Source organism: Phoenix dactylifera, chromosome 2, assembly GCF_051530095.1.
Source record: "Phoenix dactylifera cultivar Ajwa chromosome 2, Ajwa_hap1_PhDact_Kaust_v1.1, whole genome shotgun sequence".
Lineage (NCBI taxonomy): Eukaryota > Viridiplantae > Streptophyta > Magnoliopsida > Arecales > Arecaceae > Phoenix > Phoenix dactylifera.
Window position 1 is genome coordinate 8,861,593 of NC_143191.1, and position 126,952 is coordinate 8,988,544.

At 40.7% G+C, this 126,952-nt stretch overlaps 3 protein-coding genes and 1 long non-coding RNA gene across 6 annotated transcripts; 2 read left to right on the forward strand and 2 right to left on the reverse strand.

The window, feature by feature from the left end:
- Window positions 1-6,388: 6,388 nt before the first annotated feature.
- LOC103710943 (uncharacterized) lies at window positions 6,389-13,205 on the reverse strand. Of its 2 annotated transcripts, XR_015975054.2 has the most exons (5): window positions 13,019-13,205; window positions 8,336-8,485; window positions 7,785-7,865; window positions 6,772-6,870; window positions 6,389-6,682 (listed from the first exon to the last, which is right to left on the reverse strand). It is a non-coding gene; the product is annotated as an uncharacterized LOC103710943 (long non-coding RNA). The 2 variants fall into 2 exon arrangements; XR_015975053.2 differs by lacking the exon at window positions 7,785-7,865 and having other exon boundaries at window positions 13,019-13,197.
- A 25,573-nt stretch (window positions 13,206-38,778) lies between these two features.
- Window positions 38,779-101,621, forward strand: LOC103710945 (uncharacterized). The gene is made up of 36 exons (XM_008796878.5): window positions 38,779-39,096; window positions 39,244-40,043; window positions 40,148-40,273; window positions 40,400-40,485; window positions 40,913-41,021; window positions 46,127-46,222; window positions 46,406-46,468; window positions 46,615-46,674; window positions 56,877-56,945; window positions 62,559-62,640; window positions 68,474-68,526; window positions 68,602-68,700; window positions 68,784-70,016; window positions 74,192-75,193; window positions 75,292-75,627; window positions 75,812-76,070; window positions 76,144-76,366; window positions 76,465-76,840; window positions 79,345-79,494; window positions 79,598-79,819; window positions 79,939-80,160; window positions 86,636-87,283; window positions 91,375-91,632; window positions 91,712-92,068; window positions 93,484-93,890; window positions 93,977-94,406; window positions 94,498-95,796; window positions 95,887-96,147; window positions 96,232-96,522; window positions 96,625-97,104; window positions 98,295-98,726; window positions 98,866-99,144; window positions 99,256-99,658; window positions 99,755-99,903; window positions 100,513-100,716; window positions 101,255-101,621. Exons 1-36 carry the CDS (start codon window positions 39,039-39,041, stop codon window positions 101,372-101,374), a joined length of 11,742 nt encoding a protein of 3,913 aa, XP_008795100.2. The 5' UTR covers window positions 38,779-39,038; the 3' UTR covers window positions 101,375-101,621.
- A 1,543-nt stretch (window positions 101,622-103,164) lies between these two features.
- LOC103710946 (uncharacterized) lies at window positions 103,165-104,761 on the reverse strand. Its single transcript, XM_039132468.2, has one exon. It carries the CDS (start codon window positions 104,611-104,613, stop codon window positions 103,384-103,386), a length of 1,230 nt encoding a protein of 409 aa, XP_038988396.1. The 5' UTR covers window positions 104,614-104,761; the 3' UTR covers window positions 103,165-103,383.
- Window positions 104,762-109,799: 5,038 nt separating this feature from the next.
- On the forward strand, window positions 109,800-118,167 carry LOC103710947 (Low-density receptor-like protein). Of its 2 annotated transcripts, none has more exons than XM_026806183.4 (3): window positions 109,800-110,063; window positions 110,148-110,276; window positions 117,903-118,167. In XM_026806183.4, exons 1-2 carry the CDS (start codon window positions 109,916-109,918, stop codon window positions 110,270-110,272), a joined length of 273 nt encoding a protein of 90 aa, XP_026661984.1. In that variant the 5' UTR covers window positions 109,800-109,915; the 3' UTR covers window positions 110,273-110,276; window positions 117,903-118,167. The 2 variants fall into 2 exon arrangements, with proteins under 2 accessions (XP_026661984.1, XP_038988397.1); XM_039132469.3 differs by lacking the exon at window positions 117,903-118,167 and adding an exon at window positions 114,967-114,985.
- Window positions 118,168-126,952: the final 8,785 nt, after the last annotated feature.

Here is a 126,952-nt window from a genome sequence, read left to right on the forward strand (position 1 = left end):
TTGGGTCCAGATGGTTGGGCACTAGTGGAAACACGCCTGGTGTCAGGGCGCCTAGCAAACACAGATTTGGAGAATTGTTCGTAGTTTTGCACAAATGTATATGCTTGGTCTACGGTGGCCACTTCACGAAGGACAAGTTCTTTCCTAAGCTCATCATTTAGGCCTCGTCGAAACCGGCTTAAGATCATACGTTCATCTTCAGCTATATTACTTCGCATCATAAATTCATCAAATTGGGCGATGTAATCAGTAGCTGTGCGGCTACCTTGTCGTAAATTGTTCCATCGATCTAGGAGGTCAGATTGATAACTTAATGGAAGATATTTTTCTTTTAATTTTTCTTTCATCTCTACCCAATCGGTAATAGCAGGTTGATGTCTCCTGGCTAACAGTTGTTCGGTGTTTTGCCAAAACAACTTAGCCCGACCAAGGAGTTTCATTCTAGCGAATCGGACCTTTTTCTCTTCCGACAGATTGTACCACTCAAAGAAGTGATCCATTTCGTGTAGCCAATCGGAGAAGACCTTCGGATCAAGACGACCATCGAAAGTGGGGGCTTCAATCCTAATGCCTCGCATTACATCTTCATCAGGGTCACGAGGCTCTCTAGATTCTACGGTATGTCGGTGACCTCTATCAACAGGAGGAATGGGGCCAGGTCCTCTAGGGCGAGGGTAGGCATAATGGTGACTTGGAACAGACCTATGATCAAAGTTGCCCCGCCGAACCGAACCTTGTTGTTCTAGGATTTGTTCTAGGGTATCGTCCTCATCAAGATCCGGTAAATGGGGAGTACTAACCTTTTGGGATTCAATAACCCTTTGTAGTGAAGCCTCAATTGAATCGAGTCGAGCATTAACCTGGGTGGACATTGTGGTTAGGTCATGAATTTGGGCGTTGTTTGCTTGGACTTGGGCATTTGTATTTTGGACTTGACCATTAGTGTCGTGGATAGCTTTTAATAGGGCTTCAATTTTGGAATCCATGTCTAGGGGAAACTCAAGATGAGATGCGACACGACCACTACGTAGATGCATAAAATGAATGACCAAATGTATGAGCCGACCAACTATAAAGGTTCCTAAGTAGACCTAATGCATGAAATGAATTCACAATTGCAAAGTAAATGCTCAATATAAACTAAAACTACTCCCTAGCAAATAGTTATTGCAAACTGAAAATTAATAAAATACGCAGGCTAACAAGTAGCTGCAAACAAGTAGTACCAAGTTATCGAACTATGCAAGGTGTCACGGAGCCACATATGTCTCCTCGATTTGAATTAGCTCCCCAGTTAATATTAAGGAAATGTGACTACTAGGGTTTCTGGTTGTCTTGTGGATGTATGTGGTTGCATGTGTTAGAATATATGGAACTTAATCACCAAGCACAAAATTTGACAATTGATGCCAACTTAAATTAACAGATTTAACCGGCGGGGAGGGGAAACAGAGTTTTACCAGAGCTGATTGAGACCTGTACTTGCCGAAGATGTTCCAGTTGAGATGGTGCTGGGAGGAAGGTCACGGCGGTGCAAGGTCCGGTGGTGGTGGTCGGAGCAACTGTTGGCAGGGAGGAGCTGATGCAGGACAATTAGAGCTGTCTGCGGTGATGACTGTCAGAGCCGACAGTGGTGGTGCAGCAGTCGACGGCGGCGACGGCAACGCGGCGGCGCGGCGGTGGGAACAACCCGGCGGCACGGCGGCGCGGCAGCAACTTAGCAGCGGCGAGCGGCAGTAAGAGGTGCAGGGGCAGCGCGCAGCGCAGGGGTGCAGCAGCAGGCGTGGCAGCGGCGGTGAGGAGCGAGCGGGGAGCGCTGACAGCAGTGGAAGGCCGAAGTTGACGGTGGTGGGAGGGCGGAAAACGGTGGTGGTGGTGGATTCGGCCGGGCCGATGAATGCCGGCGGAGTGACACAACTATGGTAGAGGAAAGAAACGGGAGATGTGGTGACGCGGAAGAATTGACGGCGGCAGCGGTGGCGGTGGGCGGAGGTGTCGACGGCGGAGAGGAAGTGGTGTGGGGTTGACGGGGGACGGTGGTCGGAAGAGAAGAAGAAAATGAAACCAGGGAATCGGGAAATAAAAAAAAGGAAAGAGGAAACCTCCCACACGTGCGCGACTTACGCGTCACGTGCGTCAACCAGTTTTTTTTTTTTTTTTTTTTTTTTTTTTTTAAACTCAAGTCGGGTTGTCGGGTTATCGGGTTAACAAACTCAACCCACTAGGACAGTCCGACCCGCAATGTTTTTTTTTTTTTTTTTTTTTTTTTGAAATGACTCGGGTTAATGGATAATGGGTTAACGGGCTAACGGGTACAGACCTTACCCGTACTGTAGATCGTCTTCCACCTTCGACCGACCGTCCGCTTCCGCCGGATCTCGCCTGATTTTGCGGCGGTGGGTGCGGGAAGACGTTGCGCCGGTGGAGCGGGTGCTGGTGCGGCAGTGATCGGGGCGGCGACGTCCTTCACTTGGATCCGGCCACGGTCGGTGGCAGCAAATTGCTTTCGAGACTTCCGGGAAGCACGGCGGCGACCGAAGGCGAATCGGCGGCGATCGAAAGTAAATCGGCGGCGCGGCGAAACGGTGGCGGCGGATGATGCTTTCACAGTGATAGGAGGCCGGCTTATTTGCCTCCCGGGCTGCCTTGGGGGTTTCCAGCGACCGAGCCTTCCTTCTCTGCGTGAGATCCGACAGGGGAGGACGGCCAAGAAAGGGAGAGAGCGTCGGAGGCAGCGGCGGAGGGAAATGAAGGCGGCGACGGCGTCTTGCGAAGGAGCTCTGTGGATCGACGCCGGGTAGCAGCCGACCGACGGGAGGGTTCCACCTCTTTTTTCTTCACAGCGGGTGAGGTGATGAATAGGGAAGAAAATACGGAAGAAATGGAGTGCCCCTTCTTCTTCGGGATGCGTGCCGTGCGACGACCTTCCGTGCGTTCCGGCGTTTGCGGTGCAAATGATCTAGCAAAATACAGGTGAGGAAAAGGCCGAAAAGGAATCGGCGGGGGTCCGTCCATAAACCGGATCCTTCGACTTCAGCAACAGAGGCAAAGTCAGCCCTGCTCTGATACCAAAGCTGATGCAGGACGGAAGTACGGATTGAAATACAGAGAGAAAGAGGAGAGGAAAAGGGGAAGAAGAAGGGAAGAGGAGAAGAGGAGGAGGAGGAAGAAGACTAATTTTTCATTCATTAATTCATTAAAAAAATAACAAATGCATGCCCTATATATATATAGGGCCACCAAATAACAAATAAGTCCCGATAAAAAAAACAATTCGAAAGAGGTCCTCACAAGACAATATGCAAACTAATCCTATCAAAATAAATAATAATAAAAGAAAACATCAATCAATCCAGCCACAATGAGAGTGGCTGGACCGTCTTCCTGCGACGACCATAATCCCGCAAAATAATCAGTCCAGTATTCGTGTCCGCACCATCTACTGACTTAGATGTGAAAGTAGTACTAATTAGGGTTAAACTAGAACCTAGACATTAATTTTCTAATGCATTGATAGCTGCTTGACTACATATCTTGGGTTACACAGAATGATCTTTGCTTCACTTGCTTACCAACAGCTGATAGTCTTGATTTAGAAATTCAGGCCTGGTGGTTTAGGTAGATGGTGTTGTTATGGATGCACATCGACATTTTCTGATGGATCATTGTCAAGATATATTGATTTACATTATCATTTGTTTTTTGGTTTACTTTTCTCTTCCTGCATTTCTATACGTTATTTTTGTTCCACAGATTTTTTTCCTCATCCCCCAGACAGTTGCATTATATGGTCATAATATATGTCAATGACCATAACCTAGAAGATTACAGGTTAAATGTGTCGATCAAAACCCACTATAATCTCGAAGCCCTTCATGGCTAATAATTCTTTTGAAGTTCCTCATTGTCAGCCACCCTTAGGTTTGACATACTGGATTATTAGTTATGTTGGGTTTCTATTCCGGTGTTTATTTGGATGGACGAGTTCTTCTTCTTCTTCTTCTTCACCGATCCAGGGGGTCACTGATGATTTAAGTGGCTTGCATAAAGCCACATATAGATGACTGTGGAGTATAATGTAGCAATGCTATCTTTTGGCTAAGCCCTTAAAATATAGCTAAACTGGAGTGTCATAAATGGATAGGTAATGTGGTGTTTGCATTGGCATTGAGTTATATGGCAAGAGCTCTGAATTGTTCACCCTTCTTTCCTGATCCAGTTCCAACCCTACTTGTGGGAGGGCTCGTCCTACTAATAAACAAGAACTCGAAAGGAAGGTTTGTCATCCTTGGGCATCGAACCTCTGCCCTTTGCCTCAAGTGGCATGGGGTGATTTCCTCCAGACTAATATCTCCCACATTTGTTGATGATATGTATGTATAAGTTCAAGAATAGCTGTAAGATATCACTACTAGGGATCTGGCTCTGTTTGTTTTCATTTCAATGTCATCAAATGAAGCTATGGAGAAAGCAATTTAATCAAATGAAACAGGGAGGTGCATGGGTGGCGCCTTCAAGAGGTTACTGTTGTCTTTGAGTTTGACGTTTGGAAGAGGTTTAATACAGATGGTAGAGAGGCATCATCTAAGGTTTCTCAAGATTGCACAATATTAGGTTGATAAAATCTATTCTCAAAGACAGTATGCTATTTGAATTGGAAGTAGAAATATAGCCTAGGGTATTTTTGAGGTAGGCTCATTAGGAAAAAGTGCAAGAGTCCAGAGCCGAGGAAAGGAACCTCAGTTTTAACTGCAGTGCTTGTCCATTGCCAAGATCGAAGAAGGCATTTCTAATAGAAAACTGCTGATCACTTTCAAATGTGAAGCGGAAACGAGGGAGGTGGGGAACTAATTCTCATAGCATTTCTCCATTGTACCAATGGGCAACGGAAGGCATTTGAACAGTTCTGAGAAGAGGGAGAGAGAGATGGGGAAAACGAACGAGGTACTTTTTTTTAGTGCTGCAGGAGCTGACAAACAAGCAAGCTATTCGCAAGCTAGCTGAAGTCTGGCACAAAACCTAGCTCGAGTTCATCTCACTCGGTTGAAGAAACAAACCAAGTTAGAACTAGGCTTAGCTCGCTTTAACACAACTTAAATTTGCTTGAAATACTAATTTAATGAGTCAAATTTCTTTTCTCTCGGTCTATTAGATAGCTGCCTTTTCAAGAACCGTAAAAGATATTCCACTAAAAATATTCTTATTCTTGCTTTAACTTATATTCCTCCAAAAAATAGATCCCGCTCTAATATTTCCGAATACATTAAATACATACATTAAAATACAAAAATTTCTTATTCCACATCAACAAAATCACAATTTATATATATTATATATTACTTTAATTATTTATACGAATAATTTTTTTTATAACGATTTATTATAAATTAACAGAGTATGGAGAATATAACATATTTGAACTCAAGTTTGAAATAAAATCAGTATTATGGCTTCAAAATATATACATGGAGACTCGAATGATAATAGATTCTTTTTTTTTTTTGGTGAGAATGATAATAGATTCTCACCATATAACATTTAGGTGTTGAATTCCCCTTCTTCAAGGGGATCTACTAACAGATTTTGGCGATTTTGAGTCTGTTAAACTTGAAATTAGATGGTTGTAGACCTCAACAATGAAAAGAGAGATGCGCTTGAGAAGTTAAAAGAGATGATAAATATTTATGGAAAACAAGTGCATATGATGGCTTTGTAGAGTTTTCAATATGTGATTGGTGCAAGGCAATTGAACATCACAGACAGAAGCCCTGGAGTGCTGAAGTGCCTCTAATGACAATCGATCGCTTGATGGTCTTGCTGCTTTATCTAACTCCATTTTGGGTTTTGCATGTAAAAATTACAACTTTATTGTTCTTAAATCTATTAAACAGGCTATTCAAGGACAGCTCCAGCTTAGCTCAAAATGAAACGAGCCAAGCTAGAGCTAGGCCCGGTTTGACCCTGGTTCGGCTCGTTTCAACCCCTAACATCTACTTACTACTAATAGGACCTGATGACATGGCCTTTACCTTGGAATAAGCGATCTATCAATATGCCACTCACCTGTAAATGGTAAACACTGAAAGCAACCAAAAAAAGAGAAAAAAGAAAAAAAAGAAAAAGAAAAAACAGAAAACACAGAGAAATTGAAGTAAAAAGAATATCCGCATTAGTTGAGCAGTCTGCAATAAGTTGAAAGGCATTTCCTGACTAGCTGCAAGAGGAAAACTGGAGTGAAATATACAGAGCTAGGTTGTAAGTATTAGTCAGTCAGCATTCTGGTGTCACCACTGCAGAGGTTAGTCTATCTCAGAAAATGGGACAAACTGAGTTCATAATCTACATTTCTGTTAATGCAGACCGAACTATAAATGCACCAACATCAAAATTTAGAATTGCAGAAATATATAACCTTCTATAATCCATCTAGTCAAAAATCTTGGATCCAACAATATGAATTTTCTTTGACAGGAAAACTATTTCGTCTCTCTACAGCTATTTTCAGTGTGTAACCTACAAAGGTGGGAACAAATGGAGAAATGCAAAAGCAGTACTGAAAAACAGTATCAATACGGCAGCTAATATCTGAAGCTAAGCTGGCTGCAACAGTGCTGAGGTCTTCATCCACAAGGGCCTTTCCAACATAGCATTTCCATGAACAGCAAGGTATGCAGTGTTCAACCTAATATAACAAAAATGCTATCAGGCGTGAACAAGAGAAACAAATATCCTAGCAAAAGATTGGGAGCAGGGACTAATTTAACAACATACTCGTCGACTTCTGGTATGGCCAATGGATTAGGTGTCTTCCCCTTGCTCCCCATTTGGTACTGCACCTACCATTGATGTCATATCTGGTACACCTTCAACCTAAAAGCACGAAAAAAGCCAAAAATGTTAAGGTGGGCAAGTAATCCAAATCTAAAATGTAGGCACCATTAATCTACATGAAATAGGCTTCTAGCTTTAAATTTTGTTAAATAGTTAGTGTATTTAAGCTGGTAAACATGTAATAAAAAGATTTGTTGCCATCTCTTACTCCCTAAATTCCTAGCTTGTATTGTTAGATACCCTCATCATTTGTTCATTTTACCCAAGCAAAACTGCTAAAGAACCCTTTGTACATGCAAGGCGCTCTATCTTGTTGACTTGCACAAGTTGGTCCCAATATTCTAGTCTCCACACGTTCTCCTTGGAAAATTTCCTTTCTATGAATAAGTTATCTGGACTCTCAACCAATCTAAAGAGTCACTGATTTATTTGAACATAATTTTAAGCAACCGCACAATCTTGACCTCAGACTGCATCCCCATAGTCAAGGAACTATGAATAATAGAATTTTTCATTTTAGACTTTACAAGCCCTAACTGCACCTAGACATAGGAATTCTAAATGAAATCAAAAATCGTAAAATGACAGTTGAAATAATTGCCAACCCTGGGCAGTTTTCTGGCCCTAAACTTGAAAATCTTTAGCACACTCTTCTAGTCTTAAACCCGTGTGTGAATCTAAATTTCTGTAAATTAAATTTGCTACAGCATCAAGGATGATATCTACTGGAGCTTATCATACTTGCATTACTTGCATTATACAAAACTTACTGATCTTAGAATTGATTACTTTCTTTTATTCGGATCCTCATACCAGTCCATTTTATATATCTTTAGGTCTCTTTCTTTCCTCTTAAGTTTTATCACAGACCTGGCAACAATTAGCATTTCCAACTTGAATAACATCAACAAGCCAACCCAAATTCCCTTTTATAGATCAAGTTTGGGGTTCACCTTATGTCGACCTTGGTATTCTGCTGGAGATAACCTGATCGATACTGATTAACAGCAACAATGCCTACATCAAATCTGATCCTGCACCTTGTATGACATGAACAGCTTTCATAGATGGTACATATTGGAAAGTTATGAAAACTATATGCTGGTGCAACACCTTAGAACAAGAATGAAGCACTATTCTGTGACAAAGGCATCAATGCAAGTCCCAGTGGGAGCGAGCAAAACATTCTGGTACCATATGGAATATCAATTTAATCTTCTACGACTATTTCCACAATATTTGCATTCTATCAGCATTTAGTTTCATATTCAACTTGAAGTATAAGTTTCAAAATAGCTATACAATTAGAGAGATCTTTAGAAAACGTCGAAATATAGCATTTGAAAATCAAATAAGATGTTCAAGCACAGCATCCGTAAGAAATCCTAGCAATCTAGTAAGGTAAAACACATGACCACATATACACAGAAGAAAACATTAAACTCCGACAAACAAACATAGTAACTTTCAGTAAAAGTCTAAATACATTTAACTAAATTCTTGCCTGTTGAGGATACTGTCCATATCCAGCGTAAGCACCATAGGCATATAAAGATGGATCTTGAACATCCCCATATGCATATGCATCATAACCATAACCATAATAAGCACCAGCCCATTGACTAGGATTTGCTTGCCACGCACCAGATGGGTACTGTAAAATGGTTGGCCAGAAAATGAAAACACGGTAGATAGAGATCAAACTCCAACCCCCAATGCTAATCTAAAAAAGGGATTTAGGAATCTTATAGATGGTGCTAAACATGGACATAGACTTGATTTGTCATTCTGAATGTGATTCAGCATTGCACTCTGAAAACATGAAGATAAAAAAGAACAATTTTTTCTGCATCCGCCGTCTCATTATAGATGAAAAATAAAGTGACACTTAGAATTAGAAACAACGGGCACCTAACACCTGCTTTCTGATTATAGCCTACAAAACAGTTCAGGGGAGACTAAATGAATGCTCGCCTCTTCAAAGGTGTTCATAGATTTTGAACCCTATAAAATGATATTCTATAAATCCACATATCTTCATTTTGTAGTTGTTTTGGCACCACAAAATCAGTACAATCCCACAAAGCACTACAACAAGCTGACACAATAATCACTATGAGGAAGGTGTAGGTAAGAATCACCAAAATAACATCTAAATGCGCGACCTAAACTATCCTTGGCATGGTTTGTAAAGAATATAATCAGTCAGGGTCTGTTTGGATGCCAGAAGATCTTACTGATTTGATAAGATCTTCCAGCGGGAACTACATAATATGCTGGAGGTCAGTTTGAAGCTTAAGAAAGAAAAAGGAGAAGACAAGTAGGAGGCATCGAGCCATCTGGTGGAACAACTAATCCCCAATTTTAGAGAAGATATCTTTTTCATGAGGTGACTTATCTCCAGAACATAGGGATTTGATGTCGCTGGGCTGCCCTGACCACAGCAAAACTCTTCTCAACGTAATCATGAACTAAAATTCTTGACAAGATCTTATAGCCTGATAAGATCTTCCGGCATCTGAACAGCCCCTAAATAAGGATAAAACCAAGACAGAACTCACACTTGGAAAAGCCACTCATCAATTTTTTCTCTCTTGTTATTTTACTAAGAATTTCTTTAAGCAGCATTAAACATCTAACTTTAACTCACACGTCATTTTTAACCTTTTTAAGGTAAATTATATGTTTTCAACTCAATTCTTTTAATGTTTTCCATCGTCATTATGTTAGCACAGCTGGTATCAAAACAAGTAACTGCACGTAGATCTAAGATTTTCATTGTCATCCAAGATCTCATGTTTTGTAGTTTCTGAGAGGACTCCACTTGCCACACCAATCAGATTAATAACCAACAATCTTTCTTAGATTTATGCATCAAGCATCATTTCTTTTATTTTAAAAAAAAAGTGAATGTCTCCATGTGGCCTGGCCATGACACTCAATCTAGCAACAAGGTAATCAAGGATGCAAGTGAACAATAAACTTTAAAATATTTTAAAATTAATTTCTTGTCACTGATCAGGATCACTAATATGTTAAAATTTCCACATCTCTAGTTCTCGCTCCTAAGTGATTTTTGTATCATGGTAACTTTTTTTATTGGGTATGAGTAACTTTTTGCATTGTTGATTGGTAAATCTTTAGTAGTGGACTAGTAACTTTAATGTCACATACTGATGGTTCTTGTTTTGATGATTGGTAACTTAGGCATGTTAGACTGGATAATTTGTGGTAACGAAGGGATAATTTTGATACTTTTGACGAATAATTTTATAGCAGTAAAGTAGTAAGTTTGACCATAGGCAAAAAATGAGATAAGTAAATGGTCCAAGCAATAAGCATATAAGCTTTTCAAGCCTGTCCAAAGAGGGAATACTAGTTATAAAATTCTTCCAAATGCTTACTGAACAAACAAATGGTTGGTCACAAACACAAAACAACCAAGACTACTTTCATCTATACATAAAGAACAAAGGCTTCCAATCCAAATATAATGATCATACAGCAAAACAAAAAATTTAAAAGATGTAAGCCTTGACCTCCCAGCTTCTTCAACAAACACTATCACCAGTATCACCCATCACTGGAGCAATCAGCCACCAATTCTTTATCTATCTCGGACTAGCCACATAGACCATTTAAAATCTTTCTTTTCCTTTTCTTCTTTCCTCTATTCATGGACAATTTAACTTACTAAGGAAATTCAAAAAAATAGAAAGAGGAAGAAACTGCTGCAGAGTAGTCTTTGTTATAGTAGTGTATGCCCTCAAAGACATTTGCATTTTGTAATTGTAAACTTTTATCGGATTAATGCATGGGATTTTTCTTTTCCATGATTGCATACAGTCTAAGGTATGTGTCAAACATCGGCCATAGAGCTAGAAAAGAGCCCACGATTACTTAGGAAGTTTAACCAAGTGACAGATTATTTTCCATAGAGAGGATTGAATAGACCTAGGTACTCAAAATTTGTTCACATCTATAGGAAAGGTTACACATTGCACCTATAAGCTAGGGCCTTTTCGTCCAAAAGTGGAAGGTAAAGCAGGGAAAAGGCATGGACGTTCTTGTGTGAATGGATATTCTCGTGTGAGCTGGGTGGGAAAAGAAGAAGGAAGGAGAGAACAGGAGAGCGGTGGGAAAAAAATTTTGATAACAGATTTGAAAGGAAAGAGTTAGGAGATGGAGGGAGAAAGAGAGAGGAGAGACAAAGGGGTACAATGTTGTCTCCTCAACTTGTCCGACAAGACCTTTTCACCTTTTTATTTTTTCTTTCCCTCAAATCAGATTATAATGAAGAGGAAAGGAACGATAAGGATGGCAGCCTTTTCCATTGCTTCAATGCACATCCTATGGCTATAAGGCTGACTAGATCCAGTGCTAAATCCAGCCAACCGGAGTGAAGTCCACCTCTATACATAGATAGATAGAGAGGAAGTAATATATAGATACACATATACACATATATATTGATATATATAGAGAGAGAGAGAAAGAGAGTTTTGATCAACTTCTTTTGAAACTTTTTAGCCAAAATTGGCATGTACATTAGGCCATTTACATATTCTTCGCTCCTAATTTAGTGTCTAAATGTTGCTATTGAAGTACTTGCTTCACGGGAATAAAGTTTATCCAAACTGATAATATTAGCATCTAATTTTGGAGGGTAATAGAGCTTGAAAAATCAGCATGGCACCAATTGGACAAGCAGTTTGGCTGGCTACCCTACTTAGATTGTAGGCCTATTAGGGAGATCTTTGCTCAAACGAATGCTTAAATAGGTCCATATCCACTTAGACCATATATAATGCTATATATGTCAGCTCGCTTAAGCCTTCATAGGTTTGGATTACACTTGACTAAAAGGTCTATTTGTTCTTAAGGAAATGAGCAACTTCTAATACAGGTAACCTATGTATCCCACTTGCCTAACTAACCACAACCAGCATGATTTGACGTCTCAAAAAATAAAGTCCCTTCCCATGGCGTAGTAGCTGGCCCCATGTTCATTTTCCCATCCTACTTAAGCCACCTAAAGCTACTTACCAACAAAACTTAGAAATGGAATTCCTGGATTTTAGTACACCAAATGCTTCTGAATGGGTCTCGCCTTACAGAATTTCCACCACTATTTGCAGTCACAGTAAAAAAAGAAACACTCTTCAATAAGAGAATGGAGCTTTATTGATATTGACTTGAGGATTTTCTTATAGAAAGAGTATTTTAGTCTGTTAAAACATAGGTTTTCAATTTTCCACTATTTTTTCCCATTTCATCTTTCCAATTCTCTTTCTTTTACCCCTTTCTCTTTGTCCAAATTACGTGCAACATGACTAGATCCTAGCATCTAAACAGTCACTTAACTTCTACATGTCTACTTCATGCTTTAGGACATCGATGGTAACTTTAAAATAACAAAAGACATGCAAGCTTGGATGTTTTGATTCTTCAACAAGTGGTCTGTACCAACTGCATTGATGTCTTAACCAAATCTACTTGAAATGGCAGCTAACAAAATTCATTAATCATTATTCGACAAAGCAAGCTATGTTGCCACACATATATGCAGCCTCTTAACCACCCCACAAATGGTCGAGCCCAAATTTGTATGCAGACAAGTCACATGAGCGCCCCGGATATTGGCCATCTAACTCCTTTAGATTTTTTTTCTTGCATGCTTCCTACAAAATTATTTGTATTTATATTTTTTTTTTATCATTATCATTAACCTATTATTCTTGTATATTTTTTAACTGCACAGGCACCCGCCTGAGTAGCCAAATCCGAGCTGTACCATGACCGCCAGCGTACCAGGCCACATTTTGAAATCTTGAATCTAATGATCTTGACATTATGAAACAATTGCTTAAAGTTGATGGAAAATTAAAGGACCATAGACACATCAAGAAGGATTTTTTGTCTCCAATTAGCTTCAACATCTTTTGATCACCGACACCATTTTCTTAACACTGTTTGCTTGCTGGTAACTAGAATAATTTTTTTAACAGTCCATACGATCCATTGCCCAAATTCTTTTCCCTTGGGTTTTCTTTTTAATCGCTGTTCATCAAGTGGTGCACAAACCCTATCGGAAACTTTGGGGTATTAAGATAAAGCCCGAAAATCCATCACGAAAATAAATACTGGAAAGCTAGAGGAAAAGAGGGGTTTGAAAGGGGAGGAGTACCTCGCCGGTGCGGGCGAAGCAGCCGTGGAGATGGTTCTCGTCGACCCAGTACTGGATGTCGCCGATCCAGAGGCTTCGGACCTCTTCGAGGGAGGTGGGCTGGTGGTAGCCGTGGGAGGAGGAAGAGATCGCGGTGGCGGTGGGAAGTAGTTCTACAAACTAAGCGCTCATGTTCGCGGAAGGAAAAAAAAAAAAGAGAGTAGTGTATGGTCAACAGAAAAGTAATAAAGATATTTTTTTTTTAGTTGAGGTTTTCAAATAAGATAGATAAAAAAGTTGTATTCTTATAGAAATATAATTCCTACATTTCATGGAAAGTCTTTTCCATGAGAAACATGAAAAAGTTACTTTTTCATAGGGCAGGATCACTTTATTTTTATTTTTTTTCTAAAAAGATCCTTCAACATTAAAGAAGCATTAAAGAGGCATTAAAGACCTAATTTTTATTAAGGGCATAATAGGAATTATACATAATTTTTCCAAAAAAGTAGATCGCCAATCAAACATAAGCATTTTGGAAATTTGTCACTTATCCATTGTCAACCAAACATGCCAAAAGTACTTTCCTAGGTATTCTTTTTCAAAAAATTTGTTTTCCAGAAATCATATTTCTAGGAAAGAAAAAGCTTCCCGCGAACCAAACGGGCCGTAATTGAAAGTTAAATAGGAAATGTGGCCTTTAGTAGTTGATGACGTGGTCGTTTGTAATCGGTTTCTTGCAGCTATTGAGCTTACATGGAGCACAACCATGATCAAAAAGAGATCTCCAATATTTTAATAACTCCTAAATTTTCTGTAAAAAGTTTCTATAAAGTAAACTCTCTCTAAATATCATATGTCTTGATTCTTTGGCATAACAATCATTCTATCCTAAAGAATCCCTTGTCTTCTACTCAATTATCCTTATATTAATTAATCTTAATGGTTTGTTTTCACTTATATATGAGTTATTTCTTTCATTTTTGCTTGGTTTAATTTACTCGTGTTATTCATCTCCTACTAGAAATTTGTGAAGTTATCTTATTAATGCAAGGTGGAACCCTGTCTCTTGAGAGACCATACTCATTGATCAATCTATTCGATCAGGCACACTAGCAACCAATTGGCTATCATTTTAGTTTTCTAGGTGTTGCTGGAAATTGGACCCGGGGGCCGCCGTGAAGCCGTGGAAGGAGGAGCTCCGCTGCTGCAGGAGGCGGACGGCGGTGCGCCGGCTGGCTGCGTCCTCCGATGCGGGGGGGGTGTGCAGGTCCTGCAAAGAAAGCCGGTGGCCGGGCTCCCCGGCGCCGGCCCTCCGATGCCTAAGTCAGAGGGGGCAAGTATGTGGAGAGAGCAGGGAAGAGAGTATATGGAGAAGACAGCAAGAACATTCGGATAAGATAAAGAAGACGAAGAGGATGATGTCCTCAATTGTGTCTGTGCTTCCCCGGCGGGTTCAGTCCCGGGGATCTGTTTCCGTTTTTTGTTCTTTCACCTCCCTTTTTCCCCCAGGTTTCCTTTTATAGGAGGATTTTGGTTACCTGGGAGGTGACAGGAGGTTTGTCCTGTTTTGTAATAATTGGGCACGATTTAGCCCATTAATGGCGTAATGGAGAACGGGACCGGATCAGACCGGAATCAGGGAGTTGTCACGGTCAATCGGACATGTTGGAGTGGTTGAACCGCCGGCCGTAGCGGGCATGGGGTCTGTAGATGGTAAGTGCATTTATTACCGAATGAACCGGTGGCCAGGTAGAGCCATACGCTCTGATGGTTCAGTGATCCGGAGATCGTCTTGGGCCGTGTTCATTAAATGCCTGAGTGCATCGGAGACTTGAGGGAGTCTCATGCATTAATGGCGGGTCGTGCCGAACGCCTGCGGAGATCTTATGCCTTGATGGCTTGGAGATAGTGGCGGGTCGCAAGCCGTAGGAGTTGTCAAGTCCCTTGGACTTTAGGCGGGGGTTGAACATTTGGTTAAGGCATCGGCTCGGCAAGGGTGCCGAGCCGAGCTGGTCGCCCAATGGGGCGCCCTGTGGCGGGGCTGCTTCGAGTACTCCTGGTCGGCGCCCTTTAGGCAAGCACCTTCTAGCAGAGCGCCTCGGCGCTGTCTCTGGTCGGCACTTTCTAACCGAGCAGCTTATTTTGGTTGGGCACCTCTTGGCGCGCACTCTGGTCGGCGCCTTCTAGTCGAGCGCCTTCCTGGTCGGCATCCTTTGGCCGAGCAGCTTTCTGGTCGGCGATCTTTGGCCTAGCAGCTCTCCGTTCGGCACTCTTTCGCCGAGCAACTTTCCGGCTGGTGCTCTTCGGCCGAGCGCCTCCGTAAATGTATGGCTTGGGGTTCTTCCCCCAACACTACCCCCCGACTTCCGAGCTTCAGTTGGCCATCAGCTGGAGCGCGGGAAGTAGCTTTAATTGGGTCATTACGAATTCCGAAAATTTTGATTTACTGCGCGTTTTGAGTTATCGAACGCTTCGAGGTGCCTTTAATAGGCGGCGTCTCTTCTTTCCCGAAGAGCCTCATTATTGGGACACCTTTTGCGAAGCGTCCTCGCGTCGTGGGCTCATGATGGGGCCGCACGATCTTCGATTGCGGACGCCTTTCCGCACGATCCGATGGGGCGCTTCGACGTTCGAAGCGCTAGCCCTAATTAAATGCGTCGTTCTATCTTTTAGGCCGACACGTGTTATCATCTAACCAAGATGCAGCGCTTTCTTTGCTGATCCAGGCCGTTGGGGAGGTCTATATAAACTCTCCCCCGGTCCCCTGTTCTCTCTCTATTGCTTTCTGCTTCCAGCTTCCTATTCTCCCAGACTTCCTCAGACCGAAGTCCCTTTTCTCCGGTATCTTTCCCAGGTCCCCCTTCTTTTTGATTTCCCTCTCTTGTAATGGGTTCTTTGCCTAGCGAAGTAGTATCCACCATGAGTGTCCTGGAGGTCGAGATGACCGAAGAGTGGTTTTTTCCTCTTCACGGGTTCCGTTTGGAACCCGCCAGGCGAAGGGATCGGGTAACCGATCCTCCGGTAGGCCGGATCGGAGTGCACTCGGAGTCACTCGGGGCCGGCCTCCGATTTCCTCTCCACAGCTTTGTGAATGAGTTGCTGGCGGTATGCCAGTTGGTTCCGGCGCAACTTACTCCAAATGCTTGGAGGACAGTGATGGGTTTCCTGTCACTGTGTTTACTACAGGGGATTCCTACCTCTGTCAACGTCTTCCGGCGACTTTTTATTTTCAAGTCGAACCCGGAAGACGGGGAGTGGCTCTACATCGCCCTCCGGGTGGGTCGGCCACTTTTTCATGGTGCCCCCTCATCCATTCATGGTTGGAAGGAGAAATTCTTCTTCCTGGGCTCTGAACGGTCCTGGGGGTTTGACCCCAGGTGGAGGCCGGCCCAACTTAAATCCATCAACAGGCTCCCCCGGCTTTCTCCGCGTGAGCAGGAGATCTTCGATACCATCCGCAGCCTTGGGGACGGGATTTTGCTGAACGGCCTCATTAGCGAGGACGCCCTGGTGAACGTGGGCTTGAGCTCGGCACGTCCTCAGGGTAAGGATAGTTACAGCAACTTCTTATTTCCTTATTGTTCTAATGTTCTAATTTTGCTTATCTTTGCAGACATCGCAAAAATGGTGACCAAGAGCGAAGTCCTTTACGCCCGCTTCCAGAAGAGGGCAGCTGAGCTCTCGGGGGAGCCTGCGGAGCCGAGGAAGAAGCAGAAGGTCTCGGCAACCTCGACTCCCTCGGCTGCAGTGGTGGCCGAGGCGGGTCCTTCCCGCCCTGCGCATCCCGAGGCGGGGCCTTCTCGCCCCGCCAACTCCGAGGCGGGGCCTTCTCAGCCTGCGTGCCCTGAGGCTGATCGGAGAGAGGGCGCGGGCTCCGGGGGCTCGGGCTCCAGAGGAGCCCCGATGGCGCCCCCATGCCCGACGCCCTTGGCACAGGTCCCTGGTCGGCAGGACGCTCCAGTTGCCGACCAGGGGAGGAGTTCAGCGGGTCCCGTGCTTGCACGCCCCGCTATAGTTGTGCGGCGGTCAGATCGGCCGCTCGTCCGACCCCAGCCCCTAGCTCCGAACCGGGGGGCAATCAGGGAGCTTCGGGGTCGGCTCTACCTAGGCCAGCCGATGCTGGCCTTTCGGGCCCATCGGGCTCGGGGGGACGGGTGCCCCTTGCACCCACCTGGTCGGTGTTCGAGGGAGATTCAGCCCTCGAGAACCCTCGAGTAGCGCTGGAGGTATTCCGGGTCGCGCTGCTCCCAGCTGACCGGGCAATGATGCAGTCCATGAGCTATAATGCTTTCATGGACTACACTCGCTGCAACGCCGTCCGGGTAAGTAAAATCTTCCACTTGTGTAATCCGTATAGATTTTCTACCAGTGGCGCTTTAATACTTTTCGTCTCTTTTACAGCATTTGCACGAGACGGAGATGCTGATGCACCTAGTCCAAGAATACCGGGAGAAGGCCCGGAGGTGCCAGCGTGGGTACGACGAGGCCCAGAGGAGGTACACGGCCAGCGAGGCGAAGTACCAGGCCTCCGAAGCGAAGTACCAGGCCTCTGAGGCCGAACGACAGGTGCTCCAAGAAAAGGTCGGAGCATCTGAGGAAAGAATTCGAGCTCTTACCGCCGGCTTGATGAGGAAAAGGGCGCGCATGCGTTGGCGAGATCCGAGCTGCGCGCCGCTGAGGCTCGATTGGCCGGAGTCGAGCAAGCGCTGGCCTCCCGCGAGCAGGAGGTGGAGAGTGCCCGCCTCCGACATTCGGAGCTTGAGCGGGAAATAAAAACCATCGAGAAGAAGGCCACCTACCACGAGGCTCGGGAGCTCGAAGCTCGGGAGCAAGCTCAGAGCGCGGTGGCGCTCTTTCGCGAATCGGCGGAGTTCCGCGACCTCCTAGAAGAGGAGGGCGTGAACGGGCTAATCCAAGGCTTCCGGGACTTCCGTAACCAGTTGCGGCGGCTTCTCCCAGATTTCGATGTGAACCTGCTCCAACCGGGAGCAGGGGTCGAAGGGCTGGATGCGGAGGCAGAGACTCCGGAGGCCGAGGCGACCGAAGCCGCCCCCGAGGCTACTCCCATCGCTGCCGAGGCCGAGGAGGTCCCGACTGTTGAGCCCGCCGCTCCCGATACTGCCGAAGCCGAAGTGGTCGGGCCCGGGCCTTAATGTAATTTTTGTTTCGTTTTGTAAAGTCGGGATGGCCTCCCGTACTTGTAAGGGCCAAACCCAAATTTTGTACTTAGCCTACGGGCCTTTTTGAAATGAATATACATTTCTTTTCTGGAAACTCGTCTGTCGTAGTCCAAGTTTTCCTACTCGGATCCGCTTTAGGTTCCGAGGATATGGGCTCTAGGGCCTCAGCTTTTCCCGCCACAGGGTTTGAGTTTAAGTTTGGCTTGCCGAGCTCCATTGCTCGGTCCTTCAACCAGTGGTATAGCAACGCTTGTGCTTATGCCAAGGATTTGGGCTCGGAAAGTCTTTCCGAGCTCAGTCCAGAATACGACCGAGCCCTAAGGCGGTCTCTAGGACTTAAAATTTTTGCGTAATTAGTGAACTTCGACCCTCGCATTGCCGGGGCGGACCAGATTCGTTTCCAACGAATGGGTCGAATGCTCGTCAACTCGTGACGGGAATTCACCGGACTTAGTGTAATGATATGCTGATGTCATGAGCACTCCTTCGCCGAGGCGATTGAAGACGCTCCTCTGCTCGACGTCCGTTCTTTGAGGACATCGGCAGAGAAAAATCCAAGACAATGTAGAAGCATTAAATGAATGGGTACCTTGTACCATATGCGTCCTTGCGCCGAGGCGACTGAAGACGCTTCTCTGCTCGGACTCCGTTCTTCGAGGACGTCGGCAGAGAAATCCAGAATAGATAATGTAAAAACATTAAGTAAATGGGTACCTTGTACCGTATGCGTCCTTGCGCCGAGGCGACTGAAGACGCTTCTCTGCTCGGACTCCGTTCTTCGAGGACATCGGCAGAGAAATCCAGAATAGATAATGTAAAAACATTAAGTAAATGGGTACCTTGTACCGTATGCGTCCTTGCGCCGAGGCGACTGAAGACGCTTCTCTGCTCGGACTCCGTTCTTCGAGGACGTCGGCAGAGAAATCCAGAAGCGGAATAGATAATGTAAAAAACATTAAATAAATGGGTACCTTGTACCGTATGCGTTCTTGCGCCGAGGCGACTGAAGACGCTTCTCTGCTCGGACTCCGTTCTTCGAGGACGTCGGCAGAGAAATCCAGAAGCGGAATAGATAATGTAAAAAATATTAAATAAATGGGTACCTTGTACCGTATGCGTCCTTGCGCCGAGGCGACTGAAGACGCTTCTCTGCTCGGACTCCGTTCTTCGAGGACGTCGGCAGAGAAATCCAGAATAGATAATGTAAAAACATTAAGTAAATGGGTACCTTGTACCGTATGCGTCCTTGCGCCGAGGCGACTGAAGACGCTTCTCTGCTCGGACTCCGTTCTTCGAGGACGTCGGCAGAGAAATCCAGAAGCGGAATAGATAATGTAAAAAACATTAAATAAATGGGTACCTTGTACCGTATGCGTCCTTGCGCCGAGGCGACTGAAGACGCTTCTCTGCTCGGACTCCGTTCTTCGAGGACGTCGGCAGAGAAATCCAGAAGCGGAATAGATAATGTAAAAAACATTAAATAAATGGGTACCTTGTACCGTATGCGTCCTTGCGCCGAGGCGACTGAAGACGCTTCTCTGCTCGGACTCCGTTCTTCGAGGACGTCGGCAGAGAAATCCAGAAGCGGAATAGATAATGTAAAAAATATTAAATAAATGGGTACCTTGTACCGTATGCGTCCTTGCGCCGAGGCGACTGAAGATGCTTCTCTGCTCGGACTCCGTTCTTCGAGGACGTCGGCAGAGAAATCCAGAAGAGGAAGGAACGAGCCGAGCTCGTTGGTTGAAGCTGGTAAAGAATGAGCCGAGCTTGTTTGGCCAATAAAGACATCCCAACGTATCGGGGCATCCCGATGAACCGGGGCATCTCGATGTCTCGAGGCATCCCGGCCGAGGTCGGGGTAGGAGCACGAGCCGAGCTCGTCCGGTCAGAGAGGACCGCTACTCAATAGTCGATGGAGCACGAGCCGAGCTCGTCCGGTCAGAGAGGACCGCTACTTAATGGTCGATGGAGCACTAGCCGAGCTCGTCCGGTCAGAGAGGACCGCTACTCAATAGTCGATGGAGCACGAGCCGAGCTCATCCGGTCAGAGAGGACCGCTACTCAATAGTCGATGGAGCACGAGCCGAACTCGTCCGGTCAGAGAGGACCGCTACTCAATAGTCGATGGAGCACGAGCCGAGCTCGTCCGGTCAGAGAGGACCGCTACTTAATGGTCGATAGAGCACGAGCCGAGCTCGTCCGGTCAGAGAGGACCGCTACTCAATCGTCGATGGAGCACGAGCCGAGCTCGTCCGGTCAGAGAGGACCGCTACTCAACAGTCGATGGAGCACGAGCCGAGCTCGTCCGGTCAGAGAGGACCGCTACTCAATAGTCGATGGAGCACGAGCCGAGCTCGTCCGGTCAGAGAGGACCGCTACTAATGTCTCGACGCCTCGAGCTTCCCGGTAACCGGGGCATCCCGACGTCTCGGGGCATCCTGACCGTGGCCAGGGTAGGAGAATGAGCCGAGCTCGTTGATGGAGAGCGCACCATAAACTCATGGACATCTTTAGGGAGTCCACGCAGGTACTCCATCATCCCGAGGTATCAGGGCATCCCAACCGTGGTTAGGGAAGAAGAATAAACCTGATGCCATGAGTTAATCAAGAAAATTGGTGAGCTCGGAATAAGTTTGCAAACCATCAGTTTATTGTGAAGTGAAATTCATAGAGTGAAATTCATAGAATGAAATTTAATGGTTGAATAATGAGGGACCCCTTAGGGTTCTACTGGTGGTACACGCGGAGATTTTCAGAGCTCCAGCTCCGCGGAATGGGAGCCCCATCTAGAGACTCCAATTGATAAGCTCCGGGTCGGCGAATGCGCGTGACTCGGTATGGTCCCTCCCAATTCGGGGCCAGCTTCCCTCGCTCAGTTGGTCGGGAGGTTTCAGCTCTTCTTAGGACAAGGTCCCCTGGTCTGAAAGATTTGACTTTGACCCTGGCGTTGTAGTACTGAGCTGTCTTTTGTTGGTACCTCGCCATACGCACTCGGGCGACCTCCCTTGTTTCCTCTGAGCTGCGAAGAGTTGGAGCTAGCATCGTGGTGCTCGACTCTTGGAGAGGGGAGCCCAATCTCTAGTGGAATGACGGCCTCCGTCCCATATGTCAGGTTGAAGGGAGTCTTGCCGGTGGGGACGCGGAACGTAGTCCGGTAAGCCCACAGGACATTGTATAGGTCTTCGACCCATTGTCCTTTGGATTTGTCGAGCCTGGTTTTGAGGCCCTGCAAAATAGTGCGATTTGTTACCTCGATTTCTCCGTTTGTCTGAGGATGCGCGACCGAGGTGAAGCGGTGGTCAATGCCAAGCTCGGAGCAGAACTCTCTGAAATGGATGTTGTCGAACTGGCGACCGTTGTCAGAGATAAGGATGCGGGGGAGCCCAAATCTGCAAATGATGGACTTCCAAACGAAATCCCGCATCTTCTGCTCGGTGATCCGGGCGAGGGGCTCAGCTTCCACCCACTTAGTGAAGTAGTCGATGGAGACGACCAGGAACTTCCTTTGCCCGGTGGCCAGAGGAAATAGCCCGAGGATGTCAATTCCCCACTGGGCAAAAGGCCAAGGGGAGCTGATAGAAGTCAAAGGAGCCGAGGGCCGGCGCTGAATATTGGCGTTCCTTTGGCACCGGTCGCATCTTTGGACGAAATCCATAGCATCCTTCTGGAGTGTCGGCCAATAGTATCCTTGGCGCAGAATTTTATGGGCCAAGGCTCGTCCTCCCAGATGGTTTCCACAAATTCCTTCGTGGACTTCGCGCAGGGCATAATTAGCTTCCGTTGGGCGAAGGCATCTGAGAAGGGGAGAGGTGAAGGATTTCCGATAGAGCTTTTCCTCGTATAGTATATATCGGGTGGCGAGGCGCTTGATTCGGCGAGCCTCTCGTACATCAGCAGGGAGGGTTTCGTCTTGCAGATAGCTGATGAGTCCATCCATCCAGCTTGGCTCGAGCTCGGTGCAGAGGGTCTGCTCGGGCTCGTCTGTGCTGGGCTTTTGGAGATATTCCAGGACTGCCTCTTTGGGAAGCTCGCTCATGCGAGAGGACGCCAGCTTTGATAGCTGGTCGGCCCTGAGATTCTCCGACCTGGCAATATGTTGAATGTGGAAAGAGTCCAAGGTCGAGGCGAGATCCCGTACCTTCTGGAGATACTTCTGCATGGTCGGGTCTCTGGCTTCGAAATCGCCCACAATTTGGTTGACGACGAGCTGAGAATCACTGAAGGCCTTCAAGTCCTTCACTCCTAGCTCTTTGGCTAGCTTAAGCCCGGCGACGAGCGCTTCATACTCCGCCATGTTATTGGAAGCAGGAAACTCGAGGCGCAGGGCCTGCTCGGCGACCACCCCCTCCGGGCTGGTGAGAATAAATTCTGCTCCACTACCCCCCGAGTTTGAAGAGCCATCGACATGTAGAGCCCATGTAAAACTCGGGGTCCGCTCCAGCGGTGGCTCGGGTTCAGGCTCGACCTCATCTGGTATGGTGCACTCGGCTATAAAGTCTGCGAGTGCTTGTGCTTTGATCACCTGTCTGGGCCGGTATTCAATGTCGAATTCCCCGAGCTCAATGGCCCATTTAGTGATCCGACCCGCACGATCTGATCTCTGCAGGATCTGCTTGATCGGCTGGTCAGTCAGCACAGCCACTGTGTGAGCTTGGAAGTAGGGTCGGAGCCTCCGAGCTGAGATGACCAAAGCATAGGCGGTCTTCTCAAGCTTGGAGTATCGGGTCTCAGCATCCCTTAAGACCCGGCTGGTGTAATACACCGGTTTCTGAAGTTTTCCCTCCTCTCGGACCAGGACCGAGCTTACTGCTACAGGGGAGATAGCTAAATACAAGTAGAGGAGCTCACCCTGTTGAGGCTTCGTGAGTAGGGGAGGGGAAGCCAGCAGGTGCTTAAGCTCTTCAAAAGATTGCTGGCACTCGTCCGACCACAAAAAGTTCTTCGGCTTCTTGAGGGCTGCAAAGAATGGAAGGCAGCGCTCGGCTGAGCGGGAGATAAACCTCCCGAGGGCTGCCACTCGGCCCGTGAGCCGCTGTACCTCCTTGACCGTCCTGGGAGGCGTCATCCTTTGGAGGGCTCGGATCTTCTCTGGATTGGCCTCGATTTCTCGTTGTGTAATGATGAAGCCGAGGAATTTGCCGGAGGTGACCCCGAATGCACATTTAGCTGGGTTGAGTTTCATCTGGTACTTTCGGAGTGTGGAGAATGCTTCGTTGAGGTCGGCTATGTGGTCTTGCGCCGCCTTGCTTTTCACCAGCATGTCATCCACGTAGACCTCCATGTTTCGGCCTATTTGGTCTTTGAAGATCCGGCTGACCAGCCTTTGATAAGTCGCCCCGGCATTTTTTAGACCGAATGGCATCACTTTGTAGCAGTAGGTTCCCCCATTGGTGATGAAGGCTGTCTTCTCCTCATCTTCTGGCGCCATGCGGATCTGGTTGTATCCGGAGAAGGCGTCCATGAATGCCAGTAGCTCGTGACCCGAAGTGGAGTCCACGAGCTGGTCGATGCTGGGAAGTGGGAAACTGTCCTTTGGACAGGCTTTATTCAGATCGGTGTAGTCCACGCACATACGCCACTTCCCGTTGGCCTTCTTGACGAGGACCACATTGGCGAGCCACTCCGGGTAAGCTATCTCCCGGATGAATCCAGCTTCAAGGAGTTTGCTGACCTCCTCGGCTGCTGCTTGCTGTCGTTCAGGGGCGGCGCCTCGTTTCTTCTGCCGCACGGGCTTGCTGGTGGGCTTTACTTGGAGCCGGTGGACCATGATCTCTGGATCAATCCCCGGCATGTCTGCAGGCGACCATGCGAAAACATCCATGTTGTCTCGCAGGAAGTTGACGAGGCGACCCCTCGCGTGCTCGTCAAGGCCGGAGCCGACCTGCACGGTTAGCTCAGGAGAGTTCTCACGTAGAGGAACCTGAGTTAATAACTCACCGGGCTCTACCCGCTCTTTCTGAGGGTCGACCCGTGCCTCCAGAACCTCGGCTGGGGGCTGGTCGGTCGCTGGGGCAGGCACTTCGGAGGGTCGCGTTGCCTCGTGGGTCGCCAGGTAGCATCGCCTTGCCACCATTTGGTCCCCTCGGACTTCACCGACTCCCTGGCTGGTGGGGAATCGCATCAGCAGGTGGTGAGTTGAGACCGCTGCTCGGAGGGCGTTAAGTCCTGGCCTTCCAAGGATGGCGTTGTAAACCGAGGGCAGGCGTATCACAAGGAAGCTCATACCCACGGTACTTTCACGAGGGGCGAGCCCGGCTGTGACCAGAAGGTCGATCTCGCCCTCTACTGGGACTGAATCCCCAGTGAATCCAACTAACGGAGCATTCATCCTCCGTAGCTGTTCTTTTGTCATCCCCATTTTACAATAAGCATCAAAATACAAAACATTCGCCGAGCTTCCATTATCAACCAGGATGCGTTTTACATCAAATTTATTTATGATCATGGAGATGACCATGGCATCATCATGGGGAGTTTCGACTCCTTCTAGATCGTCATCTGAGAAGGAGATGGTTTCAGAGGTGCGCGGGCGCTTCGAGGAGGCTCCTTCCCCTGAGGCTTCCCCAGCCGAGGTCCCTCCTCGGATAGTGTTGATGACGCCGGCGATGGGCCTGTTGGCATTGGAACCTTCAGGCTGTGCTGCTCCTTCGGCTGGCTTCTTCCCTTCACGCCGGCCTTGCACAAACCGATCGAGCACCCCTCGGCGAATGAGTGCTTCGATCTCATTTCGGAGCTGATAACAATCCTCGGTATCATGGCCGTGATCCCGGTGAAAACGGCAATACTACCGGAGATCACGCCGGATTCTGGTGTCTGGCTTTGGAGGGGGGAGCCGGATGCAACCCCGATTCTCAATCTCCATGAGGATTTCAGCCCGAGGAGCATTGAGGGGAGTATACTTTTCATACCTCCCTTCAGGTGCACGGGTCTGCAGTGGGAACCTCGGGCGGAGTGACCTCTGCTGCGGCGGTCCTCTCAACCGGGGTGGACTCTTCGGACGGGGCGGATTCTTAGCTCGTCGTGGAGACGGGCTTCTGGGTCGGCCGCGCTCCTCGCGGCGTCTTTTCTTGGAGTTCTGCTCGGTTCCACCCCGCCTAACTGCCACGGCCTCTTCTGCCTTGGCATACTTCCGCGCCCGAGCGAACATTTCGGTGAGGTCCGTGGGGAAATTCTTCTCGATCGAGAAGAGGAATCTGTAGGACCGGGCTCCAGTCTTCAATGCTGACGTGGCGATTGACTGGTCAAGCTCCCGGACCTCCCATGTTGCGGCGGTGAACCGGTCCAAGTACTCCTTGAAGGATTCTCCCTCCTTTTGTTTGATGTCAAGGAGGGAGTCAGATGTCCGCCGCTGGGGCTGGCTGGCGGCAAAGTTGCCAGCAAATTGTCTGCTGAGCTGCTCAAAGGAAGAGACAGTACTCGGCTTCAGCCCGGTAAACCAAAGCCGGGCTGGCCCTCTGTAATAACCCCAAAATTTTTTTTTATTTTTTTTATATAAAAAAAGGGATAGAATAGTCCTTTAAAATTGATATAAGGGGTAAAATTGGAAGGAATCAAAAGTTAATGGCATAACTGTAGATCCGTTGAAGTGGCAGGGGCAAATTGGGAATTTAATAATATTAAAAAAGGGTGAATAGTGTTTTGATGTGATTTAATTGGAGGGTTTGAGCTACGGAATGAAGCAGAGAAAGAAAGAGGGAGGGGGTTGACAGACGGCAACAGAGAGGAAGAAAAAGAAGGAGAGGAAATGAAAGGAAGAAAAGAAGAAGAAAGAAGAAGAGGAAGAGGATTCGAGGAGGAAAGAGATCCCGGTTGCGCTGCCAGCTGAAGGGAAAAACATAGATCTCCTTCCCCTCTACGCAAGGACCTCGATTTCCAAAAAAAAAAAGGTAAATATCCATCTCTATCTAGTCTTTTGATGACATTAGGCTATACAAAGGGTGGATATAGTCTAGAGGGGTCGGATAAGGGTTGTAGAGGTGGTTAAAAGAAGAAGAATCGGATTTTGACAAATTTTTCCGGCACTACGGAAAAACTGTGTCGAAGTCCCAACTTCGACGAATTATTTAGGGGGTCAAACGACCTCCGATGATGATGCATGTTATCTCTTTGGAATCCCCTATGAGTGTAGAATGTTAGGTAAAAATTTCATCAAATCTGGAGTTTGGAAAGTGGATCAAACCCGGGATGAAGTAACCGGCTGTCGGTCCGGGTTACTGTTCATCCGAGTGGGAAAATAAGAAATTTTATGCCAAAATAGGGTATTAAGCCTAGATTAGGCTAAGAGAAACCTTGTACTCATGCAAGGGAGTCCCTAATATACATAAATGATGAGTTAATTAATAGAAAAGGAAAAAGAGAAAGAAAAGAAAAGATTTAGGAAACGGGGGAGTTGAATCAATTAAAGTTCCCTATATTATAATTGGCACGTAGATTATGGCCCTTGATACAAGACTAAATGTATTGTAAATGCATGTCACAGTTGGGCAAGAAGCTAGGGAACAAGAGGAAGAAGTTCCCCACTGCCTGCTGTAGATTTTTGGAGGCGTATCGAGGCCGTGCCGGATTGGCAGGTGAGTGGGAGTCATGTACTTTGCACCATGAGCATCCTTAATTTATTTTCATAAATGTCGCCAAGTGTGAATTGATTCCACTTGAGCATATTGATTGATATTGTAGTAGATTTCTCTATAATCTTGATTCTCCATGCTTGATTATTCTGTACATGCATTTGAGGGAACATTGAGAGGAATTACGAGGGGTTGATGAGTAATTAAATTGATTCCGAATTGTGAAATGATTTCTTTTGTAAATTGATTTCATTTCCTCTATTTTAAAGACTTGTGAGTCGTAGCTTGATTATACTCCTTTATGAGTAATTAAATTGGATCTGAATTGTAAAATGACTTCTTTTGTAAATTGATTTCATTTCCTCTATTTCAAAGACTTGTAGAGCCCTTCTCATGGTATATTGAGTTGCATTGTACTCCCGTGATTCCTCACTCCCAACCCTGATGTTAGTTATAATTGGGTCGTGGCCGAGTGAGTGGTAGTCTTGATTATGCTCCTTTTTAGTAGAGTATTGGGAGGGTGCATTATGGCATTTATGCATGGCTTGGCAGTATTTGCAGGACACCTATAGTCGATGGGGTTGAACATCGGCCTTTGTGCACATAGTAGCCTTTTGGGTGGGCGGAGCCCAGTCCCTTCCTAGGGGGGGACACGGCCCTAGGCGTAGGATCGGCCGGTCCTACGACTTATATTCTGCTTGCCGCCGGGCATAGTAAGACCCCGCGAGGTGCAGTATGGCTTTCCGCGGATGTAGAATTCCCGCGAGGTGCCGTTTAGTATGTAGATGTGAGATGGATTTCTGTTCTGGATACTGGCCAGCATTTATATGATCAGTGTGGTGTCTTATCCTGCATATGCATGTGACAGTAGGGAGTTGTTGCTGGTTCGCCTGGGGCGTAAAACCCACCTCCCGATAGCTGTCTAGCATTTATGTTATCGGTATGGTGTCTTATCCTGCATATGCATGTGACAGTAGGGAGTTGTTGCTGGTTCGCCTGGGGCGTAAAACCCACCTTCCGACAGCTGTCTAGTGATGATTTACATATTGGTGTGGTATCATATTCGATGTATGCATATGGTAGTAGGGAGTTGTTGCTGGTTCGCCTGGGGCGTAAAACCCACCTCCCGATAGCTGTCTTGTTGATGATTCAGCCTATTGACACCTGATTTATATGATTCAGTACTATGACCTGTTGAACATATTCATGAGTAGCATATATGTTGACTTGATTATTCCATATATGCTTCAGATGAGTTGATATTGATTGTGGTGATATTGATGATTTACTCCATATTCTTTATGTTGAGTTCATGTTCATCTTGTTATTGATCTTGAGATTTTACCTCGAGCCATGATTATATCTTGTCTCATGTGCATAGTACTCTCTACTCCACTCACTGAGTATTTATATACTCACTTCCCAGTTTGATGTTTTTGATTGCAGGAAAGGTATTGTATAGAGAGGAGCAGGATTAGTGGTTGCCTGCTAGCTGTGCCGCTCCATAGTATAGTATAGTATAATGTAGATAGAGGTTTATACCCTTTTGGTGTATTATAAACCTTCTATTGTATATAGTGTATAGTTACAGTCATAGATCCTGTTGTGGATATGGGTTTGACCATGGATGGAATGGGAACCAGATTTTTATACATATGAGTTATATGCCTGAGATAATGTATTGATATATATTGTCCAGGTTCATTATGTGACGGATTATGTGATTGCTGCTCTGACAGGTAGTGTGTTGTATGTATTGAGATAATCCTGACAGGTCACTATAGGAAAAGTGATCATTTTGTGCATGCATCATGCCAAATTTTTCAAGATTCATTGATGATTGATAGGTAGTAGGGTTCTACGCGGTGGCTGGTGGCCTTATGCCTACCCGCACCCTAGGACCGTCGCGGCGGCCCGCCGGGAACGGGGCGGGGGTCGTGACACCCTCGGAGTGTCGCCGGGAAAGCTTTGCACATCATGGCCTCCGACGCTCCTTGTAGGGCCATTAAGACCCGGTAACTCTCCAGGTGGTCCAGGGGATCAGCCTTGCCGTTGTAGGGCTCCACCTGGGGCATCTTGAACCGTGGTGGGACCGGTTCATCTTCGATCTCCGGGGAGAAGGGCGACTTCGTATTGAACTCGAAGTCGCCGTTATGTCCCGATTTTCTCCCGTGGAGTGCCTGGATTTGGCGCTCCAGCTTTTCGACCTTCTTGTCGAGTTCATCATTCTGGAGGATCGCTACAGCGGTTCCTCCGGGTGCAGGTTGCTCTGGAACCAACTCAGCTTCTGAAGGCTGTGGCCAGCCTCCGTGATCTCTGACAGGGTGCTCTCTCCAGAGGGAGGCCTGGACTTGAGAGTCCTGACCTCGAAGAGGAAGCCCGCTTGTAGGGGGCTCCAGTTGAACTGGAGCCGGGGGAGGCGGTGCTGCTGGAATGCCCCTGGGTTGCAAGCTTTGGACGGCGGTAGCCAACGCCTGCACTTGCTGCACCAGGGCATCAAATTGTTCCGGTTGAACTTGAGGTGCTGGCTCAACCGGGGGTGGTGAGTTCCGAACGGAACATTCTGGGCTTGGTGGAGGACGTCGAGAGGCGTTGGAAGCCCCTTTGCTTCTTAGCTTCATGGTAGCGAACTCGGGCCCTTCCTCTAGCGCCAACTGTTGCTGGAAATTGGACTCGGGGGCCGCCGTGAAGCCGTGGAAGGAGGAGCTCCGCTGCTGCAGGAGGCGGACGGCGGTGCGCCGGCTGGCTGCGTCCTCCGCTGCGGGGGTGTGTGCAGGTCCTGCAAGGAAAGCCGGTGGTCGGGCTCCCCGGCGCCGGCCCTCCGATGCCTAAGTCAGAGGGGGCAAGTATGTGGAGAGAGCAGGGAAGAGAGTATATGGAGAAGACAGCAAGAACATTCGGATAAGATAAAGAAGACGAAGAGGATGATGTCCTCAATTGTGTCTGTGCTTCCCCGGCGGGTTCAGTCCCGGGGATCTGTTTCCGTTTTTTGTTCTTTCACCTCCCTTTTCCCCCCAGGTTTCCTTTTATAGGAGGATTTTGGTTACCTGGGAGGTGACAGGAGGTTTGTCCTGTTTTGTAATAATTGGGCACGATTTAGCCCATTAATGGCGTAATGGAGAACGGGACCGGATCAGACCGGAATCAGGGAGTTGTCACGGTCGATCGGACATGTTGGAGTGGTTGAACCGCCGGCCGTAGCGGGCCTGGGGTCTGTAGATGGTAAGTGCATTTATTACCGAATGAACCGGTGGCCAGGTAGAGCCATACGCTCTGATGGTTCAGTGATCCGGAGATCGTCTTGGGCCGTGTTCATTAAATGCCTGAGTGCATCGGAGACTTGAGGGAGTCTCATGCATTAATGGCGGGTCGTGCCGAACGCCTGCGGAGATCTTATGCCTTGATGGCTTGGAGATAGTGGCGGGTCGCAAGCCGTAGGAGTTGTCAAGTCCCTTGGACTTTAGGCGGGGGTTGAACATTTGGTTAAGGCATCGGCTCGGCAAGGGTGCCGAGCCGAGCTGGTCGCCCAATGGGGCGCCCTGTGGCGGGGCTGCTTCGAGTACTCCTGGTCGGCGCCCTTTAGGCGAGCACCTTCTAGCAGAGCGCCTCGGCGCTGTCTCTGGTCGGCACTTTCTAACCGAGCAGCTTATTTTGGTTGGGCACCTCTTGGCGCGCACTCTGGTCGGCGCCTTCTAGTCGAGCGCCTTTCTGGTCGGCATCCTTTGGCCGAGCAGCTTTCTGGTCGGCGATCTTTGGCCGAGCAGCTCTCCGTTCGGCACTCTTTCGCCGAGCAACTTTCCGGCTGGTGCTCTTCGGCCGAGCGCCTCCGTGAATGTATGGCTTGGGGTTCTTCCCCCAACACTAGGAAACTATGTGAGAGGTGATTTATGTTTTCCAAAATTTTTAGGCTTGTACAAATCAAGATATATTTAATCTAAAGGAAACCTTGCCTTTTCTTGCTAACTTCTTCCCAGCATGGTTAGCATGATAGGTTTATTATGGATGGTTTTCTAAAACAATAAAACTAGCCAGCTTGGAGTAAATATTAGGAAGAGTTTTGCATTGTAAGGATTCTTAAAAGACTATGATTTGGCTGCTATTTTCTAGGAAGTAAATTAGAAAGCCAATGTTGTGGTTGTTGTGATATATATATATATATATATATATATATATATATATATATATATATATGCCACTATGGACATGGAGGATAGAGCCATGGCTATCAGCTCATGGACGAGATACAGTGCTCCACTAGTCAAGAAGGAGAACAAGAATATAGGAGAGAGTCAATTTCTAGAAGAAATAGACATTGGCTTTCTTTAGTTCTATCAGTTAGTTGAGCCTAAGGCTCAACATTTCCTAAACAAGTAGATCTAGACCCATTAGTTTGTACATGGAGGTAAGTTTTGATTGAATTGCATTTTATGAGATTATAAAAGAATGGATTTTTATTATAAATCATAAGTAGCATAATAATATTTTCATGAAGTTGAATAAGAAAATGTATGTTACCTTCTAGTGAAGCTTAAGTGAAGGAGCATAAATTATTGATAATAATTTCCATGATGGTTCTACAGAAAATTGAAGTTTGTTAGTATATTTCATTTTAGTTTAATAACTTCATAACAAATACAAAGATAAAAGAATTATCTTAAACCTAGACTTGCTCCAAAAGATTGGGTTATAATTTAAATAAATTAAAACTGGAAATTATCTTTAAATAGAGATTAGTTAAATAAATTATCTTAAAATAGATATTATAATTTAAATGAATTATAGTTGGAAATTGATATGATTTTTTTATTTGAAAGCAAAAGATATGATTATGTTTCTTTCATGCCCTAAACCTTGTTGAAATGTTGTCATCAGGGTATAGTTTCTCTATGGCAGTAAACTCGTACAAAATACTTTGTAATAGAAAGTACACTATCCATTTCTAAGAATTTAGGTAATACGAATGAAGCAACACAGCCTACATTCTAGGTTATTTGACCCACTATTGCACCACCATTTTGGCTCAAGCTTCAACCATGTTTGTTATTATTGATCCAATGAATTGATTTTGGTAAGTACAAAATATTCGAGTATGGTACTAATGATTCTGTGTTCTTGGAGTAGTTAACTTGTTTTTTAGAAAAGTTTGAGGTATTTGAAAGATTAAGAAAGCTTAGATGACGAGCTAAAATTTCAAAGTTAAAGAAGTGTTTGAAAACTTTTAGATGATTTTGCAACAAAGGAACCGGCTCCAAAATGATAAGAGTCGACCCTTGGATGCCATAGGTCCAAAATAGAAAATTATAATTTTGTTAGGATCTAAGGAGTCAACCTCGAGCATAGAGAAGTTGACCCCCGTACTCTAGGAATCGACCTCCAGCATGCAGGAGCTGATTGGCACAAGTTCAGAAGTCGACGCCAGTAAATCAAGAGTCAACCCCAAAAAGCCATAAGGTGAAATAGAAAAAGGTTGAAATTTGAAACTTCACGAGTCAATCTTTATAAGTTACGAGTCGACCCTTGATAAATTTGGCAATTCACGAGTCGACCCCTACATGTCAGGAGTCGACCCTTATAAGTTAGGGGTCGACCCCAAGAAGCAAAGAGTCAACCCTAGGATAACTACAAGGTGAAGAGAGAATATTGTGATTTTTAGCCATTTCAGGAGTCGACCCCAACCTATCAGAAGTTGACGCTGGGGAATCAGGAGTCGATCCCTTTGCACGTGATAGCTCCATTGACTAGTTTTCTAGCGAATACAATCTGCATTCAATGGCTTCCAACAACTAGTTTTACATATATATATATATATAACAGCCAAAAGGGCTTCTCTAGCCACTCTTCTAGATACAAATCTTTCCAAAATCAGGAGAGAGGCAAGAGAAAAGAGGAGAACAAGTCATTACATTCAAGAGCATTGAATACAAGAGCAACCACCACTTCTAAAGCATTAACTTGAGCATCCACCAAGAGAAGTGATCATTCAAGGCTTTTCCTCCAATTCCAAAGCATGCCAAAAGGGTTCTGTTCAGCTCATTCAAGAAGCATTAAGTTTCTAAAAATTTTCTTTTTAATCTTGGAACAGGTTGATCTATGTGTTAAAACGGAGTGTAAACTAGCTTGGATATTAGTTAGGGATGATTGGTCGGTGAGGAACCGACGTTTGCATATTTGTTAGATTAGTGAATAGCGGATTGAATTTCTAAGAAGGAAGCCTTAGAGAGAGGACATAAGAGTTTGATTTGACTTCGAGCCTCTATAAAAATTATTTTGTTGTCGTGCTTGTGCATGCTTAACTATTTGCACTCATATATCATTACTTTAGCTGCATACACTTATTATCTTACCTTACAAACACTTTGAGGAAGTTGTTTTTCACTGCATATATCAAAAAAAATTTTTAAAAAAATCAATTTATCTCTCCTCTTGGGTTGCATATTGGGCGACGACTATATTTTTTAGATCAAGGTATACCATCTCGGTACCGGATCCCATACGGGTGTACCCCGTTATTGTATCGGTACACCCAATATGAAAGCCGGTTCGACATACCGAGTGTCATTATACCTTCCATACCATATATCAGTACCATGTACCCATACCAAACTGGTACAACATATTGTGCCATGCTTTAGATATATTTTTTCTTTGTTTAACCAATTGTGGATGTATGCAACTTCTTGAGGAAAATTGAAAAGAAAAGAAAATGTTGCTAGACTTGCACTAATATTTGATGTGGAAACTCTTCTATGTGATGTGACAAGACACTATTTGTCTCTTTAAGCCCATAATAGAAACATGGACCTATCAACAAACATAGCGTCCCTAAAGCTAATAGAATGAAGCTTACATGGTCATTTTTTTTGGGTCCCTTTTTTTTTAGCCAATTCATAATCACATAACTAAATTGCAGCATCTTGGGTTTTCATTTTCCAAATCTAAATGGATTCCATTTAACATGGTAAATATAAATCTAAAAATTCAGTCAACGGGGGACATTCCTCCATGCTCGACCCGACCTATCAAACAAATGAGCTAGATATGCTCCAAATTGCATAACCGAATCCAATTTGGATCATCCTTTGCTTAGGATGGTGCATTCACACCTAATATCATGTTCTCCTATCATTAAACGTAGCAGTTGCCATCAAATAGTGTATTGACCTAAATTTCGCAAAACATTAGATGAATCAAAATTTCCTCTCAAATTAATCTCATCCAAGTTCTATCACCTTCAAAATTCTAATTATGGGATTTGAATCGTTATACTCATACACTACTTGTACTACTTAAATATATATGATGTGTGATGGTCACCCTCTAATGATTAAATATATATGGCGGTTGTTGTTAGCAGAGGACAAATTTGGTAATGGAAAGCTAGAGATTCGTATAGAAGTGACCGTGTCATCCCCTTATATGTTACTTCCAAGATAGAATAAAACATCTTTATATGTTATAAATTTACTTTGGAGCATTCTATTTTTGCAAATACAATTTAATTTTTTAAAGAAAAATAATCAGGTTCCACCTGCTTTATTGAGATAATAATTCACTTGCCTAATCTAACTTAAGATGTTTTGAGGAATAATTCTCTTCTCATAATAAGAGAATAACTAATTTAGAAATGTGCACATTAGAGACATACAATCAAAAAAAAAGTTGAAATGGTTCCATAATTTCTATCAATGATAGCGGAATATTAGACTATTGCATACCTAATATTAGCTAAGTAGCTTTTTTAAGGATAACTTAAGAGATTTTGAGGGAAAAAATACTTCTAATTCTACATATTAATATTATATACCACTCACAGCTAGAAGAGATACTGTGAGAATAACATAGTCTGCTCCAAAAGAGATGATGATGTTAAGAAAGAATTTATATGCTAACATGTCAATATTGGATGGGACACATATAAGGGTGCAAATGGGTCGGGTCGGGTCCATGTATAATCCGGACCCAACCCAAAAAAATTGGGTCCGGGTCGGATCCGGTTCGGGTCCACCGATCTATGGCTTCAGGACTTGTTTACACCTCACATACCCAAATAATTTTACAGTTTCGAATCAGGTCGGATTGTAGGATTGAAAACTCAAAATTATCTAAATTTTAAATGGGTCGGATCAAGTCGAGTCTGAATTTAGTAAATCCAGAACTGATTCGAAAAATGAAACGGGTCCAATTTTAGAATCCGACCCGGCACCATGGGTCCTCCAAAACAGGTTGGGTCGGATCTAAGCAGGTCGGGTCATGGGTCAACCTAACCCATTTGCATGCTTATAGACATATGAAAAGGAAAAAGGCATTCAAATAAAGATTTATAATAGGAAAACTAACCATGCCATAATAGAATAAAATCTTGGCAAACGACAAATGATAACAAATATGGAAGAAAAAGATATCTAGGCAGAAACTTATAGAATCAAAATGGGTTCTCCTCCCTTTTTTTATAGTAGCTAAAAAGGAGAGATTTGAGATCTAGAGGAAGACAGAAGAAGGCTAATGACCTGGTACTTGGTGAAGTGGTGGCGAATGGCATGAGTCTTTTGGGGCAGAAAATGTAGCAACTAGTTCTTTTTGTATGCCACCTACAATATTTTTATATTCTTCTTGGGTTTATTATCCACCTTTTATTTATAGTCAATATTCTCATATCTCTCTCAATTCTTATTTTAAAAAATTTTAAGAAGTTTTTCAATTAAAGTTCTATTTATTTCTCTAAATAGATCTCTCTTCAGTCTATGCGGCATACAAGACAAAAGTATTTGGTGCTTCCTAATTTTTCTAAAATACTCCTACAAATATTTCTAAGAAAATATTAATATATGATTTTATCTTAAGAGTTTTTTGCTGGATAGAAGGTGTGCTCTTAAAAATTTTTAGAAGTCTTTCAATTAATATTCTATTTACCACTCTAAATAGGGATCTCTTCAATTTATGCAGCACAAAAAATGAAGATATTTAGACCTTCTTAATTTTCTTGAAACAATTATATGTGGATTAATAGATGGCTTTGTCTTCATGATTTTTTGTTGGATAGATTGCATCCTTTTAGACATTTTTCAAAATCTTTTTATTAAATGTCTATTTATCATTCTGAATAGATAACTCTTTAATCTATGTGGCACAGAAGAGTGTTTGGGATTTCTTAATTTTCTTGAAATATCCATACGTTGAATTTTCTAAAAAAAGATCAATAGATTTGTATAAAAAAAAGACAAAATTAATAGATGATTTTATCTTAAAGATTTTTGGCCAAATAGGTAGTATGCATTTACTATATACAGTTGACAATATTTCTCATGTACGCTTGCTAATGTTATATACAATCCCTGCTGAAAGATCAACTTTATATTATATTATATTAAACTATGTGCATAATTTAAATAAAAATGTTGATATTTCAATGAAAGCTACTAAGGGTAAGATCCTCTGCCAATGAATAAATGACAAAATTGTGATGCTCCACCCGTCATTTAGCAAACACATCAGAGCAATGAGATTGCTTTATCTATGTCTTCATCCAAGTTGTTTCAAGATCTCTTGAATTGGATGATATGTAATGACCAATTTGCATTACTATTTTGTAATCATTTAACCATGTGATATTTAGGCAGGAACTTATAGAATCAAAATGGGTTTCCTCCCTATTTTCATAGTAGCTAAAAAGGAGAAATTTGAGATCCAGAGGATGATAGAAGAAGGCTAATGATATGGTGCTTGGTGAAGCGGTGGCGAATGGCATGATTCTTTTGGGGCAGAAGATGTAGGAACTAGTTCTTTTTGTATGCCTCCCACAATATTTTTATATTCTTCTTGGGTTTATTACCCCTTTTTATTTATAATCAATATTCCCATATCTCTCTCAATTCTTATTTGAAAATTTTTAGAAGTTGTTCAATTAAAGTTCTATTTATTACTCTAAATAGATATTTCTTCAATCTATGCGGCATACATGATAAAGATGTTTGGAGCTTCTTAATTTTTCTAAAATACTCCTACAAAATTTTCTAAGAAAAGATTAATAGATGATTTTATCTTAAGATTTTTTTGCTGAATAGATGGTGGGCTCTTAAAAATTTTTAGAAGTCTTTCAATTAATATTCTATTTATCACTGTAAATAGAGATCTCTTCAATTTATGCAGCACAAAAAATGAAGATATTTAGACCTTCTTTATTTTCTTGAAACAATTATATATGGATTAATAGATGGCTTTATCTTAATGGTTTTTTGTTGGATAGATTGCATCCTTTTAGATTTTTTTCAAAATCTTTTCATTAAATGTCTATTTATCATTCTAAATAGATAACTCTTTAATTTATGTGGCACAAAAGAGTGTTTGGGATTTCTTAATTTTCTTGAAATATCCATATGTTGAATTTTCTAAGAAAAGATCAATAGATTTGTATTAAAAAAAGACAAAAAATTAATAGATGATTTTATCTTAAAGATTTTTTGCCGAATAGGTAGTATGCTTTTAGTATGTATAGTTCATGTACGCTTGCTAATGTTATATACAATCTCCGATGAAAGGCCAACTTTATATTATATTATATTAGACTATGTGCATAATTCAAACAAAAATGTTAATATTTCAATGAAAGCTACTAAGGGTAAGATCCTCTGCCAATGAATAAATGACAAAATTGTGATGTTCCACCCGTCATTTAGCAAACACATCAGAGCAATGAGATTGCTTTATCTATGTCTTCATCCAAGTTGTTTCAAAATCTCTTGAATTGGATAATATGTAATGACCAATTTGCATTACTATTTTGTAATCATTTAACCATGTGATATCCAGGCAGGAACTTATAGAATCAAAATGGGTTTTCCCCCTATTTTTATAGTAGCTAAAAAGGAGAAATTTGAGATCCAGAGGAAGACAGCAGAATGCTAATGACTTGGTGCTTGGTGAAGTGGTGGCGAGTGGCATGAGTTTTTTGAGGTAGAAGATGTAGGAATTAGTTCTTTTTGTATGCCTCCCATAATATTTTTATATTATTCTTGGGTTTATTACCCCTTTTTATTTATAATCAATATTCCCTTATCTATCTCAATTCTTATTTAAAAATTTTTAGAAGTTTTTCAATTAAAGTTCTATTTATTATTATAAATAGATATCGCTTCAGTCTATACGGCATACAGACAAAGGTATTTGGAGCTTTTTAATTTTTCTAAAATACTCCTACAAAAATTTATAAGAAAAGATTAATAGATGATTTTATCTTAAGAATTTTTTGCTGAATAGATGGCAGGCTCTTAAAAATTTTTAGAAGTCTTTCAATTAATATTCTATTTATCACTCTAAATAGAAATCTCTTCAATTTATGCAGCACAAAAATGAAGGTATTTGGACCTTCTTAATTTTTTTGAAACAATTATATGTGGATTAATAGATGGCTTTGTTTTAAATGTTTTTTGTTGGATAGATTGCATCCTTTTAAACATTTTTAGAAGTCTTTTCATTAAAGTTCTATTTATCATTAAAGTTCCATTTTCCATTTATGCTATTATCTGCCCCCATCCCCCCTCTCTATATATAATATATCCTAATTCATTCCATGTAATTCAGTTCTTACTACTTCTAATTTTATGTTTTGTAATGTCTCAATCAATTTCTTGATTTCTTTCACTTCTTATTACTTATGTGCATATTACTTTATTGCATTAAAATATCTATTTTTACTCAATATAATTTAATTTCTAAGCTTGCATTGATCAATGACTTTTTTTTTATAAAGAATATAAAATTACATTTTTAATTTTGCCAATGCGGAACCAGTATTTTCTGTGGGCCCTAGCCGTCAAGCGATGCGGTGCACCGGGCGCGGCCATGCTAAAATTAGGAAACGACCGTATTTCTTAGGGTTTGAGTTGCATCGTTTTGCCCATGAATATTCATCTTTTTTTTTTATGCCAATCGTTGGATCGCACAATAACTAGTTCAGGATTCGTGCGGATAGAGAGAGATCAATCATTCTTTCGCGCGGAAACTATCTCCTCCTACGGTCCTACCCTAACCCAGGCTACGCCGAACTAATTTCTCTGTAAATGCATCCTACCTTCTCGTTCCAGCCCCCAGTCCACCGAGCGAAACCAAAAACCTCGCAACGACAGAAATAAGGAGAGCATGCCACGAGGAAACAGAAACGGAAAGCAGAGGAAAGCAAAAGAGTGAAAAAATTCCAAAAAAACCTCCGAGGAACCCGTTCCCTCTTCCATCGTCTTCATAAACCCTAGCCTCCTCCTTTGGGGGCTAGGTTTCAGTTCCCACGAAGCCAGAATGGCTCCCATCCTGAACTACGAGCAGCACGCCCAGCGCCTCGTCGAGCCCGAACTCCGTAAGGAATCCTCCTCTCGTTTTCGTTCTTGATATCGATTTCTCTCCAAGAACTTGGAATTCCATCCATGACTGCGTTAATTCCGATTCTGATGCTTGTGTTGCTTTCTTTTTTGTGCTGGAATCGGACAACGAACAAAAACAACAGCGGTGCAGCTTCGGCTGCAGATGGTGATGGAGGTGCGGGATAGCCTGGAGATCGCCCACACGTCGGAGTACCTCAACTTCCTCAAGTGCTACTTCCGTGCCTTCTCGGTGATCCTGACCCACCTGACGAAACCCCAGTTCACGGAGAGCGCCGAGCACAAGCTTCGCAACGTGGTGGTGGAGATCCTGAACCGCCTCCCCCACAGCGAGGTCCTCCGGCCCTTCGTCCAGGACCTCCTCAAGCTCTCCCTCCAGGTCCTCACCCACGACAACGAGGACAACGCCCTCATCTCCATCCGCATCATCTTCGACCTCCTCCGCAACTTCCGCCCCACCGTCGAGGCCGAAGTCCAGCCCTTCCTCGACTTTGTCGGCACCATCTACCGCAACTTCCCCTCCACCGTCTCCCACTTCTTCAGCAACAACAACAACAACAACAGCCCCCTTCCTGCCCCTTCCCTCTCTTCTTCTTCTGGCCCCGCCGCTGCCGCACCCGCTTCATCATCCGCCGCTGCGGCCGATGACGGTGGCTTGGACGAGGCCCCAGGAAGCGGCGGCGGGCCGGGGGTGGTGCCTTATGTTGGGGCTGGGCAGCTCAACCCGAGCACGCGCTCGTTCAAGATCGTCACTGAGAGCCCCCTCGTCGTGATGTTCCTATTCCAGCTCTACACCAAGCTAGTGCAGACCAACATACCCTATCTCCTTCCCCTCATGGTCACCGCCATCTCCATCCCCGGGCCCGACAAGGTCCCTTCCCACCTCAAGACCCAGTTTGTGGAGTTAAAGGGTGCGCAGGTTAAGGTATGTCTTCGCTTTTTTCTTCCTGCACCATTCCTATGCTTCATGTTTATTTGAGTTGATTTGGTATCTTACTCTGATCTTTTCTTGTATTTTTTTTCGTTCAGACGCTCTCTTTTCTTACTTATCTGCTGAAGAGTCATGCCGAGTACTTTAGGCCTCATGAGGAGCACATGTGCAAGAGCATTGTTAATTTGCTTGTTACCTGCCCCGACTCGGTTTCCATTAGAAAGGTCAGGGGCTGGGCATACATTGGTTTACCTTATGATTCATCTAACCCATTGTCTTGAAAAAGGAACGTTTTTTTTTCTAAATATAAAAAAGAAAATCTGAGTTTCTTGATTGCATCATCATTGCAGGAGCTGCTACTAGCCATGAAGCATGTTCTCAACTCGGAATTCAGACGAGGGCTGTTTCCTCTTATTGACATGCTTTTGGAAGAAAGGTATTTAGTAACAACATTTGACAGTTTTTGTAAAGCTTGCTTCTACTCTTCTGGTGCAGATATATTGTTTAATTTTTTCATGCTAGAAGGGATGCTGCTTTTGCAACAGACTAAGCAGGTTAAGGTGGTCTTATTCCATCTTAATCCTGAGCTATATGCAGCCTTTTTTATGAATGAAATTGTTCACTCAAGGAACTGGTGCAATTTATATGAACATGCAATAACTTATAAAGATGCTCGCATGTGTTGTTGTTTTGCCTTGATAAATGTCATAAGCTACTGGCATCTTCTTGTGAAAGAAGTACCTATCTCATGCGTTATCACTTTGAACATTGATGTGTCTCTTGTCATGAAGTTCTTGACTTGTATATTCACCTCGGCATCATTGTATTATTGGTTTACTGAACTGGAAGCTTTGTTGTTTCAGGGTTCTAATTGGGACTGGCCGAGTTTGTATTGAGACATTAAGACCGTTGGCTTATACCATTCTCGCAGAGATGGTGCATTATGTTCGAGGGGACCTTTCACTTCCTCAGGTTCTATTTTAATCTCATTTTTAGTGTTAGACCTTGCCTCATTGTATGGACTTTTCTGCTTGTCTTTCTTTTGGTGAGGTGTTCCAATGGCTTTAGAGTTATGAAATCATAAAATAGATTCCATGCTGGTTTTCCTATGAACCTTTAGAATCTTTCATCTTGTTCTATTTCAGTTTTTCTGTTGTATATTTGCATGACAATGTTATATGCTTTGTTTTATATATGCTGTTTAAAATTAGAAAGAAGATAAAATTTTCTTATATATTGCTGTTGTCATTTGGAAAATTGATACTTTCTTGACGATGGTCTTTTTTTTTTGCCACCAGTTTCTAAAATGCATTACTTAATTTTTTTAGTAATAATTAGCTTTAAGCTTATTAATCAAGTATCCACATAAGCCATTGGCAGGTGTTGTTGCCAAACCATCTTCTGGTTATATGTCTTTCGCATCTTGCCATCCAATCAGCGCAAAAAATTAACCTTCCTATGTATGAATGAGACTCGATGCTCATAGCAAAAGTGCAATGCTGTGTTATTTTAGTATGGACTTTTATATTAGATTTTTGGCCTTTTCTGAATATATCTGTTTCCCTTTTACTTGACAGGAACCCCTACTTAATATTTAAAGCTACCCTAATAACGTTAAGAGTATGAGATGTGGTTTAGTACTTGAAGTGCATGAGGTGCTCCATTTGGTCTTGAATAGCTTTTCTTGGTTAAATTGTTGAATCCTCATTTCCCATCAAGTGGCTCTAGCATGTCAAAAGCTCTTTCAACTCTTCTATATTTACTCCATAAGCTAGGTCATGTGCCATCTGTTTATTATATTAGCCGAGAATAGGGGTTTGTGCATCTCTATCAGTGGGAACCCTACTATCAATTAAGCTGTACTCTCCATTTCTGATTTTTTCTGGAGTGTTATGAATCTAGTTCTAGTTGATGTGGCGATTGCTAGCTCCAAGGAAAGATAACAAGATGCTTTCATCTGTTCTCTAGTTCTCTTACATAGAGCTAAATTGTGATTCTTGATCTATACCTTTATTTTGGAGTTAGTTCATGAATATTGATAGAGGAGTTTCTATATCAATGCTCTTCTTTGCTGCAATTCATGCTTTCCCTTTATTGAATGCTCACCAAATTGATGGGGTTTATCCTTCGCAAAGCAAGCAAGCTAGAGTCCATCATCGTATTTGGAACAAATGGATCTTCCAATCTTTGCAGGGTGTTGTTATTAGGTAGTGGTTGTTAGTGAGATCTCGCCTTTTGTAGAAGACGACACCTTGTTGAATCTTGTTTTAGATTGTGCAAATTTCTTAACGTAAACCAAATTTTCACAATGATAAAGACTGTTACTAGCGGATTGACTTCCTTTACACTTAATATTCAAGTTCATCAAATTTGAATTCTAATAAAATGGGCCTTCTGCTATGGACATTTCATTGGCAACTCAAGGCTTGCAGCTTTCCCTAAGTTGCTCAGTGGTGATTTATGTGTTCATGTAGTTACCTACAAAGTTTCATTTGCTTAATTCATTACCCGTTGAGGTAGCTTTATGTTTGATGATATTATACGAGGTCCTTAGCATAAATATAACCGGGTTGAGGGAAGCACAGAACATCTGACAATTCAGATTGCTGCCAGACTTCTTGCCCTGTTATACATTTTTGTGTAACTTGTGCTATTTCTAAGTGAATAACATGCTTGGTGGAAGTGCCTGCAACATTCCTTACTCGAAAGTGCCTTAAATTTTATGGAGTCATGCTAGGTTTTGCAGCCTCTTATTGTTTCGAAAAAGAAGATAGTGTGACCTATGATTATAATGTTAGGGAGAGGTATATCTATGCTATGTAATATGATTGATGGTTCCTAATTGGAAATAGGTATCTTGGTGGGCTTAATCCCATCCTTGGCCCTTCTCATCATTTATGCAAGCTCCCTTTCTCATTTATTGGTTTAACCTGAAGTGATATGCATGTTACATTTCTTAGTTAAAGTGTCTTGATATAATTTGCTACAGCTAGAGGTGAAGCTGTCTTCAAGTTATGGGAGTTGCCTTGTTATATGATAGAATTTTGCTTTGGTATATATCTAAATTGATCGTAAGAATAGGGTTTTCTTTGGTTTCGAGGAAGAGAAATCCTAAGATTTATTACCAAATTGAATAAAACAAATACATGGCGTAGAAACCGATGTAAATTTAATAAATTATGATGGTAGTATAAAAATTTGTTTAGAGATAAGGTTCTTGGCTTGTAAGATGGGTGGATTAGAACTTCTGAGGCCCATGCTTCTCTTTTATCCTACAAACAAGGGATGAAGGGACTATCTGGTAGTGTAAGAGCTGTACAGAAAATTGACGAACAGCTTTTCTATTAGCTTGGGAGTTTTCTTATGTATATGGATAGCAGAAATCTAATCGCATGGAAACTACATAGAACCATCTAATCTTCATTCAATTCTCTATTATCCAAAAATGACATGAAATTTCCTTGTAATTCCTTGATTCTAGATTCTATCTTCTATCTCATCAAACACAAAGGAGAATCATCGTACTTGAAGTAGCTAGAGAGATTGAAATGTCAATATATAAATAGGATGTCATAATTTATAAACTAAAAGTAAAAAATAAGGATATGCTTGTGCTGTTCTTTGAGATATATCAAGATCTTTGCTTTACTATGTTAGATTTCACGACTTCTATTGTGCAACAAAAGAAGAAGATGATGACATCAGCCATTGTTAAAATGTTGGAGGGGGGGTGTGACTGCAACTATATAAGGTGATTTGGGATTCTGAACTAGAAATAAGCATCTCTGTGGGATTCTTCTTATTCTTGCCCTTTCAATCCTTCTTGCTGAGCTCTCCTTTGTTGGTTCTAGCTTAATTGATTGTGATTTGTGTGCATGTAGCTAAAGTTTGCTATAGTGGAGAGATTAAAGTGCTTCAGGTTCTAGGTGCTATTGTCATTATCAGTGAGAAGTTTGCTGCATAATTTATTTAGATTGATCATAAAAGTTGGTTTCTTTGCTGAATCCAATATTTACATGGTTTGACAAAGAAATGGGCATAAGTTAGATTAGTATGGTAAGTGGATAAGCGCTTCTGGTGCCCACACTCCCTTTTTATTGGAACAACAAGGACTATCTGCTAGTGTGAGATCTGCTATTAGAAAATTGTAAAACATGTTTGCTATAAGAATGAGATTTTTTTTTTAACAATATGGAAAGGAACAACCTGATAAGTTTTGCTACTATATGGAACTGCTTAACCAGATTCCATATGATCACTGAAGAAATGAAATTCCCTAGTCATCTCTTAATTCTAGATCCTATAACAGAACACAAACATGATTTTTCAAGCAGCCAGTAGTAAGTCAAAGATCAATATATTGGATAGAGATTGCTGTAATCCAAATAAAAACAAAGTCTCCTGTGTTCTTGCAATGTTTTACTAAGAATTAGCCTTTTCTTTACTTCGTCACTGGTTTATTATACGATAACAATTTTGAGGCATTTAACTGGAGGAATCAATCCCTATGAAGACTAAAAAGGTCTTCTTGAATGATTAAATGAGTGATATAAGTGTGCTGACAACCGAAGTTCTCAGACATTGATAACTTTAATCTCCAAAGCAACAATGAATTCCATAGGAATGATTAATAAATAAGCAGATGGGGGTTTCATTGCCTCAAATGCTTATTGCTATCAATGAAATATGTGGAAAAGCCAATATAGAAAAGGAAGGCATTCATAAGCTTGTCCAAATTTTATCAAACATGATGTTATGCCAAATGTAATTTCTAGTTGTTGTATCCTAAATCTTTTCCAGATCTACCTTAAGAAAGTCCTTTTTGACGTCAACCTTGTATTAAAAACATCTGTAATGAACTCATGGATGAGAAGAATGCTATTAGAGATTGACCTTAAGAAATACGGATACTTTCATATTGCTGTATGATTAATTTGTTTAAATGGAAGAATGGGTTCAGTTTTTGGGGACAAGGAAATATTAGAGGCTAGAACATTTTGAAAGAGTTTGGGTGAATTTTTGAATGTTGTGAATATCTTTCCCGTGTTTAAATTCTTTCCAAAAGGAAAGTGTGGATGGTTTCTTGATGGTTGGAGGAGGTTAAATTACGCCAGCATATGCCATGTGCGATGCATATGGTGTGGAGGGATGCTCTCTGTTCCCCCCTTATGCATTGCTCTGGAGTTTGCTTTTAATAATAAAATAGATAATAAATAAACAGAAAGGTTTGGCTACATGGTTTCATGGCAGTTCTCTTTATTGCATAGATTGAGTTGATCAAAGTTCGATGCCCAAGTCATAGAAGGTTGACAGAATTTGAGTTAATATTTGAAAGTTAGCAAAGTCTTGGACTGTATTTTTGTGTCATAAAGCTGACCAATTGATGAGTAAGACTAACTTGCTGAATTAATGTAATGAAAACCTTTTATTCACTGGGGAGAAGTAAATTTGCTCCAATAACCATCCTAAATATATGAACAAATTTAATAACATCAAATGACTAATATTGTGACAGCTAAGCCATGCTACCAGTACTCCTCGTCCCACAAATTTTTGGTCTCTGTGTCTTGAGAGTTCAAAGCACACGTCTTTCAATTAGTGGACAAGCTTTGTAAGGTTCAATGCCCAACTTTTAGTTGGCTTTTCAAGTGATATTATTTACCACCTTTAAACAGATTTTTATCATCATGCACGCGGCCATTGTTTTGCCTTTTTTGATCTTTGAAATGGATTACATGAAAACATTTTATTCACACTTCATGCAGCCACTACAAAGTTTAATGGACTATCTTTGGATCCCTGCTTTATTTTCGGTGAAAGTGGTGAATAATGATGGTTTTAGGGAATATTTTGTTAGCCAATAGTAGAGGATGGATGAGCTAATTAATTAAATCTTTCTTTGTTTCTTGTGGGTTACTAATGCATTATAGCTGTTCATTTATGAGCAATACCTACTCAGTCCGTGCTTCTTTTTGTATCCATATTGCTTGAAGTTTCACCATCATAATTTACTGACCTTGGGAATTGCAGTATGCTCCAGTTTCTATTAAACCTGACAACTATTTATTGTTATGCAGCTTTCTCGTATTACATATCTATTCTCAAGAAATATGCATGATTCATCCTTAACCCTTGCCATTCAGACAACTTCTGCCCGTCTGTTGCTTAATCTGGTGAGAACATTTATTATTGCTTGGAGGATTAGAATGGATTTAATGACATGATATTTCACATTTCAAATAGATGCATATTGCATTACTATGATTAAATTTTAAAATAAAATGAAACCAAGATTTCATTGTGGCTGATGTGTTTACTTTTATGATAACTTTTTGGCGTGGCTGCTTGCGTCTTAGGTTGAACCAATTTATGAGAAAGGTGTCGACCAACCAAGCATGGATGAAGCACGAGTTTTGTTGGTATGGATCTGTAAATCATCACTATCCTAATATATTACGGATGAATAACAATTTCCTACTAGGTGCCAGCATATGTTTATCCTATATCTATTAATCCTATCATAGTCAACTGATCTATATGTCTTCATTTTTCTTTTCACTTTTAGGGGCGCATTCTGGATACTTTTGTGGGAAAGTTCAGGACCTTCAAGCGCATTGTGCCTCAGGTATGTTCCTTTGAGGGCTGACCTATTTGGAGGCCAAAATCCAAAATCCTGTCTGTTTGATATCTACATCTCTCCTACTCACAAAAACACAGAAAAAAACAAAAAGTCGGGAATGGCTGAGGAAATTATGGCAGGGAAAGGGGGAAGTCGGAAGGATCTGTGGAGGCTCTAGATCCTGCCATCCCAAGATTTAAGGGTCAATGCAATTCAAAGGCAATTTATTGTATAATAGAAATCTCTGGATTGTGGGGCTAGTTGTCTGGTTCCTACCCATTTAACTTCTCACCCTGTTTTCTCAACCCCTTGCCACTTATTATACGAAAACATAAGGCAGGCATTTAGACAGGCCCTTAAGTAGCTCGCTTTTTGAGATACTATCCTGTAATTCTGTAATTAGAATCTTAAAATTGCTATGGTGTTATCTTACAATTTTAGTTTTTCATTTCCTTTTAGTTTCCTGAGAATAAGTTTATCTTTTGCAAAGAATTCCAGTAATTACATGATTGTGTTTCGTTATATCTGTTATAATTTCTTAATGTTTACATTTTGTTGTATGTATGTTACCTAAGGATATGTGCATTTTTGTATAAATTTTATTGTTGAAGGTGCGTCCTGCAGCCATTGATCTTTTAAAATGTCAACTTGATTGGCACTCTACTTCAATACTGAGTTGAGCAACTACAGTTTTTAGATGTTCATGAAATGAAATAACTGGAAGAAGGCATGCAATGTTTTTCTGCTTCTTGTACATCACATCTAGTCAAATTATCATAAGAAAGGTAGACTGTTGATGTAGTCTCAAGATTCCATCTTATACATAGTTTATACTTTATATTTTTTGTTGTTTCTGTGTTTTCCATCTAAAATCATGTTTAGACTTGGATTTTCAGTCGAGTCATGTACTAGTACTGCCAAGTAAAAATGGTCCACCTAGGTGTGATAGGAAGCCTAACCCAACTCCAAATCACCACACTTAATTGCTTGAGCTTTAGCCTTTCTTCAATGCCCACGGTCATCACTCATCTCTAGGAACGGAGGAGGATGGATGATAATCTTGGAAATAGAATTGTGCATGTTAAATGTATGGAAGAAGGGAGGAAGAAAGTTAGAAAAGAAAAAAGAAAGAACAAAAAAAAAAAAGAACAGTAACCCGACCCCATTACTGTTCACAAAATAGTAACCCGACCCGTTACTGTTCACGGAACAGTAACCCGACCCAGTTACTTATCATGAAACAGTAACTCGGCGTATAAAAAGAGGACAACAACCAAAAAAGAGAAGAAGAAACCCTAGAAAGGTGAGTGCCACTGTGGGTGAAGCCTTGAGAGACCCTTTTTCTTCCATTTTCATCTTGCTTCTTGATCTATTTCTTCTTGGAGCTACCTTCTTGACCCTGTCATTTTTCATCTCAATACCTTGGTGGAGCGCGGCCTGAAGATTCTTATTGGATTGGAGGGACCAAACTCGCAGAGGTAAGTATCCGACTAGTTCTATCACTATCTTTTGCCCAGCCCACGTTTCTTCGTCCATCAATCATTATCTCCACCCATCATCATTGCCATCGTTGCCATCTATTATATCCTTGGAACCCGAGATTACTGGCAATATTTTTTTTATTGTTTTGTTGTGGTTATTTTTAGTTTGCTGCACTAGTTATATTTCATTGATTAGGCTTCGTTAATAAGATATCTATCATGTTCTGTTTTGCGTTCGTATACTTCTATGATGATCTTTTGGGATGATGAATATTTGCTGAAGTGTCTAATCAATCGCACCATAATTGATTATTATGAAATTAATTTACACCTGTAGTAATCGATTGTAGGTTGCACCAACTGTGTGGTAGATTATCAAGCGACCCTGATTGAGTGCTCTATGGATAAGGCATGATATCCTCTTTGTTTGTTGGTTTATATTTTTTTGGAAATCATATAACATTTGGGACACTGATTAATTACAAAAATCAGAACAGGCTTTTAGATGTGGCCTAAGGCCCATCATACTGCAATAGTTGGCTAGTGGACATCGCTATTAATTTATATCTGACAAAATAGGGGTGCTGATTGATCTGTCTTTTTCCAATCACTGCAGCATAGTATATCAAGAACAGTATGAGCAGTTAAGATTTGTGTTATGATCAAATTTCATGCCAAAAGGCAACATAAAAATCTGGATTTTTTCATAATGTAATCTAGTACAAACACTATCATGTATTGTAGAATATTTTAACTTCATCCTTGCCTGTAATGATGACTAGATTATGTACGAGAAAGTACACTTACAGAAGATAAGAAAGAATTAAGATTTTCTAACTTGGCTTCATCAATGTTTATATGAGAGAAGAGCTGCTAAAGTTCATTAAACAATACATTAGGATCCTGCTTGAGGCCATATAATGCATTTTTCAATTGCTGTAAGTGATTGGAAGGATTTGTCTTAGGGAACTCATCTGATTTTCTACTGTATACTTCATGCAATCTACCTTGAAAAAAATTATATTGGATTTCCATCTCAAAGAAGGGGTCAGGATCAGGTTACACCTAGTGTAACTCTTATAGTATTACACCTTTTTTGAATTGGATGCTAGGGTCCCACATCAACAATCCGAGCTTAGGAATGTGATCTACTATCACTAAATTGCTAACATGCAAAAAAATCATATGATTTGGAGACCCCTAGTCTATGTATCAAGTGGTCAAAATATATGTATTGTTTCATGTTATTTAAACTGTCAAATTTTGGCCAATTGATATATAGACTAGGGGTCTCCAAATTATATGATTTTTGGTGTGTTGGCAGTTTAGAGTAGTAGATCCCATCTAATGGCTCGGATCATCAATGTTGGATCTCCTCATCTAATTCAGAAAAGGTGTAACTCTATAAGAGAAAACTATATGACAAAAATCACCTTGGAGAAAACATATCGGACCTCCAACATAATTTTTTTTGACAAGGGCACGCTGATGCCTTTATTTGTGTTGAACCCTTCTTTTAGAAGATGTGCGCTTTGAAGTTATTAATGAAGACCTCAGCTTTACATTTTAAAGAAACTCATTTGCAACCAACAACATATTAATGAGAGGTTAGGCATGATCTCTAATGTATCCTTTTGATATAAAGCATTAATTTGTCAATTCTTTGGAATCTATGGAGAATTTGTTTGCTTGAAGATGAGTGGTACTTCAGTATTCTGCAGGAAGCATGATTAGTCTCTTGTGAAAAATTGCATAAGTGGGCATCTGCCACCTGTTGCTTTGGTTACAGAGAATAGGGAAATTTTAGGCTGAACAAAGACTGGTACTGATTGGACAATGGATGTTTTTTGTGTACCTGAGAGGTGCATAAAATAATTTTATATTTATTTATGTACTAGAGTAGTTAATGACCAATCATATATCTTTGATATAGTGAGACACAGAATTGGTAGATTCAGGAAACTATTAATAATACAAAGACTCTTTGCAAAAAGAGATATCATCATGAAGAATCAAAGCCTGAGTTGATCCTTAGAAATTCTGGCCCTAGAACCAAAAATAAATAAACATGCTCCTCAATTACTTAAGACTCCAACAAACACAAAGTTTATAGTTGACCTATATTGCTTGCCATCAGTTAGCTCAGTTAGCTATTGCATTTTTTTTTCTCATTACTAACTTTGGAATTGGACGCACCCATTTTCTAGCAATATGCATTTGGTGGATTCACAATACTCATATCAATTAGGACATGAATATGATTGAGTGTTCTTTTGTTAAAGGGAAACTTTTTCTACATATGGAAGCGAACTTGTTGCTGTTATTGCTCAGATGAGCACTTGTAAAGGTGACTAAACGATAGTAAATGTAACAAATATTATATGTGGACCTTAAGAAAGTAGTTTCGAGTATATTATGCACCAAGGTTTGTCGTATTGTATCCCATATCGGTCGGCTACCGGTAAGGTCTGATATTGGTTCGGTACCACACTGACACGTAGTATGGGCTGGCATATCAATCATTTGATCAGTATGTCATTTTCTTAGTTTTTTTTTATTTTTTTAATTTTTTTGTTTTCTCAAATTGTTTTGTTTCCACTTATGGTTTTTTTGATGATTTTGGTTATTTAATTTGTAAGTTTAACATTGTTTTGATCTCTTTTTGGATATGAAATGGAATTGAAGTACAATTAAAGTCCTTAGAAGTGAATATATATACAATATAACGAATGGAGTCGATTTAATATATTTAAAGTACCAAATACATATTTTCATCTAGAATTTTGTGAAGTGTCGATGTTCCTCGCAGACGTTGGGATCACGATCATTATCCAGGCTTGGGTAGCATTCCAAGATTCCAAGTTGGCTGCCATGTATTCCTGCTTGAGCGCTAGATATGACCATCCAAAGATCGTGACAACAAAATCCAACCCCAAAGTTGTTTGAGACTGTGAAGGATAGTACCCACTCGAATACAACATCTTAGACGAATCATATTCATGAAGGTCATAGGTTGGCTGTAGGCCTGTTAATGAGCCGAGCTGCTCGGGCTCGGCTCGGTAAAAGCCCGGCTCGGGCTCGGCTCGTTAGTGAAACGAGCCCGAGCCCGAGCCCAACATGAGGCTCGTTTACACTCGAGCTTGAGCTCGGGCTCGAGCCCGAGTAGCTCACGAGCCCAAACGAGCCCTAGTGAGTATGTGACTGTGTGAGACTCCCAGGCCCAGCCGGCGGGCCCACGCCCAGGCCCAGCCGCTCAGCCCCCTGAGCCCCTCCCGATTCGCGACTTAGCCTGTTAGCCACTTGGGTGATTGACTGATTGGGTCCCAGTCCCACGCTCAAAGCCTCAAACGCCCAAAGGAAACCAAACGCCCGAATACGATGCCCTAGTCTCCCACTGGCCACTCCCACTCTCCGTTCTTCTCGGTTTCTCCAGAACATTCCCTAATCCCCTCCGCCTCTAGCCCTCCTTTCTTCTCGCCGTTCTCGGTTTCTTCTTCGTTCTCCTCGCCGGCTCGCCCCCAAGCCCGAAGCCGATGCCCCCTCCCCTCCGACGACAATGAAGACGCCGTACACCCGATCCCAGCTCTCCGAGAAGCTTCGCCGCAACCTCCTCTCCCTTTTCCGCCCCTGATGCCGTCGCCCTCGACGGGGAAGGCAACAAGCGTGAAGCGCCGCCGCCCCATCCGGCCGTTCCTGCGTCGAGGTCCCCCCTACCCCCTTCCTTTCATAGTGAAAGTTTCACTCTCTCCCCCGCGGCCGAGCCTCCGGCGCCTGCGGCACCTGCGGTCGACCCGCGGCCGACGCCTGTGCCGGTGGTGCTCGCGGCCGCCCCCTTCTTTCTTCTCTTCTTTCTTTTTTTCTTTATTTCCTTCGTTCTTCTCTCCTCCCGTCCTCCGACGAATGATGGGGATGGGGCGCCGGCCGCCGGGGCAGGCTCGGGCTCAGGCAAACGAGCCTCACGAGCCCGAGCCCGAGCCCGAGCCGGAGCTGTGCCAGGCGAGCCCGAGCCCGAGCCCAGTACAGGGCTCGGTACCGAGCCCGAGCCCGAGCCCGAGCCCGAGCCTAGACTTTTATGGAACGAGCCGAGCCGAGCCTGCGGTGGCTCGGGCTCGGCTCGGCTCGTTGACAGCCCTAGTTGGCTGTATGGAATAGGATATGAAGTATGACTTGGATTCAGATATGTCCAGAAATCCTACTCCATGTGCAATATTATATGTAGCAGCATCATATCTCGAACAACTTCGAGAGGCTCATCTCCTCCATGCATTGTATTCTCACGAGCTCTACTAGGTTGTGCACCGTGATCCTTATTCTATGAGGCATGAGTGAACCGGAACTTATTAGTAAATCGAAGACCACTTTGGAGCTGTGAGTTATATACTGTCGTTCCATATCCATCGCTACCTCTCTAGCCACCAGATGCACCATTGCTTGAACTGTCATCATTGTTGGTATCGCGGGATGATCTCGACAACTTGTCATCTAAGGGCTTATTGGTCTCCGAATATGAGTGACTAGACTCCTCGACTCTCTCCAATGGAACTACATCTCCCTTTTTTTTCCTATCTTGCTGGCCTAAGAAGTTGCATTCTTTTCCCTCTCTAGCTAGCTCTATTGGGTGGAACAATGGTATCCTTCACCTTGAGTAGATCGGATACCGCGATGGCCTCTTGTTAGCATCTCTTGGTCAAATCTTTAGGAGGATGTCACCTTATGACGATCGGCTTTTTCGTGATCTTTGTGGCTGCTTGGTTGAACGTGAGCGTGGCATATGTTCTCTCCATTGTTCTACATCCATTCTAGCTTCACTGGCTACGAAATTGGTCAGTCAAGGAGGCGATCCTGGCTCATCTAGCTTTGGTTGCTGTTGCTAGCATTCAAGCCAACCAATCATTAGATCCTCTTCATCATATGTAGAGTCATTGTGAAGTGGATCATCATACTTCAACACCACGTCCTCTTCAATGCACTTCAATCTGAGGCACCAATTATAATGAATATATACAAGATCATTCCGGTGCTTTTGCATGAGTCGGTTCCTCTAGTTGCGTGGATAAGGATGAAGGTAGATTAGTTACATTCATAGCCAATGGAGATCATCTGCAAAAGGATTCGGATTGTCAGCCTCCTAAGGTTCCTAGATGATCGCCTGAAGCAAGGTCTGAGCTAGTACTAGAGGGCGTACCGGCTGGCGACTGGTTCGATATGATACAGATTTGTACTGTGCCGAACTAGGGTGTACCTACATAAGAAGAGCCGGAGAGGAAGGGAGGGAGGAGAGAGGAGAGACAGAGAAGGCATGAGTGGCCTTCTTCGCCTCCCACTTAATTGTTAAAGGGGAGAGAATGTTGAACAACCCTAAATCGAGCCAAACTGGTTGGTTTAGCTTGGTTTGGGCCTAAATCAAGCAGTTTGAGCCTTTTCTAGTGTTGACTATGTACTGTCCTATTTTGGGGGCAGATAACTTGGTATGCTCTGCATCGGGTGGTGGAGCGGTACGCCAGTCGTTGCTATGTACAATCTTCATGTGATATTTAAGGTTGGTAATTTAAGCCGACCCATTGAGTACTTGACCTGACTTTAATGGGGCGGGTTTTACCCACCTCGTTTGAAGTCGAGGTAGGGATGGGTTTTAATTTTGACACCCGAAGTGGATTCGGATTGGGTGTGGGTAATGGCAAGGCCCAACTTGAACCTAATTTGATATAATATAACCTTAAATGAACCTTTCACTTCTCCAACCCACTCAACTTCGCTCAATAGCCCAAGTCCTCTGTTCGGTCGTCCGTCCCCTGCTTTGCTCTAGTTGCAGTGCCTTGCACTCCTTCCTTTGGCATGTCATCCCGTCGACCGTCGAACGGCTGCTCATCCCCTTCGTCGTTGCACCAACTCTCCTCCCTTAGAATGAGGTCATCTTGGTGGAGGTCTTCATTTCTTCGAGCCCTCACTAGCACAATTGCTGTCCTTGACACCGACGTCCACAATCTCTCACTGTGGTATGGGTTGTTCATTCTGATCTTCCTTAGTTCCTTTTGATGTTTGTGATTAGGCAGTGGGGTGCTAGGGTTTGTGGGTTTTTTCGTTTATCCGCTGATTTGGTGGACTCGAGAGAAAGGCGACCAATTGCTGTTTGGCAGTCGTTGGTTGGAAGCGAGCCTCGTTAATGGAAATGATCGGTCTGTCAGAATCGAGCTAATAGTCATGATAGGGTGCCTGGACATGTGATCTAAAGTCGGGAGTAGTTCTAGGCTGCAAGATTAGGGTGCAGATGGTTTCTTTCGTCTCAATCTAATTTCAACATCCATTAAATACAAAAACAATTTTTTATTAATTTTTTTTATAGAAAATTATTGTACTCGAGTTTTAATATGCTATGCCACAAGATATATTATTTTTGCCCAGCTACTTTTTCTACTTTTTCTTCGTTGTATACTGGTTTGGTAGTTTATGCTTAGTCAGATCTTTGTTATAAATGTTAGAAGTCATTTTGTCGAAGTTACGACCAAATGGTTGTGACTAGAAGTTACTTATATATGCTTATCTAAGATACCTACATATATACTGTAACTACTTTTGGAGCGACGACAATGCAAAGACAAAGAAAACAGGAGCTCCACAAACCAAAATAATGTGATTTGTTTTTATCACCAATTATGAAATGATTGCTTGTAAGAGACTTGTGGCTAATTATAATGGCAGGGAAGAAGTATAGAAATTTATCCATAAAATCTTTCGACCACTGTACAAGAATTGTTGCAAATCTATAGTGATGTGTTGTATGTATCTTTACTAACCTAACCCCCCCCCCCTCTCTGTCTGCTCTACCCGCCCCGAGGTGGGTATGGGTACGGGTTTCCAATTGCAGGGTGGGTACAGGTGTTGGCCTACCCAACCCATACTCAACCCACTGCCATCCCTAATGACATTAAAATGGAAACAAAATGACATCGAAGTCAGCAGTCTGTACTTTAGTATAGAAAATTTCAGGACATCTAGCCCCACTGTTATTTTACCAAGAAAATTGCAAGTTTCCTGGTTTTCGGAAATAGATAGATATGAGAAAATATAGGTAGCAACTTGTTCTTGGAATTTTCCTGACTATTAGAGTTCTATTTAAGTAAAAATAAAGTTAATACAAAAATGAAGACATTGTAATGAAGCGGTGCTGAAGCATCCGCGATTTGGAGAAGGATGTGATGATCTGATATTAAGATTCTTCAGTAAGAAACTTGCCTGCATGGTTCCTGTAGGGAAAGATGGTTTAGCATATGTTAAAGGAACAATGAGATTACTTCGCAAAATGTACAGCTGGGAGCATGTTCTTTTATTCACTCTGTATACAGTAAAAAGTTCAATAGATGCAAAAAATTATACAAAGATTAAATAATGCAGGCTGTATTCAGTATGGTTATAGGCTTATAGCAAAACAAATATCTGTTTTCTGTAAGAAGTTGTTATTTTACATCTATAAGGAATTTAACTAGAAACTATAGATTTACATCCAGGCAATGAAACTGGACATCGTATTGGTTATGCTGATGGTACTATTAATTGTAGAATGGAGCATTATGGTATTACGTATCTGACAAGAGATGGACATAATGAAATGAAAGGACTGCTTATGGATGTGCACAGTGCAGCTATCATGTTTGCTATTTAGAAAAGGTCTAAAAGTGCGATATGGAACAGCCTGAAGCCTCTTTCCCGAGGAACTGATAACATAGCATGGAGTGGAATTGCTGCCCGAATATGTTGAATAGCATGTTGAAATTGCCGTTGAACATTTTTGTTAGCATGTTCATGGCCAAAACTGGGTTCACTCCATATTGAGTGACATGAAGTCTCATAGATTTGGCTTCTTTCCTTGGTAGATATGGCATAGGTCAGTGAAAGATTGGGAGTTTGGGGAGATAAAGTTCCAAAGGTTATTGACATCTTGTATATTTTTCCTTTTGGTGCTGCAATAAGTACCAGTACTTCTCAGAGATTTTGGTGGTATTGATTATTGATCAATAGTATTAAACATTAATCTTGTTGAGTGCCTTGAGCTACTTGCACAAGAAATTCATTCTCTTTGCAATACTGGAAATCCATTCTCTGTCTCATGTATTAAGATGAGCCTCTCTTAAAATGCTGTGGAGCTTTTGTGTAAGGCTAAATGTTATGAAGCGTACAAATCATGTAGAGAGGTAAATGTGACGTACTTGCCTTGGAAGTTATATCATTACTTATATGGGAGGTGGTGGATTTCTTCTTCATTCTTGCATGACATTATTATATGTGGTTTGCCATGCCATATCTTAATATGGAATTATATGTTGTTGCACCTTGATATTTAATGTGCAATTGAAGATGCACTATATCATCCTTACTAGAGTTCGTGAGCATAAGCACAAATTGAAGAGTCATACGCTTCACCTGCTACTTTATACATGAATTTTCTTTTGTTATCATTTTTTCCTGAAATAATTCATGTGGCTTATATAAGTTTGCCATGAATCAATTTTTGTGTGTAAAGGATTAACAACTTTATATGTGTTTCTCATATTATGTCTTTATGGATGAACAATTGATGGGAACATGTGCATGGAAAAGGGATAGTCGGTTGGTGTGTGGATGATAGGCTTTGGCATGCTTTTCTTTTTCTTCAGACAAATAATATTGTCTGGGTAGGATCTCATAAAGTTGCCATGTTATTTATATAATCATTTGTTTGTGTTGTAATAGCTATTGGAAGAAGGTGAGGAAGGTAAGGAGCGGTCCAATTTGAGGTTGAAACTTGAAGTTCCTATCCAGGTAACCTGTATTAGTTAAACTTTCTTTTTAATTTTTTAACAGAAAATTAAATGTTTCTTTAAATTCTATTTTAGTCACAATGTAGAGTCCAATTTTTATATACTCCTCAAAATAAGCATGGTTCGCCAATTTGTGCTGAACTAGCTGGTTCGGGGTATACCGAACTGCAAGAACTCATCCCTTGTTTTAGTAGACAAAATCATCTAAAGTCCTGCTTTTACAAATTGACTACTATCTGATGATGAATACCAACAAATTAATAGTTTCTACTCAAGTACATACCTGATATTGTACACGAGAATTCCAAAATAGATCAAGCGCACTTAAGTTCATTTCTAAGTTTGCTGGTATCTCTGTTTTTACTATGTTTTTACATATATAACTTGCTGCATATTAGGAGACTAATAGGTTTGAGACTTGGGCTTGATTCCAAATCTTTTTTCAACTTGTTATCCACTGCAGAATCGCCATCTTGCTAAAATAATTCAGTTTTATTCATTGTTGAATATGTTTTAGATGAGAATATTTTTATCGTTATTCCTTTTAATCAGTAAAGGTAAATCAACTATTTTTCTACTGGCTTTTCTCCTTAGTCTCTGCATTGCAACCCGTCCTCTCTGTTTTTAGGACTTGGTAAGGTTCTTTGAGGCACTACCACCGGCATAAACTTTCTGCAATTTACATTTTCTTTGCTCTGGGAATGCCTATATGCCATTTGATGCCTGCTAAAATCATGCTGACATACTCCTAGGCAAATGATTCTACACATATTTTTAAATTTTCCGATTCATATTTTTAAGAGTAAATTACAAAAACCTACCTAAGATTAGGGGTAAATTACACTTACAGCTAGTAGTACGAATAATATATGCTTACTCTCTTGAGTTTTATTTTTATCCAAATACGTTAACCCATAACTTAACCGAACGGTAGTCAAACTGTTAACTTTAAATGGGACCCAAATGCCACATTAGAAAAAATTTCAAAAATGACCAAAATAACTTACGTGACATAGTAGCCACAAAGGACATAAAAAAATGTATATGTGTCCTCCTCCTCACTTATGGGCAGTTTTGACTGTTCACATGAGTTAAACGGTTTCACTAACGCCGTTAATTTAATTGGGTGTAGGTGTAGATTTTACAAACTATTGGGTTTAAGTGTATTAAACATAAATTTAGGGTTTTTTTTTGTAATTTACTCTATTTTCAATTTAAACATGGGTGTTTCTTCTCAAAAAGAAAAAAGGGAAAAGAAAATGGATATCCTTTATTTTCATCTATTAATCCAATATGACAAATGTTATCTTGTTATCTTTCCTGTGGATAAAGATGATCATGCCTTTCATTTTCTCTGTTTTTTCTATTTATGATAGTTACCCCAATCTATGAGCCCATTATCCATTTGTTTTGATTCTTACTTTGTTAAAGAATGTCAGTTCCTATTCTTGATGTTTGATGCAGTCCCTCGATAAAGGTTAGTGTTGGAATTAAGAAAGTGATAGGCAGTAGGCATTAGTATGCTCACCACTCAGGCTACTCTTTGTGGATTGATATGGACTGATTTTTGGGCATATGCAACTGAAAAATTGTTAAGAGAGTATCCATAAGTTTGCAGGTTGGTTAAAGGGATTACAATATTGGATTTTTATGCCAAAGGAACAAACTTTAAAACTTTTGAGGGATTGGTTTCAGACAAGGTCCGTAATCTCGATACCGGATATCGTATCGGTTTGGTACAGTACGGTACAGTATGGTACGCTTTTGTGCCGAAAATAGTTTTCTTATCTATTTTCTCGATTTTCATCTCGGTACGCCTCTGTATGGACTGTAATGCACCTCGGTACGAGGCTGTACGAGGCTTGTACCGACTTGAAGATGTGTTTTGTACCCTTTTTTTTTTGGTACGTTATGATACGCCCGTATCGGGCGGTACAACAGACTTTGGTTTCAGATTATGGCTGTGCGTAGGGTGAAAATATTTTTTCTAGAAAAGAAGGAAAAGAAAGGGTTGCATTGAATATATGGTGAATGGGAAACTATCTCGAGTTGTTGAATTGATCATTCAAGTGACATTAAGATTTGTGGGCTACTTTGTGAACAATTCAGTTAAGATCTGATCCGCATAAAGTTAACTTAAGTGAAGATAAACACAGAAGGAAGGAGACAAAGAAGAGGGAAAAGAAAGAAGAAAAGAGGAGCAGAGAGAATGGGATAAATGGAAGTAGGGGAGATCTTTACTAGGTCTTTCTCTCATCTTTCTTGTGCGAAATCAAAACCAAACTGCATGCACAACAGAGCTCATTCATGGCCTTTTGACCCCCTTACTGATGGTCCCCCCAATGTGGAGAGAGAATAGAGAAACAGGAGACTAGAGGAGGACCTTGCTAGGGCTTGTCTCATCTTTTCTTGTGGTAACTTCCAAAACACAACCAGGTACATAATAAACCCGGTTCATGTTATGATCTCCTTTAAAATGGACCCACCAATGTTTCTCACCCATCAACCGTCATTATGCACTCAAGAACCTGAATATCTATCATTGCTTGACCAAAAATATCAATATCTACAGTTCCTTTACAAGATGCCAAATATTTTGTCAATTTGATTAGATGTGTTTGGTGGCTTGATGAAAATTACAGTTATTAAACTAGGCTATAGCCTGATTATTGTATTTAAGGTATTAAAGGCTCCATCAAGGTGGCAAGCTCTCTTGGAGCCAACATGCAAGGCGCAAAGCGGTGCACATGCTTTAGCAAAGAAATGCGCAATAGATACATATGCATGCATGCATACATACATGTATTCACACACATATACATATATACATGCATACATATATATGTACATACATATATTAATGTATATTATGTGTAATGTGTGTACATGTATGCTTGTACATATATCCATGTATATGCATATATATATATATATATATATATATATATATATATATATATATATATATATATGACTTATATGTAAATGCTGCGTATAACAAAAACAAACACAATAGAGACATAAAAACATATTGAATGATCACCACAACACGCTCCTTTCAACTCATAGTTATATACATGCACACAACACAGTAACAAAGGTGAAGTTCTTTTGCACCTCAATGCCTCGTTGAGGTGTAAGCGCCTTGATGAATTTGCCTTATCTTGAGCTAGGCAATGCGTTGAGGTTGCCCAGATGCAACCTGCACCTCAATACCTTAGGCTTCTTTACCTGGACACTTTAGATTTGTGTAAAGTACCTGCACCTGACCCTGCAATCATACGATTGCTCCATTATGGCCTGGAGGTCATGGGTTCAAAACATGAAAATAGCCTCTCTACATGTGGGATAAAGTTACGCACATCTAACCCTCCCCAGACTCTGTAATAGCAGGCGCCTCTTGCACTAGACTGTCCTTTTTTTTTACGTGCACCTAACACCAAAATAGGGATATTGTTATGACACCTGGACATGGCTTTATACGAAGAACTTCTTAGATATTGCAAGAATCTGAATATCTGATGCTTAGACAAATACCTGCATCTGATGCACAAAGGGGTCTACGTACATGGACCCTAGGCTTGCCTTATATCAGGTTGCATGACCACATTTAAGACCTTGTGGATGATATTTTGAGGTTTCAACATGGAGTATTCAAAGTTGGTGTAGGTTTATATGTGGAGGCGAGCATTAATGTGATGGTTCAGTTCAAGCAGTGGAGATTAGCATGGTTCAATCCAAGGCAGCATAATGGTGTGCAAGTTAGCAGTCTTGTGTCAAGTTGACATGGTTCATGCACTATTCAACATAGTTTGAGGATGGTGTGGGTGGCATGGTTTTGTTGTGGTTTGATGTAGTTCGAGTATTGTTTGGCATGGTTTGGCCTTATATGGCTAGTCTAGATAAAGGATTCAAGTGTTGGTGTGAATTGACCCATACTCTCTGTGCTGCACCATGACAATAAAGTGCCGATCCCAATGTGCTCTTCAGTAAAAGTTTGTATGGGGACACGGTGCATCGCCTCTATTTGTATTTTATTAGCACCAAGAGGCGTACCATGTGTCGGTACTGTACCATGTTGTAATAGTCCATACTATATAGATAAGGCACCGGTATATATTTTGGTATTGGTACGTCAATGCTTGTATGTGGTAGTCTACAAGCTCTCATAGCAAGCTTGCCCAACCATGAGCATGTGGCAAACCTAATTTATTACTAACTAATTCTCTTATTTACCTATTTTGTAGATTTCTTCATAAAACTTTCTACATTAGGCATAGTAGGCTTCCAATCATTGAAGTGGTAGCTTGAATGGTCGAGTGGATGTCATCTCATGACCGTTGAAGACCTAATATGAGATGATACCTCACATTTTCAAGTATTCTCTTGTTGGTTACTGCAAATTAATTCTATTGTATGTTCCTAATCTACCTTTTTCCTCTAACATGGTGGAATTTAGAAGCACTGACAACAAGTTGCTCTAGGCTAGATAAATATATATGAAAAATGAGTAGTGCTGATTTTTCCTTTGTAACTATATTATTGGAATGAAACATAATTATGTCTAAACTGGAGGCATCTCATATCTTTTCTTGAACGAGTATTGCTATGTAGGCAAGTTCTTGAGCAAGGCCTTAGAAAGGGGCATTATGATGATAGTACATTAAGCCAAATTAATGAAATTGTATCATTCATCAAACATGCAACTTTGTTATTTATGAACCTTTTTTTTATAAGGTTTCAAACCATTTCACTCAAGGATTTCATCCATCAAGTAGCAAAATAAATGAAATACATGATTGCCAGCGCAAGTCTATGTAAAATATGCAAGCCACGAAGTGCAGTTAAAGGGGATTCCTTTGGTGATTTCTAAAACTTGGACAAGTCTTGTCTTGTTGACCTGCCTCAAAAACATATATTAACCTGCTATTATGGACTAATGGATCTTATTTTACAATACTTTTGGATCTGGCTGGTTGTTCAAAAAGTGATAGGAAAGAATGTCGGAGGAAAATCTTCTTTTCCATTATTTGTCTATGAAAACAAAAACTCAGAGAGAGAAGAACAAGGATAAACAAGGGTGAGATATATCTTGAAATTGATAGTTTTTCATCACCAAAAGGAAGCAATTTGAAACAACGTAACAAAAGGCAAGTAGAACAGGATAACTCAATCATGTCGACAACTTGACAATTTTCTTAGTTTCACCAAACATGATGGATTCCCATTTTCTATATACTTATCCTTTCTTTCATTTTCCTGGCAATCAGAAAGAGGCCTATAATCTACTCTTAATTGTATCAAAAGTTGTCTTTTATTGATGACATCAGTTCTAAAGCAATAAAAGCTTTCAAGATTATATTCCATATGAAGAGATTTGTAATACAACTTCCATTAATTTAGAGAGGAATAGAAAAAGGCTACAATAGCTGTTACAATGTCATCGTACTCGATTTGTAATCTGTTACACTGTCAATCTTCCGAAGCTGATTCTTAATACTTCGTTTGGTGTCCTTACTAAACTTGATATAGTTTTAGTATATTGATATACAAATTTTTAGTAAATATTAGTTTTTCTGTTGGGTTTTCTGATTAGCTTTGACATTTTGTGCAGGCTGTTCTCAATTTACAGGCCCCTTTGGAGTATTCCAAGGAAGTCAGTGATTACAAAAATCTCATTAAGAGCTTGGTGATGGGTACTAGAAATATTTGTTTCAAGCCCCTAGAGTTTCATTTTCAAAGTAGATGCAAATGAGCCTAATATTCTCATATCATATCCAGTATCTTTTCTTACCATGTCTGATAACTTTTGTGATCTCTTCACTACTTTGAATTGCTTTTCTTGTTAATTTTTCTTGGACCTTAAGTTTTAACAATTTCATATTTCGATTTGGTGTTGCCTTTTTGATGATTTTTTTTAGTGTCTTGGGCACATTGTCATTGTTTTTCTCTTTGGAACTTGTGGCACATTCAACTGTGTTTGATACTTTGATATCCACAAGGCTGGGGAGAGGGAGACCTATCTAATTCTCCCATTATATTAGAGAAGTTAGGAGAATGAAAAGCAGACTGAAAGAAATAAGTGAAAAATATTATGAATGAAAAGGGGTACCTCTTCCATTTATCCATGATAACTTGCTTTTTTCTTTTGTTGGATGGTGTGCATTGACGTATCTTTAGTTTCTACATGACTATCGCATGACCGCTAAGGTGGGGGTTTGACATTATGAACATCATAAGTTCATGCTCACCTCCCTTTTTTTAAAAAAATAAAACTTAAGGAGTGGTAAACAAAAATGTTTACCAAGAAATTGCCATCCATTAACTGATAATGTTCAAACAAAATGCCAGAAGTGGGAGGCTTGGCTATTTATAACTTAAGGCTCGTAATAATTGCATGAAAAGCCCAAGCCGGTGCTATTGGATTTATGGTTTACAATTAGAATTTAGAAACTTATGATTTGGTTCGAGTTGAGGTCAAGGAATTTGACTTATAAGATTTGAATGGAGGTTGCTTAATTTTAATTTATCAATCATCATTTTTTTCCGGATTTGATAATCTAATTGCTCGGATGTTTTTGGAAGCCAAAGAGTCTCTTCATTACTATTTTGTTCCTCTCAATGAAATCACAGATTCAATGGTTAGGAATGTTCTGTCTATAGGAAAGCGACACATCAATATATGGTTTGATGCTGCTAGCTTATCAGGTTTGCAAGAGGTTCATAGTTTGTTAGGAGCTGCAACTAGGTTTGTAGGTGGAGTTGTAAATCTTGTAAAATAAACCAATATGGAATTGAAGGAAATGAAAATCTAATATGATATTTTAGGGTTTTCTAAAGGCTTGTAAAAAGGTGGAATTGTAGGTAGCCTCAGTTAATTGTAATCTAGACAATTCCTTCTCTTGATTGGTCTAAAGTTGAGTGCGACTTCTTGTTGTTTTTCTATACTTGAACTAGTGAGCTTTCTAATGGGGCTACTCGTCTAGTCCACCATTGAAATCTTTGTAATTATAGGGAGTTGCTTAAGAATAGCTCAAAGTAAGAATGCTTACTAACTTAATTGGAAAAATTGCTTATGTTAAGACTCCTCTAAGGCTTAGCGGCATGCGGGCATCTTTACACTTGTATGTGGCTTAACTCAAGTTGACTTTGGTGGATATGGTAGAAGCAATTGATGTTCAATACTTATCCTATTTGTCATCTAATAAATAGGTTAGACTTAATTGAGGAATGATTGGAGGCGATGTAAGTTAGTACTGGATCAAATATAAATCACCTAGGATACAAAATACAATCCGTAATCATCATGCCTTGTCCCAATTATTCGAAGTATGTTTGTTGTTTGAACTAAATTTGGATTGACTCCTTGATATAGGATATATTAGGCTGACTTGACAACCAAAGGCCTGATGGTTTTGATATTTGCTGATTTGATGTCATCTTTTTGACTTTTGGTGATTCAGGAGGATCACCAGACTCGATGTGGACCAGTTTGTTCTGGACTAGTTTGGCCACTGCGAGTATTCAGAGGATCACCAGATTCGATGTGGAACGCTTTGGCGACTACGAGTATTCAGAAGGATCATTAGACTCGTGTGGACCACTTTGACCACTACAGATATTGAGAAGGATCACCAGATTCGATGTGGATCACTTTAGCTACTACGAGCATTCAAGAGAAATATTAGATTCGATGTGAAGCACTTTGGCCATCACAAGTAAGGCTGGATAGGGTTCAAGAGCGAGATCCGCCACATCGGAAAGCCGAGTCAACCAAATTTTCGGAGGCCATGACTTTGTCATACGATGCCTGATTGAGATGATCTTTTTTTTTTAAAATTGCTACCCTTTTGAGATCTACAATTAGGAGATTAAATTGAGATAAAAAATTATTATTAGATCCCGAAACGGGCCGGTCAAATCCAAAGTTTTCTTTTCGGGTAAGATTTTGATTGGACGTATCTCTTTATCCGATAAGAATCCGACATAGCGACAGAAGGCAGAGTTAATGTAAAATTCGAGATCTACCTCTTTGAGATTTTTAGCCTTTTTTACTAGAGATGTTTATTTAAAGAAAAAAGAGTACTACTAGGATCAAGAAGAAGAATTCGACCCAAATTGTGTTAGGGCGGATCTCTCATTATAAATAGAATCTATGTACTTCATTTTTTTGAGAATTAATGAAAAATGGGGAGTTAAGCCCTATTTTCGAGATTCCTCTATCTTCTAAATTTTTTTTGAGAGATTCGAGTTGAGTGGGTTGAAAAAAATCTTCCTTCTCTCCGATCAGATCACGTTGGTATTAGAGCCTCGGTCCTCTACATCTATGGGAGTTTTAGCGCATGGTCCAGATGCACGAGCGATACAAATTGTGAGACGAAAGACTATCCGTGCTTGAAGTACATTGAAGGATAAAGACAAGTATAGTTGCTAGTTCTACCTTGATGGATGATGAGATGATGAAATGTCTCACACAATTAGAGAAAAAGATAGCCCAACTTACTGAGATCGTGTGTCGATTGGTGACATCTTCAACGCGAGTTCCAACAACTCTATCTTCGAGCAAAACTAAGTGGTTTAGCTGCGAGATAGGGAAGCAAGCATTTTTCCATCTTCAATTCTGATTTAGTAGGAGCTAAAACTTCTAAACAAGAGGAGCTCTAATTTAGGAGGATCATCAGACTTGATGTGGACTAGTTTGGCCAATGTGAGTATTCAGGAGGATCACTAAACTTAATACGGAATACTTTGCTAGTACGAGTATTCAGGAGAATCACCAAACTCGATGTGGAACACTTTGGCCACTACGAGTATTTAGGAGGATCATCAGACTTGATGTGGCCACTACGGATATCAAGGAGGAACACCATACTCGATGTGGATCAGTTTGGCCACTACGAGCATTTAGGAGGATCACTTGACTCGATGTGGAATATGTTGGCCACTATGAGTAGGGCTAGACATGGTTTAAGAGGGAGATCCGCCACATCGGAAAGCCGAGTCATATTCAAACTTTCTGAGGCCATAATTTGGTCATATGATGTCCGATTGAGATGATATTTTTTTTGATATTCGGTATCTTTTCGAGATCTATAACTAGAAGGTTGAATTGGGATGCAATTTCACTATTCGATCCCAAAACGGGCTAGCCAAACCGTAAGTTTTTTTTTCAGATAAGACTCTGACCGGGTGTAGCTCTCTATTCGATAAAAATCCGATAAGAAGGTACAATTGATGTAGAGTCGAGATCTACCTCTTCGAGTTTTTTTACCTTTTTTCTACTAGAAATGTTTATTGTAGGAAAAAGAGTCCTACTAGGATTAGGACGAGAAATCCGACCCAAATTGTGTTAGGGCAGGCCTCACATTATAAATAGAGGCTATGTACCTCATTTTTTTGAGAATTAATGAAAAAAAGAAGACTTAAGCCCTACTTTCGAAATTCTTCTATCTTCTAGTTTTTTTTTGAGAGATTCGAGTTAAGCGGGTTGAAGAAAATCTTTCTTCTTTTCGATCGGATCATTTGGATCGATTCTGATCAACATTCACTGTACCACCCCTAACTGCCCGGTTTGGGGTGTACTGAATCGTATCGAGGACAAACCGCACGATTCCTCCCCTCAGTATGGAAAATCAGGCGAGGGAGAGGGAGAGAGAAAATGAGAGAGGAAAAGGGAGGGAGGGAGATGGAGAGGAAGGGAGGAAGGGAGAAATAGGGAGATGGAGGGGGGGGGGAGGCTGAGAGAGAGGTAGAGATGGCTCGGAAGCCCCCTTGTTTCGTTTCAAATACGGATCCCATATTAAGAAATGAAACAGGGGATCCTATTTATTTTTTTTGCCATTTTTAAACTATAGTTAGCAAATAGTTTCCTGACTTGCTACAATGAAGTCAGCAAGCCATTTTCTGACTTCAATTCGAAAAATTCAAAAGGGAAAGGTTTGCCTCGGAACCCGTACTATACCATGCCGGTCGCCAACCAATGTGGGTCCTAGTACTTTTTTGGTGAACCTTGATTCTGACGCCATATAGGACCATGACATCTGGGCATACTTTGGCTTTATTTTTAATAGATCTAGGTCTTTTCTTGTTTTCTAGAAGTCTATAGGCTTGTTTTATGGTTTGACTTGGGATCCAAACTTAGTATGTGGGTGGGGTTTGCATTTGTGCTATAATGATTCTGCTTGTTTTGACATTATTTGTTTCTTGAGGTTCCGGGTTTGCTCAAGAGCATAAACATCTGCACATAGACACCCACCTTTTTTTCATTGTCATTGCTTATGGAGGCTACTTGATCTTCTGCATAAGCTTCCAATCCTCTTTGTGAGGGTCTAGAGAGCATTTTTTTCATTGTGGAAGAAAGAATAGGTGGTTATCCTGATGGTGCTTGACCTTATTGTCATTGAGGCACAACCATCCTAATAAGAACATCTGCTTGCATAAGGATTTTGTTGCATCAAACTTCTGTAGCATCAAGACCTTGTTTACCATGCATCTTTTCTTTTTAGATAATTGATTATAATCAGCTCATTATATCATGGGGGTGGGGTTCTTCTCTGGTTTCAGCTTCAAATTTTTGGTACCATTTAAATTTGGGCATCATAGATGATCTTTTTCTGTATATGATGAGTGAAACATTCTGTCACTGTAGAGCAACTTTGCTGAAGATGCTTTTCCTCTTTGCACAGAGGATAGTGAGGCTGGACCATTATAGTGAGGATAGTGGGAAGCGCCACTTTTCACTTTTTCTTCTTGATGATCTTTGTCTTCAATCTTCCATTCACAAAGGGCCATGTTCTTGTATAAGTAGTTGAAAATTGTCTAGTTTGACCACAGACACAGCATACCAACTGTTTCTTAGAATCTCTGATGACAGGACCATGCTTTTATATGGGGTCACGAGCTTGTAGGTTCCCTGGAAATGAGGCTGGGCAGGGGGGAAGGGGGGTTACTGAAACCACTAAAAATAGGAAGAAGAAACCTTTTAAATTAGAACTTAGTTACATGCAAGAGATACGACAAACCTTATGGAACTTTTCTTCTGAAAAAACATTTTTACTGGGAAAGGAGAACTGCAATTTGTGATGAAGTGTGTCTAGGACAGTGGAAGAAAGAGTATTGAAGATATTTGCACAAGTAAAGGATAAAGAGAAGCAACTTCGAAGCTGCTATTTTTTTGTCAAATAAGTTAGTTGCCAAGAGGGATTCTCATTTCTTTTTAGATTCCGAGTTAAGAATATATAGACCTAAGGAACAATTAATAGAAGTTGTGACAGTGATATGAAAAGATGTGCTATGATAGGTTTTTGCCATTTATAGCAGATGCTAGCAGAGAAGTATTTGTTTATGAGGTGCTTTTATGATGATTGGCAAAAGTGTGGTAGTTATGTGCTGTTTCCTTCCCATGTATGACATTGATTTGTGATACCATTACTCCTATGTGACATTGAAATGTGATGCCCCTAAGTTGACCAACAATCTAATAGAAATGATACGTTATGTTTTACCAAGTATTTTGCTTACATGTTGCAGGAATGAAGACCATAATTTGGAGCATCACTAATGCTCATATGCCACGTTCACAGGTTTACATCTGTTTGTCTCCACACTGTATATGTGGATGCCACTTTGTTGTTTGATGTATGATTTTTTTGCTTCAGGTTTCACCATCATCACATGGCACACAGCCGCAAGTGCAGGTCTCCCCTTCGACTAATGTGCTACCTTCACATATGTTTAAGGGGATGAGGGAAGACGAGGTACTGGATGTCCATTTGTCTTTTGTACCCTTTCCTTATGTTTAGAGACCCAACTCATTTGTTTTTGTCATGAATTTTGATAGGTTCGGAAAGCCTCGGGTATTCTGAAGAGTGGTGTTCTCTGCTTATCTCTTTTTAAAGAAAAGGAGGAGGAAAGGGAAATGTTGCAGCACTTTTCACAGATTTTAGCTATAATGGAACCCCGGGACCTCATGGACATGTTTTCATTGTGTTTGCCGGAACTCTTTCAGTGCATGATAACAAACACTCAGTTGCTTCATATATTTTCCACCCTTTTACAAGCTCCTAAGGTCATCCGACCCTTCACAGATGTTCTGATCAATTTTCTTGTCAGCAGTGAACTTGATGCTCTTAAACATCCAGATACTCCTGCAGCAAAACTTGTTTTGCAACTTTTTCGATTCTTATTTATTGCTGCTGCCAAGGCTCCTACAGAATGTGAACGCATACTGCAGCCTCACATTCCTGTGATAATAGAAGTTTGCATGAAGAATGCTACTGAAGTTGGAAAGCCCCTTGGTTATATGCACCTTCTTCGTAGTATGTTCCGATCAATGAGTGGTGGAAAGTTTGATAACCTGTTAAGAGATCTTATACCATCATTGCAACCTTGTCTTAACATGTTGCTATCTATGCTTGAGGGGCCCACTGGTGAAGATATGAGGGACCTTGTTCTGGAGCTTTGTTTGACATTACCTGCTCGCTTAAGTTCCTTACTTCCTCACATTCCTCATCTTATGAAGCCTCTGGTTTTAGCTCTTAAGGGAAGTGATGACCTTGTGAGTTTAGGTCTTAGGACACTTGAGTTCTGGATTGATAGTCTGAATCCTGATTTCTTGGAGCCTAGTATGGCAAATGTCATGCCTGAGGTCATTCTTGCTTTATGGTCTCACTTGAGGCCCCTGCCATACCCATGGGGTACGAGAGCTTTGCAACTGCTAGGTAAGTTAGGTGGTCGTAACAGACGCTTTCTCAAAGAACCCCTCACGCTTGAGTGCAAAGAGAATCCTGAACATGGACTTCGTTTGATTCTTACATTTGAGCCTTCCACCCCATTTTTAGTACCCCTGGATCGTTGCATACACCTTGCTGTAGCTGCAGTTATGCAAAACAGTGGTGGCATGGATGCTTTCTACAGGAAACAGGCTCTTAAATTTCTTCAAGTATGCTCAATGTCATTGATGAATTTGCGGGGAAATGTAACAGTTGAGGGAGTGGTCCCGCATAATCTTGGAACTTTGTTAATTTCTTCTGTGGACCCTTCAAGACGCCATACAGAAACCTTAGATACGAAGGTTGGTTTGAAATTTCTGTTGTGACTTCTCAATTCATAGAAGTTTTAGTAATTAATGTTAATTAAATATTGCAGTTTTGCCATACAAGAAAACACAGTACTTGTTTTTATTGATTTTAAGATTTATAATTAAAAGGAAAATCAACAGTCATCTTGTGTCCTCTAATTGCTTTTATTATGCAATTGTTGATATATGGTTTTTATACATGGAGTCCTTTTTTTGTGAAAGCTAGAATGGGAGGAAGCCCTGCATATTCTTTCTGATTCTATTTTATGAGTTCCTTTTCTTTTTTGACCATTCTTTCATCCTTAAAGTCATCTTTGGCGAAGTTGCCATCTTTATGCTCAGCAACTTGATTTGGGAAAAAGACATAATTTAGTACCATTACTTTCTCACGAATATATGGTCGCACTATTTGCATGCCTATGCATATGCATTCTGCTTCAATTTTAAAGAAATCAGTGAACTGGTGCTTGCCCCAGTGGTCACACTGCTCCATTTTAACAACCATAAATCAAGGTTCGATTCTTGGGTGGTGCATTCCAAAGTTCTGGACCTGGGTAATCATAGTGTGGGTGGATTTCCCTCCCGTTTCCCAAAAAAAAGCAATAAAAGAAAAAGAAAAAGTATTAAAACATTTCAAGATTGAATTATTGATATTTTGATATTAATAATGATACAGCTTGATTGCAGAATTTTTTATGATTTCATAGCATTGCTATAGCAGTTCGGTTTTTACTGCTAAAATGGATAATAAAGTTCATAATTCTATTATAAGTCTTTGCCATTTTCGATAAATGACCATGTTATGAAAGTAATTTTGTCTCTCAACTGATGACTTTAGAATCCTCTGGTGTTGGTTCTTAATGGTTATATTTGATGTTATATCAATCCGGAGGTACTTCCGTTAAGTTATCAACATGTATAATGGCCTGTAAATGGTAAGATACACCATACAAACATTCTAAAGACAAAAAACATGATAAGAATATCTTAATATTATTATAAAAAGGAAAGACAGAAAAAAGATGATAAGTATAAAATGCTGATATCAACATCATTTATCAAACTTGTGTCTTTCACATGTGATGCTTCTTGTTTCGTTTGTTTGTGTGTGCGCATGTTTTCTTTTATTTTTTTTTGTTGAAAGGGGGGGGGGGGGGGGGGCATGAGTATGAGAGGAGAAAAATATGAAGAACGAAACTATAAGAGAGAATACATTTAGATTTCTCCCTTTCGGTGTGGGGCATGCAAGGGTGGGAGTTTTCAGGGTTTGGTGACCAACTATGTGTAGCAGGATTCTAACCCTATCCTGTTATAGAGTGTCGGATAAACATAGGAAAGATATGAAGGAACTTTATGATGACATGTTGGAAAATGAAAAAAAGCTAACAATAAAGATGGTGTTCTCAAACTTCTAAGGCCATTTTTTCTGAAGCAAGCATCACATACAAATAGAGTAAAATAGGATTGACAAGATATGCATGTATATATATGTCTATAAATACACGTCTGTGTGTTTATGTACATAAATAAAGATATATCTGGAGTGATTAGGAGTTAGGGAGTATGAAGCATGGTTTGGAAGCTTGTAATTATAATGTTTTTTTAGGTGCCAAGTATATATATAATTATATATATATATAAAATTATATATATATATATATAATTATATATATTGATATAGAGAGAGAGCGCTAGACTTGGCTATATTCGAGTGGATATCCACTCAGATCTGGTCAAGTCTATATTAGATAATGGGGATTCCTAGTCAATGATCCGAGCCGTTGGATGTGATTTATTACCTCTAAACTGCTTACATGATAAAAATCACGTGATTTGGAGATCCTTAGCCTATGTATCAAGTGGTCAAAAAAGAGTCTCTAAATCAAATGATTTTTAGTGTGTAAGGAGTTTAGAGGCAATAGATCACATCCATAGGTTCGGATCATTAATTTGGGACCTCCATTGTCCAAATGTAGACTTGACCAGATCTGATTGGACATCCACTTGAGACAAGTATGTATATATATATATGTGTATATATATATGTGTGTGTGTGTATATATATTGACATGTTTTTCTAATTCCAGTCCTTCTTTAGACCTTATCCTGTTATGATGGCTGTTACATAGTGGAAGAAACTATATTGTATGCACGCCTTTGATATTGCCAACATATCTTATTAAAACACACCTATTGAGTAATTACTTGGTGCTATAATGTTAATAACACCTGTCATTTGCCCAGCCAAAACTTGAGCAGATTTTTTGAAATGAGATGATGTTTAACAACCCGTATAACTGCTGTTCATGAGAAATGACAGGCCATAATCGAGAAATAACAATTTTTTTTTATATTTGCTAAATAATTACTGTTTGTGAAAAACATATGTGAATGCAAGGGACCTCCAAAAATTTAATGGCCAATTAGAATAATATATTTTAAATTTTTAATCATGTCACTTAAAAAATTGACGTTTTAATCATGTGCAATGATAAAATCAAGTGGCCCCTTTCTTTTGCCATTGTTTTTTCATGGTGGATAAAAATAGCAATTATGATAGCTAATTATTCCCAAAATATCATTTCTATTTTAATGGAAATATCTTTTTCAGTGGTGGTCCAATTATTGTGGGGTTAATGATGAATTGGCTTTTATGCATTTTCATTTTGGTCAGAGAAAGGGGAGACAATCAGGCTAAAGTAGGTAATATATACAAAAAGGAGACAATTAGAATAGAAGGGGCTGAGGGCACTGAGTGGTGGCAGTGGGAGCATATATGTGTTACTTATCATTTCTTAAAAGGCACACTGCAGAATCTGGGTGCATAGACAACTTTATCGTGTAGTGGCTAGGATGAGGTTTGGGAAGGAAATATCCTTTTTGGTTATATAGTTTATAGATTAATTTTGGCTGGGTTAACCATTATGATTTATGAGATAAATTTTATGGAGAGAACTTTCTTTTAATGACCTAAGTATAGTTTACTAGTCCAGCAATTATTGATTTGTATGATAAACTCAAGAATGAAGTCATTTGGCCATTGACTTGAATGAGGGAAATGCCAGCCTGCTAGAACCCAATTAAGTAAATTTGTGTACCTGTGCTTGTATTAAATTTGTTAAGGACTTAGAGTTTATTGCGGCAGATACATTATTAAATTTCATTCTTCCAAAGGAGAACTCGATGAAGCATCGATAAATTATTTTTGAGCTATTTCCCTTGGGAATACTGATAGTTCCAAGCAAGAAATGCTGAACCGGCTTGTCCAGCCGGTTCAGCTCGTAACGAACCAGTTCGGTTCGGCGTTAAAAAACGATACTGGCCTGTCCCTGTTCGTACTGGCTAGGCCAAATTTTTTTGGGCTTTTGGATGCGTGAACCAAGTCGAACCAGTGGTACCAGTTCGAACCGGTACCGAACCGGTCTGGTGGCTGACCGGTACACCTACTAGTATTGGTTCATAAGTCCTTGGTTCCAAGAGATCTCCATGAAGCATGGATAATGACCGTTTAGGCTGTACTTGGTTTTGAAAGAGTTCTAATAAGAATGCGAATCATAAGCTAAGAAATTTTTTTAAGTAATTTCATGCAAACACTGGCAGAGCTCCATGTGGTTAACTTGCTACTCAGTTTAGTAAACTAGAATAATCCTAATTCATAACTCTTCAATACTACTGAAAAGTTTGATGATTTGCTTATGACCATAAATTAGCAATTTGGATCACTTGGTAATTACTAAACTTGATGACTAGCCTGCTCTTTTTATAGACATTGGCACTGGTATCAACACTTCTCTCAACTTTCTTGATTTAATTTCTTTTTTACTTTTAATAGACCTGATGGATCACAGAGGTTGTATTTGAGATTTTGAGTTTACTAGGTATAGCAGGCTTAGTTATGTTCGTAGTATGCTTCTGAGTCCTGAATATTCTCTTTATCTAACTTTTAACTGCTCTTTTTTTTTGCCATCATATTGCTATGCAATATCCTAATTGTGCATGTCTATTGCATAAAAATTATATTGCTTGTACTGATTGTTATATGCATGAGGTATAGATCATCTTGAACCTTATAAGGATCTTAAACTACTGATCTTCAATCTAGTTACTTTGTAGGATCTTCTTGACCTTGTAATTCATTGACTATATTGTAAAATAATCCTTTTTGACAGGTTGATTTGGGTGTGAAGACAAAAACTCAACTAATGGCTGAGAAATCTGTTTTCAAAACTCTCTTGATGACCACTATCGCAGCCACTGCAGATCCTGAACTGCAAGACACAAATGATGAATTTATTGTTAATGTCTGTCGTCATTTTGCGATGCTTTTCCATGTTGAATATTCTTCAGCTAATTCTTCTCCCACAGTAGGGCATCATGTTGGTTCTGTGCTCTCATCAGGCAGTAGCATGAGTTCCAGATCAAGGGGTAGTACTTCCTCTAATCTTAAGGAGTTGGATCCTCTTATTTTCTTGGATGCATTAGCAGATGTACTTGCCAGTGATAACCGGCTCCATGCTAAGGCTGCTCTTACTGCTTTGAATGCGTTTGCTGAAACACTTATTTTTCTTGCACGAGCAAAGCATTCTGGTGCGCTGAGTTCAAGGGGTGGTCCTGGGACGCCAATGATGGTTTCAAGTCCATCACTGAATCCTGTATATTCACCACCCCCGAGTGTCCGAGTTCCTGTATTTGAACAACTTTTGCCTCGTCTTATCCATTGTTGTTATGGAAGTACTTGGCAAGCTCAAATTGGAGGTGTAATGGGGCTTGGGGCTTTAGTTGGCAAAGTCTCTGTTGAGACTTTATGCATTTTCCAAGTGAGAATAGTGCGCAGTCTTATATATGTTCTCAAAAGACTACCAATGCGTGCTAATAAAGAGCAGGAAGAGACAAGTCAGGTCCTTTCTCAGGTTCTCCGTGTGGTAAATAATGTGGATGAAGCAAACAATGAAGCTCGCAGAAATAGTTTTCAGGGAGTTGTCGAATTTCTTGCTGTGGAGCTCTTTAACCCAAATGCATCTATCATTGTAAGAAAGAACGTGCAATCATGCTTGGCGCTTCTAGCTAGCAGGACTGGTAGTGAGGTGTCTGAGTTACTTGAACCTTTTTATCAACCTATGTTTCAGCCTCTCATAATGCGGCCACTACGGTCAAAGAATGTCGAGCAACAAGTATCCACTATTACTATCCACTGACAAGTGACTTCGTAATTCATAGCCTTTTCTTATTTGCCTTAGAATTATAGAAGTTGATTCTATTTCTTTTACAGGTTGGTACAGTAACAGCTCTGAACTTTTGCCTTGCATTGAGGCCGCCTCTTCTCAAGTTGACTCCGGAGCTAGTCAATTTCTTGCAAGAAGCACTACAAATTGCTGAGGCTGATGAAACTGTATGGGTGACAAAGTTAATGATTCCCAAAGTGGTGACTTCATTTAACAAACTTCGGACAGTGTGCATTGAACTGCTTTGTACTGCGATGGCTTGGGCTGATCTGAAGACACCAAATTATGCTGAATTGCGTGCAAAGATCATTGCGATGTTTTTCAAGTCTCTTACTTGTCGAACCCCAGAGATTGTTGCTGTTGCAAAGGAAGGGCTTCGTCAGGTTCTAATATTTTTCCTTTTGTTTTCAATTTAGTATGTTTTTGTTTCACTCATGGTTTTTCTGTTCAACTAACCAACCTTGATGTACTTTAAATGCCTCATATTTCATCTATAGGCTATATCATGTTTCATATAATGTTTTATCTTCTGTTTGTAATGTAAACTTGTTAAAAATTGCTTTATAGGTTATTCAGCAACAAAGGATGCCAAAGGATCTTTTGCAGAGCAGCCTGAGGCCCATCTTGGTTAACTTAGCACATCCAAAAAGTCTTACCATGCCCTTGCTACAAGGTTTGGCTCGTCTGCTCGAACTTCTATCCAATTGGTTTAATGTCACTTTGGGAGTCAAGTTATTGGATCACTTGAAGAAATGGCTGGAACCTGAAAAGCTTGTACAAAGTTCCAAGGCCTGGAAGAGTGGAGATGAGCCGAAGGTTGCAGCAGGTATTCTAGCTTGCTTCTTGTTCGGTTTCTGCTACTTCCCTGTTGGTTTCTGATTGTGTCTTGTCATCTGCAGCCATGATTGAACTTTTTCATCTGCTCCCTCCGGCAGCTGGGAAGTTCCTGGATGAACTTGTGACTATTATAATCGATCTGGAAGGGGCACTTCCCCAGGGACAGTTTTATAGTGAAATCAACAGTCCTTATCGTCTACCACTTACCAAATTTTTAAATCGTTATGCCACAGATGCTGTAGACTATTTTCTTGCTCGATTAGGTCATCCCAAATATTTCAGACGGTAAGCATAGGATTGTATAATTAATTGATAGAGAAGTGATAGATGGGAGATAGATCAGTATTTTAGTTTTCTTCTGCTCTAAACTTTTTTTTTTCTAGGTTTATGTATATAATTTGCTCGGATGCTGGTCAGCCTTTAAGAGAAGAACTTGCTAAGTCACCGCAAAAAATACTTGCCAGTGCTTTTCCACAATTTTACCCACAGGCTAAAGAATCCATGGCACAACCTGGCTCTTCGAATGATGAAGGCCTTATTAACCCCATCTCTGACAATTTTGTTGGTCCACCTTCAGTAAAACTGGGTGCATGTTCTGATGGTTACTTTAATGGATTGGAGCTTATCTCTACTTTAGTCAAATTAATGCCTGAATGGCTGCATGGTAATCGTGTTGTATTTGACATATTATTACTTGTTTGGAAATCACCAGCAAGGATTGCTCGTTTACAAAATGAACAGGAATTAAGTTTAAGGCAGGTATGTTTTCCTTCCCTTTTTCTCTGTCTGTCTGTCTGTCTGTCAGTATCTGTCTCTATCTGTATCTCTCATGGGAGTTCCTTATGTTATTTCCTTCTATAAGCAGACTGTGTGAGAAATTAGTTCTTGTATAATGGAAGGGAATTGGTAGGTGATATGTCTGTCAACATAAATGTAATTGACAGGACATTGTCCCATGCATTTGGGTCAAGTAGGCATGTCTTTCTTCTCCATTAAATTTTTATGAAGAGCTAACTTCTTATCTCAAGCACATTTTCAGGTTAAGGAGTTTCTAATTTGGTCCAGTTTTCTCAAATTCTCTCTTTTGTAGAAATTCTTGTAAACAAAATGAAGTCCCTCTTCCTTTTGAGCCTTGCTATGTCCATAGGATTTTATTGAGACATGATTATACTATTTTTATCTGCACTTCATTGCTTTTCCTCCATTTGTGTTCGCTATAGCTCTACTACAAAACCCATTTTCCAATGCTTTTGTTGGCTTGCTGGCATTTCTTATCTGTATTGGGCTTGTTTTCCTGGAAGCTGCTTATAAAAAAAGTAGTCATCGAATTGTGGTCAGCAGTGCAGCAAGATTATTTGTTGAACTAACAAAATATCCTTAAATATATCTTACGGTAGCACTCTTGGCTTTGACCTTTAGGTATGGTGGGAGTTACATTTTGCAAAATTAATCTAGGAAGCATGATTCCCCAAGACCGGTGTTTACCGCCGCGAACTGGGTGTGCCATACTGTATCAGTACCATTTTTGGTATGGGGGCCATACCGAGTCTTAGTATGTGAACCGACCCCATATTGGGTATACCGACACTGCACTAAATGGTGCCGATGTTGGATCTTGTACCGAGATGGTGGACCTTGCTTAGAATAAATTATGTACAATCAGTAGATATCTTATGTACTTGCATAATGGTCTAAGGATTAAATATTGCTTATAATGCCTATGCTGGTTGTCAAGTATCAGCATTTGGCTCACATCGGCATGGGGGGATATGTGGTCCTGAAAAACATTTTGCTACTAGGTGCAGTAAAATATGAATCCCTATTAAAATTTTCCAATATAAATCAATTCTCCTTTCATTATGCTACTGTATAGAACACTTAAAAAAATTAAGCTGTGAGCCAATATGTAGAAATAATCGTAAATGATCTAAGGTATCAATTGCTAACTGCTGTTAATCTGTCATACAAACTAATATTATGATTTTTTACTGCATGCAAACAAAAATAATTTCAAACTTATTTGCATTAATTGTGCAGATATTACCAAGGATCATGGTCAGCGGAACTGTCCCGAACTATTCGGTTCGGGGCGTACCGAGCGTACCGGCGGTAGATCGGGACGGTTTCAGCAACCAAAACGAGAAACTGGCGACAGAAGGGGAGAACGAGAAGGAAAGAGAGAAAAAGAGAGAGAGGGGGGGAGGGGAGGGAGAGGGAGAGGAAGAGTGGGAGGGTGGCGGCCGGCTGGCGGAGGGCCAGAGAGTTGCGCGGAGGGGCGGAGGAGGGGCTTCGCGTCCGGCGTTCCTTTTTATTTTCAAAATTTTTAAGTGAAGTTGGCAAACTTTGCCCCTCCGTGCAGCTCGTCGGCCCTCCGCAAGCCTTCACCGGATATCTGCCACCCTTTGTTTCTCTCCCTTCCTATCTACACCTTCTCTTTCTCTCCTTTTCTTTCTTCCGTTCTCCCATTCTCCCTCTTCCCTACCCCTTCTACTGTGTCGGTGTGGGCCCGACACGGAATGGCACAGGGCGTACCAACTCGTGCCGCTGGGCAATTGGTCTAGGCCCCAGTTCCGACATAGCAATCCTTGGCAAGGATTGATGTATCATGTGCTAGATTTATGTGAGAGTCATAAGTTAGTCCAGAATGGTACCATACATTTCCTTGCTGTGCTTGTCATGTGCCTGGGCTAAAAGAGAAAAAAACAAGAGAAATGTCAGTTTCCACTGATTAGTATGTTTGTTATGCATGATAAAGAGGTAGTAACCCATATCCCCCAGCCCATACTTGGCCAACACAGTATGTAACTTAAGGTGCAAACTAATGCATATTGATGCCTAGATACTTGTATATTGCTGAACTTGCAGGAAACTCATATGCTGGTAATCATCTGGAAAACTTAGAAGCTATTGGTTACCTTATTATGATGTTTTACGTTTTCTTTCTTTTGTTTTTTCATCTGGTAATACTGGTAATAATCTTGAATACTTGTATAAGGATTCTTCAGCAGTTTGTCGCATGAATTATATCAGAGGGCTATGACATAGATTATTAGCTACACCCTTTTTGGATTCCAATAAAAAAGAAAAGCATGAAATATTGTAGTAGATGGACATCTATGATTCAATTTATTTAGCTTTTGATACATTAACATTCATGAGCCATTTCTCCTGTCTTTGAATTAGAGCAATTGGCATATATGAAGTGATTTTCTGGTATTTATTTGGTGACTCTTCTTAAATGTGGTCTTGTCTAAAATGTACAGGTGAAGGAAAGTAAGCAGCTTGTCAAATGTTTCCTTAATTATTTGAGGCATGATAGATCTGAAGTTGGTGCCCTCTTTGACATGCTATCAATATTCTTGTTCCATAGCCGTATTGACTATACTTTTCTGAAGGAATTTTATGTCATTGAGGTAAGCAGTTAATTTAATTTAGCATAAAACTCATCTATTTTTATTATATCTTCTCTGCGTCAATGTAGTCTCACCGGTGCTCCTTGTTGCTAATGGGATTCAGGTTGCTGAAGGATATGCTCCCAACTTAAAGAAAACAATTCTCTTGCACTTCTTGAATATCTTTCAGTCCAAACAATATGGACAAGATCACTTGGTTGTGGCCATGCAAATACTCATTCTTCCGATGTTAGCACACTCTTTTCAAAATGGCCAAAGTTGGGAAGTTGTTGATCCTTCTGTAATAAAAACAATTGTTGAGAAACTTCTTGATCCTCCTGAAGAGGTGGTTCTTTATGTGTTTGAATGATGAGATATTTCCCTTGACTTGTTTTTAATTCTTATAACTGTCTTCGAACTTTTGTTGCATGTTTTAGAATTATATATTCCTGCTTCTGTTTGTAGGTGAGTTCTGAGTACGATGAGCCCCTGAGGATTGAACTTTTACAGCTTGCTACATTACTTTTGAAGTATCTACAAAGTGATCTTGTTCATCATCGCAAGGAGCTTATTAAATTTGGTTGGAATCATCTCAAGCGTGAAGATAATTCTAGTAAACAGTGGGCTTTTGTCAATGTTTGTCATTTCTTAGAAGCCTATCAAGCACCTGAAAAGATTATCCTCCAGGTATTCCTCTAGCAACAAACTTTACTAATGTATTGTTGCATGTCCTGTAGATTTGCAAATTTAGCTGTTCTGCTCCTCTCACATGAAATCATTGCTATTTTCTTCAAAAATATTTCAATTTGTGGAAAAGTATTTTCTGTTGCTTTTTCTAGTATTGTATTTATATGTCATGTTGAATCAGAATAACCTTAGAGGTTGTTTGAAAACTAGATCTTTGGTTGGATTGGTTCCTTCTGTTTCCAATTGGGCTGGGTCCACTTCCCTAAGATCTACAATTAACCCAATTGAGGATTGGTCTTAATGTGGCACCCATGCTCAAGCTGTGGCTCTCATAATCAAAATATTCCCCAATTTTTCCAAAAATCATGAATTATTCATGACACGGAACTCAAGGAATTGTTCTGCCATTTATTTGCTTCTCTGTCGCCACATCATGAATAGTTCAAATTTTTTTTTCTGATTTTGCAAATAAATTGCAATACAATGCACCATTCGGCTTTATTTTTATTTTAATATATCGTGAGCATGGGTAGGCGGGTGGGTGCGACAACAACCCTGAAAATGACCTATGAGAAAAGAAATGTATAATAAGAAAATTTGAATGTTTATTCTAGGCATGGTGTGTCGTACCGGTCCGTACTGGCCGGTACGGGCTGGTACATACCGGTCCGGCCTGGGACCGGTATCGGATCAGCGTGAAATCCGGTACCGGTAATTTATTGTTGAAGAACCGGTTCGGACCGGCACGCCACCGGTTCGGACTGGCACGCCACCGGTTCGGACCGGTACGGGACCGATTTCGTACCGGTCCGGGACGCCACCGGTATGCCGACCGGTACCGGTACGGCAGACCTTGATTCTAGGAACATGAAAAACTGTGGCACTTGGACCAAGGTTGCATGCCGGTTTCGAGCTGGCAAGTCCTTATTTTATTTTATTTATTTTTTAAAGATTTAATGAAAAGTATTTTTTTTATTTTTGAATGATTTTAATTTTAATTTGGTGTCTCTTGATGTTTTTTGATGTTTTTATGACCTGGTACACATTAAATGATGTTTCTTGACATTTTGGAGTGATTTTTCTATGTTATTGTGCTATTGCTCTGAAACAATGGTACCTTAGGGCGGCAAAAATTTGGCAAATCTGTATCATTGATTTGATACCTCTAGCTTTTTGCTTGACCATCAGGTTGAAACCAAATTGTAGAAGAAAAGGCCATTGATCCTAGCTTTGCACGCCAAAAGAAGTCGCATCAAATATTCTAAAATCAGTTGGTGAAATAAAAAAACATACAATGATATAATCAATTAGTTGTATTTAAAGTACAACATACATATCAACATCTGAAATCTCGTCAAGTGGCGTTGTCACTCGTAGATATCGAGATCATTACCATAATTAGGAAGCATATCAGCCCATCCCTCTAACCAAGGGCATTATAGTCCTGTACGCTCATTTTATAAGGTACACGGTTTAGGTTATAGCTGGTCTCGCATCTCTCACTAAAGCTCTAGCTTTGGAAGGTATCCTTTGGCTGATAATAGGCTATGGAGGGGTCTATCTGAATTTGTCGGCAGTAAAATCCGACCCATAAGGCGCGCCAGACTATGTAGGATAGTAGTTGCTGGAAGACGATGCCTCAAACCCACCATATCCATATCTGTATAGGTCATATGCTGCTTGTAGCTGCACCTGGTCCCTATCCTGTGTAGCATGCATAAACTGAAATATTGGTGAATTGAAGACCACCTCACAGCTGTCTCATAAATGATAGCTTTATATCCTCCACTTCCTACATGGCTATCAAATCCATGATCACCAGAACTGTCATTATTACTTTTTCTGATCTCTGAGTTTGATGAATTGACTCCACTCTCTCTATCTAGGTTGCAACTGTCTTTTTTTTTTCTTTTCGGCTGCGTTGGGCCGCTGCCTGCTTTTCTTTTATGCCCCTCTCTGGTTATGCTGGAAGGATGGCTGTCACTATCCTGAGTCGATCGAGAAGCATGGTGTCTTGTCTAAACAACTCTCGATCATTTTTCTGAAAGAATGTCTCGAACATGTAGTCATGTGATGATTGGTTCCCTCCTAATCCTTATGGTTGTGGCTAATCAGCTAGAAGCATGTGTAGAATGTTGCGATCTGCCCATTACTCTGCGTCTATCCTAATCTTGTTGGTTATGAAACTAGGCGGTCGCAGAGGCGATCTTGGCTCATCAAGCTTCGGCTCCTGCTGCTGGTCCACAAGCCATTTGATTACGGGATCATCCTCATCTTGAGCAAAAGCATTGTGGATTGGATTCATATACGTCAGCTCTGATTTCTTCCGAATGCACTTCAGCTTTAGCCTCAAATTGTAGTGGACATATACGAGATCGTTAAGGCGGCTTTGTGTCAGACAGTTTCTTTGCTAGCTATGGATATGGGGCGAAGGTGGATTAGTTGCGCTCATGACCACTCGAGAAGACCGTTTGGAAGAAGAGCTGGATGTCTAGATACTTAAGATTTTTTGCCGACAAACTAAAATGAATCCACCATTCAGCTGCAAAAGTATTAAAGAATCTTTCATATAAGATATTATTATCTTAGTAACTATAAAATATTAAGTAATAGTTATCATTGATATGTAATATATTTGGATTTATAATTTTCTTATTTATGATAGTTGCCGAGACTCCAAAGCTGTCAGTGTCCTCCCTAAGTATTTTTATCTGTGAAAAAGAGACGTTATAATATATTAATGATTGAAGATATGAGTTAAGTTAACTTATGCATGCTACTTAAGTTAACTTATCTCTTGTAGATATAGGGCCACGACTTTTGCATCAGGTTGCATCTTGTAGATCATATTATGTAGGATGACCAGAAGTTTCTCGTCTATATCGATCTTAGGTATGGTGTATTGGAACTTCGGGTTCAGACAATAAGTTGTAGATAGAGTTTGTAATTGTTTTAGTAAAATTGTATAAGTACAAGAGCAGTCAAAGTTTCAATGTTCTTGCTTATTTGCTAGATGCAACTTCCTACCTATCTAGTAGTTCCACCTCTGCTCAATGATATTGATGTGTTTTTGGGCATGCTTCAGATCTCTCCCTGATATGATTCTCTATCATATGATATAGAAAGCTCATCTAGGGATACCTCTTGTTGTCCATAGTTTGAAGCCCTTCATATAATGGCTAGATAGGCTTTACTATGTTTTCGGCCTGTTACCAAAATGTTTGCCTCACCACCAAGTTCTCCATATGGCTCTCCTCAGTGTCGTCCCTCTCAAATGTACTCTTTTGCCACTCAGCACTTACAAACATCCGACGTAGGCTCGCGTCTTTTAAGAAGGCTATTAAGTGCATTGTAGTTTGTAGCAAATCGTGTCACACTTGGACACATGTATAGTTATAAATAAAAATGTTGATGGACTGGGTTGTCTCTACTATCTGTTGCATTCTACAAATTTTTTCAATCTTTATCAACATGAGGTCGATATAATATGCAGCATATGGAGTCTAGAAAATATATGGCCGTCGATCCATCATGATCTCTCCGGCGGCTTTATATTGTATCCCATTATCAGTGATGAACTACACAACATTCTCATTTTCTACCTAGTCAATCATCTTATTAATTTGAGAATGTATATGGCATTGTGCACCTGATTGGAAGCACAACTAATTTCTGGAAGAAAGTCTTCATGTCACAGTATGTCAAGAAGTTGATGCTCCTCCGGATAGGATTGATCTAACTATCACACATCATCGTCAGTCCATATGTGGGCTACTTGTTCTGGTATGAGGCAATTTACTTCGGTAGCTCCTACTTGTTGCCAATAAGCTCACTATAGATGTTCTTCGATTCTGGAGGATCTACACTTAAACTAGCAGCCTATATGGGGAACATGACAAACTTATGGTACGTGTAGCCTGCCACATTTACTTGTATGTGGCTGAAGTAGAACTAGAATCCAATAGCTCACCATATATTTTATTTATTGTTCTTCTTCATCATGGTATCAACCCTCTATTGCTTTGAATCCCTGATGGGAAAGCCATGTGGATCTATATCATAGATGGTGGCTCTAGGTGGAATCTCTCTTGAGAATTTCTTTTTACTACCAAAAGCTGGCAAAGATGCAATACGACCATTGCTTCTACTGACGACCTTTCTAACTGAGGTCATTCTGAACTTTGTATCTACCTTGTAGGTCGCGAAATCAAAACCCGATTTGTAGTATGAGGGCCTAAATCGACCTTTATGCTTGGCCACCTCATTTTATTGCCACTGATCATCTAGGCTTGTCTGAATGGCAATCTGGATTTGTGCCTTCTCATCATCTGGAATGGAGGCCTTCTCTGACTTCTTGGAGTGATAAGAAAGTGGGTTTGCTGCTCGGCGGTCCACCGTCTTTTTGTACACAATCCTCTCCTTTGCTATTCTCAAATCAGTGAAGTATTTCTTTATTAGCTGCTGAATCTCCTATGGATATTCCGACACATAGATATATCGGAATAAACACCAGCTAGGTGCTGCTTCAACCTGGTTATCCCGCCTTCCTTGAACTCTGTGTTGTACGAGCTGCACCTCCAGTAGTGCCGATCTGAGAGCGTTTACTCATGATCCAAACCAATATCATGCTTTGCATCTTTCCTTGATGGATCTATTTAAGCAAGTTTATCAAGAACATCAGTTTATTAATTATTTAAAAATAGTAAAATTTCATTATGATGAAAAAATATATTTTCTACTTCAGAAAATGCTTCTAAATTATCTAATACATAGTATTCAAACTTGATTTAATGGATCCTAAATTTAGGTCAAGAGTAGATTGCATGCCCCTAAACAAGGTTCTAATTTTTCAATTATTTTTTGGATTTATTTTTAATTTTTTAATCCAAAAAATATATACTTTAATTTAGAACTTATAAATTTAATGAAAATTAAAAATTTTAGTTTCATTGTGTAGATCATCCATAGATCTACAACATATTATGAAATCATGCCAAAATAAAGAAAATTTCATGACCTTTCCTTATTTTTCATTTTTTTCAGCATGTTTTGATGTTGAAAAGAAAAAAAAAGAAATGAGGTGGGGGAGAGCTACCTTACCTTGTTTTGTGTTGGATCTAGCCTTTAGTCGTTAAAATCATCTGCTTTTTGGTGAAATGGGTTGTTTTTTTTTTGGGGGGGGGGGGGTGAAGGAAAATGAGAAGGGGGCCTGAACTGGCTCATATTAGTAGGAACCGAGATGTTCGCACCAGTTCCACTCCGAACTACCTGGTTTGGAGCAGTTCTCCTCATTAACCGAAAAAACGGGCTGAGCCGTCCCGATTGCCGGTTCGGTTCGGGATAAACCGGGCAGTTCGGTTTGGTTTGGCATACCATGGCCTGGACCTTACTTTCTATTGTTCCTGGTGCCTTGTGTTTTCAGGTACTCTTCTCAGTGGACTAATAACAGGGCAGCTCATACCGCTCCTTCCCTTCCCTAAAGAATTATTTATATATATTCAAGATATTGCTTTTGTTGAGCTTGAAAATTTTGAAGATAACTTAATGTCATCCATAAAGAGTTTTCTTTAGCCGAATTTTTTTCTTATTTGGAGTAACAAGCTAAAAATCCTTAGATTCAGTGATGATGTAATATAAAAGCTTATAACTGACTTTGTTATGAAATTATAATGGTTGTGATCAATTCACGTACCTATTATCTCTAAACATCATGATGTCGATGATGTTCCGAAAATTTTAGGATTTCTTTTCCAAATTTCGAACTTCTCAACCTTAACTGTCCCGAATGTCAAAATTGTGACTGATTGCTCTCAGCATAAGGTACAGGTTGGGTCTAAATTTAGTCAAAATGGGTAGGATATGGGTCTGGCTGACTCACTCACACTCTTGGAGCTGAGTTTATGACATAGACAACATGGTTCTCCAACTCATTGGAAAATTCTCTTGTAATTCTTGATTCTTTCCTTTTAACTAATTGATCTCCAAATTATTCTCAGGTAATGTAATCTTTCAGAAGCCCCTATAGTGTCTCAAGCAGCTTGCAACTTTGTTCGAGGGAAAAGCTGCTGGACTCTTGATGACATCTGCCTTTGGCTTAAGCAGGCTCAGACCATTATGGGTGGATGCTCAATGCACCTAAAAGCTTTTATACTGGAACGAAAACTTGACCATTCTTTTCTGAAAACTGAAATATATAGTCTCCTGAATCAGATGGCAGCTGGAATTAGAGTCAATTATAATTATTTCTACTATTAGAGTGGTCTATTTTATCTGATGGATAAGACCTCTGCACAAGACTGTATAGAGTCATACAAATTTATTTTATATAGCAGCAGTTTGTATATTACGTTCCTCTTCAATTTGGTTTAGATGTTGGAATAAACTTTTGATTTCATACATCTAGTTCACCTTGTATTGAAATATCTTATTCTTGTATCAATATCAATTTTCTGGGAATGAAATCTTCTCTTTGCAGGTATTTATTGCTCTGTTGAGAACTTGCCAACCAGAGAATAAGTTGCTGGTTAAACAGGCTCTTGATATTCTAATGCCTGCACTTCCTCGAAGACTACCTCCTGGAGAAAGTCGTGTGCCGATATGGATTCGTTATACCAAGAAAATTCTCGTTGAGGAAGGCCATTCAATTCCTAATATGATTCATATTTTTCAGCTTATTGTACGCCATTCAGACCTTTTCTATAGCTGCAGAGCACAATTTGTTCCTCAGATGGTAAATTCTCTCAGCCGGTTAGGATTGCCATACAACACGGCTGCTGAAAATAGACGCCTTGCCATCGAACTTGCTGGATTAGTTGTTGCCTGGGAAAGGCAAAGACAAAATGAAATGAAGATTGTATCAGATACTGAGCGCCATAATCAGATGGACCTGTTTAATCCTAGTTCTGTTGGTGGTGATTCAAAGCGCCAACCAGATACCTCTGCATTTCCTGATGATCTGAGTAAGCGCGTGAAGGTTGAACCTGGGCTGCAGTCTCTTTGTGTTATGTCACCTGGTGGAGCATCGATTCCCAATATTGAAACTCCTGGATCTGTTGGGCAACCTGATGAGGAGTATAAACCTAATGCTGCAATGGAAGAGATGATTATCACATTCCTCATTAGGGTGAGGCAATTTTTCAATGTCCCTTCCCTTTTCCTCATTGAAGAATTCTTAGTAAATTAGCATCTTCAAACTCTCTTTAATCTTCTCAACTATTCTTGGACTTACCTGTTATTACTCTGTAGGTTACTATATTTAATTATTTGGAAAGTAGTTATATTCTACGACCATTATGGGCTAACTTTCTTCTATGAAAAATCACTGTTTTGTTTTGTCATGTATAAGTTTGACTCCTAAATTTACTTTCTCTGAGTTTGATTTCGGACATTGATATGCTTTATTTTGATTCAAATGGTGTGTTTCTGGGATAAAACAATTATAGTTTTACATTTCAATGAGTGTTTTTTTGGCTCAGTTCCATCATTTGGTTATGAAGAAAATCAGCCACATAGCTTGCTTCTTTTAGACTAAGAGACTTGAGTCTTGTTACCATCTATTTTTGATTAGGCTGCTGAATATTTTATTGACAAGCTTATTCAACGTATACCCTCTCTCTCAAGATTGAGACTGGATGGTTGTCAACTTGTCATCCTTTGGTTCTTGTAATGGTGACTAAATGAGGTATACTACGCAAACATGTACATAGTGATGGATAGATAATAAGCATCGAATTGTTAATGTGGTGGTCATCTCATTAATAATGACAAAATTCTCAAACAACTTGCGAAAAGACTCTTCAGTTATGTTACTTTTTGTTCCTGATTTTACTTGGCAGTGTGAAAATGCAATCTTTTTTTTTTTTGAGCTTGAAAACTTTTAGAAATAATTCAAGAATTCCTTTCCAATATTGGATTTTCTTGATTTTGTTGGCAGTTTTATATTGTTCTTTATAAAATTTTTAGTCCCTTTGCTGTCATGCATGCACACTCACTTGCTCCCTCTATTTAATATTCTAGTATGCAACATGGTCAAAATTTCTCTTGAATTTTTGCGTCATTACCAACTTTGGCATTTAGGCATGTTTCTATCAATCCTAAATATGTTTGTAAAGTTACATTATAAGTTGACAATGCCACATTGCATTAGATTAGGAAAATATTCTTCGAGGAGCTAATATTATAAAAATTAAAGAGAAGGATTTCTTTATGAACTATTGAAGATCTTTTTATGACAGGTAGGGTACCTATGGCTAACCGGCAGTGGTTGCAAAACTGAGAGGTGCATTTTTTATAGGCTAAACTACAAAGATATTTTTCTTTCACTTTTTTAAAATCAAACTTTTGATATCTCTTTGTGATTGGGAAATTTCTTATGCTAGTTAAGATGAGAAGTAGCAATTATTTATAATATATTACTTGCTCTCTCATGGTCATCCCATGCTTCCTCTTTCGTATCCCCACTTGGTGTGATAGATAATTGTTGTCACCAAAGGTGTAATTATGATCTAGAAGGCAAAATTTCTTTGAAGCACTAATCTCTTATTAGTTTTGGTCTCTCAATAGTTACATTTATGGAGTCTGTAATCTAATTTCTTTCTTCATCGCTTTTTACATTTTTGTCTGAATGTTTCTTAGTATATGAAATGACTTGATTCAGAAAGGGGTGTACAAGGTTCCTTGCACCCATACTGCATCCCTTCCGGTTAAATACTAGCTTGGCATGGCACGGCATGTGCTATACTAATCCATGGTATGGTATGTGACACATGGTACACTAGATCGTGTCTGTGAGATACTGATGCCCCATCAAATACAGTCCCATTGGGTTTTGGCTGGAGGGGAAAAGCTATGAGGATCTAGTGAGTAACCCTTGGTGATGACATAGATATGGGGTTTCTGAGATGGAGGATGGTGGCGAAAGGATCTGCAAGTGTCAGCATAGGGGGAAGGAGTGAAATGATCATGGGGACAGCATCATCCTTGAGGAGCGAATTGTCATTGCTGCTTGGGGGGAAGGCATTAAAGTGCTGGGAGGCAAGGGTCGTCATTGAAGAGGCGAGTTGTGGAGGCATGAATGAGAGATTGGAAGGCATGAGAAGGGGGAGAGAAGGGGAGATGGAAACCCTAGCGAGGGAGAGTTCAGGATTGGGGATGGGACTGGGGGTGGGAGGGAGATTTATATTATGAAATGAGAGGGATTGGTTAAGCCCAAGGTACGCCGTACTGGTATCGGTCGCCTACCGGACCGGTACAGTTCCGGTTTGGACCGGTTTAAACCGGTACCGAACTGGCCAGCTCTTCCCCACGGAAGTGGGCGCATCCAAACGGAGCCGGAGAAGAAGAGAAGGAGAGAGCGAGCAGGGCAGGGAGGGATGAGAGGCCTCCGCGGAGGGCCGGGGGGGGGGGGCGGGGAAGGCCGGGGGGCCGTGGCAAAGGCCGTGGCCGCTGAAAAAAATTTAGGATTTTTAAGTAAAGTTGGCAAATCGTTTTTCTTCTTTACTTAAAAATCTCCAAATTAAAAAACTGCGGCCGTGTCCCCTATTTCAAATGCCGACTTCACTTAAAAATCTCCAAATTTAAAAACCGCGGCCGCGTCCTCGGCCTCCCCCCCCCCCCCCCCCCCCGCGGGCTTCGTTGCCCCCCTCGGCCTCCACTGGCCCCTCGCGGTCCTCCGCGGGTGGCGGAGACCTCTCCTTCTCCCTCCCTCCCCTGCTCGCTCCCTCCTTCTCTTCTTCCCTGACTCCGGTTGGGTTCGGCATCTACGGGCCCTGTACCGATTTCCACAGCTCCGCCGTATGGGTCAGGGCTCGAACCGATACGGTACGTTGCTGAACCGGCTGGTACGGGCCGGCTCAGCATACCATGGTTAAGCCCAAAACTAATTGATACTGCCTGAAACCAAGTGGAACCGATCGGTTTGGCCCATATCTTTCTGGTTCAGCCCCAACCATCAATCGGATGTCCGAACCTTTCTGTATACTAGAATATTTGGTACAATATGGGGTAAGGTTCGCCGTTTCGGTATCGGATCTCGTACTGGTACTACATTAGCGCAGTGTCGGTAACTCGATATGGTACGATACGTAATTTTTTTGGTGTACCGAGTATCAATATGCTACCCATAGTGGGTACCGGTAACGAACTAGTATGGTACGGTATGCCCTGTACCGTCTAGTTCGGACTGGTAGGCGTACCATGGACTATGGGTGTATTGCCTAATTTGAGGTGGTTTGGTCAATCATGTGGGAACGTTATGTCCATTGTCTATTTGTCTTGGCTCTTGTTTATTTTCCTATAGTTATCATCGTTCAATCCAATGCTTATACAATATCTAAAGGCAATATATACCGAATCCCTCTTATCATCCAACTCTATAGCATGTATTAACTTAGCTTTTTTGTTTTTTGTTTGTTTCAGCTGGTATATGTTTTCTTTCTTTCTTGTTTCAAAACAGTCACTTTTAGCTAGGTTTGAAAGGCCTACACTGGTCACTCATGAAGTGCACAAGTAAGGTCTTAGGCCAATGCCTCCTTCCTCAATGTTCTCCATATTGCACCAATATCAAACAGATTCTCTTTCATACCACGTTTCTAAGGTGTTTTATGACCAAGTGAATTCATAAACATTTATAAAGTTTTATGTGTGTAAAATCAAACTGTAGTGGCATGGATGATTGGTATTCCCTGTTCACGGTCTATTTGGAAATTGAAAAATTGACTTGTGCTCTCGTATGATGAAATGCATTGGTTCAGCTGCAACAGGTAAAATTTTTGGCCTTCTGGGTTGATGGAGCACAAACTTGATATTATTGACTTTTTAGGATGCCAATTGCTGCAATTTAATGCATTCCTGACATGGCCGGAGCAGTGGACCTCCATTGGTTAAGTTTGATAGTAATTGTTCATGCTATTGTTTTTCCCTTACCAGTTTGCATAGGTGGTAGTAAAATGAATAAGAAGAGTACTGCTCTGCTTTCTGATGCGAAGCCCAAACAAGAGCTTCCAGTTCAAAATTGGTCTCTAGTGCATTACTAAGGTGGACAGCGAGCAAAGGTGTCAGAACATAACACTGAAGTAACAAATTTAATATGCTTCCTATACTAAAATGGCTTCAATATACAACCCAGTTTCAGTTTTTGTTCATATCATCAATATTAGAATTTAGCTATTTATTTTATGAATGTCATTTTAAATTTTCACTTCATCCGAAGAACAGGTTGCATTGGTGATCGAACCTAAAGATAAGGAAGCTACCTCTATGTATAAGCAAGCTTTGGAGTTACTGACACAAGCTTTAGAGGTCTGGCCAAATGCCAATGTTAAGTTCAATTATCTAGAGAAGTTTCTTGGCAATCTTCCACCTCAGTCAAAAGACCCAGCAACTGCTCTTGCACAGGGCCTTGATGTCATGAACAAGGTCTTGGAAAAGCAGCCCCGCCTGTTCATCAGGAACAACATAAATCACATCTCTCAAGTAGGTTACCATTTCCCCTTGTTAATATGCTGATAGTAAACTTGACATATAGTTCATTTTGTAAGCTGCTGTTTTGCAGATACTGGAGCCCTGTTTCAACAGTAAAATGTTGGATGCTGGAAAGTCACTTTGCTCCTTATTGAAAATGGTGTTCACTGCTTTCCCTCTTGAAGCAGCTAGTACACCACAGGATGTGAAAATATTGTATCAAAGAGTTGGAGAGCTCATACAAAAACATCTTGCTGCTGTGACAGCTCCTCAGATATCTCTTGAAAGTAGCAATGCAAACTCAATGATAAGCTTTGCACTTGTTATCATTAGAACCTTGACAGAAGTTCAGAAAAATTTTATTGATCTGTTTATTGGCTTGTTGCTTCGTGTCCTTCAACGACTAGCACGAGACATGGGATCATCTGCTGGTTTACATGTCAGACAAGTATGGGATCTCTGACCGCAAGTTATGCTATAGAACTTGTTTTTTGCTCCTGATACCTTGTCTCTTCCTCAAATCAAACGTCAAGTTGTCCTTTTGCATTATTTCAGTTATTCATAAAGATTTTTGATTAGCTATTTATGCTTTAGTCATTTGTTATAGTTCGATTCTTGTTATGTTACTTGTTTTATACATCTGGAATGGAACTGAATGTTTAAAACTTTTCCAGATAAAATTTTAGAAGCCATATGGTATATCTCTTTGGTTTTAATACTTCTGTTTTCTTATCTAAATTGTCGTTATCCATACTTTGCATTCAGTATGTGCTTTATTATATCAGGATAATGATCCTCATTGTCTCCATTTGGAAAGCAGTAGTTATTTTTGTTGGAATTCTTTGTGGTGATTAACTTGTCAATGGAAATGATACTATGGTATGGTTCATGAAAGGTTTATACATTAGATTCGCAATACAGATACCCGAAGAAAATAGGTTGGAATTTGTTTAAAACTTGGGAGTATTATCATTACCTTTTAATTGGATGTATTATCATTACTTTTCAACTTGCATTATTAGTTTTTGATAAATTTGAAGAGTGACTTGTGAAACAAAGGATCAAAGAAACCATATGGCAGTTTGGAGGAAGCTTATGTGTATTGAGAACAGATCATACTACAGTACATATCCAACCTGTATTGAGGTGTATCAAGGTATGGACTGCAGTATGTAGTATGTTGTATCACCTTGCATTGACACCGTGAGTTGATACCCTGCAATATTTACTGTGGTGGCTGGTACAGCACATAGCATCTGCTAAAAGTAGGATCCATTTGGCAAATGGCAATTTTGTGGAGTCCCAATTTTCGACTAAATGTGCTACATCTAATGGTCAAATTGGGATCCTAGTTCTTGGTTTAAACCCTGATTTTGAGAAAGTTGGATTCAAGAGTGCCAAACTTAGATCTAACCCTGAAGCCAAATAAACATAGGAATTGTTCCATATTATTTATTAGCAAACACTGAACAACTATCTCTTCGAAACATTTCTCTTATAAAAAAAAGTTATGGTTATTATGGAACATTTATCTCTTTTCAAGCTATTAGCAACAAAATTAGAAGAATTACACATGTATAAGAAACAAAAAAGGAAAATTGGCAGAAATTGCACATGCAATCTTTGCAAATTCCTGTGTCATTCGGAGTAAATCATAATGTAACCTATGGATGTTTCTTCTACGGTATCATACCATCTGCTAGAATCTTCATCTGTCATTTTGATGTTTTAATCATCATTTTTCTATATAACTGTGTTATGTTATAATAAGTGGGTTATGATTTTCTTTCTTATGTATCTGCATCTTTTATTCTTATCATCCTATAGCGGTTACTTACTTGTGAGTTGTGACCTTGTTTCCAGGGACAGAGGACAGACATGGATTTATCACTAAATTCACGAGCAATCACTGACTCTGCTTTGGTCATCTCTAATATGAAATCCATTCTACAGCTTATTAGCGAAAGGGTCATGCATTCAACTGAGTGTAAACGACTAATGGGTCAAATACTGCATGCACTGCTTTCAGAAAAAGGTACAGATCCCAGTGTACTCTTGTGCATACTTGATGCAATAAAGGTTTGGATTGAGGATGACTATATGCACGCTTCATCTGGTGCTTCAAGTGCTGCTCTTACGCCGAAGGAGATAGTATCCTATATGCAGAAGCTTTCTTTAGTTGACAGGAAGAACTTCTCCCCTGCCATGCTAGAAGAATGGGATAAGAAATTTTTACAACTTCTATATGGGCTTTGTGCAGATTCAAACAAGTAAGCGATATTACTGACATTCACTGATGGTCAGTCTTTGCAGGATGATTTGTTTTCCTTTGTCTGACAATTTTAATGGTTTGCAGATACCCATTGCCCCTTCGCCAAGAAGTGTTCCAAAAGGTAGAAAGACAATTCATGCTTGGATTAAGAGCAACAGATCCAGAAATTAGAGAACGGTTCTTCTTGCTATATCATGAGTCCCTTGGGAAAACGCTATATGCGCGACTCCAATTCATCGTCCAAATTCAAGACTGGGAAGCTGTAAGTGATGTTTTCTGGCTGAAACAGGGCCTTGATCTTCTATTGGCTATCTTAGTGGAGAATGAACCAGTAACACTTCCCCCAAATTCTGCACGAGTACCACCACTCATGGCATCAGGGCCCTTTTCAGACCGTCCTGTAGTACAGCAACAGGTGTCTGATGCACCAGATTGTTCTGATGGGGTTTCCCTCACATTTGATACTCTTGTGGCTGGACATGCTCGATTCTTGACTGAGATGGGCAAACTTGAGGTCAGTTTGTTTTGTGGCTCTATGAATTTTTAATCCATGTATTTGGACTTTTTAGGGTCTAAATTTGTACTTTATCATGTCTGTCTTACAGGTGCAAGATCTTATGATTCCCCTAAGAGAACTAGCCTATGCAGATGCTAATGTTGCATATCATATGTGGGTATTAGTCTTCCCAATAGTCTGGGTTACTTTACAGAAAGAAGAACAAGTTGCACTTGCTAAGCCAATGATAGCCCTTTTGTCAAAGGATTACCACAAAAAGCAGCAGAGTAGCAGACCTAACGTTGTCCAAGCACTACTTGAAGGGCTTCATTTGAGCCACCCTCAACCTCGGATGCCAAGCGAGCTCATTAAATATATCGGAAAGACTTACAATGCATGGCACATTGCTCTGGCTCTGCTGGAGAGTCATGTCATGTTATTCACGAATGAAGCAAAATGTTCTGAATCACTAGCTGAGCTCTATCGACTTCTTAATGAAGAGGACATGAGGTGTGGATTGTGGAAGAGAAGGTCAATTACTGCAGAAACAAGAGCTGGACTCTCTCTTGTTCAGCATGGTTACTGGCGGCATGCTCAAGGCCTCTTTTATCAAGCAATGATCAAGGCAACACAGGGTACTTATAACAACACTGTTCCGAAGGCTGAAATGTGCCTTTGGGAAGAAATGTGGCTTCAATGTGCTAGCCAATTAAGTCAATGGGATGTCTTGGCAGATTTTGGCAAGAGTGTAGAAAATTATGAAGTCCTTCTTGATTGTCTCTGGAAGGTTCCTGATTGGGCATATTTAAAGGATAATGTAATTCCAAAGGCTCAGGTAGAGGAAACACCCAAGTTACGTCTGGTGCAAGCATTCTCTGCTCTTCGCGATAGGAATGCCAATGGTGTTGGGGAAGCTGGAAACATTGTGGCCAAAGGTGTTGAGCTTGCATTAGAACATTGGTGGCAATTGCCTGAGATGTCTTTCCACTCTCGAACACCTCTTCTGCAGCAGTTCCAACAATTAGTCGAGGTACAAGAATCTGCAAGGATACTTCTGGACATTGCAAATGGGAACAAACAACCTTCAGGTAATTCAGGTACCAATGCTCATAACGTGTTTGCAGAACTGAAGGATATCCTTGAGACATGGAGACTGCGAACTCCTAATGAATGGGATCATATGTCTGTCTGGTATGATTTACTCCAATGGAGAAACGAGATGTACAATGTTGTGATAGATGCATTTAAGGACTTTGCTCAAACTAATCCCCAACTTCATCATCTTGGTTACCGGGACAAAGCTTGGAACGTCAATAAGCTTGCTCGCATAGCCCGTAAGCAAGGCCTCTATGATGTCTGTGTAACAATCCTAGACAAGATGTATGGCCATTCTACCATGGAAGTGCAGGTGATAGTTCTATATAAAATTGCTTATGTTCCTTTTGCTTTTTTCAGCTTCTAAAAGATTCAATGTGAGAACTTAACCATCTACTTGCAGGAAGCATTTGTGAAGATAAGAGAACAAGCAAAAGCTAATTTGGAAATGAAAGGAGAACTGACCAGTGGCCTTAATTTGATCAACAATACAAATCTTGAATATTTTCCTACAAAACATAAAGCAGAAATATTTCGCCTCAAAGGTGACTTCTTACTTAAGATGAATGACTGTGAGAATGCTAACCTTCATTATTCGAATGCCATAAGCCTTTTTAAACATTTGTCAAAAGGATGGATAAGTTGGGGAAACTACTGTGATATGGTATGTCAGATTCTAACCTTTATGCATTAACTATCTGCATATATTTGAAGAAAATTAACTTAAGGTTTATGGGCTCCTCTGCAGATTTATAAAGAAACTCTTGAGGATCTATGGTTAGAGTATGCTGTGAGCTGCTTCTTTCAAGGCATCAAGTATGGTGTTTCAAACTCCAGAAGTCATCTAGCTCGAGTTCTTTATCATCTTAGCTTTGATACACCAAATGAACCTGTCGGAAGAACATTGGTCAAATATCTGGACCAATTGCCTCATTGGGTTTGGCTTTCTTGGATACCACAGCTACTGCTGTCCTTGCAACGAAGTGAAGCACCACATTGCAAGCTAGTTCTATTGAAAATTGCTCAAGTATATCCACAGGTAAATAACATATCAAGGATATAAGGGTGAAGTAGAGGTAGCAGTTTTTGATGTCCGTTGATTTTCTTTCATATACTTTAAACATTAAAAAATATTATGCAGGCCTTATATTACTGGCTCCGTACATATCTAATGGAACGTCGTGATGTTGCTAATAAATCTGAACTTGGTAGAAATATAGCATTGGCTCAGCAGCGCATGCAACAAGCTGTCTTGGGGAATAATGCTGGTTCGCATAATATGTCTGATGGAAATGCAAGAGCCCCCAGCCATAGTGGAAGTACTTTAACTTCAGAAAATCAGGTCCATCAAGGTTCCCACCCAGGTGGTGTTGGTGGTTCCCGTGATGGGGCAAATTCTCAAGGACGAGAACCTGAAAGGCCTGCAACAATTGAAGGGGGTGTTAGTACTGGATGTGACCAACCTCCACAAAGTACAACTGTCACAGAAGGCAGCCAGATTGGATTAAGGCGAAATGCTGGGCTTGGTTGGGTAGCTTCCGCTGCTAGCGCATTTGATTCTGCAAAGGATATCATGGAGACTCTAAGGAACAAACATCCTAATTTGGCTAGTGAACTTGAGGTAAGAAATCACTGCAAGTGTATTCTCTTGTTCCCTTCTGATTTTGTTCATCATTCTTGCACATCCTTGTTTTGTCTAAGCTGGCAGTTTAAAATCTTTGGGAATTCCAATAGAAATAATGTTTTATTCTTGTATCAGCATATCTTTAGTTTTGAATTAATTTTAATAGTATCTTCTTTTTGCCGCTAAAAGTTAGTGTGGCATTGACCTATTCTCTTAAATTTGGTAGCCAGTGTTCTTTGGTTGCTGTGACTATTTTAACTAGCAAATTTTTGTAAACTATCTTATACGTGGCTATTTTCATAATATTGGATGTATTATTTGGGAAAGCAGAATAATACCAGAAAAAATTAAAAGAGGTGACTGGAAAGAAATATGTACTTCTAATGAGGAGTTCTTTCACTTTCCGAGGAAGGTAGAAAGTATAATTCTTTTGAATTTGGACGGTGGCATATCTTGTATCTGTTAGCTTGTACAATGGTCTCAGCACAAGATACAGTAGTTTCTTGAATCATGGGTTACTGTTGAATCAGTTTTACTTGGTTGGAACTTGGAAGTGAGCTGTCGAAGATAAAGTAGGATGATTCAGGGGTAAAGAACTTTGACAACATAAGTGTTATAAGGAACTTCCCTAGTTAGTGAAACCACAACGTATTTGCGTAGCAATATTGACAATTGTGTGTTGTTTCTTCCCCGCACTATTTTACAAATCAATATCCATTAAGATCTTTAATTCTTTTTCCCCATATTTTCGCACAACTGTGCTTAGCAAAGAAGCATCATCATTCAACTCCATTTTGGTTGACGGAGAAGGGCCTGGGATCAACACTTGAAGCGATCCACTGATGGCTGATAATTCTTACAATGTTCCGTATAGAACTAAGAGGCACAACTTTTCACATTGTATCCAAAAGAATCCTATGTGGTTTAAATGCATAAAGCACATCAAGAGAGTGTTTTGAAATGCAAAATGTGCTGTTGTTTTATGTAAGGACAGTCATTTGTAGATTAATTAGAATATCTTTCACTTCTTGGAAAATGGCTTTTAAGTGGCTGAAAAATATAGCTAGCAAACTATCATGATTTTGATATGCTATTATTCACAGTGCCCAGCAGGTATCGAGGACTGCCTTCCAATGCATCTTTTTCTCTTCCTGATAATTTACAATCCTTTGAATTTTTCTTTCCAGAGTTTACTATCTGAAATTGGATCAAGATTTGTTACTCTTCCCGAGGAGCGACTTTTGGCTGTGGTTAATGCATTGCTGCATCGTTGCTACAAATATCCAACAGCCACTACAGGGGAGGTTCCCCCATCTTTAAAAAAGGAGCTCTCTGGTGTTTGCAAAGCTTGCTTTTCAGCAGATGCTGTAAACAAGCATGTTGATTTTGTAAGAGAATATAAACAGGAATTTGAGCGTGGTCTTGACCCAGAGAGCACAGCAACTTTTCCTGCCACACTATCTGAACTGACAAAACGGTTGAAGCACTGGAAAAATGTTCTCCAGAGCAATGTTGAAGATAGATTTCCTGCTGTCCTAAAACTTGAAGAAGAGAGTAAAGTATTGCGTGATTTTCATGTTGTTGATGTGGAAATTCCAGGGCAGTATTTTACTGACCAGGTTGGTTTGAAATTGCTACAATCGGCACTATATTCAGCTTTTTGTTGGTAGTTTTTGCTCTTAGTTGAAAACTTGAAACTTGAAAATTACATCTGTGCTTAAAAAGTGAATTAATTCAAGTTGCAATTTGTTTCTCCAGGAAGTGGCACCTGATCATACAATAAAGTTGGACAGAGTTGGATCTGATATTCCAATTGTGCGGAGGCATGGTAGCAGTTTCCGGCGCCTGACGCTTATAGGCTCCGATGGTTCCCAACGCCATTTCATTGTGCAGACATCATTGACTCCGAATGCTAGGAGTGATGAACGTATGCTTCAACTCTTTCGCGTACTAAACAAAATGTTGGATAAGCACAAGGAATCAAGGAGGCGTCATCTATCTATCCATACTCCAATAATAATACCTGTTTGGTCGCAGGTCTCTTCATGTTTACTATCACAATGAACATTCCATCTCTTTATTTTTTCCATGTATTCTCTTTTTTTTTCCTTCTTGGATTATGTTCTAAATGTGTCTGTTCTTTTTCAGGTACGAATGGTTGAGGATGACTTGATGTATAGCACATTTCTTGAGGTCTATGAGATCAATTGTGCACGGCACAATCGAGAAGCAGATATTCCCATCACCCTATTCAAGGAACAACTCAATCAAGCCATCTCAGGACAGGTCTCGCCTGAAGCAGTACTGGAACTGCGTTTGCAGGCGTACAATGAAATAACAAAAACCGTTGTTAATGACAACATTTTCTCTCAGTACATGTACAAGACTCTCCCAAGTGGGAATCATCTTTGGACTTTCAAGAAACAATTTGCTATCCAGCTTGCACTTTCTTGTTTTATGTCATACATACTGCGGATTGGGGGCAGGTCCCCAAATAAGATTCTATTTGCTAAGAACACTGGGAAGATATTCCAAACTGATTTTCATCCAGGTAACAGTTGATTTTTTAAAAAAAGAAAAAAATGTGCAGATGATCGGTACTTGTACACTTTTGTCTAAAGGCTTATTGCTTTAATTTTTCATGCAGCTTATGATGCTAATGGAATGATTGAGTTTAACGAACTAGTTCCCTTTAGGCTGACTCGGAACATGGAAGCTTTCTTCTCCCATTTTGGTGTGGAAGGTCTTATTGTATCTGCCATGTGTGCTGCTGCAGAGTCTATAACTTCACCCAAGGTGAGGCCTTATTCTGCTTATAATAGTTGATGGATGGTAATGAAAATGGTGAACTAATGCTATCTGGATCCATTAAGTAAATGAGTATCATAATACAGAAATTAAAGGTCTCTCTTTCTCTAACTCAGTAGCTACACGCAACTTTCCTGTAACAAGAGATCCCCCAGAAGTCAATTGTGGACTTATCCAAATGTAGAACTGTCATATGTTGGTCCAGTTGGTAAATGATAATTGATACAGAAATTCTACTAAAATACTAGCTAACACTGCATGCTCCCCCAAAAATGCTCTTTGACAATTAATTTTCCTACCAGCTTATTTATTTCTTTCATCTCAGATCTAGTGACTCAGAACTAGGACAATCCAAAATTCTATGGGCACCTTAAGTTCTCTTTTCCATGAAAATGAGATAACTCAAGATTAATCGCGTAAAGGAGAAGAACAAAAACAACAAAGGCTAAAAGTCATAGTTAAGTGGTAATTTCTGGGGTGTTGGATTACATATTAGTCATTTTCCTTATCGGACATGTTAATTGGTTAATGGTTGTTTGTCTATCAAATTTTTGTCCTGCCACTGTATGAGTTAAGTGCATGTATGTGTATTTCCAGCAAAGCCAACACATATGGCATCATTTAGCCATGTTCTTCCGAGATGAGCTGCTATCTTGGTCATGGAGAAGGCCACTTGGAAATCATTCAGCACCGCTAGTTGGTGGGATTAATCCTATGGACTTCCAGCAGAAGGTGACTACTAATGTCGATCATGTCATCGGCCGTATTAGAGGAATAGCACCACAAAGTGTCTCGGAAGAGGTAAGAACTTTGATGCCTTAGATTACTATGTTTTATTACATTGAAGAATATTTATAGTTACACCATAGGAACCGGGTTACCTAAAATAGGTGCCTTATGAAATGATCAAGTATGTAAGATTTAAGTTCTGGCAAGACGCAAAGTGGTGGAAGTTGAACGTTGATGGACCCAGTCACTCAATACCTGCTTGTAGAATTTGTTTTTTCTAGATGAAATTTGAAGGCCTTGGTTGTGATTTTGGGAATGATCCATTGAATTATATGGATCAGCATTGACTAATTGATGAGTCTGCACGGTCTTCAGCAGTTGAGCTGTATCCGTGCAAAGTTCTTGGGGATCATCACATTATGTGATTCCCTTTCGCTAATTAATTAAAAAATTGTTCAGTTCTGCATGTGTTTCTTGGTTTCGTTGAGCCCATAAAAAACTTATTTTGCGATTAAGTTTGGGTGAATGATGCAGCCTGTGAAGGTGCTTCCATAATCCGCTACTTATTCCTTCTATGTTCAGCATCATCTGACATGATTCTTTTTTTCAGGAGGAGAACAGCACCGACCCCCCACAGTCGGTTCAACGCGGTGTGACGGATCTGGTTGAAGCAGCCTTAGCCCCCAGTAGCTTGTGCATGATGGACCCTACATGGCACCCCTGGTTTTAACTGTATGTAGTTCTGAAAAAATATATATTCTCTCAGCAAGGCAGGTGAGGGGAATGGGAGCTATCTTTTTCTGCATCATTTCCTTGTAAATAATTGTACATAATGATCAGATGGTAAGCCTGATGAGTAATATTATCCAGGTTCATTTGACTCATGGTTCTGCTATGCATTGCCATGTTGTCAGTTAACGTTGTAATGGAAGTACACATCATCATTTTAAAGAATCCAGTGAGTTGTTTGGCTGTCAGTCTGATACAGGTAGCAAATATGGGATGCCTTCATGTCCATGAACCTTTAAAGCTAATGGTGCATCACATATGATCAATTTTCCAAAGAAATTAAATGTCTAACCATACATCGACGTCATAGCACTGCTCATCTAGTGGCTAAAATCTTGAACATTATAGAAATATAGAAAGTGTGCAGATGACGTCGTGGCTCTCCATCCCTTTTCTGTTTTTTGTTGTTGTTGTTTTTTTTTTTTAATCCGGATAACTACGTACCATGAGTGTTAGGTACAACCCATGCTTTCAGTCATTAGACTCAAAATAGAAGTGGAACTGTCGTCACCGATGAGCCATGTAGCATTAGCGAGTACGATGGAAGCATGGGATCCCCTTCCAGATTGGATGGCTGTGCTGAATAAATTCAGTAGTTGCCGCAAAGTGTCGTTCGCTATACGTCGGTTGAACCGGAACGCGCCATACTGAGTCCAGTTTGTTTTTTTGAACAAAACCGCCTGCTGCCTGTCGAGAAATCAAAGCGCAAGCATAGTCCCAGGATGTTTGGCAAACGTCTGTCCAAGTTTCCATGCACTATAGGTCTTTTTCCTGGATAGTAATAGGGATGACAGCCGGATGGATTTTATACGGTATCCAACCCATTTTGAATACATATTTTAAATCTGCTTCTCAAACAAGTATTTTTTATGTTTAATATTTTAATACAAATTCGATTGAGCTAGTGGTCGATCTAAGCACAGGTTTAATAACTATGCCTTAAATCCTTAGTTATATGTATCGCGCGCAATTTTGCATCATAAATTATGTTCCTATCCTTTATAATTATATAAAATTAATATTAATTTTCATCATTGTGCTAAAAATCTAGCTTATATCTATATTTTGATAGAAAATATAATTAATATTCAACTTGTATCTACATCCTAGGATAAATATGGATATGTTTAATATCCAATTCGTATCGATATTAGTTTAGAATAAATATGGATACTTATTTTGTTGCCTGTTTTATATCCGTATCCGTATTTTGTATTTGCTGGAAAATTATGTATATTGTTGCAATAGGTAGAAAAAAATAACCAAACGAGAAGAAAATTTAGCGAGGAAGCTACGGGAGCCACTGAAAGACTTTGAACCTCGTCCTTATCCAAGCTCTCCAAGTCACACAAGCATACATCACTCTTGTACCATCTTCTACCATCCTCCTTTAAAACCCTAAGAGAAGTCATTCTCAGTCTGGCAAGCCATAGTTCAACATCCTAAGTCTCATGGGCAGAGCAGCAACAACCTTCAAGAGGAATGTTTTAAGAAAACAAACAACATGATGATGAAATTTCCCAAAAAAACAAAAAACAAAAAAGCCAAACAAATTAAAGAACTGGAACTCAAACTACAAATTTTCACATTAAATCAGCCTACATAGCCCACCACAATTCCATCAAACTAATTCCAAATTCAACTCATGGCAGAGAATCACATATATAATACCAACACCCGCCAACTAAATCCAGCATTTCTACTCATTACAATTATACCATGCACATATCATTAAAATCACATCATTATATATAACTTTAATAACATCTTAACACCAACTTCACACAAAATCTTCACAATCATGCCTTATTTCTCCTCATCGTCATCCTTCCTCCACACCCAAAAAATACATCCAAATTAAATAAAAGAATAGTATAATAAGATTAAATTCTCTGTTGTTTTCTTCCTCTTTTGGTTCATCTTTTTTTTTTCTTTCTTCCCCCGTTTCCATCATCCCTGCCACTCCGGGCACTGGTCGGTAGGCCGGGTCTTCTGCGTGCCGGCCTTGAGCGGGCAGGGGGCGTCGACCGGCGGCACCATGCAATTATACTGCAAGCAAAGCGACGCACCGACCGGGATTGCCGCCGCCGGGCTGATCTCCACCCCGGTCAGATAATTGTGCTGCAGGTACAGCAGCTGCATTCCCCCCATCAACCCCTGCACCAGCCTCCCCGGCACCTCGCCGGTGAACCGATTATTGTTCAGATACAGCCTCCCCACCGCCGCCAGCTGCGGCGGCACCGGCCCCCAGAACCGGTTGTAACTCAAGTCCACCACCGGGATCGCCACCTCCGACGGCGCCGCCGACGGCGCCACCGGGCCGGAGAAGAAGTTGCGCTGCAGCTGGAGGGATTGCAGGGGGAAGGAGAAGACGCAGCCCGGAATGGGGCCCTCCAGCTGGTTCATGCTGAGGTCCAGGTAGCTGAGCCGGGTCAGCCGGGGGAGCACCCCGTCGACTCGGCCGGCGAGCCGGTTCGAGGAGAGGGAGAGGTACCGGAGAGCCGACGGCAGTGCCGGGACCGGGCCGGAGAGGTCGTTGTGCTTGAGATCCATCCGGAGGAGCGGCGCGGAGTCGGGGAAGGCCGGGATGGAGCCGGAGAGGCGGTTGTGGCAGAGAACGAGGTTGGCCATAGCTGGAATGGAGGGAAGGGAGGGAGGGATGGAGCCGGAGAGCTGGTTGTAGCTGAGGTCGAGAGTTCGGAGGCGTCGGAGGGAGCCGAGGGAGTCAGGGATGGGGCCGGAGAGGAAGTTCTTGCTAAGGGCGAGGAAGCGGAGGTCGGAGCAGAGGGAGAGCGAGTCCGGGATGGAGCCGACGACGCGGCCGGGTACGAGGGAGAGCTCGGCGAGGGCAGAGAGGCGCCCGAGAGCGGGGTCGAGGCGGCCGGAGAGGCCCGGGGACCCGGCGCGGGGGTCGCCGAGGGCCAGCGCGACGACCCTGTCCCCGGCGCAGAAGACCCCCGGGAAGCCGCAGGGGTCGCCGGTGAAGTCCCACCCGGCGAAGAACGCCGACCCCGGCATGTCCTCCAGCGACTTCCCGACCGCCTGCAGAGCCAAGAAGTCCACCGGATCCAGAATCGCCCATGCCTTCTTCACAAGCGACGACCCAGAAAACAACAACAAAAATACCAGAAACAGGCTACTAAAAACGCCGCGTACAACTGCGACGACTCCTTCCCCCATGACACCGCTTATCACTCTTCTCCTTCCTCAAACTACGATATATGGTGGAAGAGGGCAATGGGAGTTGGGATTTAAAGGAAAAGCAGTATATATCTCTTTGTGGGCTTTATCCGTGAAAGAATGGTGGGGACTGGGGATGGAGAGAGAAAAAGAGAGGGGGTTTTACAGGTTGCCTTCTCGTGGGAAGGCCGTGAGTGCTTTAATGGCGGAACAGCAAAGAAAGGAGAAGTTGGAAGGTGGTGGAGAAGACTTTGGCGAGAAGCTCCTGCTTTCTCTTCTATTTTTTTTTTGCCCTTTTCTAGCCTCTATTTGCTCTGCTTCTTCCTCGACTTGGCTTCTTGGTCATGATTTTGGCTTCCGAGAGAAGGCGAAATGAGCACTGCACTCATTCCCCCGAGTAGGAACCAGAGAGCGTTATTATTTTCTCTTTAATTTATTTGTTTGTTTATTGTTTTGCTGTGATGCTTTGGGTTTAGGTTCGGGAGAAATAAACGGCTGTCCGAGCCTAGCGGGGCTCAGGCTCGGGTGACAGCTCGACGGAGTTTTTTTGGGGCGACGAGGACCACGTGATCACCGGCCCCTCAGGTCTACCGACACGTCATCCAGGTGTTGGGAAGAGAGGGAGCTTTTCTCGGTTGGAGTCGGCAGGTTCCGGTGACGCCGCCGGCTCGCTTCCTTTGTCGTGTCGTGTCATTTTCTAGGTGAGATATTATTCAATGCATGACATGGCGATATACCTAATTTCATATGAGGGGGTGGGCCCGGGGCTACCAACGGTCGCCTGGCTCCGCCTTTAATCTTCTTTCACACGTGACATGCACGTGGAAAAGGTAATGGGAAATGGATGGGACTGAGGCAGCTTGGATTTTTGTTTGCTTGTAGTTCCTCTTTTTTATGAGGTGGGTCTCATGTGTTTGGTTAACTTTGGTTCTACCACTATTTGGATCTGACTGCTGCATTGCATTGTTACGAACTTTCAAGCCATGACCAAATCCATTGGAATCACTTTGTTTGCATTTCCATTTCCTTTCCTTCACTTCTAAGCCAGCCAAACAAGAGCCCCATTGTGGTGAATGCGTATCATCATTTACAGGCTAAGTGTTTGAAGAACACATGGGGTGCAGCTTAGAAACACTTTCCAAGTATGGAGAGATTGCAAGGGTGGATGTGGTTCTTCCTCTAATCATGACCACCATTTTATTATCACTGCTGCAGGCTACTTCACCGAGCGAGCTAAAGCAATAATTCCAATCGTCAAGGTCCTATGCAGGAGTTGATTACGTCCACTTACAGATTCTTGAGCATTCTTCAAGAATAAGCTGCTCGTATGATTGATAGCTCCTACTATGTAATAATAAATTTCACAAGGTGCTTTTTAACATAGCAAATTTCACAAGTGCTCCAAAAACAGCTACTGTGTCATGCTAATAGTACAGAAAATTGGTGACAAAGGAGGACCAAGTGTTCTAAGGATTGAGGTTGGCTTGTATGATGTCTGTGGCCCTTGAAGTTGAAAGGGTCCCCATGCGAGAGTTGATTATATCTACTTAGAGAATAATAAGCTGCTCGTACAATCGATAGCTCCTACTATAACATAAGCTGTCGTTGCAGAAGGCAGCTAAAAAGTACTCTGAACGTAGCAAAGTCCATAAGTGCTCGAAAACAGCTACTGCAGCATGCTAGTAATACCGAAAATTGCTGCCTAAGGAGTACGAAGTGTTTGAAGGATTGAGGTTGGCTTGTCTTATGTATGTGGTCCTTGCAGTTGAAAGGGTCCAATGCAGAAGTTGCTTATATCCACATAACTTAGAGATTCTCAAGCGTCCTTCAAGAATAAGCTGCTCGTATGATTGATAGTTCTTACATTTAAGGTAAGCTGTGGCTGTAGAAGGCAGCTAAAAGTGCTTTTAACATATTAAATTTCATAAGTGCTAGAAAACAGCTATTGTGTCACATGCAGATAGTATAGAAAATTGGTGACAAAGTAGTATGGTGTAACAACCCAGGATTTCATCCAAAATGGCTAGCCGGAAGGTATTATTTGAATTCTTTGATCCTGTATAAGTACCCAAGATCTACCCAGCGAATAATCGATGTAGGACTAAACACACACCCACACGAGTCCTCACATAGTTCCCCCGTTCAAGCCCTAACGTCCTCATCAGGCTAAGGGTTCAAATCCATTCAAATCTATTCATAAATACCATGATCGGCCCGTGGTCAGTTCCAATAGATCTGTGCTGCAGTGTCTTCTAGTTCACATATGTTATGGCCCGGGTCCGCTCTGATACCATTTGTAAAAACCCATGACCTCACCCAAAATGGCTAACCGGAAGGTATTATTCGGGTTCCTTAATCCTGTATAAGTACCCAAGATCTACCCAGCGAATAACCGATGTGGGACTAAATACACGCCCACACGAGTTCTCACAAAGTGTTCTAAGGATTGAGGTTATCTTGTCTCGAACTTGATTAAGTATAATTTCCAATAAACCAACATATGCCTATTTTAAGATGCTTGATCTAGTTCAAATTCAAGCTAACCCTTTGTTTGATGTTAGGGATTTTAATTTCTTCAAGCTTGGTTTGAAAATAATTTTGAGCATAAAATTTGAGATTAAACTTGATTTGTTTGTAAGTTGTTCAAGCTTGATTGAGCATAAGTAGCTTAGTTAAATTATTATTGCTTCTAAAAGTGCAGGTGATGGAAGTTTTAAAGAGAAAAAACTAATTTTCCATGTATGTTCTTTGCCAACTTCATAACTCATACCTATGCCGATGCCACCAAGATGATGCATCTTATTTATGAGATTTTGTAGAAGACTTCCTGACCTCAAGTCAATTTTGTACATAACAATAAGAATGCTAACACTAAATCTATAGAGTTTGTTGTTTAAAACTAATTCTCCAAGAAAAATGGACTAGATTTGAAAGCTAAAAGCTAGTATGAATGCAAGATCTTTTGTTCCAAAAGCACCATGAGGAGGGCCAAAAAAATAAAAAGGACTTGGAAGTCCCTATGAAGGTTTAATGCTTAAGTTGTCATACATCTTTATAAGATGTTTCACATGTTGATAATTGCCGCTAGCTAGGAGCCAACAATGTTGGAGGAAAATGATTTAAATATTGTTATGTTGTTATTTTTATTATTTTAGAATAATGTTATAAAAGAATAATTTATTAAAATAAATTTAAAAGATTGAAAAGATCTTGTTTGAATTGAGGCGTGTGATGTACATTGTCCTACGAACATGATTCACCCTCCTACGAGTAGATCTACGACAATCTTTTTATCAAAGTATAACAGCTCGGCTCAACTCGTTCATTTTCTAATAAGTACGATTGCTAGAAGGTTTGATTCGAATGACTTCTTTTAGTTGCACAGAAAAGGAAGAAGAAAATGAAAACTTGGAAAAGTGTACTTTAGAAAAGCAGTGTCTTGGTCTTGAAAGCAGTGTGCTATAAGAGACACCATCAGATGAAGAAAGAGTAGATGCGATGTGTTTAGATATATTCTAAAGCGTTGGACTCAGAGTCTATTCTGGGTGATGGAGGAAATGCGATGGTTCTAAAGATACTTGATGTCTTGGAAATAAAGTATTTTTTCGAAAATCAATGTTATATTTTGAAGAGCTGAAATTCTTCAAAAAGATGTATACGGCAAAAAATATTTTAAAATATTTAAACTAACTAAAATTTTGGGGACAAAGTTTATTTTTACCTTCTCGAGCCAGAGAGTATCTGGAGTATCTTTATGAGGGCCAGGTATGGTATACAGACTATGTGTCAAACTTTCATGTTGGGCGGCACACCTCATTCATCTGGAGGGAGATGTATGCTCGTGCCCTGTTGGTGCTACCTAACATTAGATAGTTTGTTGGACATGGCTATATGATGGTTGACAGGTGGATGAAGAAGCAGCCACTTTGTCTGTGGCCTACCATGGTCGACCTGGAGAGCATGGTTGGCCTCAAGGTCTGTAAACTGTTCATCTCAGGGGAGAGAAAGTGGAATGAGGTTGCTATTCGGCGAATCTTCGGGGTTTAGTTGGCTGAGAGAGTCTTAGCTCTACTGATTCCCACTTGGGGGGCTACGGATAGGAGGTTTTGGAGATCGACCATCAGGTCGAAGGTGAGAGCTAGTGACCTATGTGACTTGTGGTGGTTCGACAGATGGATGGAGGTTGGATCTAAAGGCTTCGTATTCAACCCCGTGTTGCTCTATTTATTTGGAAGGTAGCATGGGGTTGTCTACCAACCAGAGGTGTGTTGGCCAGATCGGGGTTGAGGCTCAATCCTGCATGTGATGGATGTCCAGAAGTCGAGGAGTCTATTGCCCACGTTCTACTTGGATATTCGAGGGCGACTCAGGTTTGGAGTGGGATCGGGCTGTCTCGAGCTTTTTGCAGTACACGTCCTCGATTGAATCCTTCCTTGGCTGCCTGAAAGGGTTTACGAGGAGCCTTGCTACTATTGCGTGGGGTGTCGGTTATGCTTACGTAACCTACCACATTTGGTTGGACAGAAACGCCCGAGTCTTCGAAAATAGAAGGCATCATCCGAAGACCGTGGCTGACAGGGCTCTACTACATGCTGCTGAAATCACCTAGCCTCATTTTTGTGCTGTACATAGGATGGCAAGGGACATTTGAGACTCCCGCTTAGCTGTTACAATAACTTTAGTGGTTCTTATATCCTGAAAGCCCCCATCTCTGAGCTTTTTTGAGGTGAACTTCGACGGCAGTGTGATCATGGGTTATGACTCCAGACTTGTCGCAGTTGGGAGCTGCCTAGGAAGGCCTTATGTGAGGCTCGTTTTAAGAGCGGATAGTATCCACCTTAAAGAAGAATCGGGTATAGTTATCGAGTGGATCCGAGGCCAGTACAGGACCGGCGGTGGGCATCCGTTATTGCAGGATATCCCCAGGTTGACAATGGATTGTGGCGCATTTTGGGCCGCTGATGTCTATTGGGAGGTGAACAAAGTTGCTGACTGGATCGCCTCCTTTATTGCTCAGCACTTAGGTGGGGTCCTTCGGGAGGTGTGCCCTTCCTCTTTCTATCATTTTTTTTTTGATTTTTTTTAATATACTCAACAGTATAATTCATCCGTTAAATAAATAAATAAATAAATAAACAAATAAATAAACAAATAAACCGCTCGCCCAAATACAGTCTATTAACACGTGTAACAAACACCGACAGATTTCTTCCGTCTTCCCCTCTTCCGTCTCCTAAATCCTCACATCCGGGGCCGAAGAAGCAAAGAAACCGAAGCCAACTGAGAGCTCTCGGCCTCCGCCATGGTCTCCTCCGCCACGAGGGTTGCTCTCCGCGTCGCCGCCGTCGCGGCCATCCTCCTCCTCGCGTTCTACGTCGGCCGCCCCCTCTACTGGAAGCTCTCCGCCACCATCCACGAGATCCGCGAGAAGCGCCAGACCGTCAAAGAAGGTCCCCTTCTCCTCCAATCTCGATCACTCTGCCTTCTCTTCTTTCCTGGAATCTCAACAAAATGGCTGCTTTTTGGTGTTCCAGGGATCTCGCAGTTCGTTCTGGAGGCCCAGAAGACGGTGGGATGGGTCCACGACGAGTCCGACTCGGGATCCGACGTTAATCGGAAGGCTTCCGTATCTACCAGTCGCCGGTTTATTCGAAAATGATCAGGTTTTCCATCATCTGTAGCTAGCTGTTCTTCTTCTTGTTGTTGCCGTCGTAAATTATGCTTCTTTCCCTTTCCATCTTCTCCATTATGTGTTAATAGATCTGAAGGAAGTGATGTTGTTAGGTCCAAGATTAGTTCTTTCTGAGCATAGTCGGGTTGTCATTCTGTTAGAAATTGATATGGTCTTGTAGTTCTGTAATAATATTTAGAGCATCAGTTGGGTGTAGTAAGGAACCAATTGGAGCTTCTGTTGCTCTATAATGGATGTTAGATTTTGCTGAGTGTCTATGGTAGGATGATGTGCTTGTCCTGCATGGAATGCAGAATTTTCTTTCATTTCTGTAATAAGTGGGCCGATATTGTGTACTGGATTTTTGTATTGTTCTGAAGTTCTCAGTTATATAATATGAGCTTAATGTAATGGCGTTTTATGATTTTTTTTTCCAGTCTTAACTAGAAACATAAATGTGTTGGAAGTGTCTGTTAAATGCTTCATGTTCAGTTCTATTTTTGTGCCCTGCAGTATCTCCGCAAGGCCAAGCATCCAGGGACTCAGACTTTTCAAATTTAAACCTGATTCAATGCATATAGTGTCCAAGCATGCACCTCTAGTGCCACCTTAGGTGTGTGTGCTTGGGCTGCCTTATTCACAAGCCTTAGGCCTGAAAGTGCACTCAGGTGCCTGCCTCAAGTGGCCTGTTTGGGCTAACCAAGCTTAACTGGATTGCCTGGGGGCCTAATCTGCTTAATGTCAGCGCCTTGATGAATTTTTTCTTTCTTTATTTTGAAAGTCTTGATTCTTGTCTTTTTTTGTCTGCATTAGTCATTGGCTTATAAAAGAGTTTGGAATTCCTCAAATTTGAGTTGGTCTCCTTTGAATAGACTTTTACTTAAACTGGAAATGTTGTAAATCCATATAACTTACAACTTTTAGCTCAATTAAAAATATGTTATTTACGTTCATGGTTTACTACATGGTCCATGTGGTAGGCATCTGCCTGCGTAATACCTAAAAGCTGATTATGTTTAATTACATCATTTCTCGGTTTTGCTTTCAAACTTTTGAAAACTTTCCACCTCCGAGATCATATCAAGATGTTTTATCAGAAGCTCATCATTTTGGGTCATAATCTCAACCTCAACTCAACTCAACTAAATCTTAATCCCATACTAGTTGGGTTGGCTACATAAATCCTTTTTCTCTATTCCCCTCTGTTTAGGGCTACACTTTCTAAAAGATATAGAGGTATAAAGTCCTTAATTCCTTATTACTCATCCTATGTGATTTTTGGTTTACCTCTATCCCTCTTTTCTTCTATATATTTCAAATCACTCTGTCATACTACTGTTATCTCTCATCCTATGTTGTACACTTCTAGACCATCTACGTTGTCCTTCTTGCAAATTATCCTCAATTAATGTTACCTTTATCTTGTTTTTTATTCTATCTTTTTTGTATTACCATATATTTATCTCAACATTCTTATTTTGGTCACACTCATCTTGTGCGCATGTTGTTTTCTAGCTGCCCAACATACTGTATAAAGCATGATTGTTCGTTCTATAAAATTTTTACTTCAACTTTATAGGTATTCTATAATTGCATAATATCTCAGTTGCATTTTTTAATTTTATCCACCCTGCTTTAATGCTATGGACAACATCCTCTTCATATCGCAGCTGCATATGGTGTCCTAACATAAATTCCTAATAAATGTAAACTCTCCAAATACCTAGTCAACTTTTGACAGTGTTAGCTTGTTTAAAATCCATTAAAAAGGGGAAACTAAAGGCAGTTTACGTGAAAGAAATTCTAATTCCAAGTGATATCTGGTGCTTTTCCCCCCTTTTTAATAGCAATTCTACATGAAATTTCACCAAAATCCATGCGAGGGTTTGTATTGCAGTTATTATCTGGATAGCATCTATAAGAACAAAGTGGCATCTGGTATTCTGTAATGCGAATAGTTAAATATGCAAAAAGGCATCGTAGATTATCCACTAGAAACTGTATATATTTTTTGATATCATGGATAGGTCCGGGGATACCTGCTACCAACCCACTGCTTGAATAATCATATAGTGATCGTAGGGGGAAAATGGGGTTGCAAATTATCTGAAAAACTGGGATGATAGGAATACTTTAAAAGAAAGCTTAGCAAATGTCGAATGCCAATATCTTATGTTCTACATTGTCTACTTGATTCCTTGCTTGATCTAAAGTTTCAATTTTATGTATGTATTAGCTCAAATAATTAGGTTAGTGTTTTTGTAGATGAATTATCTATTGTGATTAACTAGATACAAGAAAATTTCAGTCAGGTCATTATGAATTTTAAATAGCCCAATTTTATTGATATGGTGAGAGTCTCGCTTACCTTCACTTATGTAGTTGTGGATCAACAGTGCTTATCTTGGTTATTTAATCAATCTTTATGGGACATAGGAATTGATACCATCTATGATAAAAGGAGTCTAGGGGAGCCGGCTGATTGTAACAACTGTGTTTCTGCCTGGGTCCCATTGGTGGAGGCAGGGCCTTCTCCAGTGGACTTAAATGAAGCTGATCCCTTGGGCTAACCTTATTGCAGTCTTTCCTATTCTGGTCGTTTCTAGCTCAAAGAGTTCGCTTGGAGGAAAAGCCAAGGTGACCTCTGTCAGAGAAAGTGATAAACCAAAGGGAAAGCAAATGTGGCATGGCAAAAGCTTGCAAGACTGGTTCTAAGGATGCTTTTATGCATGCCACTAAAGAGATCACATGCAAGAGATACATACATCGAATGATGAGCTGGCATACTTAAGAAAGAATGAATTGAGTGCCTTGGCAAAAAAAAATATGGCCTTCTCATATTGGGGGACTGTTGAAAATATGCTGGAGAAATTTGAAGGGAATGGAAAAGGACTATTTGGCAGGTAAGGCTTGTAAGATCAAAGCTATTCTCACCAGGTATCAAGGAGACCTCTGTCTGGGATCTTGCAAGGAGTGTTGGTAGCAGTCTAGGGTGTGTTGGTTTCTTTCCAGTGTCTAGTTTAATCTGTGATAGTTTGTTTGTGGTAGTTGTTCACTTCAAGTTTCTGGGGATTTATATGATGATTGCTGTTGGTTTAGAAGGGGTAGGACTAGAGTTGCATCTGGTGTACAACTTCAGTCGTCGTGATCAGGTTGATGTCTTCTTTTGGTGAGACTGAGGGGTTCATGGATCCATGTAACAGTGCAAGAGTCTAGGAAGTATTCTTTTGTAGGTGGTTGCTCTTCTAAGTCAAGGCTCTCCTTGCTATCGCGCACTTTCTTGGTTATCCATTTAATCCTCTATTGCATAAGTGGGAGAGATTTTTCAGTTTCTGGTGATGGTGAAGCCTTGGTAGGCCAGTTAAGAGAAAGGTAGTCAAGGACCGCATTAGGGTTAGCAAGTGCGATATACATGGTATTCTTGCATGAAAGCAAAGTTGAGGAGTTCTTGCGATTCTGTGGTGAAAGGGTTGTCAGATATTTCAATGGTGGATGACGGTGGATGCACTGGGTTCAACTGGAGTCTTTTTAACTTGTAAAGAAGCGGAGGTTATTCAAATGAAGGTTTCTAATGACCTTCTATTGATTGAATTCAGGATAGGTTTTCTAAAATTAAGTGATTAGTTAATGTTTATGGACCAAATGACAATCAGCTTCCACCACAAGGGTGTTCTTTTTGTTGGAGGCATGAGGAGACTGTCAAACATCTTTTCTTTTAAGTGTTTCTACCTACATCAGATCAACTGGAAATCACTCTGGCCATAGATCAGAAGTAAGAAGATTCCCATATGTAGTTGATTCATGGACAAACTGGAGATCCAAACAGATCAAATGGCATTAGGTTGGGCAATGGTAGTTGCCGGAGTTGTATGGGGCATTTGGTTGGAAAGAATTGCATGTCTTCAGTTGGAACAAGAAGAATTGTCTATTGAATCTTGCACAGGGTCAAGGTAGCGAGAAAAGAGTGGCTCTGGGCATCTAGTACTAAAGTATATGAAACAAGGTTCGCCGTCTCGGTACCGAACTCCGTATCGGTGCTACACTAGCATAGTATTGGTATGGATTTTTTTTAGTATACCGAGTGTCGGTACGCTACCCGTACCGGATACCGGTTTCGAACCGGTACGGTACGGGTATGCTCTGTATCGCCTGGTTCGGGCCGGTATGGCGTACCATACTATGAAAGATTGGTAGGGGGCCTTCAGAAACATGGCATGTTGTGGTCTGTTGTGATTGTTTCTCATGCAGCTCTGGCTTTGTTTTCCTTTTAATTATCTTAAACAAGTATTTATGAATTTAGACAATGAATTTATATGTTTATTATGGTTTTTTTTTTGAATTATTTTGAGCCAATTTGATCCAAAAAAAACCCTGATGGATCAATAAAATAGTTTTATATCTGACCTAGAGTGACCCGACGCGCATAAAAATGGGATGGGGTTGGGCTTAATTTTTTGATCCAATTTAAATATAGATTGGATTTGTGGTGTGCCAGTGCCTGATCCAACCCGATTCACTTGCAGTCCTATTTTTAAGACAGGATCTGATGGAGGTAAATGGACACAATCCTTTCTCTGCTGTAGCAAGTTTATCTCATTTATTTGTGTAACCTTCTCATCCTGAATTCAGTTGGTTAGACATGGGATAATAAAGACAAATAAATGTAGACCATATTTTCGCAGATGAAGAGATCAGGCTCCAAACTTGTGATGTGCTCATAGACCCCCTGACCAAGCCTGTGGTATAAGCCTTTATGCCTGTGCTATGATTTCTGGGCTGGAAGTTGTTGTCTGATTGGTCATCGCTAACTGTTTGCTGAGGCAGCTGCATGTATTAGTGATGATTGTAGATGTGTGCATCTTGTAACTGTATGCCTACGTGTACTGCTTATGTTGTGAGTTGTGCTGCAAACTTTTAGTGCCATATGACAATTCATCATTAAAGCCCTGCATGATTGTTCCGAAAAAAACTAATGATCTTCTACAATAACCAACTCAAGATTATCTGAATGATATTCTCTTGAAATTAAACTTGTGGATGAGTTTTAGAAATCAAAATCACTCGACTGGCATGTATCCTCGAAATTTTTAGGGAAATTTTTGGTTCTTCATTTGGCTTGATCGTTATTGTAGCATGTTATGGAAGTTGTATGTGGCTGCAATTCTGTTGTCAACCATGTACAGGTTTTAGTTTTTTTTTTTTTTATTTGCTTTTTTGAGAATTATGAGAATTGCGATGGAAATCTGTGATTTTTTTTTTCTTTTAAAGTTTGGTTGCTTACATGTTATTGTATTTGGGTTTTAAAATTTGAAGGATAATAATAATTAGTGCATGCAACACACTATAGTTTTAGATTACAATTTGCGGTCCCATGATATCTGCAACCTGGCAACATTTTTTCTATGGTCAGAAGGAGATTTTGACATGATCTATTTGAAAAGAGATCCTCAGAAATCAACCACACTTATCATTCATGCACTACCAATGCATGGAGATTAGCACCGCAACTCAAATGGATGGGGTCAGGCCGATACTTAATCTTAAGCCAATCAAACTTTTGTGTAACAACCCTAATCCAACCTGAACTTGAACTGAATTTGGGTTAGGTTGGATCGGGTTGTCCAACTCGGGTTACATGAAATTACATTTGGATATTTGGGCTCGGTTGTGCAGTATCAACTGGTTGATTTAATAACTATTGGCATGAAGATATGAAATTCATGTAATATATAAATAAATAGATAATTATCGGCATGCATGCTGAACCATATAATTAATGTATGATCTAAAGGGATGCATATTTGGTGAGCAAGGTCTAAGTTGACATATTCTAGTAATGCATCTAGTATGTACCATCTATCTTTAGATCAACTAGAATAGAATTTCAGTTGAGGATTCTCTTACTAATTGGATTAAGAAATATTTAGATTTGATTGGAGAAGAGACCAGGCCAAGAAATTAGCCTGAATACAAGAATTAGGTAGAATTAGGTCAAGCAAGACTTGATTCATGTTGACCACTACCACTTGGGTAGAACCCAAGTGGGAGCTGGCCAACCTAGGCTAGCATCCATGCCTAAAGAAATACCACTAGAGGTATTTTTCTAGAGAAAGGGGGTGGCCATTCGGAAGTGGCCGGTGTCTCTCTCCTGCCTTTTTGGGACTCAAAGTCCAAAGTAGATTCTAGAGGGAGGGGGCAATCAAGAAAGAAAGTTGTCACCTCCTCTCCCTTATCTTTCTTTGGTGAAATTCTAGTAGGATTGAAAAAAAAGGGGCACCATCCTCTATAAAGAGGGCATTATGTTTTCAATGAGTAGTTGAAAATAAATTTACAAATAATTATGTGATTCTCAAACGACTAGCACTGTACTTCTGACCTTGTTTTAATGGTTTCTTGAATGTAGCAGCTAGTTTGCAACTGGATGCTGGCAGAAAGCAAACAACAGTGAGAAAATAATATTACCAGCTAAGATATGCAATTTCCTGAGTGGTACATTTTGTCCACCAGCAATAGAAATGAATCCAAGAAATCTATTTTAGATCTCAGAATGAAAGAGTAGTGGTCTAAATAAAGATTTTGATTACAAAATACCCCTGCTCGTGACATTTCCACCAGATGGAGCGTGGGACTGAAACGGAGACATTTTTGTTCTTGAACCAGCAGTAGCAGCTTTACCTATGGTAGCCAAATGAATTTGCCACATTATTTGCTCTTGGGGGCATTGGTTAACTTGTCCAGACTGAAGGTTTGCAGTACAATGACCATTGTAGAGCTCGCTTCTTATGGTGAAGGTTATAAATTTTTGAAGCACCGTGATCTCTAGTAGAGATCTCAAATTTGTTTGGTCATAGCAAGGATTGCCAAACCGGTACCGGATGCCGTACCGGTCGACGTCCGGTCCAGTTCGGTATTGGTTTGAACCGGATGGAACCGTCCAGTTTCGTTCGATTCTGTCTAGTACTAGCCCGGCCCCGACCCGGTCAGAGACCGGGTCGGCTCGGTTTGGCCCGAACCGGGCAGTACGACTCAGTTCGGCAATTCTTGAGTCATAGGAAAGCTTCATGAACACTGTCATTGTGCTAAAAGATCATAAACACAAGATCATGAAGTTATTTCTGCCATGAAAAATGATCAGATGAGATTGGGGTTTTCATCATCCAGTCCATGTCCAGAGTTGCCATTAGGCTGCAGACTGCAGTCCATGTCATGATTCATGCAAAAGTTATCAGTGATTGAGGCTCTCTTGCATAGCAAGAAGAATTACATAAGGTATAACAGACTTGTGAATCCCAGGCTGTTAGACATACCATCTCAGCCGCTTGCAGTACCAGGCACAGAGTTAACCTCGGAGCAAGGCGCAGCACCTTAATGAATTGAACCCCGACCTCTCACCCAAAAGAACCAGACATTATACCATCTTGAGCAGATGCTTGGTGGTAGGTACAATGAACTTGTTACTTATGACATTATAGGTGAAGATCAAAGCTAATTTCATGGAACTGTTCAGGTGTAGCTAGTATGCATGTATGCGGTCTGTCTGTTTGGCCGAGGCTCTCTTCTTTACTGCCCCCATCTTTTGCTAAACAGTTTTTCCATTTGTTATTTTGCGTTTTTCCAGGTTAACCTCCAGAATTATATTTCCATGAAGAATTTGAGGTTATGCCATTATTCTGTTGTGGTGAAATATACCCCTTCAGAACATCTTCCTGGAGTTGGATTTTGGTATGGTTGATCAATTTGCATTTGTTGTATTAATTTTATCTTTTCAAAGGTGGTAAGTATTAACTTACTGTTATATGCCCTCTTTGATAGTATCTTTTAACTTCAATTCCATGTTATAACAAACATTTAAATATCATTAATCATCATTTCTTTGCTCTTCACCGAGTCTGCTAAATTGATTTTTTATGTTGGTGAGAACGACTGTAGCCTGTATCCAGTGGACCATGGAACTGAATCTATTGGCTGTTGGTCGGATTAAGAACCACACTCAATGTAAGGATCTGCCAATCTAATTGTCAGGGCTTGATATCTGTGGCTGAATCAAGTGAGATGAGGAGTTGGTTTGTGCTAATGGTAAGGGCTGAGATTTGGTTTCGTAAAGCTCGCTTATGTTTGTTCCTTTAATGGGCAAAACAAAGAGTTGGCTAAGGGCTTAGGTATTAGGCGGTCGATGATAAGTATTAAGGCTCCTTTGAGAGAGTTTTTAGAGGGCCAAAAAGCACTTTCTGGTCTCCAAAAGTACTTTTGACTGAAATAGGGGTGTTTGATAAAAATTTCGAAAAGTTGTTTTAGCTTTTTCAGAAAGCTAAAAACAACCTTTTGGAAGGAGCTCCATGTTGGAGCTTTTCGAAAAAGCACTTTTAGCCCGATCGAAAAGCTATTTTTTTAATCAAAATATCGGTAATAAAATATAATAATTATACAAAATGTCCTTTAATACTTATTTAACCAATTTTATTACCTAGCTAGAAAATTTGTTATATTATAAATAATTTATGCTAATAATTATAATATTTTATATTTTTATTATTGTATTATATTTGATGTTCTTTCTTTCAATTGATACTCAAGCAAAACATATATATAGGATTTTGGATGTGAGTGGTGAACAAATGAGAAATGTCTTGATTTTTTTTGTTATTGGTTCCATCAATCCATGTGAAAGAACCTCTCTCCTAGTAGAAGCTCAATATGGCAAGCTCTCTAACTCTCTCTCTCTCATGCACACATGCGCGCGCACATACACACATACACAAACATGCATGCACGCACGCACAACATACCGTGCTGATCTTTGATATGTCAATTGTAGCATGGAAGTTGCTTCTTACCACCCAATTGTCTAACTGGACCAAGCATGTAATTTAGTTAGAACCTGCAATAAATTATTCATATTATTCGTTCTGCTAGGTATGCGAAATTAAATTATTAACTAATCATGAAAACCATTATGTTGGATATATACTAAAATTAATGAACCAGCAAAAGTTCCTCCAACTCGCCCAACAAATTCCCTGCGCGAATTCCAGGCAGCACAAATTCTCACTCTGCATGACCAGAAAGTACAAATCTTCAATTTAAAATACGCATGACGCATCCACTAAGACTGATAGGATTCTTGGCTAACATTACATCTTTCATCAAGCCCAAAAAAAAAAATTCGAGCACTGAGAGAATTCATCAAATTAATCAGTGAACCACTTCACCAGCACAAAGAAACATTATTTTATCCAGACCGGTGCCAAATGCTTGCTTTGCGACGCCAATGGCGTCACCAACATGGATGGAGCCATTCCTTGTCGTGAGCACCTATTCACGAGTGCGTTAAACTTTTCCATGGGGGAATTAAAAGCTCACCATCTTTGAGAGCCTCCTCTCCTTTTAGTAGGGGGATCCTCGAGGTAAGTACCTGAGATTCGCTTTCAATGGAGTATTGGCAGGACACCTGTCTAAAGGAAGTAACCACACGGGTGGGTAGACCCCGGCATGAAAATTAGATGTGATAGAGGAGGGACCATCTTAACGTGAAGCTCTTGTTTAAAGGCAACAAGAAATGGAAAAGAAAGATGGAATCATCTCATTGGGCTTTGATCAGTTCCTACCCGGTTGGTTGCTGAAGGCAAAAAGGAATAGTTTGACGGTTGAAAGAATCCCTCCCCTTAGGCTTTGTAGCAGAGATTAAATTATCTCACTCATATGAAGACCAATGATGACAGAGGACCATCTTTCTGTACTTGATTGATGAAATGATGAGCAAATAGTGTTGTGCCTCGAACGAGAGTAACGGACGCTGCATACCTATATAACAGATCATATAGGTATGCAAGGCTACAGATCATATCGAAATAATAATAATTTCTAAAAAATTATTTAATCAAGTACTTATCCAAATAACTCTTATAAGAGTTTCAAAATGATATAAGTCAATATAGGCTAACTACTAGTATTAATCAAATAAAATGTTTTAACTAGACTGACTAAAACTTCAATGATTGAAAGTATCTTTAAAAAAAAACTAGCATACTCTCAAAGTTCTGAGCAAGCATGCATTCGGATCTGAAAAATAGGAAAAACATAATAATGACTTACATTAGCCTAGTAAACAATATAATACCCCAAAGTGAGGTAAAAGCATGCCAAATAATTAGTTAAAAGCACAAAATATTAACTGAAAAATAAATTATTTCTCGAATAATATATATTTCTTTTTGAAGTATACTATTGTTTTCATAAAGAAATACCATAAACCAGATATCAGACTATAGCCATGTAACCCAATAGCATGGATCAGGATGCACAAAATGCCAAATACCACTATTATTAACCACCAATGTTACGGTGTCCAAAATACTACTATTTTAGTCACTAGTGGTGTGATGCCAAAACTAGTTCTCACAGATTATAAGTCGAAGAACCAACAAAAAATCTTCATTGGCGGGGCCACAGTATAGCCATACTGAGAATGCATATATATATATATATATATATATATATAACAAAATTTGTCTAGTCACATTTTTTATATTTTATAACATAACACATAATATATATTAAAATAATTGTTATCATAACATTAATATGTCTGACCCGTTTAATTAAGTTTAAAACAAATATCTCAATCAAATTTAATCAAATAATTATCATTTTACCAAAAATTCGAAAAATACACTTTGAAGCATTAGGCTACTTATCTCTTTTCGCTTCAAAAATTCTACTTTAGTTAGACAAGTCAGATGCACCTATTTTAATATAATTATAACATCATAAATTTCATCATTATTCTAGAATTCAAACGAAGTCAAAATTAAACACTACTGGAGAACGATCTCATGCCCCCAAATCAGCTCGGTCAAGTGACAATGCGCCCGACTGCCCAGGTTGGTCCGAGCAAGGAGAGTTTAATTTGTCAGGTGAGGATTAAAAGTGGCCAATTTTCAAAAGATCTAGCTGGAACTGTACTAATGGGCCGGTCCACTGCTTGGGTGCTGGAGCGATTCAAGATCTCTAAACTGGGTCAACTGGAATCCAATCAATAAGAAAAGCAAGGCTTATACTAGAATCCTTGAGCCTGTCTAGAAAGAGAAAAAGAGAGAGGAGAGAGAATCTCAACTTGGGTTCATCCAGGGGTCTAGGTTTGGTCTGTCGATAGCACAGGCTATCTTGGATCATCACTGTATCTGGTCCATGAGTCAAGTAGAGAGAGCAAAAGAGGATTTGTGAACTAATCCATAGTTAATAAATGAATAAATGATTGAAAGGAAATAAAAGGATTAGAAGAAGAAAAAGAAGACATAATGGAAGGAAAAAGAAGAGAGGGAGAAGAGAAGGAAGAGAGAAGAGGGAAGAAGGTCTGCGGTGGCTAGGCCTTAGTGGGCAGGGTCGATGGCCAGTTGAACACTATCGGTGGCGGCTGCGATGACTAACGGAAAATAGATGAACGAGCTTGGCTTGGCTCGGAACAAAGGAACAAAGGCTTAGTTAGCTCGGAACAAAAGAATAGGGGGAAGGGAGCTTGCCAACGGGCGGCGGAGACGAAGGATCTCAGCGGAGACAATCGGTAGCGACTTCCGACAGAAGGAGGGCGGTGATGCTTAGTCTAGAAAATAGACCAATGGGAAAACAAGAGATCAAGAGGTATTTTCGAGGGTGGAGGAGCTGAAAGGTGGTGGTGTGTCAGTCACCGGAAGCAAGGAAGTAAAAATGGGAGCTCGATGGTGGATCAATTGCAGAGGGATGGAAAATTTATATAAGGGCTTTCGAGGGGGATAGACTCGAGGGTTGTACTACCGTGATTCTTGCGGCGGATGGGCTCGACCAAATGACCGGCGGCCATTCACACTCTCTGCGGAGTCGGCCCCGACTCCGCAGCCTTATCTCCTCGAGGAAGGAGCAGATCGCGATCCTCTGTTCTGGTTCTTCCTTCAGCCATGGGCTGAAGTCGGTTGTGCCTGCCAACTTCATTCCAATACGGCCCATCAAAGGCCGGTTCTCACAACTAGACTGGTATTTTGGGTGCAATGTTGTGGTATTATAACAATATTTTGATCTAAAGGATAACAAGTCTTCATGATGTTTATCCATCCATAAAGTTTTTCTTTTTTTCTTTTTTTCTTTTAATTGTGTGTGTGCTGCAGCAACTTGTAGAATTGATGCGTATTACATATTGGGCATATAAGAGCTAAACTGGCTTTTCTTAAGAAGAAAGGTTTGACCTATTGTTCTACTATACTAAAATATATGATATAGGAACATGATCAACTATACTTGCATTATATCAACTTGTGTAGAATTTTTATTTTTCTTTAATTTTTTTGTATGTTCTCGAAACCAGATCAAACTTTGCCCCAACATACTGAGATCATCCAAGTTCATATTATGCGCACAAAATGATTCGTATATGGAATTAATCTTATCAACATACTGTTGGATTATTTACCTGATGTCATGCTTTGTTCTTATGTTGCATAGAGTGCGGAGCACTGTTAGATCCAACTTTGATGCAAACATGCCATGTCAGTATGCATCCAGCAATACTAGCTAGTAAAATTCAATGCCTTACGTATGTATTGTGTATGCTAGACGCGGCATAATTTCATGTAGAGGACAATAGATACCACCTACATGGCAAGTTGGTCTTCTCATTGGAGACTTTGTGTAATTGTTCGAATTAAGCCACTTCTAAGCTAAGCTTCATATAATGGCCTCATCTTATGAAAATGCTGCGAGATTTTTTTTTTGTTTGTAGGACTGCTGTATGAAAATTGCATGGAAATTGTGTGGCATGACCAACATTTTTTTAAAGACAATGCTAATCTTGGATTTTTACCTAATCCAATCATGATACATATTCATCAACTATATATCATCCCCGCTGAGGGAACGAAGAGTATAGGGGCCATGGCAGTGCACCAGGGACTACAAGCTGCCAATTTTCCCACACAGGACCTGAGTACGAGATACTGATGAGAAGAGGCCACTGCTTTTGCTCAAAAAGAAGACACCACTGGCTATATGTGCATTCCGAGATAGTAACTAATGGCATTTGGAGCAAAGAGGTTGGACGGTGCATATCGGGTTGTTTGCATGGGGGAATGGGAGGAGGGCCCCAGTCCCCTCAACTTTGGAGAAACATCCCAAAGCTTTGGGAACACTACTTGCGGATAGGGTTAAAGAGGGTTCTGCCTGCTTGCCTCTTCTTCTTCTTTTTTTTTCTTTTTTTTTTCGAGATAATTGCTTGCCTTTTCTTGTCCTAAACCCAAAAAGGCAGGGATCCCATTTGACAAGATCATGCTATTATACTTGTTTTATACAGAGAGATGTGAGGACCCGTACGGATGTGTGTTTAGTTCCATATCAGTTATTCGCTAGGTAGATCTTGGATACTTATGCAGAATCAAGGACCTCAAATAATATTTTTCGGCAAGCCATTATGGGTAAGGTGCTGGGTTGTTACAAATGGTATCAGAGCGGACCCATCTCATAACCTATGTGGATTAAGGGATACTACAGCATGGATCCATTGGTGCTGACCACGAACAGATCGTGGTGTTTATGATTAAATTTAAATAGATTTAAACTCTTAGCCTGACGAATATGTCAGGGCTTGAATGGAAGGAGTATGTGAGGATCTGTGCGTGCGTGTGTTTAATCCTATATCGGTTATTCGCTGGGTAGATCTTGGGTATGTATACAGAATCAAAGAACTCAAATAATACCTTCCGATTAGCTCTTTTGGGTGAGGTCAGAGAGAGAGAGAGAGAGAGAGAGAGAGAGAGAGAGAGAGAGAGGAGCCGTGGGAAATTTTTCATGTCCAACCATGGGGCCAAGGGAGTGACAGAGTGATTGCATGGCCAACCGGACGTCCCTTCTGGTGTGCTTCTCACGTTTCCTGGGCTTCCTTACGTTCACAATAAACATGGCTGCCAAATCTCCAAGCTTGATGTTACTTAGAAGACGGGTCTAATAATTTGCTTTACTGAACAGACAAGGGGAAGCATTCTTTGGACATTTAAAACACAAGTAGACAGCAAGTGGAGACTGGATAGCGATGCTTTCTTGACCAAGGCAAATAATAATAATAATTTTATTACTTCATTCTTTCTATTGGTGCATATTAATTAATTTCTTACAAGAAATACGATAAAGATGTCATCACGCTTTTTAATAAGTTCTTTTACCATCTCTATACGGAGGGGGATGCCGACATAATGAGAAGGTTTGAATGGCTTGTGTTAGACTGCTTGGCATCTTATCATAAGCCATGCAAAAAAGGTCATGCAAGTTTTAACTCGTCTTAATGTTGTTTGCTTGGACAAAATAAAAAAAGTAAAAAAAGCAAAACAAGTCTCAGTGTGCTAGTTTATAGAATCATGCATTTTATCTGAAAGGAGATAGCTATGCTGCATCTTTGCAAATTATAAAATTATTATATATATATTTTTGCAAATTAAAGTAATAGCGCTGGCCGACAAAGTTTGATGGAGGTACATGGTTTTGAATTCAATCCCATTGTAGAACCATCAAGAGAATTTACTAGATTTGTTAATTGACACCTTTGCCATTTTTTATTTTAAACATATCCTTTTGCATGGCAAAAATAATTCTTCAAAACATTGTTAAATAGCTAATTTCATTGCGCTGGTTTTACTGATCTAAGGAACAAAATTCTTGCTGCGGTCTAATATTTGTATCTTGTGCTAGTGATCCAAATGGAATTAGTGTGGAAGCCAGACTAATCCATTAGCAAGCTCTTTCTGCCTCCCAAGTTTTTGAAGAAATTAGCTAATTGGACTCGTTTATCATAGAAAGAATTTTACCTCACTAAAATATGTTTTCTGGAAAGTTAATGCCTAGGCATATTATACTTGAGAAAATAATTTTAGTATATTTGGTTGACTATAGAAAAATAACATAGAAATCATACTTTTTAGAGTGACTTATATTTTGTTCAGTACCTATTTTTCTATGATAATTGTGTAAAATATCATTTATATCCTTAATAAACTAACTATGAGAAGGAAAAATAGTGCAAGGGAGCATTTTTCTGAAAAAAAAAATTACCTTGATTTTCAGATTATAAGAAAATAAGTTTCTCATATTCCACATAAATTTTTATATTCTATGTGAAGTGGAAAGCTTCTCTCGCATTGAAAACTTCCAATCAAAAATAAACTACTTTGTCCTTTTTTTTTTTGGTTGAGTACATATTTCTTCCTCCTTCCAAGCGAACCAAACGAGTTAAATTAAAGGCTCCAAAAAGGCAAGGAATACAAGCTAAGAAAAATATGAAAGGAGAATATTAAATTATCTCAGGCAAGACAGTATGGGAGTGAGGACAAGCGACTGGAAATTATCACCATGGCAAGTCCCTCTCAAAATGTGAATCTCGTGACTCTTGAAACAGGCCCCCATAACAAAAGTCAAAATCCAACAGACAACTCTGTAGATCCTGACGAGATCTTGTCCGATACGGACATGCAACCGAGGACCACCATCTTAAGAAATTTGTTCTCTTTTAATTTCCATAGGTAGTGCATGAGGCAATCTATGGTATCTATTGTTGTTCTACTTATCATCGTGTTATTATTGATTGATGATACATAGTACATAGACATGGATTATAAAATTCAAGTAGTCCACTCTGCACTATATTGAATAGTAAAAGAAAAACGATTAGCATGTGATAAGCAAAAGGCAATCATCATCAAACTTGGACTGGAACTGGACCAATTGTGTTCATAGCCAACCAACAACCAACAACTCACTTGGCAACTTAAGTTAATGGCAAGATGGTTCTCGGAAGCTCCACAATAAGTTTTTCTAAAGAAAAGAGTCCCTTATCCTTCTCTATTGTTTAATCCACCCACACCAATAATTTCTAAGGGGAGGAAAATGTACTCAACAACCAACTAGATGCCAAGGTTTTGATCCATTAGAGTACGTTGACTAATGGACAATGTGTTTTAAATATGCAAGCATGCGGTCTTCGTGGTGAGTCCCCCCAAGGAATTGGTCGGTCTGACATTTCTCCTTCACCATTGCCATCTAGTGGTCATGGAAAGAGCTGCAGCAAACTCCCTTAGTGTGAAATATTTTATAGTTGAGGCATGTGAGAATGTTTTATTGGCTATGTGCTACTGATACTAAAGAAAAAAGGAAAAAATGATGCTTTATTTTTTTTTGCTAAGTGAGTGGATCATATCTGACGAGTATAGATGCATCCAATAAAATCAAAAAATAAAATACCTTGGAGTGTCCGGGCAACTCCTCATTACCAGCCTATAGGGTACTACTGAAATGACTGGCTACGTAAGCAACCACTTTAAATGAAAAAAATAATGTGAAGAAAACTGCTATAGGTCACCATCTTGTTCCCACACCCTTCAATAGGTATATAGAGAGGTCGGCCATTAATTGAATAATACCTAGGGTTTTACTGATGCCTATCTACCTTTTGTTCATTGCCCACAGCAGTTAGTGTGAAATATTTTGTAATTGAGGAATGTGACAAGTTCTCATTGGCTATGTACTATTAGCCGATACCAAATTCACTGGAAAAATGCTTTGAATGAAAAATAATATAAAAAAAACTGCTATAGGTCACCTTCTTGTTAGCTGATTGATTGAGTAAAATACCTAGGGTTTCATTGATGCCCACCTACCTTT

Bases quoted from the DNA above. Each gene is read 5' to 3' on its own strand.
- LOC103710945 (XM_008796878.5), top strand. From the start codon at position 39,039: ATGGCTCCCATCCTGAACTACGAGCAGCACGCCCAGCGCCTCGTCGAG. The intron at 41,022-46,126 runs GTTCTATTTTAA...ATTGTTATGCAG, and splicing joins GGGACCTTTCACTTCCTCAG to CTTTCTCGTATTACATATCT. The intron at 75,194-75,291 runs GTATCCACTATT...TTTCTTTTACAG, and splicing joins CAAAGAATGTCGAGCAACAA to GTTGGTACAGTAACAGCTCT.
- LOC103710946 (XM_039132468.2), bottom strand. From the start codon at position 104,613: ATGGGGGAAGGAGTCGTCGCAGTTGTACGCGGCGTTTTTAGTAGCCTG.
- LOC103710947 (XM_026806183.4), top strand. From the start codon at position 109,916: ATGGTCTCCTCCGCCACGAGGGTTGCTCTCCGCGTCGCCGCCGTCGCG. The intron at 110,064-110,147 runs GTCCCCTTCTCC...TTGGTGTTCCAG, and splicing joins GCGCCAGACCGTCAAAGAAG to GGATCTCGCAGTTCGTTCTG.